Source organism: Miniopterus schreibersii (genome assembly GCF_964146895.1).
Source record: "Miniopterus schreibersii genome assembly, chromosome: 19".
NCBI classification, from domain to species: Eukaryota; Metazoa; Chordata; class Mammalia; order Chiroptera; family Miniopteridae; genus Miniopterus; species Miniopterus schreibersii.
In genome coordinates this window covers 5284873-5425237 of record NC_138119.1, presented here as the reverse complement: position 1 = coordinate 5425237, position 140365 = coordinate 5284873, and the positions used below count along the sequence as shown (strand labels likewise).

Genomic DNA, 140365 nt, shown 5'->3' with positions numbered 1-140365 from the left:
TTCAGATTCTTTCGCCTCGCTCCTGTAACCGTCCTCAGAGTCGCTCCATCTGTCTCCACCCTTCCTCTCTCCTCGTTCCCTTTCTGTCTCATTTGATTGAACTACTTTCTGCCCTCCTCTCCTGACCAAGGCTGTCACTCAAGGTCCCACTTAACAATGAAATCACCTAATATTTCAGATTCAATAAATGCGTGCCCTGCACAGTGTTAGGCCCTTTAGTGTTCATTGTGACAGTTAAACCTCGGCACCATCCTCTGAGCTTGAGTTTGCTCCCATTCCACAGGCACTAAACTGAGGCTCAGGGGGCAGACGTGACTCACTTAGAACCACACAGCTATTAGATGGCAGAGCTAGGATCCCCTCACCTGCCCTCAGTAATAAGAATAAATGACTCCTACAGTGGCGGGATATAGCATCAGGCCAGTGTATACCAAATAAAATACTCAGCACAGCACACAGCACAGTGCCTGGTACTGCTCTCAGTGTGTGTCCTGAGCGCGCACATCCTCACAGCAACGCTATGAAGTAGGAACCCTACTACCCCCATTTCACAGAAGATGAAACTGAGGCACAAAGAGATTAAATAACTTGCCCACAGAGCCACAACGTGCGAGTAGCAGAGCAGGACTCAAAGCCAGGCGCTCGGCCTTCAGACCGTGTGCACTCATTGCTGGGCTCTGCCTCTCGTCCACGCTCGTGACGGGTGGTCCCGCCGTCAGGAAAGTCAGCCTCTGGTTCAGACAGTAACAGAGTTGTCCGGGGCCCAGGAGCCCTGCCTGCAAGAGGAGAAGGCATCACAGTGCGTCTGTGTCCTGAGGAACTCCAAGGCCAAGTGCTGAGGGGAGATGTCACAGGAAGGGGTCTCAGGGAGTCGGCTGAGACAAGAGGATCCTGTCTTGTTTCCAGGCTGGGGAAGAAAGGCCTTTATTGGGAGGCCCTGGCCCGGCTCGGGAGGCCCTGGAGAACGGCCCTGCCTCCTGCCCCGGGAGCAGCAGCTGAGACTTGCTCAGGGAGGGCCCAGCCCCATGGTCAGGCAGCACCCCACTGGCACCCATGGGCTCCCCAGCCCCAGGGAGCTTCTTGGCCTGTACCTGGGCAGGCTCCCCCCCCACCCCCCCCAGCCAGGAATGTGCCTCTGTCATCCTATCCTCCCTCCCCGACCCCAGCCCAGTGCAGAATTGGATTAAGAACAAAAATATGAGCTATGTTTGTTTTAATCAGTTTCAAGACACGGGGGCTTTCAAGGGAAGGAGAAGGGGCTGGAGCTGGCCCCGGGGCAGGCCAGGCGGCCAGGCGGCATTGCCATCCCGGGGTCAGGAGCACGCTGAGCGGGGAGTGCATCTGCGGGTCAGATCCTGGGACAGATAAGGGCTGAAGGGACCTGGGGGGCCTGGGGCTGGGGCAGAGGGGGGACAGGAAGGATGGGAAGGAGGGAGGCAAAGACACAGGTTTTCCCTGAGAGCGGCCACCATCCCCGCCCTGGAGGGGGAGGGAGGGGAGGGGGGAGCCTGAGGGAGCCCCCACCCCAGCCTAGAAAAGCCAGCAGGGAGTCATTTTTCCAGAGGAGGGGCTTCCTCCCGCCTTTCCATTGAGGGACTGACAACCGGAAGGGAGGGTCAGCGGTGGTCTCCACCACCCAACCCCAGGAAGAGCGCGAGCCAAGGTGTCTGGACTTGAGCCGTGTGCCCAAATGTGCCAGCACCAGAGGGGACAGGTGCTAACATTAAATCAAACATGCGAACCCAGTGGAAAATGAGAGGCGTGAAGGTCTGGTGGAAGGAACAAAGGTCCAACGGAGCAAGAGGCTAGAAGAAAAAAGGACACCCTTGTGCCAGTTTCAAGTTCAGTGGAGACCTGGAGGCTGTGGGATGAGGCAGAGCTCTGAGGTGGGAGCAGGAACCTGGGTGCTCCGGGGTCCTGAAACATTTAGCAGCTTCTAAAAAGAAGCCCCCATGGCCACACAACTGTACATTTGCTATCTGTGGCTATACTCACATTAGCCCCATGAGTCAACAAAAGGGGCCCAGAGAGGTTCAAGGACTGGTCCAAGGTCACACAGCCAATAAGAGAAGAGGCTGGTGCAATTATCTAAGACTTAGGATATCTGACCTGCGCTCCATCCCCTGTGGGTTGAACACTCGGCTAGTTCTCAGATCAAAGCATCCAGATAGAAACAATGATGTCAGGAGGGCAGAGGTCCCAGTGGCCCTTCCCACAACCCTCCTGTCCCCCAGCCACCAGGCACCAGAAGGGCCTGGATTGGCTCTGGCCACACAGCAATCACCCTCCAACCCTTTGGGCCACTCTTGGCTGGAGGGGGCTGTGAGGTGATGGTTGGAGGTCAGGGCCAGTCCCTGCTCTCCCTTAGACCCAGGCACAGCTCCTTGGGATGCACCTGGGTCTCCTAATTCAGGTCCCCAGAAGGATCTGGGTCCTGGATGATGCTTTCCCAGTCTGAGGTGAGGGGGAAAATCAGCAGTGAATCCTTTATATGGTTACACTGAGTCAGCTTTTAAAATAGAAATATCATCCCTTTTCTAATTTAAAATGCTCTGTCCTTCTTAGCACAAAAGGTGCTGAAAGTAGGACTTCTAGAAAGACTATTCTTGGCAAAATTAAAATGATCGAACCTGCCCTGGCCAGTGTGGGTCAGTGGTTAGAGCATCAACCCGAGCACTGAAGGGTCTCAGGTTGGATTCCCAGTCAAGGGCACCTACCTGGGTTGCAGGTTCGATCCCCAGCCCTGGTCAGGGTGGGTGCGGGAGACAACCAACCAATGTGTCTCTCATATGAATGTTTCTCTCTCTTTCTCTCTCTTTTTCTCTCTCTTCCTCCCTTCCACTCTCTCTAAAAAAATCAATGGAAAAAATATCCCCAATGAGGATTAACAACAACAAAAAGGTCAAACCTATGTACATCCCTTCCATGAAAAGCAATTTTTAATGGGTCCGTAAAACCCCAAGGTTGGGCTCAACAGCACTGTTTTATTTGGAGCCATTCAGACCTGCCCGGGGCGCGGCCCAGGGCTCTGATGCTGCAGTCGGGTGACAGAGGCTGGGACGGGAGGCCCGGGCCTGGAACCGAGCACATTGCTGCCTTGTTAGCCCCGGTTCCTCTTCTGCAACGAGGAGGAAACAGGACTATGAGGCAGCCTCCAAGGGGAATCCCAGGGGCAACATTCCACAGCTCGAGGGAGGGGGCTGAGCGCCTGGAGAGCAGAGCCAGCAGCGGTGCCCCAGGAGGGAGACTCAGAGGGGACACAGGGGATGCACGGGCTCAGCCGGCCCGTGAGAGAAGTTCTGGAAACAGCAACAAGTCTGCTGGCCAAGAGGCAAGAGCTTCACTGGACATCAGCCAGGACTTAAGCCCACACCAAACAGATGGCCACTTGCCCACTGTGCCCAGCGTCTGGACGCATCTCCCAGCCCTGCAGGCTGGGACCAGCCTCAGAGCCTCCCTTCTACCGTGAGTCATGCCACCTGCCCTGTTGTAGGTCAAGATGACCCTGACCCAATGCAGCAAAACTTGACTTAGCCCCTGCTCTATGCCAAGGGTGGGGACACACCGTCATCCAGGAAGCCGTTCGTCTGGTAGTGCTGAGTCCCTTAATTTTAGGATTTATGTATTCATATGTATCCACTGTATCCAAGCCTGTTCGGAGGCAATTAGGCTAAATAAAATAGGACCAGTCTCTGCCCTCAAGGACCAATCCTTGGAAAATAGCTCTACTTATGTGAGGGGAATACAGAGGAGAGGGGGGACCCAGTCTTCCCCGGGGAGCATTCTGGCCAACAGAGAAAGTGCGCGTCGGGCACAGACCCAGGTAAAACCTGGGACAGAGGCGTGGACTACGGGCCAGTGATGGGGCCCAGGATGGAGACACCTCTCTGAATGCTAGAGCTCGGTTAGACTGGGGAGGGAGGGGACCATGGCCATCTGCTCCTCCCCGAGCCAGGGCCCTCACACCACAGGAGGATGGAAGGCTTGTGCCTGTCCAGCAGGGCACTGTGACCCCAGGTGCTGCCTCCAGATGTGGGTGACTTTTTCCAGCCTTTCCTGGAAACCAGAAAAAGGTCTCTTTGCCAGGGCCCTTGGATGCCAGGGAAGTGGGCACAAATGCCTCCATTCAGTGTGGGGGTGGGGCAGTGGCAGCCCCCCCCCCCCCAGGGTGGCCCAGCTCTGTACAGTCTCAGCCCCAATCCCCAGACACCAAGGGACACCCGCTGCTGACACCACGGCGTTGGGTTTCCCCTGGGCTGGCTCAGGCTACTGTCACCAGGGCTGCCAGGAAATTGCTGCTGACACTCGGGCAAGGGCCCCGGCAGTGGGGAGGCTGGGATTGTAGAGTCGGTGAGTTCTGAGCAGGCGGGAGCAGGCGAGACAGCTGGAAGTCGGAGGGGGATCCTGGTCATGCAGGGTGGATCCTGAGTCTCTATCCTGGTCCTGCCCCTCTGGCTTCCCCAGGAGGCCAGGGAATCTTTGAGCTCGTCGCCAGCCTGGCTTCGTGGGGTGAGATGGAGGGGAAGGGGCAGCAGTGTCCAGGGGTCACAGGAACCCCCTCCAATCCCCAGCCCCAAGGTTGTACAAATATGCCCCTTAGCATCCATCCAGAAGGAAACTACACCTCCCCCCCCCCCCCCATAAAAGCCCTCAGTCCTGGACTCTGACATCGTCCACAGCTTTGATCCTGGACTGTCCCCCACCCCCCAACCTCAGGCAGGAGGAAGAAGAAGGAAGGCCAGAGGTGAGAGCAGCCCCAGTGTTAGTGTGGGAAGAGGCTGGGCCTGCTGGGAGAAAGCTTCGGGACAGCGGGCCTGGCCACAGGGTGCAGGTGGTGATGGAGATGGGGCTGTGGAGGTGGTGGGCACCTGTGTGAGAGTCATGAGAGTCCAACCCCGTGGTGATGGTACCAGGCTGGCAGCCTGGGCATTTGAGCTCACCAACCAGCACCTTGGAGCCCCCACCCCGGACAAAGGCAGGTCTCTCTCTTCAAGGGCAGGAATGGATCATCTACACGGAAGACCAATCCACCCACCCACCCATCAGCACGTGTTTTAAATACCTGCCACAGGCCCGACACTGTACCAAACACTCAGAATCTACACATAGGGATACTATTTTCAAACTGCAGAAAATCAAGACAAACAGCAAATCTTGAAAGGCACAGGGCCCGGGTCATGGAAGGAGACTGCATTTGTTCTGGGAGCCATGAGAAGCCACTGGAGGAATCTGAGCTGTGGGGTGATCCAATCAGATCCATGTCTTCAAAACACTTTCGGCTCTGGTGTGTTGAACAGGGGGGAGCGGGGGGAGACACTGTCCCGGCAAGAGATGGCGGGGCATGAACCAGGACGGTAGCAGGAGGGTCAGGGAGGTCACTGGACTCCGCTTGGGGAAGGTGGAGCCAATAGGACGATGGGTGGGTTGGATCTGGGTGTAAAGACAAGAAAGTGGCCAAGTGGGTTATGACTTGAGCAATGGGAGAGTGGCAGTGCCTTTGGCTGAGATGGGGGAGCAGGGAGAGAAGCAGGTTGGGGGGGATCGAGAATTCTGCTCTGTTTGGACATGCTAAGTTTGCAGTACCTGCCCGGCCTGCACATGGAGAGGACAGATGGACAGCTGGACGGACATGTCTAGAACTCAGGGATGCGGGCAGAGCTGAAAATATCCTTTGAGGCTCAGCAGCAGGAAGCATCACTCAGACTCCCTGCCTGCGCCCATGCTTGGCCTTTTCCTATAACCCTGATGGAAAATTCCCTGTAGCTCTGCTAAGGGAAGTGGAAACAGTTTCTCTAGGGTTGTCTCATTAAGGTTGGAATATTCTGGGCAAGATCAGAGAAAGGGGAGACCGCCCCGCCCCCACCCAGCACCTCCATCAGGTCAGTCCTCCGCTCTGGGAGGGTGTGGTCGGGATCAGCTGACAGGGATGCTTCAGGCCAGTGGCCAGGGAGTGGTTCCTCCAGGACCTGGACAGGTTCAGGTGGCACCCTGAAGAGAGTGAGAAAGCTGTTCCTCTCCAACTCTCTTTCATATGTGATTACAACGGGCCCTTTCAGTAACAGCTGCACCTGGTCACTAAAAACACGGCCGCTGGGGCTTTGACACCCTCAAACACTTGCTGACATTCCTGTCGAAGGAAAGTCAGCAAACCTCAGCCTCTGAGCCTTCCATGGGCCACTCCAGCCACAATATAATCATGCGGCTATGATTTTATGTTCTTTATTTTTATGGCTACTCTGTTTAGGACAAGTGCTTCTAGTCTTCCATTTATGGAAAGGATGTATAATTTCCTCTTAAAAGATATCCCTGCGTGTGTGTCTGTATGCTCACGCACGTGCGCTTAGTTAAGTTAAAGAAAAATGTTAATAGTACAAGTGGCACTCAGATGTGGCCAAAATCGTGAAGGTGCTATTCATGTGACTCAAATCTGAAATAAAACATGGCTATAAAAAGATGCAGGGATGGAAATAAGAGCCCTGAGCCTCATATTCATATGCAAAGCTCATAATCACCCCAACCACCCCAAGATCAAGGGCAGGAACACTTCTGTTTCCCTCCCCGGCCCCTGCGGCTGCAGGTGGATAGCCCTTGCCTCTTTTGGTATTTGCAGTAGCTGGATTTCACTAACCGGGAACAGTCTCCAAACGTATAATTCTCAGCATCTCGTGGTCACGAAATTGATGTTGTTGCCAAGGATGTCCCCCCCAAATGCTGCAAATTCATGAAATACCTTCTGAGTCAGCACAGATTACAACGTGCCCTTCAAATGACAGTTGCATCCGATCACACTTCTAACTGGTGGAGAAGGAAGTTCTGGACAATAATGTCCCCAAATGGTGGATCTGGGCATGACTCAGGACCTTGAGCACCACTTGGTCTAGACCAGACCTCAGGTGGTCCATGCACAGCAGATGACAGTGGCTGTGTGGGGTCCGCAGACCCAGGCAGCTTGGGAGAGAAGACGACAGATGTATTCAGATGCCAGTCCCACTGACCTCTTGGGACCCCCATAGAGGCCACCACACCCTTCCCTGGAGACCTTTTGGCCCAACGATATTATCCCAAGCAGGAAGCATGGGTCCGGTTCTCAGCATGTCCAGCTGCACGGGGCTGAGGGGGGCGCAGCTGTCTCGCCCAGGGCTGTGTCTCTTGCGAAGGAGAAACATCCGGCCAATTCCATCAAGAATGTCAGTCAAAATGCAGGGGAGCACACAGTCAGCTCAGCCATCCTGTCCAGCCGCTCCTGTGTCCTGAGAGCAGGCACTCGGACCATCCTTGGCCAAGACAGGGAGAGGCCAGGGCTGTGGCCTCTCCTAAGGGCTGTGGCCTTTGCAGCTCCCGCATCCCCACAGTCCTTGGGCTGGTGGCCGGCAGCCTGGGGAAGGCACAGGGACTGGCAGGACGTGACCCAGGATGTGGGGACCCGCAGGCTCCATGGAGAGATATGCGGAGGTGAAAGGGCAAACCTGGTTCTAGTCTCCTTATCAGGAATGGCCGAGTGAAAGGGAAGTGGGCAGCCCTGAAGGTCAGGCTGGGGGGTCACGGCGGGGGCAGGGCTAGGCCCAGGAGACCTGAGAGGAGACCCTGCTGGGCAGAAGACAGAGAAAGGGGGTAGGAGGGAGGGGGGCCAGGATGCACCGGCTGCAGGGCCCCTTCCCAAGGGAAGCAGCAGAGAGGGTGGCCAACAGGTTTGCCTGGGACTGAAGGGCATCCTCGGAGACAGGACTTCAGGTTGAAATCCAGGGTGGCAGGTCACCCTAGAAGCACCCCCCCCCGGCCCAGGCTCGGCCCACCATCTTGCGTGCAAACCTCCTTACTTCTCCCATCTACCTCTATTCATTCCACACACAGTAATGCAATGCCTACCAGGTGCCAGGCACTGGGGGCTCAGCAGTGAAATGACAGACATGCCCCCCCAGCCAGAGCTCAAAGCCCCCACTGGAATCCTCGCTGCCTCTGCGCCTGCCGGCCAGCCCATTGCTTAGTGCCTCTGGACATGTTTCTGGAAAGCTCTTTTTTGTCTGTCCCTCCAATCCCCTCAGGTGGAGTCTGAGCAGGACAGGTGCTTCATACTCCTCTTTGATGGAAGGGCTAAGGAACTGAGGGCAGGCAGGGTGCAGGTGGGGACATCTCGGCCATCTGTGAATGCCCGAAGCCCCTCACCCACCCCACCCCACAACATACACACTCCTCGAGATAAGAGGGGACAGGAGCAAGCCTGGCTTCCCCTAGCTGAGAGGTCTTAGCCTTGGGCTCCAGGATCCTGTCCTCTCTGGGCATCACCTGCAGGGAGCTCACAATAATGTGTCCCCCTGAGTGTCTGGGGTCACCATAGGAAGGGAGAGCCAAGGCCTAGGCTTCCTTGGCCTTCGCCTTGCAGCTGGAGAATCCGGTGGGGACCCAGAACAGAGGCCAGGCAGCTAGGGCGCAGCAGGGACTGCTGGGAGGGGAGGGGCATTGCTGGAAGAGGCTGGGGTTCCAGTACAGCCCCAGCAGACTCCCCTGCCTACTTAAGGACTAAGGAACTGTACCACTGAAGTCACCATGAGACTGCAAGCTTCTTGCAGGCAGGGGCCCGTGCACACACCCTTAAAGTGGGCTCCCTACACTTCCCATGGGCAACACCAAAATCAAGCCTGGCCCTCAGAGAGCGGAGCCTCGCGATTCCGTCCTGCCCCCTGGTGGTAGTTGGTCATATTGCAACTCACGGGATATTCAAAAATGGGGTGGAATTTCAAAAACCTTTGGAACCTGGTCTTGGGGTATCCTTAGGATAGAGCCCCTGAGTGTTCTGGGAACAGCTGGAACCCAGTCACTCCTAACCAGATGGGGAGGGGGAGAAAAGAGCAGGATGTGGGAAGACAACACCAAAGAACACACCAGCCCGGGACCTGGTGCTCTATCCACAGGCTGCAAACAGGGAAAGCACAGAGGGACCTCAGGATCTTTTAACATTGAAAGCCCAGGCTCAGAGTTGGATTATTGCCTAATCATAGTCTTTGGTTCCCAACACATTCTCATGCTTACAATTAGTTTTCATTTAGCTGTTTTTCATAGTGCACAAGCCCCTACGAACAGGGGTGGGGTGTCTTTCTTTCTTTTTAAGCAGCAGGGCCCCACCCCGCCCTTTCTTCCAGAGGAAATTTCACAGGGAAGCCGGTACATAAAAAGTGCAACTGCTCCAGCTGCGGGGGGGTGGGGGTGGGGGGCTGCTGCCTGCCTGGCGGCCCCTTCCACTGCCCCAGCAGCCCCGAGTAAGCCACACCTTAGAATTCTGTAGAAGATGATCTATACCGGCCATGCCCAGGAGGGCAGGAATCTGTCTCCTCCATTCCCATCGCCTGGCACCTAGCGCATGCCCAGTTCGGTGCCCCTATTCAACAAATGTCAGGGGAAATGAATTGAATGAGAGATGCTTGTTCCATCAACTGCCCAGGTCAAATTTGGGGAGGGGACACCTCTGCCTCCAAAGTCTCCCCCATCAGCCTGCCACAGTGCCTGCCATTCCCCTCACCCTGCGTGTCCTCCAGGACCTCCAGAACAGACGCTACCTCCTCCATGAAGCTTTCCCAGATGTCCCCAACCAGAGTCATCTTGCCGCCTCGGAATGCTGGAGCCACTTTATTACACCTCTCTCTTTCATTTTCACACTCACTCAGCCTTCAGGCCAAGCTATCTGCATACATGATTCATTTCCGCACGGACGCCGAGGCTGCATTCCTCAAGGGTGGGGCGCATGTGATTGACTTTTGCATCCATCTCTGTGCCTTCACCCAGTAACATTCAATAAATTTGTTTGAGAAAGGAGGGTCTCCCGATGCTCCTAAGGACCCCGTGTCTCCAAAAAAGCCTGTTAAAATTCTCCAGGAGAGGCACCTGGAATTAATTTGACCTACTAAGACATTAGTGTGGTTTATCGACTCCACAAACTGTCACCAAGCAGAGAGCACAGAAGAGATTCAGGACAGGGATGTTTTTTGGGGGGGAGGAGAGACATCCAGGGCCCCACTCATGACAGAGCTGCGTGCAGAGGATGCGTCCCTGGCCCTGAGAAGGAACCAGAAAACATGGCCCAGGAAGAGTTGGAGGTAGGAGGAAGGTCCTGGGTCCTGGGTCCCACAGCACTGGAGTTTGCCTCCCCGTGCCTGTCTCCAGTGCCGGGCAGCCCGCGACGACCAAGGGCACTAGTCCCCTTTTCTCCCCAGGACATCTGGGGCTGCATCAGACCTAACAATCTGGTAGAGAAAATTGTTATGGAAATCTGTAACCCTGAGACGTTATCAAAGGCAGCTTTAAAGTCCCTTCTCAACCCCCAGCCGGGCGGAGGGGGAATTGGAAATTGGAAAACTGGGAGACGATTACAGGACCATCAAAGTGGCCGAAATTCAATCCAATCTGCAGGTTTTAGGATGGCTAGCAGACCCCTGCCCCAGCCCAGAAGGCTGCAAACCCACTGTTTAAAAACCAAATCAACGGCATCAGCAGATCCGGGTCTGGAGCAAACAAACGGAGCCCACAAAGGCTTCCCTGGATTTCCCGTGCGTTGGGGGAAATCTGAGAAGCCGGGCCCTGGGGAGGCGCCGAGCCCTGGGAAGGCTCCCGGCTTCCACGGCTCCTCTCTTCCTCTCCCCGGCCCACCCCGCGGCCCGCGGCGGGGCTCGGGCTCTGCCTCTCCATCCCCGGTGACCTCTTTCCGCCACATCTTTTTGTGCTTTCTCCTGCCATCTCTCTTCCTCTCCTTCCACCTCTCTTTACATATTTCTTTTTCTAACAGTGTTCTCTCTTTCCTTTTTCTGTTGCTCTCATGATCTGTCTTTTTTGTGACATTTCCAACCCTTTCTTTCGGCACCGTCTCTCTCTTCACACGTGTCGTCTTCTCTCCCTCTCACAGCTCCCCTCTTCCTTGACCTCTTTAATTTTCCTGCCCTTTTCCTGCTCGTGAATGGCCTGTAATTTCACACTACATATGAGGTGAAATCCTCCTTGGCTGGTTTATTTACCGAGGTGAGTCCTAGGTATTTACCCCCCAGGTGTCCAAACACAAATGACCCCCGGTGCCCACCCATCCAGGGACCCTCTCTCAAGGTCTCACCACCGCGCGACCCATCCTGGCGACGTAACCCTGCCAGCAGCACACACAGGCGCTCAAAACAGACATGTGGTTCCACCTAGGAGCCGACTCGCCGGCATGGAAATTTATGTCCTGGGGGGTGGAATGCTACAGCACATAAAACTGATACACGCAGCCAACGTCCGAAATTTACGGTTCCTTTTTATGTGGGGTGAGAGAAAGAGACTATAATTTTGCTACTAATAAAGTTCTCCATATTTATGCTCCAGTTGTGAGGGTTTATGTTCATTCCCGTTCCTCCTGGTTGGGGCTGTGGAGGCTGTTAGGTGGCACTTTGCACGTCTCACTGCAAACCCCGGGGAGGGGTGGGGGGGACTTTCATTCGAACCTGCAAAATCTGTCGAGGAGAGCGAGGGGCAAAAAGACCCAAATCGAGTGGTTCACCTTAGAGGAACCGGGAACGGAAAAGGAAGCCCTCACGCCTGGGGAAGGAAGAATGGGACTGCGAAAACGAAAGCGGATGCCCGCCCGCGCCGCAGGAGCCGGGGAGCGCGCGGGAGCCGCCGCCGCCCCGCGCCGCGCGCACAACCGACGGGAGCGGCGACCCGCCGCCGGCCGCTCCCCAGGCCCGTGGCCGGACGAGAGCGGGGCCCAGGCAGCCGCTGCCCGCCGCCTGTCCACCGCCGGCCCCGCGCGACGCCCTCCCCGCTCCCGCGTCTCCTCGGTCGCCGCCTCCCTGCCCGCGCCCCGCACCCCGCGCCCCGCGCCCCGCGCTCAGCTCCCAGGCCCCCTGCCCGCCGGCCCGGCGCCCGCTCCGCTCGCGCGCTCGGGCCCCTGCTGGAGAGAAGACCGCGCCGGCGGCCGCAGCGCACCTCGCGGGGCTCCGCGGTCCCCAGGCACCCGGAGGACCCCGAGACGCGCAGCGCCTGCTCCCTTTGATCTGGTTTTATGGAGACTTGATGTTGACGTTGAACTTCGAATGCGTTTCTCCCCTTCGGTCGCTTCCCCACTTTGGGAGGGGCTCCTGCGCCAGCGCGGCGGCGACCGTCTCGGCGGCCGGGGCGCGGGCTCCAGGCACCCGGGTCGGCCGGCCGGGCGCGCGGCACGAGGGTGCTGGGGCGACGCCGCGCGCAGACCCCCACGCACACCCACCCGCGACTCCGGCTCGCGGTGCTGGGCCGCGACGCTGCGGGAAGACGCGGGGCGCGGAGCAGAGAGGACCTGGAAGCCGGCCCCGCAGTCCTCCCGCCGCAGCCCGCGTGCCCACGCGGAGGGACTCAATGCCTGACAATAAACAAACCTCCCGGACAGCGGGCAGGTTCCCAGGGGCCAGACTCGAATCAGCGGACTTGGCGTCCGCAGAGAGAGGGGCTGCCCTGAAATCCCACCCAGCTCGGGCAAGGAGGGCCCGGGAACAGGGTGTCTCTTCCAGGGACGATACTGTCCCCGGCTGGCGCGGTGACCCCCAGAGGCGCGCGGTCCCTGCCGCTGTTTTCCGCACACCGGGTCGGAATCAACCATCAACCCGCAGGAATCCTGGAGCCGGAGCGGAGCGGCCCAGTGCAAACAGAAAGCTGTCTCCCCCACCCCCTTCCCTCCTTTGTCTCCATCAACCGTTGCCCAACGTTCTCTTGATCTGAGATTTCCAAACCCGGTTTTGCAACACTCCGGGGGAAACTCCAAGGATCTCGAGGGCTTTGTGAAATGCTCAAAATGAAATAAACGTTAATTAACTTTAATTATTTAACTGCAGGTTAGGACCCCTGATGGGGCAGGAGGTGTTCACAAATCAAACACACCCTCCCAGGGTGTCACAGCTCCCTGACGGGGAGAACTTTGGAGCTCAGGAAAGGAACACCCAGTTCCCAGGAGGGCCCAGGCTCACTTTATGACAGTTTGGGGCCAGGGAGGACTCTGACAAGATGGGCCAGGGGCTCTGTCCTGCCCAGTTCCTCCCCCGACCCTCTTGCCAACCATGTCCATCTAAGCCCACCTCCTGCCTCCTCTCTCTACTCCCCTGGGTAAGGTCCTGTCCACAGTGGACAAAGCAAACTGGGTCCTTCCCTGTTTGCTAGGAAATTCAGGCCACAACAGAACTTGTATGTGAATTGTTCCGGCGTTTGGGCTGATGTAAACACACTATCTATCATGGTTCTGCCCTTTTAGAAGAGTTACTCACCCCAAAGTCTCAGAGGGCCCCTCACTCCTTACACCACCAGGTCCAGGAAGATGGGAGCCCCAAGAGGACCAGACGGCCCGTGGTGGAGGGCAACTCGCTGTCACGGCGGTGTCTGACAAGGGCCCACATGTTTCCCTTACAGAGAACAAATCTGCCCCATTAAAGCGTAACTCCGTTGGGGAAAACACTGATGCAATATTGGAAACATGCTGGGCGCACTGAGAGCCGGAAGGAGAGGCAGGTCTTCTCAGAAGGCAGCGCAGGCCAGTGGGCGAAGCTAATCCCACCGTGTCCACTCTCGCTTGGCCCCGAAAATGGAGGAATTACGGATAAAAACGTCCGCACTAAGTGAGCCTGTGGGGCTGGGAGTGCACTTTTAGAGACAGCATCTGGGGACAGACAGGGGAAGAAGGTGCTGGTAACCTGGGGGCGTCTGGAGGATGGTGACTGGCTGGGCTCAGACCAAACCAGAGAATCCCCTTTCCAGAGCCTGAACTTTATTTATAGCAAATATTTCCATGGTTTGGGCCCCAGCAATACTGCAGATCTAAATAGCTTATTAACAAATGGAAAACATATAAACACATAGTAATTGCCTCTCAGAAAAAAAATTCATTAAAAATCCCCCTATGCTATTTGCAAAAGAAATAGCTGAGACCATATGGGTAAGGAGGAAAGTGGCCGAGTCCTAATTAGCTGTATGCTCTTGGCCAAAGTCCCCCCTCTGGACCTCTATTCCCTCACTCCGAAATGAAGATGACAGCCTAGATTGGTGGTTCTCAAACTGCATCAGTATCACCCGGAAAAATGCCATAAAAACAAAGATTGCTGGGCCCCACCCCCAGAGTTTCTGACTTAGCAGGTCTCGGGTAGGGCCAATAACTGGCCTTCCTAACAAGTTTCTTGGTGCTGCTGATGCTGGCCTGCGGACCCTGCTTTGAGAACCTCTGGATAGATTTGGTTTAAACTGCCACCTGGAGCTAAAGTTCTTACGTTAGCTGTGTCCCTGTGTTTCCCCCACACCAAATCTGAGAGGGCTGGGGGTTTTGGAACCAAATAGAAGAAGGCTGATGTTTTTACACTCAAGCTTGTACCCCCTGTCATCAGTCCGGAATAAATCTTCCAGGGGCAGGTCACCCTGCCCACTGAGGGATTCCTGACCCCTCGGTGTGATCATTCCACTTGGAATTAACCCCAGCTGGCTGACTGCAGGCCCGAATCTTCCACAGTGGAGAAGGCTGGTTTTCCTTTGTACCAAGCAGGGCTGGGCCTAATCCGAGCTAAATCCCAAGCAGGCCTGTTGTGGAGAGAGAGGGCTGCCTTCAGAGAAGCTGGCAAGGGCCCAGGGTACATCTCCGGGCCCCTCGATGTGGCCTAGTGTCTGCCAAACACTCATCCCAATGCACACACATGGACACGCACGCACTTCACCACACACGGAACCCCTGGTCGTCAGGAAAACGTGTTGACTTTGATGTACCCCTCTCTGCACATTTGTCTCAGCCCCTCTCTCGGAGCCATGGCCTTATTTATCTTCTTGGCATGGGTTCTTAGAAAGCTTCCATTCAGGCAGCAGCAAAATCACTCAGCTCCACCGTTTTACGAAGTTTATCAAACAGCAAAATATCCGGTCTCTTTGTCCAATGGATCTGGCGTGAATGTGCCTACAGACGGCTTTTCCCCAGACGCAGTCACGAGTACCCTCCCTGTGCGGACCCCGCAGAATCCAGGGCTGGCCTACCGAGGCCACGAAGGCCCCCAAAGCAGATGCAGGGCTTTGAGGCTTCCGAGTAGGGAGACACAGCCACACATAGTCCACACGTGCGCACACTGTGTTCACACGCCACCAGCAGGGCCTCAGGCTTCCACGGCGGACTAGCCAGCCTCCACCCCCTCTCCAGTACCCGGGCTGCCATAGTGCCCTTGCCCTCAAAGCAGGCGCTGCTTCTAACCTTATCACTGCCACCTCAACCCCAAAGTTGGGGACCTTTGTGAAGAGAGCCACCTCCCTTGCAGCTGAGGACTTGGGCCCTCCCCACCCACCCATTTAAAGGGACCAAGTAGACTCGAGACAGACACAGGCCTGCTCTTCTCCACTGCTCGCCCCTCCCTCCAAGCATCCTGCTTGCTTCCCAGGAATCGTGCCAATCCCAGAGCTGGGCTGTCCACTTCCAACCCCTCCTGAGGCTGTTCAGCCAGGGCTGGGGGTTGGCCAAGACTCTCAAGGGACCAGAGCCAGCAGCCAGGCCACTCTCACTCAGCACCTGGTGCGCTCAGTGCTGTCACCAGGATGGCACCAATTGCAGGGTTCCAGAGCCTGGCAAGTCCACTTGGAGCCCTCCTTCCTCTGTCCCCAAGTCCAGAGAGGAGCCGGGACTTTGCAGATGCCCTGACTTTGCAGGTGACAATGTATACTGAGCGAAGGACCCCTTTCTGGAAGGAAATCTGTGTCAGAGATTCAAATGTCCCCTGAAGACATATCCCTGTGCCCTGTCTCTGCAGCACCCTTCCTTGGGTTGATGACCATCCATCACCCCCACCTAACCCATATGCCAATAAGTCTGGTCACTTCCTCCTATGAAATGCCTTTTCCCTCCAGCCATCCCTCTTCAGTCCCTCGGCCACACACCCCTTCAGGCCTTCATCCCCTCATGCCACCTGGACCTCTCTCTCACACACGGACCGCGTCCCCTTCTCCTATGTCCCCTGGCTGCCTTGGGCAAGCTACTTATTCTCTCTGTGCCCTGGTTTTCTCATCGGTAAAATGGAGATAATAGTACCTCCCTCCTAAGGAAGTTAGAATTAAATAAGATAATGTACCTAAAGGTGGCCTGTAGTAAGTGCTCAATAAATGTTAGGTATTATCATCACTGTTACTCTGCTCAAGCTACCAAAAGTATCTTCCCAAAGCAGAGCTCTTATTTTCCTGCTAGACAACAACAGTAATAATACTAATGCCTATGGAACACTTCTGACAGACCAAGCCCTGCTCCAGTGCTTCTCAACACTCTCCATCTCCTAAAGAAAGTGGGCTCCTGATTCCCTGGCCCACAGCCACTGACTTAGTCTGAGGCCACTAAGTTTCTGGGTGCACAGCATTAGATAACTAATACCCAGACTGATCTCAGCTGCTTCTTTTGTGAAAGGGAACATTACTACGGACTTGGTAACACTGGAAAGATAGAGCAAGACGGTACTGGCCTGGCATGCCATAGGGGTTCTGTTGCGGGTGGGTATTATCATTATTACCCGCCATCCCACCTCCTCGCCTTCAACGGAGACTCCAGAGGAGGCTGAGCAGAGGCCTCCCACCCTCTTCACTTGCTTTCTTCCATTTCCTTGTCAAGTTCAGGCCCAGTCTTGACTGTCTCTCTTCCTCCGAGGGAGGGGACACTGGACTGGAGTGGACGTGTCTGTGACTTGGTGGGGAGCCCCTCCAGAACTCTGGGGTGGGTCCCACTCCCATTCTCAGGGTGTTCAGTGGTGTGTGCTTGTGTTTCCTTAGAAGGGCCCCAAATGTGATAATTACATACTTGTTAGCCCTGTAAAATAACAAATCTGGAATCTGCACTCTGGAACCAATGGATTTCCTGCTGGAATGAGTTCACCGGGTGCCGGGGCCAGCTTTCCCGCCAGAGCCAAAGCTGGGCTCCGGAAGGCCTCCCATGGTCCCCACCGGCCTGCGTCACAGGCTCCTAGGCCCCTCACTCCACTCTCCCCTTCACAGCGCCATCGCACAGATGCGCTGCTATTGTTGTTGATGTTATTTTCATGCTTTCTTAGTAACTGCTTGCTCGGTGTGGTCCTGGGTTCCCCCTTAGAGTAGGGGGACTTCTAGGGCCTGGGGCTTCCTCCTTCCTGTCTCCCACTAGTGAATCCAAAGCTGGGCTGGGCAGACGCAGATGGATGCCCATGGAGTCACCTGCCCTCCCCCTGGAGTTTATCTTGATTCCTGTGGACACCGTTGTCTCTCTTCCTCCCAGCCCAACCCCAACTCTCTTCCTGCCCAGACTCCAGGAATGCTCAACGAGTCCAGGTTCCCCAAACCTGGCTGCTTCTCTTGCACCTCTGGGCTGTTCTCTCTGGAATGCCCTCTCTCCCAGCCCTTACGGACACCTTCCCCTGGTTAACTCCACCCCCAACTTGGAAGCTTTGCGTGGATTCAATCGGAAGCATTCCATGGCCAACGCTGGGACAGGTGCCCGTCTCCCAGCCCCCACGATATGCCCGTGCTCTCTGGCTAGTCTGTGTCCGTGGGGCAGATATCAGGGCAAAGCCACCCTCTCAGGACACTGCCAATCCCAGGCACAGCTCCACCGCTCAGCCCTAGGGAGGTGGGCAGAGAAACAGGGGTTCAGGGTGGAGTCAGACTCAAGAAATGTCTGAATAAACACTGTCTGGTTCGTTCCAATAAAGCTGAACTACAAAATCAGGGTAAGTGCCTCTCCCTGTGAAACAGATCAAATCAGCAGAAGAGAAGAAATAGCTTCCTAACTCCCCAGAAATCTTCCTCCAAAGCACAGACTTCGGTATCCACAGATTCTGGGTATCCTCAGCCCGAGCCTTCCCACCCCCCTTCCTTCTTTCTTTTAAATATCACGGGCGAGAAGGAAGCACCGGATCTGAACGTTTATTTACCATTCCTGGGCCTGACCTTCCAGGAAGAGTGTCACTAATGAGAAACAATCTACTTGGGCTCCCAAACCCAGGATTTTCATAGGGATCCATTTAGGATTTCAGAGTCTAAGCAGGGCCAGGGTAATGCCGACTGCCCTCCCTTCGAAGGGGAAAAAAAAAAGGCAACCGAGTTTTTCCTGTCTGGAAGGAAGTTTTGTTTATGTCAAACAAATGTCAGACGCAAGGTTACATCTCTCCGCGGTCCCCACCCCTCCTGGAGGGAAGGAGGACGTTCACCTTCCCGCGGTGCGGGCTGAGGGACAGTGAAAATAAGGCCAAGTGCTGGTAGGGACTGAAGTTCCCCTGATTCAGGGACTGACCTTGCAGCGGAGCCTAGAAGCCGGGAGCTCCGCTCTCGAGGCCGGATTCCATTCTCGCTCACATCCGAGCTGTGATTGTTTTCATATGGGGGAGACCCTGCCACCCCAGCAGAATGCACGCTCCATGAAGACAGGGGTCCGTCTGTACGCGCTCCCTGCCGTATCCCAGCGCCAGCAAATGCCCTCACAGAGCAGGTCCTCCTATTAAACGGATGAATTAAACAATTAGCCGGCGTGAAACAGTTGCATAGAAACAGCCAGTGGGTCTCATTTCCATTTTAAAAGTAATTTTTCTCAGCGGGTGCAGAGATTTTTATTTTTTTATTATTTTTACGACAGGACTTAGAATTTTCTGGATCATCTGGTCCGTTAATCTTGTTTGGTCCATGGACAATACATCAGTGACAAGCGCTATTGTAATCCAACTGGTTATTAAACAGTGTGAACGTTGAACTTACAAATTCTCTTTAAACTCTGCCTCACATCTGGCTGTGTCGGTGGGTCGTAAAAGCTCTCAGGTGTTAGACGCTCGGTTTCATTTAGTCTTGGCTTAGCAGCAACTGCTCTCCACCTACTGCGGGGCGGCCACAGCTGGGCGCCGCTAGAGTCTCAATGAACTGCCACTTGGTGATCAGGAAGGCAGCCGGGTAACTCCATCCAGGACCAGCTCTGTCCCCCACCACCCTGGCCTCAGCTTCTTCCCTCTCAGAAAGAAGCCCTGACCGTCCCTCCTCTGGGAAATGGGGGGTGTGCCTTGGATGACGTCAGATAAAAAAGCCTGGGAGACACTCAGTGTCCTGTGGGAGACCGTGGATTTGAACACAAATTCTGGTGCAGCCACTAAGTGGCTGTGTCTACCCTGGACAGCTGGCCCCCTTCTGTGGCCTCAGTCTCTTTCTTTGTAAAATGGGAATAATTGTGCCTACTTCATGAGGATGTTATGAGATTTACATAAATCAGTGTATACAGACTACATGAGACAGTGCCTGGCACATTGGAAGGGCTGTGTGTTAGCGAGTGGTTTTGTCTGTACAGTGAGGGCCCCTGTGGTTCTCCAGGACCTCTCCACCCTCCTAAGAAGGAAAACTCAGTAAATGAGGTGCCATTTTTTTTTTTTTTTTACATTTTCTATGCACCTGCTCCATCTAACTCTTCCCAGACTATCTATGGATCAAGACAAGAGTTTACACTAGTGATTTAAAAGGGGAAGAACAAAGGCTCCTCTAGGTACCCTGTCCTGCATGGTTCTAGGATGAAACCCTCCCAGAGGGGCCACTCCAGCTCCCCATTCAACCTGAATGTAAATCTGAGGCTCCCTGCCACCTCAGTTCAATTGGCAAAACCATCTCAATATGGGATTGGTCTGTTCAGAGTGGGAGGATGGCAGGAGGAACTTCGGGGCTTGGGAAGGGGTGCAGGTCCCTAGGTCTCTCTGCTCAGCCCTAGCCTCTGGCCTGTTCAGTCTGGGGTCAGGAGCCTTCCATCAATTCGGTGATATAACCCAGAAATCCAGACTGCTGCTTCTGAATATTGTCATGATAATAATCATCTCTTAAATTAACACAGTTCATCACATCCATTGAAACATACGTGCTTTTCAAATATCTCTCATCCATGTGCATGGCCCATCTTTATGACAAAAAAAACTAAGGCTTAGTTTATCACTGGAGGCAAAACACTTGGCATTTAAGCCAGGCTGCCTCGTTTAAACTGTTGGTGGGGACACTCTTCCTATGTCATACTTGCACCTTCCACAGTAAGCTGCTTGATTCCTTTGTTGAATAGATGAGGGTGTCCTGAATGGACACCAACAACCTCCTGAAAGGAAAACAGTATCCACAGCGCAACCCAGTAACTGTTGAAAAACATTATGAATGGCCAAAAATGATCATACAAAGTTGTTTGCCCAGAGCTGGCATCTACTAGGTCACAAAGAACAGATTCCCATGGTGAGGCCAGAGAGGAGCTTAATTCTGAGCTGAGCCTTCCTCCTGGCTGGAAATCCCAGCCCCAGGTGCTCTCCTCTCACTGCCCGTCTGCAGTCTGTGATTAGGGGCCCTAATGGCCATAATGCCTCCAATGTGGTGTTTAAACCAATAAGGCTTCAGAGAAGTTACGGTATGTTTAATAATGGCTTAATGACTACTTTCGAGATGCAGGGCTTCTGGTTCCTGTTTGGCCTTGATTTATAGCCCGACTCCGGCTGAGGACAGCCAAGAAACCCCTTCTAAGCCCCCAGCGGAAGAGGGAGGTGTTCACACCAGGCTTCTTGGATTCCTTTAAAAATTGAGAATTCAAATGAAATACAAATGACATTTGACTCCCCACCCTTCTCACTGGTCTCTTGAGGCACTGGAATAAAGAAACTGTATGACCCACACTTAGGGACTCCTCAGTCCACAGAAGTGAGCAAGGGCCCTCTGGTGTTTCATACCCGATCTTAGCTGGGGCGGGGTGGATTCTCTTTTCAGAAATTCTAAGCTACTGTGCTAGTCCTATGCTCCCTTTTGGCTGGAGAGTCCCAACTCTTAGATGTGATTCTCCCCTCCCCTCCCTGCAAAATGGCAGGCCAGGGGCAGCAGAGCCCTGGGGTCTGAGCTGCAGGCAGCCTCTCTATAGCGGGGTCCCGGGAACATCCAGATCATTTGCCCACTGAAAGGCACTCAACTCCATGCCTGCTGTTCAAACTCAAAACCCACCAAGTGCTCCACCACCTGCTCCAAAGGCAGCCTCTCTTCAGCCCTGAGTTGCCCTGCAAGTCCCCCTGTCTGCCCCAGCCCTGCCACTGCTCCAGGCCGGCCAGGAATAAATAAGGACTCTGAAGATGGACTCGTCTAACCTCCAGTTAGACGACGACAGCAGCCACTGGTACAAGGTCACGAGCGCCCAGCCCCCAGCGCCCCACCCCTACTCCCACATCAGAGCTGTTTTCCAAACTCCCAAAGACTCCTAGCCAGGGAAGAAGCAAGAGATCTCTAAGGGAGGCGTTTTCTGCTGGAGGCAACGTTTTCCAGCTCCCAGCCAAGTCCCAGCCCTTACCTGCCTCGGTCTTATCCCAGGCTGTCAGGAGACCAGGCCTACAAGTTCGTTTTGGGGGGATGGGGGGAGGACTCGGTCCTGAACTGCCTCACCCCTCGTGGGACAAGAGCCGCTGGACGGGACATAAGGACCAAGGGTACCGCTCTGAGCTAGGGACTCACCAAGATGCGCAGACAAAAGGGTCCAAATGCCTCCGATACGCGCGCTGGGGTGAATCAGGGGGCTCCCGGGCTCGGAGGGGTTAACCCGCGCGGGGCCGCACGTGACGTGGATGGTTCCAGGGAAGGCGCTGCCCCCTCCCCTGCCCCCCGCCCCCCCGCGGCGCACGCCTCTCCCGCGGGCTCCGCGCCCCCGCGCCCAGGTCCCTCCCCCTTGGCGGGCGCTCACAGGCCGCGCGGGCAGCGCGAGCCCCGGAGCCCCGGCGGCCTGTGCGCCCCGAGCCGGCATGGACCCCGAGCGCTGCGCGTCCTTCGGCGTGGGGCCGCGGCCCGACCCCTATGCGGCCGCGGGGGACGAGCCTCCAGGCACCCAGGGGACCCCCGCTGCAGGGTCTCACCTGCAACGCGCGCCGCCCCGCGGCCCGCGACTGACCCGCTTTCCGGCCTGCGGGCCCCTGGAGCCCTACCTCCCAGAGCCGGCCAAGCCGCCCGCCAAGTACCTGCAGGACCTCGGGCCCGGCCCTGCGCTCAACGGCGGCCACTTCTATGAGGGCCCGGCGGAAGGTAACGCGCGGCGCGGGGGTAGCGCGCAGCCCGCCCCGCTCCCCTTCCCTCCCCGGCCCGCCCGGCCTCCCTGCTCCCTCCCCTGCTCGCCTGCTGCACAGCTTTGGGACCCTCTCGCACCGCGCCGCGGCTCCCTCGGAAGCGGGGCCCGCGCTGGTCCAAGCAGGGCAAAAGCCGGCGCCTTGCGGGAGGCAGAGCCACGCGTGCCCTCGGCGGGAATGGGAGGCGGGAGGTCGAGACTATGCGGATCGGCTAAGGCTCTGGGCCCAGTCGGGCCCCAAGGCGGTCAGAGCCGGGAAGGAGAAGCGCATGCTTGGCCGGAGTGGGGCTGGAACTGTCACCTACCCAGAAGCCCGGCCCGGGCCCAGGGCCCGGGTGCCACACTGAGCCCTGGGCCCTGATGCGGGGAGAGAAGCGCGGCTTTTCCTATCTCCTGTTGCAGCCCCGAGGCTGGGCCCCGACCCCGAATGGCCAAGCCGGCCCCGCCGAGGGCTGCGGCCTGGCTTCGGCCGGCCTCTCCTCCCCAGGGCCAGCCTCCGCGGGGAAGGCGCTCGCAGGGTGGCGGCGGCTGGTCCCGCAGTGCCGGGGCCCTGCTCGCTACGGAACAACCGCTTTTATTTCTCAGACTAACCTGGCCTCCCCGTCGTTATGCGCGGCGATGGCCACCCTTCTCGCAGTCTTGACTTCCTCGCGCTTGATCGTCGCGGCTGGGCCGTCGGGAGCAGCCCGGGCCGGCCTGACCCCCGGGCGCCTCGGGGTCCTGTGCGCTAAGGTCACTTGGACCGCATCACTTCCCGAGATCGCGCCCGAACGCCGGGGCCTGGCAGGCCGGCCCGCAGCCCGCCAGCGCCCACCGCACGCGTGGACCTGTAGGAAACGTGGGGCCCGCGCCCGCCGCATCTGCGCTGCCACATCCCGCAGCTTAGGCCCGGAGCTGGCTCCTCGGAGATCGGCCCCACCCGCCTCCGCCCTCCTGGCGCCTCGCGGGCCTCCGCGGAGTGGACAGGCAGCTCCGGCCTTCGCCCAGCCGGCGGTGGGAATGTGCAGAGGAGGGCGGGAGGTGTGTGGGGGTCAGCGGAGGAAATGAGCGAGGCCGCGGAGCTTCGTGTCTGTGCCCTTTGAAAGAGGCTCTCCTGATAAAAACCACAGTTGGGCCTTAATGAGAAGCAGTTGGCCTGGCTCCTCTGATCCCAGCCAGAGGCGGCGGTCGCGCAGCGCCGACCGCACCGCCGGGGACAGGTACCCAGCCTGGCCGGGCGCGCGGCGTCGGGCAGGACCCACCCCGCGGGCCGCGTCCCCGCTGGGCGCGCCGGCTCGGGCGCGGGCGCCGCGCAGACCGCGGAGAGCGCAGGAGCCGAAGGAGCGGCCCGAGGCCCCGGCGACGGCGGGAAGGTCAGCAACGAAATGCGCGGGCAGAAGACCGAAGGGCGTAAACAACCAAAACGAGGGAAAAGGAAATGGAACAAAGTATCGGAGGAGAGGGGCGATGGCGGAAGGGAGAGGCGGTTGGCGAGCTGCGCCGAAGGGAAAGTAACAAATGAGCGAACAGGAAAAGAAGAAGCGAGCGGAGATCGAACGAAGCGGGTAAACGGGGGAGGGAAACACGAAGGGAGCAGGAGACAAAACGGAAGAAAAGGGGACACCCTGAAAGAGCAGGAAACGGCAAAACGAGCGCAAGGGCGAGAAAAGGAGCGATTCAAGCTGAGCGCAGGACGCGCCGAACGAAAGGAGGCGCGGCGGGTGCGAGCGGGGCCTGGGAAGAGCCCTCGGCTGCCGGGCGCTGCGGCTGGAACTCGGGGGGCGGGCGGGCGCGCGGCCTGCGGCCCTGCGGCGGAGCCGGGCTGCTGGGGAGAGGCGGCCCCCGAGTTCGGGCGCGCAGTCTTCGTGTGTGTGTGTGTGACGTGGCGGGCAAAGGGGGGAACCCGCCTTATTTCCCGGCTTTTAAAATAACGGGCACGGATGTTTCCAGTTCAGACCAGTGAGCGCGCAGCTGCTCCCCATCTGCGGCGCGATCTTGGCCGTGGCTGGGCAGTTGCGCGCCCCAGAGCCTGGCGCAGGCGGAGAGCGCCCAGCCCTGCTCTGGACTCCGCCGTGTCCAGGCGGTGCCGGTCACTCTCGTGCCCTCTGCGTGTGGCTGCCCAGAGCGCCGGGGAGGTGCCCGGCGGGTCCTTCCTGCTCTGCCCGGGGCCTCGCAGTCTGTCCCCTCGCTTGGCGCCCTGACCTCGGAACTCGCCCGCTGGGCGGAGGTCCTGAGCTGGGTAACCGCAGGGGCCGCGCGCTCCGGGAGGACCGTGCCTCGAGGAGAGTTTCAGGTCATCAGCCCCCGCAGAGGCCTCTAGGCCCGAAGACTGGGAAACTCTATGGAGAGCACCAGGCCCCACTGGGGTCCACATGCGGCGTTTGTGAATGTCTACGTGGGCTTTGGGTCTTCCGCCAGAGCTGCGGGAGCCCTGGCCCCCGCTGGCTCTGAGGGTCGCTTGGGAAACGGCGCGGGCGCGGAGCAAGCTGCCTGGAAAGTTGAAAGCCTGGTGGTTGTTCCTGCGGCCTCAAAAGACGCCATCCTGAGGGCAGTAGGGCTCCGGGTTGGCGGCGGCTCGGAGGCTGGCGCTAGTAGGGTCCTTGTCCTGGCTCCTGCCTTTCGGCTTGACCGAGGGCTGCTGTGGGGCTGCGGTTAGGCAGGCCCCAGACACCCAGGCATCGAGCCCCAGCCTCCCAGCCTCCAAAGTGGGCACTCCCCCTTTACCGTCCAGTGTCCCCACGAGGTGCAAGGGACTGCTACTCCTAGCCTGTGCGCCCTGGGCCTTAGAGCACATCCTCCCCCTTAGGAGCTTAAATTCACACTGCTGGCCCGCTGGACTGCTCTGCCTCCCACCTCCACCTCTTTTCTGAGCACCCATCCTCAGGAGGCTGCTGAGTGTTCTTTGAGATGAGTCTCTATTCCCCGGAGAAGGGGGTGCTGCCCTCCCCTGGAGTCCTCCAGGCAGATGGGGAAGGTCTCTGGGGCAATTCGAGGAGGGAGGGAGTTCTCTGGTCCCCCAAGAGGGCTGTAGAATGGGCAGGCATGAGAGGCCACCCAAGGTCAGCAGGCTGGACCCGTTTTGGGGTGGCCATCTAGAGAAGTCCTGGTGTACATTCACCCCTGGCCCTGGATGGCTGGCGGTCAGGAAGGCAAGTCCCGCAGCCCCAGATCCGGTTGCTTCCTCTGGGCAGATCCCTTTGGAACAGATAGGTCCGAAGAGGCAGAAAAGCAAGCCCCAGAGCTTTGGGGTGATGTCACTGCCCTCTGCGGTGATGCCAGCAGCCCCCTGGCTCCCATCCCTGAGCCACACTCATCCTTTACTCCCAGAGTCCAGCAGGACCTCCCTCTGAGCCCCAGACACCAAGACCCCTCTGTCTCTGGCCTGCTCTGTGTGGGGTGTCCCCTTGTCTTCCTGACCATTTCAGCTATTTAGTTCAACTGGCGTAAATCTTTCTTCCTAAGCTCCTACCACACGTTGTTGCCCCTAGGACAACACCAAAAAACTGTGGCCCAGAATGGAAGCCAAGAGCTGGAGCATTTTCTCTGCTGTCTGCTCCACCTGAGCTGTGAAGCAAACCTGGTGCCTGGCCTGTCATTTGTGCACAGCCCAAGGACAGGCCCTACCTGACTCCCAATCCTCCAGGACACACAACAGGGAGCTTATTTCACCTCCTGGGTGGTGCTGGGTGGTCCCTGACCACCTTGCAGTTGAGGGGCATCTTGTACAACTTGTCTTCCACCATGCAGACAGGGAGTCTTCAGACCCAGCACCTCAGAAGCCCATCTCCCTGTCCCAAGTCCCACCTCCCCGATGCCAGCTATGATCCTGACACCAAGTCCTGGGGAAGAAGCTGCCTCCTGGTGCGAGCTTGCTGGGCCTCCTGGGGGCCAGGCCCTGCTGGGTGGGCCCAGGGCTAGGAGAGGGGCCCTGTGAATCAGTGGGGCGTCTTTGTGGTGCCGCTCCTGACATCCCAGCAGCTCCTGAGTGGAGATTTCATGGTGATGCTGCTGGGGGCCCTCGCCAGAGGAGGAGAGCAGGGCTGTCGGGGTGACCTAATTCTCATTATGCCCTGGTGGTGTCAGGACTCCGTCAAGCTTCTGGGGTGAAGGTTAGCGCACTGGAGTGGGGCTGCTGGGGACTGTTCCCAGTCTGCAGTCAGGTCCCCCCTGCTTGTCAGAAGCTCTTGAGGAGGGAGGGGACAGGCTATGATGAGAATGATGGGGTTGGGAGCTGTGCCCTGTTTTGACACTGGTCACCCAACTCCCTTTCTCTGAACACGGCCTATCTCCTGCTGGACCTTATGTCCTTACCAAACATCACAATTTTGGGAGGAATGAGACAATCCCTCTGGAAGCTTCTTTGCCCCATCCTGCTCTTCTTACCCCAGGGCTGGGGCACTTGACAGCCTTGGGACTTGGGGTCCAGAGAATGAGGCACAGCCAGACTAGCTAAAGGTTATCTGAGCATCCCTGTCAGCGTGGGGACATGGGAACCACGGCCTGCGGAGTCATGGACAAGGAGGCCCTTTCTGGCAGGGGCACCGAGATAGATGTCAACCGCCATCCTCACCCCCTCCTCCCGCCCCTGCGCCAGGCCCTGCCATGGCGCCAATCCTGGCACTTCCACAGCGTGTGGGATGTGCCACCACAGAGCACTTCCCCGAAATGAACCCCCCTCCGGCCCCAGCAGATCCGCCCAGACCACAGACGGCATGGTTCCCCTGGGCCCCCTCCCCAGCTGGAGGCTCAGCAGGAAGGCCTCCCAATGCCAGGCTCCCATGGAGGGTGGCTGCCGGAGGAAGGGAAGGAAAAGGAAGGGGGAGGCGGGGACTGAGGCGTCAACGGCCTTCCCCTCCCTCCATCCCACCCACAAAACCCCCTGGTTCGGTTTCCAGCCTCCTTTTCGTGTTTCCATTGCAGCTGAGGAGAAGGCCTCCAAAGCTGCCAACTTCCCCCAGCTGCCCTTGGACTGCCGAGGGGCCCCCAGAGACCGGCCCTCTGCCCTGCAAGGCTCCCCAGGCCCTTGCCTGACCGGCCTGCGCGTCCCTCTGTCCCCGGGCCTCCCTGACTCCATGGAGTTGGCCAAGAACAAGAGCAAGAAGCGCCGGAACCGTACGACCTTCAGCACGTTCCAGCTGGAGGAGCTGGAGAAGGTCTTCCAGAAAACCCACTACCCCGACGTGTACGCTCGGGAGCAGCTGGCTCTGCGCACGGACCTCACCGAGGCCCGGGTACAGGTGAGGGCGCCCGGGGCTCTCTGGCTGCCTCGGCCACCCAGAAAGTAAGGGCCCAGCCATGGAAGGGCTGGGAGAGGTGGGCCCTAGCGCCACACAGCCGCCTTCCCCAGGTGCCTGCGCCCAGCCTGCCCTCCTGGGCTTGCCCTTCATGCTCAACTCCGCTGGGGCCACTGGCTGGCAGCCCAAGTTAAGGCTTATGCCTGGGTGTGGGAGTGATGGCCTCTGGGAGTCAAAGACCTGTGTGGCAGTCCCATCGCCACCATGTACTGGCTGACCAGGTGATTTGGGGCAGGCACTTGAATGTCCCGGTTTGGTTTCCCGGTTCAGGAAGAGAGAAGATAGCACCACCCTCTCAGGGAGTAGCCTGGAGGAGCACAGAGGGGGCAGTGTTTTGGAAGCAGTCAAATGCTGAATACTTATCAGGGCTGCTCCAGAGGTGTCTGCCGGGAGTGGGAGGGTCTCCTCTGGGGGGTCTCGGGCTCAGTGATACCCAGAGCCATCCTGAGCCAGTGACCATCAGTCCCACCAACACTCAGACCCTGGCCAGGAGCCCCGCTCCACCCAGCAAACTCCCAACAGGGATTGGGCCCCAGACTTCTGGATGGGGCTGTGACCGGCTTCACAAAGGGTGGAGCTCAGTCTGCGGGAACGCGGGTGGGGATCGAGGGGTCCTGGGAACAGGGGTGAAGGAAAAAAATCCATGTCTAAGGCATTTTGGAAGTGAAGAACTGGAAGGTGGCAAGCAGGGGGTGGGGACAGGATGGGAGGCTCAGTAAGTCTTGTCTGATGGGAAGGTGGTTGCTGTAGCCTTGTTGTGACCTGGCCTGACACACAGCAGTTCCCTGACCTGCTGAGTAGGGGGGCCTAAGAGGGGGTGGTGTGGGCTTCTGGGGAAAGGCAAGGAGGCCACATCTAGACAGGAGACTTCGTAGGGGCAGAGTTCATGCTGTCGCCCCCTGCATGGGGCCTCTCTAGAGTCTATGAAGTCACTGGGGCAGGGCAGCTCTGGCAGAATACGGGGACTATCAGGCCAGCTGCCGTCTAGCAGAGAAGTCCCTACAGCTGGATTCCGCAGCAGGCCAGAGGGGCTTGGCTGTCTCCCCTTCTCTGCTGGGTCCTCCTGCTTTCATATTCCTCCCAAAACAGATTTCTGGAACTGTCCACCACGCTCCCCAGGGCCTGGGGCCATCAGAAGAAGGCCAGCAGTCACGACAACCCCAGATTACATAAGCCTCAGAAGTCAGAACATCAGGTCCCCCTCCAGGGGTCTCCCCAAGCCCTTGGGTGGGGTCTGACTAGCACCCCTATGGAAGTGCTTTGGGACATGGATCTCTCTTCTCCTTGGCCTTCTCAACCCTGGAAGGGTGAAGGCGTAGCCATAAGGCCCCAGACCTAGTGCTAGAGTAGGTCCCTGATGACTAAGGTGCTAGAGTAGGGACATCTTCTCTGACAGGATGTGACAGCTACCCACAGGCCCCACGGTGGAGAGGAGTAATAAGATCACACATAGGACAATACGGAGGCCGAGTCCAGTGTGCTAATGGTGGCCTGCAGTGGGGACTAGGGGAGCGGGTGGTGACAGGGAAAAATTCCCAGGAAAGTGATCAGCTTCACTGGCTCCAGGCATCATCTGCCTTCAACGGGAGGGAGAGTAGAGAAAGGAAGGCTGGGAGCTGCTGGGCAGCTGGGCCGAGAGCTGGGCAGGCGGGGTGGCCCTTCCCTGAGCTTGCCTATCAGGTGGGGAGTCTGCAACTCAAGGTTAGGGGAAGCGGTGTACCGTTTCTCAGCTCAGGGAAGACCATGGAGGAGTATGAGGGACTGGGGTGGGGTTACTTTGACAAGTGTGCACACACATATACACACAGCTTCTCTGTTGCAGCCCTAGCTTGATCCCTAGAAAGCAGGAGAATGTTTTTGGTTTGGCTCAGTTTTGATATTGCCAACATCTAGGCCAGAGGCTGGCACAGAAATGTTCATGAAATGTTCATTAAAGGTCAATGCTGACATTCCTGGGGCACACTCCAAGTGACAAACCCATCACAGAGACGCACACAGATGTGCACAGCACATGGCATGCCCCCCCCAGCTGCCAGGAGCTCACAAATGAATGGGGGAGACCGACTCCCAAACGGACAGTGGTAATGGGATGTGGTCCGAGAGAGATGCCGGGGTACCCAGAGTCCAGCGCACGGTGCCAGCTCAGACGCATGGGGGCCGGGGGGCGGGTAGTGCAGACAGGGAAACCTGGGCAAAGGCAGGGGGAGCAAGGGGCGGGGCGTCTCAGTGGCCAGCTGGGTGCAGGCAGCTAGGAAGGACCGCGTGCTGCCAGGCAGGAGGCGAGGCTGGGGAGGGGCAGGGCCAGGTTGAAAAGCTGGGCTCTGGGCTGAGATTTCCAGGAAGCCACTGGGGGTTAAAGTAGGACCAGGACCTGAACAGAAATACCTTTAAGATTCCTCAGATGCCGTGAGGTAGGAAGACTGGGAACGAGATGAGGCAGGGGGCTAGAAACCCAACACATCTGCACTGGTACACCTGGGAACCCCTGAGGCCACAGAGCCCCATGGCACCCTTACCCGACACAGCCACGCTGGAGAACCAGAGAGTGGTTCAGCCCGGGAAGTCAGTGTGTGGGGGGTCTCTCTCAGGCCCCATCCCAGGCTCTGAGGTCCTCCGGCCCAGAGCCAGGCCCCCACCCTGTGGGGCACAACCATTGGCTCTCCCCCCAGCCTGCTCCACTCCTTGGGGCCGCTTTCTCACCGCCCCCCACACCTGCCATCTGTCCCCAGGTCTGGTTCCAGAACCGCAGAGCCAAGTGGCGGAAGCGGGAGCGTTATGGGAAGATCCAGGAGGGGCGGAACCCCTTCACGTCTGCTTATGATATCTCTGTTCTTCCCCGAACAGACAGCCACCCCCAGGTGAGACCCTCCCCCTCGTGCCCCGAGTCTCAGCTTGACCGTCTCCCACGGGGTAGCCAGCAAGAGGTGAGCTCTGGCCCTGGGGAGACCTGGAGTGGCATCGGGTACTGTGTGACCGTGGGCAAGTCATGCCTTCCTCTGCCCAGCGGGGCCTTAGCCCCCTCAGTGACGCATACAGAGCAGCGGGCACAGAAACCACTGAGGAAAACCCATTTTGAGAAGCAGTGGCAGGGGCCTCCTGAGATGCCTCCGTGAGTGTTGGGGGGTAAGAGGGCAGCAGATTCTAGACCTGGGCCAGGTGGGGGCTTCTCGGAAAGTGTCTGGAGCCCTAAGTGTCTGGTTAGGGAGGCAGCCCCTGGGGCTCCTGAGTCATGGGCTTGCTTTCTCTTTGCAGCTGCAGAACTCCCTGTGGCCCAGTCCAGGGTCTGGGAGCCCGGCCGGCCCCTGCCTCATGTCTCCGGAGGGCATTCCCTCCCCATGCATGTCTCCGTACTCCCACTCGCACGGGAATGTGGCTGGCTTCATGGGGGTGCCAGCCTCCCCCGGAGCCCACCCTGGCATCTACTCCCTCCACAGCTTCTCCCCTGCCCTGGGGGACCACAGCTTCGAGCCCTCCCCGGATGCCGACTATAAGTCTCCAAGCTTGGCCTCGCTCAGGGTGAAGCCCAAGGAGCCACCCAGCCTGCTGAACTGGACCACGTGATCAGATGTGGGGACACGCAGACTGAGCTGCCACCCCCTTCCTGTTCTCGGCGGCTCCCACCCCACCCTGGCCTGGCTGCCAGAGAGGACTCACCTTTGCCTCCAAGCCCAGACAGAGCGGCTGGGACCCTCAGCCTCCCGCTGAGTCTTTTCTCTTAGAATAAGGCGGGGCTGCCCGGGAGAAAGGGGCTTCGAGGCCGGTAGGACTCTTCCTACCACACACTGGGTCCCCTCACCCAAACGCTGGGCTGGAGAGAGACACTCTCCGGCTTCCCCCAGACGTCGTCCCTCCAGCTGAAATGGCGTCACTGGCTCCTCATTGGGGAAATGCAGAAAATGGGAGGAGGGCACAGGCTGAACCAGAAGTTCTTGTGTCTTCAGGGAAACCAGGACCTTGTATGACCACCTAGGGCGGCCTCACTCCCCCTCCCCACCACCAGGGGGCGCACACCCGCACCTGGTGTTGACAGGGCCGGGACTCTGGAGATGCAGGGTCCCCCTGCTCCAGCCATTCCTTCCTTCTCCCTACACCCCCTCCCCAGCGCGCCGTGAGCCCTCCCCCTCTTCCAAGGGGGCAGAAATTCGACCAGAAACCGCCAAATGTTTGGATTCTCCTCCATGGATTCGGGCTAGAGTAGACTGCCTTGGTTTACTCATTGGGCATTGATAAGACTCTGAGCCTGAGATCCCAACCCACACTTTTGTAAAGATGCTTTTGTAAAAAAAAAAAATTCAAAAATGTGCTGCCCAGCATAATAAAGGTGGCAGTATTTTTTGGACCTGGTGATTGCCTATTTCAGGGTTTGGCACTGGATTCCTCTAGCACTGGTCTGTGCTCAGGGCCCAGGCTGGGCCAGGCCCTCCGGAGGAGCCAGCAGGGACCCCCGAGTCTGGGGAGGGTGAGCCTGCAGCAGAGCCCCCAAGGCTGAGGCATGCCATGCCTGGCCCTGTCACCTGTAGCTTTGGCTGGTGTGGGAGGCAGGGAGAAGAGCCCAGCTCTCAGCTGCTGGGCTCATTAGGAAGGGAAGATTGGGGGTGGGAAGGCGAGTGAGAAAGCAGAATAAGCTTGTGGCTAAGCTGACAATGGAAGGGGAGTGGAATGGAAGAGCAGGGAGCCCACTGAGAGCTCTGAGCTCCCCCGGGCCAGAACCCCAGAGCCATGGGGGTGGGGCAGCTGCCTTCTCCCAGACGCCCCAGGAGCATGTCTGAGCTGTGGGGCAGAGACGAAAGCCAGGACTCTTTCTTGTGGTTTCAGAGTATTACCCATTCTATCCTTCATCCCCACTTTCTGCCTTATCTCTGCAGCCCGGAAGGCAGGAAAAAAGCAGTGCTGGCCCTCCCACCCTCCCAGTAAATACCAGCACATTGCTCAGAGCTCAGCCTCCACTAGCAGCCCCGCCACCCCCAGGCGCCTCCCTCCCGGGCACAGAGAAAGCCAACCACACAGACACCGGTACCAGTCTTATTCCCAAAGGGGAGCAAGTCCCCCATCAGATGGATCTTCCGGCCAAGACAGGCACTGGGACTAGGCGCGAGTGTCCCTCAGAGGAAACCAGTGTCTTCCTCCCCTTTCCTTCATTCAGGGCCTGGCTTCCGGCGATTTCTTAGCGCTGACACCGGCTCTGAGCTCCAGGTGAGCCCTGTGTCCATCAGGAAGGGAAGAGTCTGAGCGGAAGGGAGAGGCACCCAGCCACCTCCACCTGGCTGGTCAGTGACAGCCTGGGGCACAAACCCACCTCTCTAAGTCCAAGGCTAAGCCCACCGCACCTGAAGTTTCCTCACATGAGAGGCCCGCAAAGTGATGGGCTTTTGTCCCACCAGGTCAGAGAGATACAGAGAGTAGTTTGTTCTAATGTTGACTGAGGGCCCACTCTGTGCCAGGCACTGTGCTGGGTGCCAGAGGTAGAGCAGTGGTCAAGCACAGCTTAGAAAAAGATGGAAGAGGAAGGACCTGGGAAAGCAGAGGAAGCAGAAGTGGGAACGAGACAGACAAGAGAAGAAAGTAAGGCTGAGCCAGAGATCACTGCCGCTGGAGTGGGAGGCGGGCAGAGGCCAGGAGGGGCCGGCAGGGGAGGGCACAGGGAGGCCGGAGACCAGCTACTGGCTCCCATCCAGGGGCATCTGCCCACAGCTCATATTTTTCTGTCCAGTGACAGCTAAATGAAGGGAAAGCTAACTTTACAACCGCCAGCTTCACACATAATGAATATGAATGGGTATCCCGGAGCCTGCTCCCCTGGATTATCTGTGTGCTGACGGGTTCTCCCACTGACTGGGCCATCTCAGCCAGCCTGTCCCCTAGCTAGGACACAGGCAGCCCTTCCACCTGCTTCCCATTAGCCATCCTCCCATCCCCCTCCTCTACACTCTAGGCATCTCACCACGAAGGCACAGCCCCCAGATCTCCAGATGCCCATGACCCAGCCTCGCTCCGGAGGTGAACTCGGCCCTCGGCTTAAGCCCCATGCTTCCCCGAGGCCAGGCTGGGACTCTGGTCGCCCTTCTGGTAAAGGAAAGGGGAAGTGGCCCCTCCTGGAATCCCAACTTTAAGAGAGCTGCTAGCCTTTGCTAAGGCTCCTCTCTGTTCAGTGAGGCCCACCCAGAGAAGCCCTAAGTCTTGGTCCTGGTGGGGGCACAGACACCAGGCCCTCGGGCCAGGCTTCTCATCTCAGTCCTGCATCGGAAAACGCTTCTCATTAGAGGCATTCCACCTTCCTTCCCACCTCCCAGTCATTTACACATCAACCTGAATTACAACCCTAAGTACAGACCCTCTGCAGCCCAGACAGGAACAGAGCCCGGCATCTCCAGGAACTGGGCATTTCCTGGATCAGGCACAGGGAGTACGCGCCTCACCCCCCACCCCCGCATCAGCTACAGGCTCATCCTGGCCATTTGCACGGGGCAGGGGTAGGGGGATGAGCACAAAGCCTCTGCTCTAGGGCCCTTGTTCCTGAGGCTGGGGTCCCTCCCTTCCCACTCACCAACTGCAGGCTCCCCTGCCAGTCTCTTCTCCAGCTGGGGGGCCCTGGCTGGGGCCCGCAGGACCTGTGTGGCCCTGCAGATGTGTCTCCACCACACTATTGCTCTCACTTGCTTTTATGGCCTTCTATCAACCGTGAGCCTATCAAGGAAAGGGAGTGTGGTGTTCTATCCCCCTGGACACGCAGGGATCTGGAGCAGGGCCTGGCCCAGGGCAGGCCCTCAAGGCACAATGGCAGGGTGGCTAGAACAGGGGCTGACTCTTTTGGGAGTCTGTATTCAGAGCAGGGAGCTAAGGGTTAGGGATGTAAGAAGGCCTAAGACATGGTCCTTGAAGGGGGTTCCTGTTTTCCAGGGGACACAGGAAATGAATGCAAATTCACAGAAGGTTAGAGTTGGAAGGGCCATTAGCAATACTAAGAATAGCGGCCATTCATTCATTCTGTGTTTCTTCTTGCCAGCCTGGTGTGCAGATCTGTTGTCCATGACTTACTTAGGCCTCACCACCTTGCTGTTTTTAAACCATCTTTTACAAAGGCATCAACTGAGGCTGAGCTTGATGAGCTCAAGGTCGCTCAGTGACTTAAACATCAGAGCCTGGATTGAACGTCAGGGCTGTCCGACTCCTGAAGGGTGCCGTTTCACAGCAGGCAGCCTGGGGCCAACTGCGCCAAGTGCCAAAGGAACCGCACAGCTACTGCTGCTCTTCGGAGCCAGTTCATCAGAGGGCAGACAGGGAGCCAGCCTGCTGGAGATAAACCTGACAGGTATGGCACAGGCGGTCTCTGGCAGAGGCAGCAGCGGTAACCCCCGAGTTACCTTGATGGGGCACATTTGGGGCATACCAAAGGCCAGGCCAGTGGGTGGCTAGTTAGGGCCTAAATCAACTGCCATTTGCCAAGAATCTTTCCAGGGCCCACGCTTGAGCAAGTACTAAGTACTGACTAAGGTGAATGAATGAGCAAATGAATGCTCTGCTGGTAAGTGCCGGGAGTACAATGATTAATAGGGAAACGGTGTGGGGAGTGGAGCGAGCGCACATTGCACAGAGGCCTGGGTGTGCGTCCAGGCTCTGGCTCTCGTTATTCTGTGACCTTGTTCTCCACCCTTTCTGTGCCAGTTTCTCATCTGTAGAATAGGCATTGTAATAATGCTACCATTCAGGGCCACTGTAAACAATAATTTACATACCTAAAGTGCTCAGAGCAGTGGCTGGCACATAGCAAGCTCTCAACAGCTGCTGATTGCTGGCTCCTGTGTGGAAACGGGCTTTCAGGAAGTGTCAATATTGGCCCTGGTGCCTGTCTGGCACCCAGGGAGCAGTAACTCTTGATTGACAAGTCAAGTTGCCATCCTCAAAGCGATACTGCCACGGGGTGATCCATCCCTCAGTGGACTGAAGGAGTGCTGGGCCCTGAGCATGGTTAGCAATAACCAACCTTTTATGTATCTCGGCCATTTACAAAGGACCTTCACGGACCCTGCCCATCTCATGACCCAGCCGAGGTATAAAGCCACAGAGATCAGGTGGTCACTGACTCCAAAGATATCTCTGTACAAAGACTGGGTTCATATGGCCAATCTGCCATGAGCACACCTGGCTCTGACAAGGCTCGTCCCCTCCCGGGTGGCCCTTGCAGCTTTGACAGTCTGTGTCTTGTTAACACAGCTTTATACAGATATATTTAGACCACTGCAGACCAAGAGGGAAAATAGCACCTCTGCTTAGGGGAAGCTTCAGAGGAGGGATTGGGAAAATGAAAGAAGAAAGCCTCAGGCAGGCAGACTGAAAAGGCCAGGCTGCCTGGGGGAGAAAGAATGGGCCAATCCATCTTCCCCAAACTGAAACCTCACAGTACGCACTTCCTACAGGTCCTGGCGAGAAACAGCAGGAAATCCATCAAGCACACACGAGCTGTGTCACATTCCCTTGTCCTGTGCAACTCACTTTGGGCCAAAATGCCAATCAGTCCCAGGGGCATCCCGTCTCAGAGGCTGTGTGACTTAAGTGCACTGCTGGCCACCACCCTTGCTGTTCCTCGTCACGCTGGCACATCAAGGCCTGTTCCAGAACTCAGCTTGGGGCTTGGACAGGGGCTGAGCAGGACCCAGGCAGGACTGGCACTGAAAGGAAACCCAACACGGGAGGTTCCCCCAGAACATGTTTCCTTTATAAGTCAAGACCTCCTGGAGACTGAAGCTCATGGCCTAAAGTAAGCTAAGGGAACTTCAAGTAGTTCTGAGAAGGGGGTACTCTTTTTACCAGCATCAGAGTGCGAAGCTCCCCAGAAGCAGAGCCTCAAGCTGAGTGAAGAGGAGGCAGCCACATGCAGAGCTCTGAAGGCCAGGAGCAGGCTCCAGGCCTCAAACTCACAAAAGATTTTCCTTGCTTCTCCCTCGGCCTGGCTCCTCTGACACTCTCTTCCACTGAGAGGCTGACTCCTGATGGTCTGCTCCCCAGGCTCAGGGCACATACGTTTCCTCTCTGTCCCAACCATCTGCCCCAGTAAGGGCCCCAAGCACCGACCCCTCTCTGACCAGCCCCTCCCTCCCTAGTACTGAAATGGGTTTGGCTGAGGCCAGCTCAAGAGTGTGATCCAGAGAAACCTGGGGCTCCTACTGCAATGACATTCAACCCAGGGATGCAGGACGTGTTGCTCAGCAACCCAGAGCCCTGGAGCTGGGCTGTGCAACTCCAGACTGATGTGGGGAGAAAGAACACCTTGGAGAAGTGCCACCGTCCACCCCCACCCCAGATGGGAAAGGCAGGCAGCCTGGCAGAAGACAACTGGGTGACCTATCAATGCTAGCAAGAAAACCCACTCTCTAGACCTGCAGGAGTTATTTAGGGGCCATATTTTCTGCAGTCAAGGCCACTGGGATTATTTTTGCTTCCTTTTAATGTAAACAGAATACACAAACACATTAGAACCCCCAACATGACACAAGAGAATACACACAGATTTATATATAGATATTTACAGACCCCTGCAAACCAAGAGGAAAAACGGTGCCTCTGGTTAAGGGAAGCTTCTCTTCTTGCCCTAACCCTGTCCAAAACCCGAGTGCTGAGGGAGCGGCAAGAGCCTCTGCAATGCTTCTGGAAGAAACTTAGCAGGAGGCTGGAATGACATCAGAAACCCCCAAAGCAAAGCCAGGACTCTGACTTTCTGGCCTGGCCCCAATCCTAAGCCTTGCTCCTTGGCAAGCTGGCCTGCCAGGGATTTACATGTCTCAAGAAGAGTCAGCGTGAGCCCCGAAATTCAGATGTGGTGGGTTCCCAGCCTGTCCCAGCTTTTCCCAGCCTTGGGCTGAATGAGAAATGAGCTGCAACGAACCATGTCCAAGAGAGAAGGCTGGGAGGAGTGAAGAGAGAGGATGGTAAGCAGAGATGACTGTTCCCAGGCAGGACACTGGGATCAACCAGAGGCCAAACCCAATGCTGTCTGGGGAGGGCACAGTGGGGCTGTGCTGCCACCTGGAGGGCACTGGGCACACTGCAGCAAACCAGGACAGGCCCTGGGGCCCCTTGACATCACCTTCTTTCCCCTTCCAGACCCTCCAGGAGCCTCACTGCAGCAGCTCTTCCCAGGAAATGGGCTTGGAGAAGACCTCTCTTTCTAACCAGAGGTCATAGTTCATCTGGAAGTCCTCGGGGAGGTCCACCCGCTGGCCCAGGACACTCTGCAGGCAGTTGTCCACAGGCAGGAAGTCGGGGTTGCTGTGGGCCCGGTCGTAGCGTCGGGCATTGAAGCGTTCAATGTTGGCACGGAGGGCACATTCCTCTGCCTGGAAGTCCCAAGGCCGGGCATCCAGATCTTGGACAAAACAGGAGGTATGGTCAGGAGCCAAGCCCTCGGTGCAGCTCCCCCTGACTTCATGCAGGTAAGGGCCTGGCCACCCCACGGGACATGCTGATGTCAACCTCCAAGTCCCACCCTCAGGAACACTGACAGGACTCCTTCCTAGATACAGAGGAAAGTACAGTGAAAGGAGAACAGCCAGATCTACAGAGGAGGAGGCCACACTGCAGTCTGCGTGGACCCAGCAAGGAGAGCCACCTTCTCCCCGGCTCTCTGGAGACAGGAGGGACCTGCAGATCCCCCTATTAGCTCATCCTCTCAATTCCCTGCCCAGATACAAATTCACAGGATGCTGGGAACGCAGTCACTTGGCCATGGCGCGCTGGGCCAGGAACTGTAATGATGTGGCAGTGTGGTCAGGGGGCACGGGAAGAACCCACTCTGCCCGGCAGGCTGAGGTGGCTGCACAGAGGGGAAGAAACAGACAAACAGAGGACAGTTGGGGGGCGTGGGGGGAGGTACCCTGCTGGGAGAAGGAACAGAAGTGGGGACAACAGGCTTGTGTGCATGGATGGAGCACTCCATGTGCCCAGAGCCCCAGGTGTGACAGGCTGGGCTGCAGAGAAGCTGTATCCGATTATAGAGGGGAAGAGGGAGGGAGGAGTGTGGGCCTCATATGCCTCACTTGAGTTTGGCTCTAATTCTAAGGGCAATCAGAGGCCAGTGAAGGACATTGCTCAGGGAGGTGCCAGCAGATCCGTATTTTGGAAAGATCCCTGGAGCAGAGTTTGAGGTACTGATGGAGGGGAAGCCATCAGGAGATGGAAGAATTTGTAGTCAGAATCAAGGAAGTTGCAGGAGGAAAGAAAAGATGGGAGAGAATCTTGTGATAATTTCTGGAAAAGGAAGGACTTCGAGGGAGGGATAGAGGAACGGGGGATGACCAGACACCAGGTATGGACAGCTTCTCAAGGTCCTTCCTAGTGCCCCCATCCTGATTCCTCAGAAGGCAGCCTAGGGAAGTGAGGGAAAGAAGTCACCACTCCCCGACACCACACTGCACCCCTTGCATGGGGCCTCACCATTGCCATAGGCCCAGTCATCGTTCAGTCGATGCCGCACCTTCTGGTAAATGGCAGACATGGTCTTCATGTTGCTTTTGCGCCACTGCCGCCCCAGGTACTTGGTCTGCACCTTGAGCAGCTTCAGCACGTAGAGCTGCATCATGGCCTGCTTCACCTTCAGCGCCCGCTTCAGGATGGGGGCGGACTTGAACACCACCAGCATCTGCAAGGGCACAGGGCGGGCCCAGTGGAGGGCACAACTAATACCTGTACCACCACCCTGCTGCTCACCCCTTTTGGGGTCACGGGCAGGGCGATCAACTGTCCCAGTTTTCCCCAGACTGAGGGGTTTGCTGGGACATGGGACTTCCACTGTTAAAACCAGGACTGCTGGCCACCCTAATTATAAGTCAATTTGGAATCTGAGGAAAACTATGAATTCCTTCAGAAATACTGCTGTGTGCACGTTCCTACAATTTCAGAGGATTCAGGGCGCTTTCCACCCCAAAGGCACCCACAGATTCAGAGTTAAGGGAGACTCCCAGACCCTGGTTAGAGAGAAAGCCCCTCTGTGAGTGTTGATTTGTTCCAGTGCATGACTGAGCTTCTTCCAGACTCCAGTTCAACTGGTTAGGAACCAGGAATCAGCCCTTAAAGGGCAAAGATGTGGCTGCAGAAAAGTTAGGAGGGAAGGATATAGCTGCAGCAACAAGCCCACCCTGGGGACCCCTGCTCCTACGCTCAGGGGAAGGGATGGGGTGTGGCACTCTGCTCTGAGCTCCAAGGTCCACCCCTGCCGACTCCACTGACTCACCATAGTCCTTGAATGCTTCCACTTGGTCAGCTTGTTCAAGATCCGAAGGAGGTTGATACAAGAAAAGAGGTTCCTCCAGCAAAACTGGTTATTGTCACCGGCTTCCTGCAGGGAAAGCCCAGGAACAACCATGACCCTCAGGACATGGTGCTCAGCAGCTTCCAGGGCCCTCATACATGGGACCTCAGAACTGCAGCTCTCTCCATCCCTGTACTGGGCACCCACTCCTTTCCTCAGCCCCAGGGAAATTCCATCCCAAAAGCTGGCGGGGGGGGGCTCCCTAGAATTTTCCTGCAGGAAACATAAACTATGATATTTGGGGCTGTGGCATCAGCCCTCACAACCTGGCTCCCTCAGAGCTGTGGCCCCTCAGAGTTCCAGTGTGGCAAGGGAGAAGCAACTCGACCCCATGAGCTCTGAGTCATCAGCCTCTGATGACCATGCTCCCAACAAACTAATCCCTACATCCAAATCTTTCTGCCCAGCAAGGTCCCTCCCCCACCCATGTATGAAATTACAGTGCTTTAAAAGCCAGGCTCTCATCTATGAAGACACCTAACCCAGTGCGGGGGGAGCCAGGCTCTGCACTGCTGACCCTCATTCCAAAGGGGGCTGAGTAGAGCCTCACCACTCACCAGACTCTCGGCAGTCAGCTCCGGCAGCTCGTGCACCACGCAGTGAGGATAATCCAGGACAGAGATGCTGCAGAGGGCAAGAGCAGGCAGGCGCCCACCATGAGCAAAGGCTCTTGGCTCTCTTCCCTCACTTGTTGGGATGGAAACAGGAATCTACCTTGTCTGCACTACCCTGGTTTCCCAGCTCTAAGATGAGGAAACACCTGCTCCAAGAAAACTTGTAAGGTTCCTCTGGCCAGAGACCAGCTTGTAATCTTATAAGGGGTGGAGACCCTGCTTTCCCCACAGCAATGAATTTGGGGCTGCAGGGAGACTTCTAAGGCCATGAATTTATGCCAAGCCCCTTCTGGAGACAGCGTCTGGCTGACGGCTCCCCCGGTGATGTACCACACTGATGAGCAGGCACTGTCAAGTACAGCTGGTGCCAGGTGAGAGGGGTGGGGCTAAGAGTCAGCAGACAGGGCATGACAGTGCACATGGCTGAGCTCCTTCAGAGAGCAGGCAGCCTGGCTGGCTGGTCTCCTCAAAAAAAAGGCGCATGACAGTGAGGGCAGGACTGGAGCCCAGGATAAGACCCTCCCACCCAGGCACAGACTGAGTCACCAGTCACTAGACCAGCTAGACTCAGATTGGACACACTGGCATTCTCACAGGCAGGGACCATGTCTCATTCATCTGTGTCCTGAAGCCTGGCAGAGTGCTGGCTTGTAGGTGCTGAGTGGGCTCAGTGGGATCAGCCAGCTGGGAGCCTTGCCATCTGGCCCCGTACCCACCCCCTCCTGATCCCTGGTCCTTAGCACCTGTTCTTGGCAGTGATGTAGGACATGATGTTTTGATTGAAGAACTTTAGAATCAAAGGGATGCAGTTGGCAAACACCAGGTGCTGGGCCATGTATTCAAACTGAAACCAACAGAAAAAATAAGCATGCCCCTTGGGACATCACCACCTTTCCTCCCGTGATAAAAGGCCTCGGCTGGAAGCCTGGGTCTTAGAATATTCATGCAGAGCTCAGGGGGTTTGAAGGCCAAGGACTCTGTTCTTCAGGGCAGGAGGAGCAGCCATGCCCAGGCCCTGGCCCTGGCCCAGTGGACAGGAAGGAAGGAAGGAAGGAAAGCCTTGCACGTACCTGGTAAACATGGTTCAACTTAAAGTGCTTGAGTAGCAGCAGCAGGACAGCGGAAATGGCCTTGACAATGACCTCTTTGTGGCGGTTCACATCCACCCCCAGCTTCATACTCTGCAACACTGTGGTGCTGGAAACACAATTCCCGGGGTGAGCTAGCAGCTTGTGTAGCATCCTCTTAGGTGCTCATAGAAGAGAGGGGATTCCTGGGCCTTCTCTGGGCAAAGCTCCCACTTCACCCCCCAACCGTGGACATCTCAAGAGGTCAGGCCCAGGGCTCCTCCCACCTGCTTCCCAAGCTCAGCACAAATTTTCTTCCTTGTGATGCCCCAAACACATTCTTAGCCTATTTCCCTGCCTCTCCTCCAATAACGAACTTCTTTTCATGATCTCCCCTAAGCTTCTACCACCATATGAACTGTGTCCTCAAGTGTGCTCCGTGGAATGCCACTACACGGACATATCTCCTGTTATGGGGAAGATGCATTTCAGAGTGAGATAAACTTGGGAAGCCTTGAGTTAAATCAGTTTTTTTTTTTAATTTATTTTTCAATTACACTTGACACACAATGTTGTATTAGTTTCAGGTATACAACATAGTCATTAAACATTTAAATAGGTTTCTTAATTCAGGGCTTCTCACTGTGAGTCTTTAAAAGAGGTACAATATTCGACTCTGGAACCCCCTTTCCAAGGATCATGACAAGGGCCCAGTGTTCTGTGACACCCCCTTTGGTATTAGCCAAGTCCTGCCTCCTCCCTCAGCTGGCTTTCACCCCAGACTCAAGGAGCCCAGCCACCAGGGAGCTGGGTGGTATTAGTGGGCGGGCAGGAGACCAGGTCAAGGCCAGGTCCCTCTCAAAGTAGGTCTTGGTTTGTACTCTCACATCAAAGAGAGGCGGTCAGTACCTCAGGGAGGAGGAACCCCTGAGGATTTCACTGTCACCCTGAGACATTCACAAACAGCCAGCAGGCCGGTTCACTGGTGAACAGGAAAGAACCCACACCCAGCTGAGCTTCAGCTGCTGGCTGGCAAACTGTCCAGAAGCTGAATCTCCACGTCCTGGGTGTCCCAGCCACACACCTTTGGGGAGAGGGTTTTGGGAAATGTCAAACCTAGCCTGCCTCACTTTGCAGGGGGGGAACTGACTTTCCCAGATCACCTAGGGGCAGAGTCTACACTAAAATCCAGGCCAGCTGGATGGAACCTTCTCCTTAACCAGCAAATCTAAATATTTAATCCAATACTTATTTTTCCTTCTGAGACAGGAATACCCTCAACTTAACCTGCAGAGGAATCAAAAAAAGAAAGCAACCATCCACAAAAACGACGATACTCACGGCATCTCCTCAGGTAGGACATCTGCCAGGATGTTGATCGAGTCAGTTTTGGCCTTGGAGGTGGGAGCTGCAGCCAGCAGGATCTTCAGCAGCGCGATCTGGGGAGGATGGGAGTGCCCAGGCGCAGAACTCAGCCCTGACAGTGGTCCTTCTGGCAGGACTCAGGTGGCAGGAGGGACTGAAGGACACTGGCAGGGCCTCCTCCCAAGGTGGGTGTAGCAGGGAGCACGCGCCCATGCAGGTCCCTACCCATGGCCACTGGAGAAGCCGCGGGGCCGGAGCCCGAGGAAGGGCACTCACCATGTACTGAGGCAGGCTGGGCAGCAGGCCCTGGTAGAGGGTTTCTGCGGGCACTTGCTCGACTTCCTCTTCTCCCTTTCACACACGTGAGAAATACAACCCATGCCGACCAGTCTCCTGAGCCAGCTGACTCGCCGGCTAAAGGAGGATCTGTAACTTTGGATGTAAATAATGATGTGATAACCACAGCAGACCCTGAAGGATACAATGTGCCAGGCACTTCACTCGTAGTAGCTCAGTTAACTCTCACCACCCTGTGAAGAAGGTATGGGTACTGCCCCACCTTACAGGCGAGGGACCTGCAGCACAGAGAGATCCAGTCTCCACTAGGTTGTCACCCGCTAAGTGGTGGAGACGATTCAGAGACGGGTGACTGGCTCAGAGTCTGCGCTCTGAACCCTGCCCTAGACATAGGCCATCCCTGCAGGGGGGGCGAGACTGAAAGCTTTGAGGGCAGGAACTGGTGCAGTTTCACAGTCTAGGCCCAGCACTGTGCCCAGGAAGAACTGGGGATCCTGTTGGCTAAGGAAGACATCCACTCACCCCCGAGAGAGGAGAGCGAAGGTACTCCTCCTCCATCTGCGCCTGGACCTCTGCAATCGACGTGTACTTGTGCTGGAGAGAAGGGAAGAGGCGCTGGGGAACATCTCCCATCCTCTGGCTAAATGCCCCACGCCTTGGCAAAGACCCTGTGCAACTTTCTTCAAACACAACCTTCTCAAAGAGGGCTGCATCTCCACAAAGATCCCTCACATCCCAATTCCAAAGTATTTTCCTAAGTGAGCACCTGCCTCTTAAAAACAGTGTAGAAAGCAAATTAAGGGAGAGAAAGGGGCTTTCGAAGAGCTACAGTGACAGAAAACTAGTGTGAGCAGGATCAAGTACTCAAGTACTCAGGATCAAGTACTCAAAAAGCCTCGCTGTTAAAAATTTCAGAAATATGTTCTCAAACCAAACATTTACACTCGAGATACGTTGTCAGGGGAGACACCTCTTCCCCACTCTTGATGTACCTTCCCATGTGGAGAGACACGAGTGTGCAAAACACCCCGGTCTCTCCCTGCCCCTCCAACACACCCCTGCCTCACTGGTTGGCGACTACGGGAGGAGGGACAGGACATTTCTAAGAAAAACGAAAGCCTGTGCTCTCTTCTGCTCCTCAAGCAGGCCTAGCGGGGTTCCAGCACTGCCTGGCTCTGGGTGGAAGTCGGGGTTAGGACACCTTTTGTGGCTGTGTCCTTCGCCTCATCCTCCAATCTGTCAGCCACAGAGCTGGTGTTTCCATCTCCATCTGCCTACTCCTCTATCTCAGTCGCCTTAGAATGTGAGCAAGGAAAGGAGGTGCTACTTAATGGGCCCCTTAAAACTCCAACAACTATCATATAATATAATCTTTAATGAGCTGCCAGTAAGTCCCCAACAATTGCTCAGCTAGAATAAGTAACATGAAGAACTGCTGAAAGGTACCGCACAGTCCACCCACCCCTCCAGCCCAGGCTACTTCAGGCTGACAACCGTCTAAATGGCTTCTCCCCATAGGCCGGTCTCACCTTACTCACTTGGGACCAAACTAGGCCAAAAGCTCACCATAGCCGCCTACCTGTTTCAGAGTCTTGATGCTTTCGTGGATTGGCCTGGGCAGCCCCACCACTGTGTTCGTGTCGCTGGAGAATAAAGAAGGCCCTGTGTTAAGCCCAGACATCGATCCACCTGGGTCCCCAAACACCAAAGGCCAAGAGAGTGAATTTCTCGTTACCTTTCTTCAAAGGGGACTCAGATCACACTCACCTGCCCAGAGTGTAACCTATGAATTTGCTGCGGCTGGACTCGAGGAACATCTCAATGTCTTTCTCTCTGCCAAAAAGAAGGAACAAGGTTTTTACTGTTATCTGAAGGTGTCATAGTTAATAAAATACAGAACATCCAGAAATTGTGAAGCCAGAAGAAAAAGTCTCCAACAATTGTTTTTCTTTATGGAAAAAACAAAGAAAAAAACCTGAAACCTTCAGACTATTTTAATGTCCTTCATAATGTTGTTGAATCAATAACCTGAAATTATATTATATATAACTAGTTTACTTGTAAAACTAAAGTGGTACATCAAATTAAAAGCATACTTTATTCAGATATTAACAACTTTGTCAATAGAACTCAAATATTTAAAGTTTTTACAATGAGAGCTTTAAGCTACTAGTTTTGTCACGAGTCACATTTTCATCAAACAATTAGCATATCTCACGTTTTCTGATGACCCGTGTGTATTCCCATCAGATTACTGAAAATTGGGGCTTTGCCTGGACCAAGAAAATGACTTCTATATCCTCTTGCATGCCACCTAGTTCTTTAGCTGGTGTCTTTTCAAACAGACACCATTTCTATATATCCAGGTGCCTTCCCACCCACTGATTCTTGCACATACATCTGAAGTACCTTAATCATGGTTCTAAAGGAGCTCCTCCTTAATCCACAGTTTTTCTGTTAACCATCTACAACCCCAGGGTGTGTGGACATGGGGTCACTTGAATGCCCGTTTTCACTTTCCCATCCACCCTCACCAGTTACTATGTCTGAGAGCTAGCCCCTATTACCCACACAAGAGCCATACAAGGGCCTCTTTGTGCAAGGCCAGCATGCCCAGGCCCCAAGACCCCTGGGCCAGCCTGTCCCAGCAGAGACCCCCTGTGACTCAGGCCATGCCAAGCCTGCGGGTGTGAGGGCTCTCGTTTTAGGAGCCAAGAGCGTTCCGAAGGGCTGAGACTCACCTGACCTTGGGCGCCCATGGGAGTCCCTTGGGGCAGGTAAGCCTGTCGGCCTGGGGGTGCTGCAGCGTCGTTTTAGGAGCCAAGAGCGTTCCGAAGGGCTGAGACTCACCTGACCTTGGGCGCCCATGGGAGTCCCTTGGGGCAGGTAAGCCTGTCGGCCTGGGGGTGCTGCAGCGGAGGAGGCATGACTTCGTCCCGTTCCAGGGGGAACGCCTCCCCCTCCAGGCTGCTGTCTTCGTCGTTCTCTTCTTCCTCTTCTCGAGGGTCATCAGCCTTGTAGGGATCCCGCTCGTTGAAGGCATCCAGGTTGTCCTGCTTTATCAGAGCCTGGGGACAGGTGTGGGGACAGCAGACAAGAGCCAACTGAGGAACCAGAAATGGGCAAGGTTGCTACAGAGGCTGCAACACAGAAAGGTGGTAGGTGGAGAGCCAAGGGCAGTGGAGATTCAGACAGGGAGTCCAGGTCGGGCCCAGATGGTGAGCCATTCCTTGCCCTAGTCCCTCAAAAATGCCATGTCCTGAGTACCCACTGTAAGCTGGGACCCTGGACTGGGCACACAGTATCCCCGCCTGGAGGCCTTCATCTAACAGCCATTCAGAGACAATTCCCACCTGTGCTCTGCATGCCACTGCATGCGTGCACCCTGAGCATCTAGGGAATGGCAGGCGCCTGTCACCCTTACCTTGTGCTCCCGCCGGCCCCGTTTCTGCTGTTGCTCTATCAGGTCAGAGGCAGATGCTGGTGGCGAGGCGGCCCTCATGTTGCGGATCACCTTGATGCTGTCTTCAGGCAGCGGGGGGAGGCCCAGGATGGTGCGCTTCTCGGCCTTCATACTCTGTAGCTCCTCAAAGCCACCCAGTGTGCACTGTGTCAGATGGGCAGCAGGCCAGGGTCAATGGCCACAGGCTGTGCCAGGCTCGATAGCACCCGTGACCCACATCTTTACAGAGACCCTCATATCTACCCTCAGGAGAGTTCAGTGCTATTGGGAAGGGAGAGGAGAAACGGGGCCTGATTGAGCCTAGTGCACAGATACACTTAGCTCTCTATATGTATTACGTGCTTGTCACATAAAAAACAAACACAGACTACAGAACCTAACCCTTCAAACTCCTAGAAAAGCAGGTGAGGCTCATTTGCTTCAGAAGATGTACCTGCCAGACTTCCAAAGTCAAACTGGAAATACAGCTGACCCTTATGCAGGGGCTGGGGCGCTGACCCCACGCACCTCAGAACCCATGTGTAACCCAAGGTGGCTGTCTACCTACAGAGATTTGAAACTGTGAATTGAAAATACAGTTGGCTCTTAAACAGCATGGTTTCAACTGCGAGATTTAAAAAATCCCGCATATAAGTGGACCCACACAGTTTAAATGCATGCTGTTCAACAGTCAACTCTATACTGTAGGATGTTCAAATTTAAAAAAAAAAAAAGGCTGCCCTGGCCGGGGAGCTCAGTTGGTTAGAGCATCATCCAGATATGCCAAGGTTGCAGGTTCAATTCTCAATCAGGGCACATACAAGAATCGATGAATGCATAAATAAGTGAAACAACGAATCGATGTTTCTTTTTCCCTCCTTTTCCCCCTTCCCTAAAAATTAACTATAAAAGAAAAACCTTCATCTATACATTGCCCTAGAAGCGAGTAATGTGTGGCCAAGGTCGAATGTGTAGACCACTCTAAAGAGGCTACAGCCTCCCTGGGCCCTGGCTCCACAGGGTGAGCCCATTCTGAAAGGGAGGGTGAGCCCCAAGGGAAACAGGAGTCCAAGTCCCTCTCCTGCCCTGTCCCCTAGCACCTGGGATCCCCTTCAAGGAGGTGCTCACCAGGACTGTCTTCCAAAGCAGCAAGAGAACCTTCTTCATGGGGAAGTGAGGGGCATGGCCACTGCAAAATTTGGTCACCATCCCAAACAGCATGATGGCGAATGGCTCGTTGTTGTACAGCGGGGAACCTGGAGGTGAAACCCCGGCATCAGGAGCACAGGCAGACACAGGACCCTCCCAGAGCCCACCAACCTCAGCAACCAGGGACCACGGGGTCCTACCCAGCTCAGCCCTGAAGGTCTGTCGCATCGTCCTCCACTCGGCCTTATCACCCTCACACTCCTGGTGAACGGTCTCCACAATCAGGTACATGATGTTGAGCAGGACCCTGGGGATGAGATAACAGGGCAGAATGGGGATCAAGGGGGTGCCCTGGCTTCCTCACCCCACTGACATGAGAAAAGCCTGGCACAAAGGCTAGCAGGTGGGGCAGGGCTGTAACCTATAGAAAACTGAGTCTCACAGAGCACTTGGGACTTCCTTCTCTGTCCCATGATGCTAAGGTGGGACCAGATCTGTTCCGTAGCTCCGGTGTCTAGCTAAGTGCTTACTCAAAGCAGGTGCTTGGTAAATGGATGCTGAATGGATTGATAGAAACAAGAATGGCCAAACGACACAGCGGTGGGAGTGAGCTGTGAAAGTGGGGGTTGGATCCACCAAAGAAGAGCAGGGTGGAGGTGAGAAAGGGACGTGTTTCTCACAGTGAGTGCAAATCAGGAGCAAGCAGGGTGATGCCCAGGGACCCTAACTACAGTGAGGACACGACCAACAGGCAGTCTGAAAACTTCCAAATGCAGAGATAGATTCTATCCTCACAGATGGGGGAAGGTGATCTGGCTCTTGAGCAGTTGCGATTACTTTCTGGGCAGCCACGAAACATCATGAACTGTCAGGACTAACCCTACATAGATGGGGATCAAGCTGTGCACCAGAAGATAGGAGCCCAAGGAGTCGCATCACGTGTGCCGTCTGACACAAAATGCTATACCAAGTTCTCAGCAGCACTGTGGTTCAATTACAGGTGACTTCACCCTGGATGTCCTCTGGGAGACTCAACTCAGAGGCCCCCCTAGGGAGAGCCCTCAGCAGGGCTGACTAATCCCACACTGAACCCATCATACCTGCAGGTTAGTGTGTGAGAAGGAACACGCACATAGCACACAGAGAAAAAACCCAAGGACGCACCCCCCGCCCTGCTCTGACCTCGCTCTGTCTAACACAGCCTCACCTCAGATCTGTGCTGTCAGCCAGGGAGATGGCCGGCTTCCTCACCGCGCTGCTGCAGGCGGCACTGTTGCTGTGGGAGAGACTAGACTCAGTGCCGCCCCAGAGGGAAGAGAAGGGGTTCCCCTGACAAGGGCTGCTCAAATGGGGAATAAAACACCACACGTGCTTAGATGGCACAAGACACCACAGGCCCCGGTAAGAACTCAGACCCCAGACGAGGTGCTTGAGATTAGCCGTGCTGTAAACTCCGTCCCCCACCCCAACGTCTCCCTACTCAAGCCCCTCAGGAGAACTCACTCTATCTCCATGTTCAGAAGCTCCACCAAAGCATGGAACGTGCCCGCCTCCAGAAGTAGGAAGATGTTGTAGCGCATCCAGGATTGCACTTCCACCTCCGAGCTGCACTCCCCGAAGGTGCCTGCGGACACAGGGCACAGCTCACTGAACCCCTCCCTGACTGGCCCACATCACTGAAGAGGGGCCTGGGGCCCTGGGGGTCCATTCAGTACCTTGGGCAACGTAGAGGATCGCACGAGCCACCTTGAGTCTCTTCTCCCTGGCAGTGACTTCCAGGCCGTCCAGGAGCCTCATGGCATGGGTGCGGTGCTGGTTGGTATCCAGCTCGGTCCACTTCTTATCTGTCACTGAAGGGCAAGAGACCAGTCCCACCTGAGCCCAGAAAAACCTCACAAAGGACTGGGTATGTTAACCCACCAAATCCAGGACTGCCACGGGACCAGATTGCTCAGAAAGACCAGTTATTCTCTCCATAAGGTCTAAAGCCTGCCCTGCTGCTCTATGAATCTGAAATTTCAGACTGAAATAATGCTACTTTTGGTGCAATTTTAAACACATAAAATTTCTTTTTTTCCTAATACGCACATTCTGAAAATGGAAAAAGCAGCTGCCTCTAGAGGACACCACTGTCTCCAGAGGACTTGCAAGCCCACCCTGACTGTCACATCTGACCTGGGACAACCACGGGTCGGTGGGCTTTGTAGGCCATGCCAGGATGACTGAGGTCATTCAGATGACTAAGAGAAGCCCTGCAGATCTCATGATATGGGGTGAAAGAGACCAAGAAGTGGAGGGAAGCATCTCACCATGGATCCGGAAGTCCTCTTCGAAGCATTTTCGATTCATCAGGAATTCTGGCCCTTCTGTGTAGCTGTAAAGCTCTGTCAAGAACAAGTCTCATCAGCTCCGTGTCCACATCCCACACCAGGCCTCACATGTAGCAGAGAAGGTAAGGCATTTGCTTCCAGGCGCAACTGAGTCGAAGTCACTCCTGGACTATGTTGTGTAATTATTAAGGGGGTCTTAGTGTTCTGATGAACAGGACAGAGAGAATGCTGACTTCCCTTATCTGGGCTACATCCATCCCAGCATGCCCTGCTAGCGGCTGACTGCCATCACAAATGCGTGTCTCTCAAGTGGCCACTACCTCCTGAAGTGGACTGTGCCATTGAGGATCCAGGAGCATGCTAGGCTAACCTCACATTACACAGGAGCAGCAATGGCAGTGACAGATGTGTGCAGATGTAGGCACACCTGCTTGTATTCTATATGATCCACTGCTCTAGGAGAGTCCACTGTCAGGGATAGCATATGACCAAGGAGCATCTCTGTCCACCCTGGGATTGGGCCACAGCCAACTGAGCTGGCCACACAGAGATGCTTCATAAAAGTAAAGGACAAGCCAAAGTTATGAGATACACAGGCTTGAACCCAATAATTAACATGTTTTATATACACCATTACTAAGACTAACTGGGGGGGGGGGTGAACTCCAAAAGAGCATTCACTCTGAATTTGATTAAAGACCAAAGAGGAAAAACACCCCCAAATAACATGAAGGTCCATGCTTTACCCGAGAGCTCTGCAGCCCACTTGTCTGTGTCAGCATACTCGAACTCCAGGTCTGGAGACTCGGAATAGCCCTGTGATAACAGGAGAGAGATGATATAACAGATCGCTGTGTTTTCCAAGCGAAGAAACATACACGCTCCCTGAGACACAGTTAAGGATACCGATGCCTCCACTTTTCTGATGTTTATCACAATGTTGTGTCTCCTGGGTTAGCCCAAGTATCTCAGACAAGCCCACAGTTTCCCTTCAGGGCACTTACCATGCCTATAATGATACACTCACGTGTGTATTTGTTAAGTGTGGGCCTCTCCGTGAGACTGCAGTTCTTTGAGAGGAGGAACTCTATTTTGCTCACCAGTGATTTCACAACACCCAGCCCACAACTTTCCACGAGTGAATGAATGAATGGTTTATACTCAAATAAATATCTGAATGAATGAACACAAAGCTTCTGTGCATTCTATGCAGTGAATGACCATTCAGTCCATATGGTACTAAGGTTCCGGAAGCCCCAATTCTTTCTGGCTAGCGGGCTATCAACAGCTCAGGACAGAGTGAATACTGACACCCTCTGTCTTCCCACCCTTCTCTCAAACTTCAGTGAGAACTGACACACAGAGAAGGCAGCAGCTGATCAGAATGGCTTCCCTCCCACACACAGAGAAAATGTGGCAAAGAGAATGCCTTTATTGCTGGGGACAGGTGATGACTGAGAACACATCATCTTAGAAGCCTTATTATGGGACGAGAGAAGTGAAAAAATAGGCAAAGTCCTCAGGCTTAATTACGAGCTACTTGGAAAGACAAAAATCTACCTGGAAGTTTTTTAAGCACTAATCAAAATCAGGTTGCACACAGTGGGCTTTCACCGCGTCAGCCCTGTCCTCCAGGCGCTGCTCAGGTTCCCAGCCTACTGATGGCAGCTCTGACTTGCCAATGAGCCAAGACAGCATCAGTATCTCTAAGAAGACGAATTTAGACAGGTCTCTCAGCTTAGATGTGCTCACTGACTGCCCGTTTTTGTGTTGAGCCCAAATGGAAATTAAAGGGTAGAAAGAGAAATTTAAGGGTATTTATTTGACCATTTACGGCTACTTAAGAAAATGTAAAACTCTTTCCAAACTACAACTCCCCTCAGGATGAAGGCAGGTTCACCCCCGCCGATTTCACAATCCTCACACTTGAAAAATCATTAGGCAACCAATGATGTCCCCTCGCCCCACCAAGCAAGGGCTCCTAAGAGGTCGGTTTCTTTGCTTTTTCAAAAAAATTAACTTAGCGCTCAGGGAATGTCTGCTTTGGACTTGACAAGTTTTGACACGTTTGACCAGAGGTCTGCACTTGCCAACGGAAACCGAAGCTTGACTCCACATGCCTAAAGATAGCACCGCCACTCCGACAGGACCTGTGCATTCGGCCTGGACAGCGAGGGATTGATTCCCTCTCATGCCTAAGTGCCTGACTGGTGAGCCTCGCAACTGTCTCGGTGAAGGAGACCTCAGCGTACGTGCTCTGGGAACATGCCGATTAAGCAGCCCTGACACGCTGCGACGGGAGCGTCTTCATTCATGAATTCTACGATGGAGGCAGTGGGAGGAATTCTTTAACGCGCGGGGCGAGGTGACTAGTCAGCTCCAGACTGCACGGTGTCTCCGGAAGGGGAGGGACAGCCCACTAGCAAGAGACGAGGGAACGCTGAGCCCCCACTCGGGTTTAAAATGTGTATTTCTGATCTCTTACAGTTCCGCATCGGGCGCACCGGGCGCACCGACCACCGGGCACTGTGGCACCGGGGCCTGAACCCGCCCCGGCTCGGGCCAGGCGGCACGGGCCCCCTCCCGGTCTGGCAGCCTCCGGCGCCGTAGTACTATTAGTAGTAACGAGCTCCGCCGGGCTCCGGGGCCCCGTCCCTGCCCGCGCACGCCGGCCACCGCGCGCCGCCACACCCGCGGGGCCAGGGGCAGAGGCCGTCAGGGTCGGGGGTCCGCCGCCCGGCCCCCGGAGCGCACGCGGGCCACCAGCTCTGCACCCCCGAGCCGGAGCGGGGCGGGGGGGGGGCTTCCCAGAGGCTGGGCTCCGAGGGCGCGTCCACAGCTCCGGCCGCCGAGGAGCGAACGAGGGTTTCCCCCGGGCGGCGGAGCTCGGGGCGCGGACCCCGGCTTCACGCCCCCGGCCCCGGGGTGCCCGCCTCACGTCCCGCTCCTTTCCCTGTACAATGACAACCCCCCAGCCAGGCCCGGCCGAGCCCCCCGGGGACCCAGCTTGGACCCCACAGCCACAGCCGCCGCCCCCCGGCGCTCCTGACCTCCGAGTCTTTGCGCTGGTTGCGGTTGAACTCTCGGGCTTTGCCCCCGGGCAGGAGAGCCCCGCCGGCCCGCGGTGCCCCGGGGGGCGGCTGCGCGGCTGCGGGCGGCGGAGGTGGCGGCGGCTGAGGCTGCTTGTTGTTCATGATCAGCGGGCCCGGGCCGCCGGCTGCCGGCTCCATCTTGGCTGTTCCACACCCCCAGCTCAACTCCCGGGCGGAGTCTGGCCGCCACTCTCGCGAGATTTCTTCCAGGAACGCTCTGCGGCCGCCATATTAGGTGTGGCGGCCAGTGCGGAAGCCATCTTGGCCGCCCAACGCTTCGCGAGATGCCCTCGGCTGGAAATCTTTACCTTTTTTGGGCCTTCTAGCTTCCACTTCATTTCTGTCCCAGCTTAGATGTCCTTTTATCAGTGAGGCCTCCCTTAGTTCCTTCAGTCATTTTAGTTTTCCCCCGACTTCCTTTAACAGGGTTTGCATTTGTCATTTTTATAGTCCTGTTCAACGCTTGGGGGGGCGCCGTGAACAATATGGACACGTTCGCGTGGGGGAGGTATGCTAAGCAAATGGGTAAGTCGATAAAACAGTTACAGTTGTGACAAGCATTCACTCATCATTCACTTAACGAACACTTAGAATGTTTGCCCTGCGCTCGGTCAGTTGCCTGTGGGGGAGAAAAGGAGCACGCAGATAGATGTTAGAGAAGTGCAGGGGAGAAGCAAAAGGCAGTGGGGATGGGGCAGCAGGGCCATGTCCGGAGGCCCCGGGTGTGATCTTGAACGAGTTCTGCAAGGAGAGGCAGAGGCCTGCGGAAGACCCCTGGAGGCCACAGCTCCCCGCAGAGGCCGCTGAGCGAGCCAGGAGTCTCCTTGTGGGAGACAAAGGCCAGGCCCTGGTGGGCCAGGGAAATGCTGGGCCTTGAGGGCATGGAAAGGAGTTTGACATTTATTCCAAGTGAAATGGAAAGCCCCTGGAGGTGTTGGCCAGGGAAGTGTTAGGGTCTGATGTTTGAAAGACCAAGCTGGCTGCTTTTGGAGAAGAGACTGGAGAGTTGCAAGAGTGGATGAAGGTTGACAGGGTAGGAGATTATACAGGTGGAAATGATGGTGGATTCTGCCAGGGTGGAGCATTGGGTTGATACAGTTTTATATTGTGTAGGTCGATTTGACGAATTTGCTGAAAGGCTGGAGAGAAGAATAAAGAACGAGTCCTAGATTTTTGACTTGAGAAACTGGGTGTGTGGTTGTATTGCTTATAAAAATAGGGAGATCTGGGAGAAAGAAAAACTGATTTATGGGGAAGATCAAGATTGCTGTTTTGGACATGTCAAGTTTGAGATGCCCATTTGACACCTTAGAGGTGATGTGTAATAATTGCTTTACTATGCTGTGAAGTCCTTAAAGGCATTTTTATCCACCTGTGTCTCTCCAGAACCACATCTTGCTTGGCTGCTCCGCACCCCCAGCTCAATTCTCGGACAGTCTCTGTGGTGCAACTTTTGCATGATTTCTGCCGGGGTCCCTCCTAGTAGGTGCTTTAATGTAAATGAGCATTTCATGCAAGCTGAAATGGATCAAGTTCATAGGAAAAAGTAAGGAATTTGCAGGAAAAGGACCAATGCTGAGAGGCCTCTTAGTCAGTAAATTCCACATAATCCACACACAACTGACATCTAGTTTTTGTGACTGTAGTTTGGTCAAGTTCTAAGACTGACCTACCACAAGCTCTGTTACCTAGGATCCAGGAGATTGCAGTTCGATTCCAGTCAGGGCACATGCCAGGGTTGGGGGCTTGATCCCCAGCAAGGGGTGTGCAGTGGACCTCTGATCAATGACTCTCATCATTGATGTTTCTCTCTCTCTCTCTCCCCTTCTCTCTCTGAACTCAAACATATAAAAAAAGAAGAAAAAAAAGAGAATCTTTGCTGAGAAATGGCATCTGTGGGGAAACTGTTTGGAAGTACCCTGGGGGAGTCTCAAGGTGACAGGAGAAGGGCTATAGGGAGCCGGGAAGACTTGGGGTCAAATCCTAGCTCTACCTATCAACCACACTGTGACTCTGGAGTGATATTTTAACTTCTTCATGGCTCTGGGAGTTTGTTTAAATATGTCTAGGACAGGATCTAGGAATCTGTATTTTTAACCAACCCCACACGTGACTCCAATACTAGAACCCCGGCTTGGGGCTGTTTCCTAGAAGCAATATTGTCCAGTGTTAAGCATGGATCTTGGAGCCAGACTGACCAGGTTGATTCTCGTTCCACCAACTTAGGAGTTGTGTACCCTTGGGCAAGTTACTTCACCCCACTGTCTCAATTTTCCCATCTATAAAATGGGGTAACAGTAGTACCTACACCTCATGGGACCATTGTGAGGATCAAGTATGCTAACTGTGTAAAGCTTGTAGAATGGAGCCGGTAACATAACCCTACATAAGTGTTATGCAAATTATTCTAGAGCTACAAGCCTTTATCCACAACTCCAAAATTGAAAAAAATTCTAAAAATCAACACACTTTTTCAAGTTTTGAAAAAATTAATTTGGCAGCAAAACCTGATCTGAACTGATGGGAGGTTATTAGTTATTTATCCCTTATTCTGTGAATATTAATAAATTCAATTAAAGAAATATTAACACATTTGATGTGGAATGCCACTCCACATCCTCCTAATAGGTATTACCTAAATACTGTATATTTGTGTATTTCCTAAAAATTTTAAATATTCTAAATTTCAAAACACATCGGGTGCCGAAAGGGATTATTATCCTTTGTTGGCCAGAGACCCAGTGTGACCGCCAGACAATGTGGGAAAGTGCGCCATCTGGTGGTTGAAGTGGAGAACCACGGCTACCGGGCGGCAGGATGAGGGGCACGGCCAGAGGATCGCAGGCAAGTACTTACCCACCCTCTGGCCCACAATCCAGAACAATTCTTTTTAGAGGACATTTTAAAATGTCTTCAAGGGCTACGGTGTGGGTAGAGAAGAAATTTTGGTTAAAAAATAACATGCAACTTATTAAAGCACTAAATTAAAAACATTACTTACGCATCTAAAAGTCCAGTTTATAGCCGAGTGGCTTGGTTGGAGCATCCTCCTATACACCAAAAGGTGGCAGGTTAGGTCGGGTGCATATGGGAGGCAACCGATCACATTGATGTTTCTCTCTCTCTCCTTTCCTCTCTAAAAAAGTCAATAAAAACATCCTCTGGTGAGGACGAAAAAAAAAGTTCAGTTTATAGATCTTAATGTATTTATAAATATAGCAAATGTTACTTTTTAGGGAACTTTGAATATCCAATTTATAAACTTAAACTCCTTCAAACATTTCCAAATGTATTTATACATTTAATATATTTGATTTCCTTTTCTAAGCACTTTCTGAACAAAATGCACACAAAAATAAAAACAATACTATTATTAAAAGTTCCAATAGTGTATAGTGTCCAATAGTACATGTGTGTATATATATGTATATAATTGATTGCAACTTAAAATTGATTACAAAGCCTAAATTTATTACTCAATTACACATTCTAAATTGGAATCATAAATCCCTTCCTGAGTAATTTTTAAGTTGCTTTATCAGTTTGCTGAGATTTCCTAACCCCAGAGTGAATCCTGGCCAGGACACTATGGATATAGCATTTGTTACCTAGACTAGAATTCTGTTTGGTGTCCCTTACTTTGTAATGCTTTCATTCTCTCAGTTTTTGTCTCACAGAGACTCCCTTTTCTTTCCAAATGCCTCCCAACATGTTTTCCCCTTTATCCCTAACACAACCTTCACGCCTGGGTCAGCAACCTTTTCTGTAAAGGGCTAGAGAGAAAATATGCTGGACTCTGGGCCATTTGGTTGCAGCTACTCAGCTCTGCCAGTGCAGCATGAGAGTAGCCACACACATTACATCACGAATGAGCAAGGCTGGGTTTAAAACTTCTGAAATTTGTATATATGTGCATGGATAAAGTCGTACAGAATGCAAAACACTCATTTTGCCAGCCTGCATAGAAATCAGCGACATTGTTTGGGACGAATTGACAAAATAGGAAAGGTATTACTTTCAAACAATATTAACAGATATATACACTGTCACATTGGAAGACAAGGCGACAATGTTCAAGGTGGGACAGGAACTTCAACTTACATAACTCTGGAGATTCTTTATGGAAAAGTTAGGTACAGGATCCTAGAGGGGGACCATGCAGGTGAGGAGTCCTGACACCCAAGCAGCAGGCCTGCTTCTGGAAGGAAATGAGAGTGGAAGTGCCCCAGCACAGAGCAGGCACACAACACTTAAGCTACTGCCGAGGAACTCTCGTTCCAGCCTGTTCCTCCACGTATTAGGTCCTCGACAAACCTCTATGAGACTGCTGACCGACTCGTGACTTGTCCCAGGTTCTAATGAAGTTTTGCTGTTCGACCAAGAATGACACAGACTTCGAATAAGGTCTTATCATTTTAACTGACTTTAATGATTATTGCTCATCTGCAAGGATTAATATTGCATTCATTAAAAATCATTCAATACAAAATAAACTTGTTCCTCCCAAGTTGCTCTCCACATGCTCCCTCTGATGCCAGACATATTCCCACCGTGTCCTTGTTACATGGCTTGACAGAGACGGAGCCCTTACCTATTATTCCTATGGACACAGTAATATATATGGGAACAGGGGCAGGCCAGAGGGCAGCAGCACCCGGGCCCCTTCCCTCTAGCAGAGCTGACACCCCTGTTGGCCAGGTTACTTCCCCTAAAGGATGTGGTGTTCTGATTGGCTGGTTACATGCCCTGGGAAAAAGGGCTTGAACCATTAGCATCTACAGAGAAGCAAGCATGGTCACACTGGCAAGAAGTGGGAAGGGGCTGGGTGGGGAGAAACAGGAGAGGAAGAGGAGAAAAGTTTGGCAAGACCATTGTCCCCTGGTAGGAAGTGGCAGGGTGAATGCTTTCCTTTCTTATATTCCTGTTTTAATGTCTGTCTCTCTGATCAATGGCAAGAGAGACATGGAAATTCCTAGTACCTAGCAGTACACTAATGCCAGACCCAGTTTTGAAGGATCACAAGCTAGAACAAGTTGAGCATATAGGATCCTGGGTAATATATACTTAAAGCTCGTGAGCATAAAGCTCACGTGACCATGCAGAAATGCTGGTGAGCAGGTGCACGCCACAGGGATACATCACTGATACTGCGAGAGCCTCTCTGGGGAATTCTTTCAGAGCGTGAGCCAGGACATACTGATCACTTTCTCACCACACAAGCTGCCCTTTAAGATCTTAGTTCAGAAAGTTTTTGTGACGTGTCAATCAAGAGTGGTACCACTTCTGCAAAACTAACGTCATACGGAGCCTAAAGTCCAGCAAGTTATCCGGAGCTAGCTTTCCCTCCTCATGGCCCAATGAAGAGGTATCCTTCCTCCTCCCCCATCTACCTCCCTTTAAATATTTTAGGTTGCAGAAGCATAGCTGGCCAGAGACTGGCTCTTGAGGGATAAATCTAAAGACAGAGCTCGGTGCTTTATACTGAGTAAGGGCTCAAGAAATTCGCCTTCAGCACAAGCTGTATGGGGCAGAGATGATGGAATTGGCTGTTGTGGCCCCAGTTCACTGAAGTTATAAACTGTGGGCTAGAAACAGGGATTTATCAGAGTCTGAGACCCGCATTGCTCTAGACTCAACTCTGTCCTCTTGACTCCAAAACTTTAAAAGAGAAACTGATACCAACTAGCCACCCAAGCAGTTTCTCGACCTTAACACTAAACATGTGTCTTATGGGTTTTTTTGGTACAACACAAATAAATGCTAGGGGACAAAATTAAACTTAACAGAGTGCAATCTGGTTAAAAATCTGAAAAATGAGAAGGCTGGTGAGAGTGGCGGAAGGGCTGTACTGATCCACGTGAGCTACTGGATTTAACAAGCAACACTCACTAGTGCACATCTCTGAACCAGACACACCACCTTCACACAGGAAACAGGGCTTGGAACATCTAGGGGGAATTAACATGCACCACCTACGACTAACCTACCTGGCTAGTAGGTACCATCCCTGCTCCTCTGAAGAAGTCCAAGAGCACTGATTTCAGCAGCTAAGAAATGGGCTCTTTTAAGGCAATTTAGACATTGCAGATTGTTCCACCTAGAAGGTACCTTACATTTCCTGTTAATAAGGTACCCAATTAAGACTAGAGTCCCCAGAAATGGTCAAGAAAGAATCACTTTCTGGGCTGGGAGAATAAACTCCTCCTTTAGTGACTAGGGTGAGAACCCTAGAACCTCGGTTTCATCTAAAGAGCCATGAAGCAAGTTCCCATGTAGTCTGCAGAACTCGGAGAATGAGATGGAAAAACAAGAATGAAATTATAGAAAGAAAAACCAAGAGGAAAGGAGTAAGAAGAAAATAAAAGTTATTTTTAAAAGATTTCTTTTAGAGTTGTGTGGTTCACGTGGGCTGGTCCTTGGTAATGTGGTCCATTAGTATCTGTAAAGAAAGAGATGGGCTGCTTAGCACCGTGTCTCCCACGTGGGAGTCCCAGAGAAGTCAGAACCAGGCGCACTGCCCAGGGTCCCTCCCCGGCCCAGGCTGGGGCCTCCGTACCCACTCCCCAGGGATCACGTGTCCCTATGCTTCCACGGGGTTTCTGACATCTCTGGTTTCATCTCCTGCTCCCTGATAAGAGGAGTCAGTGGCTTTCAACTATGACTGTACATTAGAATTACCTGGGGAGCTTTTAAAAATAAGCCTGGACCCCACCCCAGACCAACTGCATAGAATCTCTAGGGGTGAGGCCTAAGCTCCAAATTTACAGAAAACCTTTACTTCTTTCTATCTGCTAAGAGATATACAACTTCTCTGTCCTGTGAGTCTGAGGCAGAGTTCCTGAACTCTTTCAAATCAGGTATAATGTGAGTTTTATTTAAGAAAGCTTTCTAGTTGGTGTGGTTTAATATCAGGGAGAAGAGCTTTTCACTTGCTTTCCCTGAGGTACCTGTAATAATTGGGTTTGAATGGCCCATTTTTGTTGAGTCCCAGATATTTTGCTTGGTCATCTGTCAGCTCTGTCAGGTGGGCATCAAATGATGGCAGGTGCAAGCTGGCAACATACTCATCTAGGAAGAACAGGTGACAGGGGAGCAGACCCCATTTCAAACATGCCTCGTGTGGTAAGAGTGCCCCCTATTTTCATCTGAAGCTTTTTGAGAACGCACAGGGGATAGAATACTTTTGGAAGAATCTACAACTTGGAAATTTGCTTACAGCCCTCGATATTGCCTTTCTAAGCAGGGTGTTCCCTCAGTATAGCTGGAGTGCTTCTAGAAAGCCACCTGCCAGGGTGACATCACGGGGTGAACACGTACCTCCCCATCCTTCTCTGGCAAAGCTCTTGGATTCTCCTCAGGGGCCAGCATGCCATGAACTACTCTTGTTCCTGCAGCAACTTCCCTAATTGGACTATAGTCAACTTATGAAGCAAAGTGGACACGGGGACACTCAAAAGGGCCTTGTGTCATTAACATTTATTTAGGATAAGAGCATCTACCCAGACCCTTCGTGCTGAGCACTTTTACTCATTAGCTGTAATTCTTACTACAATTCTGCAATGTATGTAGCATTAGTCTCCCTTTACTGATAAAAGAACTGAGGCTCATGGAAATCAGAACTTGTCCTGAGGCCCAAAACCCTCAGTACTGGAACAAAGATTAGAACTCTGACTCTAACCCCCATGCTTTTCAAGATACTCATTTGACCACATGATGCAGCAGTCCAGGATCACCAGTGGTTTCTCCTATGTCTCACTCACCCATTTTCTTGGGAAGCAGGTATACATCCTGTTTATAGCGTCCCTCCGGTGCATTATAGAGCTCTATCAGGGCCAAAGCCTAAGTTGGGAAAAGAGGGTCAGAAAACCCCAAAACACCTCTTAGACAGCGACACAGCAGGGTCCACTGTCCCTGGGCTGCTGATCCGGGCCCAGTTCCACTCATCTCAGCGCAGGACAAGCAGGCACGATGTCACATACCTGTGTGGTGGCCGTGATAGACAGAACAAAGGTGGGGACTGTGGAGCAGCTCAGATTGAGCAGACGACCCTAGAAAGGGAAGAGGGAGCCCTAGGGTGAGGTGTGCTGTCCCTCTCCTCACATTCCAGTCACACCAGTCCATCAAATGCAGGGGCAGCCTTCACTTCCCTCAGACTCAGCTGGCAGAGGAAGAGTTCCAGTTCTGACCAGGCTTCATCCTATTCTCTGCAAGTCCCCTGAGCCTGACAAGCTGAAGACTCAGTTGCAGTCAGGAAACAGTAAGTTACTTAGTAAAAAGTGGGTATTTTTGTGAGCCATTCTATTTTGGGGACCAGACCATTTGAGAAATTCACTGCTATCCAAAGACAGGTCAGGGAAACAGAGGTCCAGTATTTTTTCCTGGCCTCCCCTCTCCCCCAGGATCTAACTCCATGCCTGTGCGGCTCCAGCGAAGCCCTGCTGTGTGTACCTCTGCCAGGAGGACGACGCGCTTGCCATCTGGCCAAATGACATGGTCCACCTGAGAACGGACTCGCTCCCACGTCAGCTCCGGAGTGCGGAGGCTGGTCTGAAAGGCAGACACACAGGTGACTGACTGGCTCGGGTGCGAGAAAGAGGGCAAAAGCCTAGCAGGAAATGTGGGAGGAGCCTCACCACATCGATTTCTGTGTTGGAGTGGCCCATGTTGCACACAATACAGCTGTTTTTCATGCGGTCCAGATGCTCCCGTGTCACTACATTCTTATTTCCTAGAAGAAAAGAATGGCAGCTGAAGAGAGATGCCAGGACCAAAGGCACTGGGGCGCTTTCAGTTAGAACGTGGAGAAGAGGTTTGCTGGTACCAAAGGGCACGCATGCACTGTCAGAAAAGAATGTGCACTGCATCACAGATCTCTAGGCTATGTTATCTGGTGTTAAGACTGAGCAGTTTAAAAAGGCATCAGGGAAAGAGGCTCTCTGTCTGGAGAACATGCTAAGGTTCTGACAGCTTCCTCTAGTTCAGAGACTTACACTGAGTACAGGTCTCACTTTAATGAAAGTCAGTCTGACCACTTTGAAGACTTAGCTGACGTGAGCACTCCTCCCTGCAGGACAAAGCACTGACACTCACCTGTGCAGGTGATCACCACATCGACTTGCCGGATGACTTCATTCAGCTTCACCACCCTGAACCCATCCATGCTGGAAGGAAAGGAAGGACACAGTGAGCAAAGCAAGGGGGCAGGTGGACAGAAGCTGGTCACTGAATGAGACTAGTAAATTTCTTTCTAAAGTCAGATCCAGTGCCATCCCTCAGGGACAGTAAGTGACAAGCTATGCTAAACTACGCACCCTGGCCTCTTCAGACTCCCCAAGATTCCCTCCAGGAAAGGAAGGACCAAGGACTCTAGGAGAGCCCTGAGATTACCATGGAGGGAAGAGAAACCCCAGCCTCCTCCTCTGAGAGCTCTGCACAGAGTGGTTCATGTGCTCACTCATGACCTCTCAAAAATATCAAGTACCTGGAGTGAATCGAATACTCTGTTCTTACCAGGCCTGCAGAGCACAGATGGGGTCGATTTCCGTGATGTAGACAATGGCTCCGAGGGCCTTGAGAGCAGCACAGCAGCCCTTTCCCACCTACAGAGCATAGAAGTCAGGTTGTCAGGCCCAACAAGGCCTGGGCACCAGGCAGGGAGGCTCTTTGGGGGAGGGGGGCACGATTAAACTCCCTGAAATCACCAAACATCTAGCAAGCCCTTGGGGGGAAGGCTCCAACCCAGGTAGATCAGAGACAGATCCAGATTATGCTGTGACCTTAGACATTCCATATATCACAGCAAGGGCTGGGGCTTGGGACAGTAAAGAGATCAAGGGAATAAAAGTGGTACCATTAGGGTAACAAGGTCAAGAAGAGCAACTATAACCTCTAGTTTCTTGGTCCAGAAAGACCTGGTCACTCTCATTTGAGGCATATCGAACTCAGGGACAGCCTAGCAGCTCAGGAACTTCTGTGGGCCATCGCTGATGATGATGGAGTCTCCTTCACCTTCCCTAGTTTAGAGATAGTCAACTATATGCCACTTGGATTCTACCCTTCACTCCACTGCCACTCACTTGTGGGGCTAAAATGTGACATATTCACTTGAATTATGTCTCAGAAAAGACTGTGCTTATAAATGGGGGGAAAAGATGCCAACATTCATTCCACAGGACAAAGTGCTGAAATCTGAAAATTCAATTCATTCACGTCTTTATTCATAAATCTGAATAAAGGACATTTGCTATTACTTGGAGATACATCATCTAAAAGAATCTTTTAAACCTGCATCAGTGACTCCACCCTGACAGCACAAGTCTTCACTGGGAATTGCTGGTAAGTCCATGAAAAGACAGGCGCTGTGGCCTAGCTAGTTACCTCACCATAGCCACACACCACCACTTGTTTCCCACCAAACATCACGTCTGTGGTCCTCTTCAGGCTGTGGAAACAGACAGGGCTCAACTCAAACACTATTAGCTCAAGCACGGTCCCTCCGCACAAAATTTTAAGTGTGGGGCAAGTCACACAAGAACTCCAACCAGAAGTTGGCTGGGCTTGGTATAAAATGGAACCCTTGAAGCCAAAGAAAAACCAGGGGACAAAACTGGACTGCTACAGAGTAACACCGCAACCCAACCCTAAGCCAAGCATCTGTACTCTTCTACCTACCCATCCAAAATGGATTCTCGGCAGCAGTACAAGTTATCAAACTTCTGTTTGGTAACAGAATCGTTGACGTTCATGGCGGGAACACAGAGCTTCCCAGCTTTGGAGAGCTGATACAGCCTAAAGGGAGAAGAGCCACAAAAAGAGAAACAAAGTTAGCTGGCAAAACACAGTATGTGGCACAACCTGCCTAATTCTCACCAAGCTCCATGCTGCCCTCCCCCAGCCTCCTTCATGCCCAAGGATATTAGTAAGCAAGAGGATTTCCTTGTCATCCCTCCTCACTTCATTTTCCCTATCCTCCCTTTTTTTGGAAGGAAAAAAATTCTTTCAATTGAAGAACTTTACTTCTCTTCCGTAAAAGGGGATGTATTTCCTTAGACCAGCATTTTCTCAATCTTTAAAAACCCCATGCCTGCTTCTGATAAACAAAGGCGATCAATGACTCTGATACAGTTCCCTTTGTGTGTGAGAGCAACGTGCCACGAGCCCCCACCTGACGCTTTTGCAGATATCTTTTAGGTACTCTGACAAGCCAAGAATATTCTGCCCAGTTTTACTTTTTGTAGCATATCTGACATACAGTTTTACAACAGAACTTTTCCTATTTCAAATATAAAATATAATACAATATAAATAGAGTTTCTCAAGACATACTCCCTACCTCCCAACACTGGCTGAGAATCACAGTGGAGTAAGTGGGAGGGAAAAATGTGTAAACTAGGACCTGAAAGAACTTCCTTTTAGGGTCTCCTCGATTTTTCAAAGTAAAAACTCAAAACGTTTTACCTATTACAAACACAGAGTGCCTACGGGTCTGAAACGCCTACTGCCTGAGAGAGCCCAGAGGAACTTGCTGAGGCAAGGACGCAGGGGGGCTACTCCAGAGTCTGTTACCTGTGCACACCAGTCACGCTCTCTTCCACAATGCCTCGGATCTTCTTAAACACGTTTGGATACTTCTTATAAACCCAGTGGGTTAAGTCTCCCCCATCATCCAGGATCTACAGAACAGCCAGAAGACTTCTATGGGCATTCAGGCTGCTAGAGCTGGGGGGAACTTTGAACCCACTTTCTGTGCTAGTAAGAGAGCCCTGTATGTTTCGGAAGAGCTCTCCTCAGAGCTCCTGAGAGCAGGTTGGGACAGTGTGAACAGTCTCACTTGTGGTGGAAAGTGGTTAGAAGGGTTTGTTTGTTCTAGACTCTAGTGGAGAGTGTTAGGCTAATCACACACTCATCTTCGGTCGAGTCTTGAAATACACAGGCCCTTTGAGTGCAAAAGGAGGGGGCGGGAGGAAGAATGAGCACCCTGCTCCGGAGGCACCACGTCACTCCTGCTGCCTCACTCTGCTGTGCTGCAGCCACACGTGTTCAGTTACTCTCACCCTGCCCCCACCTGTCCATTCAGCACTCAGACCCATCTGCACAGGTATCAAGCTAAACGCTCTGGCAATAAAGAAAGTGCGTCAGACCAAACATCCAAAACATATTCAGGGAGCCATGTTTTGAGGGAAAAAGGAAACGACTGTCTTGTCAAGTGTAGGATGAATAGGTATGATTACCATGTTGGCCTGCCACCCGTCCATGTTCACACAGCGGTCAATACACCACCAGAAGTCATCTTCCGACTCGCCCTTCCACGCAAACACTGCGACTCCTGCAGAGATAACGCAGATCAGCAGGTTCCTCTTTTGGGGAGTGTCCTATACCAATAGCACTTTCTGGAAAGGGCTACAGAAACTATGCTGGGAAGGAAACAACTTAGGAAACAACGAAAGTCAAAACAGCACCTATGAAGTAAAATCACGTGTCCACATGACTGAGCACGACAAATGACGCTGTCAAAGTTTTCAGTGACATGGAAAACTACTTCTGATAGTGTTAAACTTAGGTTATAAAATTGTATACATACTGAGATTTAGTTCATCTCTGTAAAAAGTGAACAGGAAATGAAAAAATCTGTCAAATATTACTATCTCTGTGTAGCAGGATTATGTGTTTTGTTTTGGAACCTCCTAAATTTTTTGCCATAAATACCAGAAAAGAATAAATAAGCAAAACAAAAGTGTTACAAAGTTCCTCTCTGAGGACCCGAGGGAGATGCAAGATCCTTAAAGAAACTTCATGGTGGTTTTCTCCTGAACATTTTAACAATGAAAATCATTTTATGTTTAACTGAATTTACAAGTGACCCATATATTTTCATAGTACCATTGAACACCAACTTATCTAATGTGCTGAATATAGAAGGCATTCTCATGTTCCCTCAGAAGGGATGAGACTTCTGGTGAAAGGAGACCCACTGAGCTCATACTATATATAGCTCATAGATTTTAACATTCTTCCGTGTTCACTTAAAATGAGACCTGGGCATTCCTCCATGTACTTAGATTCTTTTCAAAGATCACTGTTAATGACTATATAATACTCCATTGTGGACAGGAGCCTTAATTCTCTATCCATTTTCTTTCTATTGGTATTTTTAGTGTCTTTCCAATTTTACAGCCCCTAGACAGACATGATGCTGTAAAGACAACTGTGCACATCAGCTTATATTTGGAGGCAAAGTTGGGACTAACAGCAACAAAGCTGAACTTACCAGCCTCAGCCAGTGCTGCAGCCACTTCGTTCTGAGTAGAGTAGATGTTGCAGGCAGACCAGCGGCACTGAGCCCCCAGGGCACAGAGAGTCTCAATCAACACCTACACGGATGCACAGGAAGACGGGGTGAGCAGTGCACGTGAGAACCATACCCAGCAACTCAACTCCACAGCAACAGGCGCTACACCAGAAGTTACAAGCGGGTGGAATCCAGCCAGGCAGCACACTGTATCTAACTTTACCCAAAGGGTATGTTCCTGAAAGTCTTAATAACATTTTTATAACAATCCTATTTTTGCAAACCTAGATCTTCCTAAATCAGGTTTGTTAAAAGTAGGTCACACCCATACAAAGTAGAAAGCCCCATTGTTGTGTAACAGGGAGGACCCGCCTAACAGCATATAGCATGTGGAGGCTGGATAGATAGGGAAGAAAAAGTTAAAGAAAAGTTGTTTTTCCCTCATCAAAGTCCCTCTGTTTTCTCCCAACAAACTCACCGCAGTCTGGGCTGTGATGTGCGTACAGCCCACTATTTTAGCACCAGCCAAGGGCTTCTCCCCCTGAGCACGTTTCCTGAGTGAAATCAGAGCAGACATGTCTGTGAAAGAACAGAGGAGTTGAGCTAGGTCTGCACTAGCAGTATCTCCAATTCCTGCCCAGCAGCAGAGGGCGGGTCTGGATCTGCTGAGATACGGGTGAGATAAGTTAGAAAAACTCTAAGCATATTTCTGATCTGATAACTGGCAGCTTCAACAGCAAAACAACAGTGGGGGAGGGTTGTCCTCCAATCATTTGGAATTTCTCTTCCCCCATGGTTTCAGCCTTATTGGCAGAGGACTGAACAGAGAATGAAGTGAATTCTCAAAACGGACCAAATGGAGGGTGAGTGTCAACATTCACTTGGGAGGAGAGGGACGTCCTCATGGGCTAATGGGCTCCTACATATAGCCCTGGCACCAGGAAGAAAGCTTTCCTGTCCACAGAAGCCACTTGCTTCTGCTTTCTATGCTGTCTAGCCCCATTCTCTCCGTCTCCTTGGTTTCTGCACTCCCTCCCAGTACAGAACATGCCTTCAATGGAAAAGCAACACCAAGATAAGGAGATCTTACTGGGTGTGGGATGAGAAACCGATTTAACTAACTGTCAGTCACTTTTACTCTTGCTCCAGCAGAGGGTGCTCAGGACCAAAGACCAAATGAGACCCTAGGTCACCACATCCTGCTGAAAACCCTCCCACATCTGCTGCTTCTGGGAAATCTGGGCCTTGGAGATTGGCAGCTGTGGCAGGATCCCGCAAAACTAACCACCTTGTCGCACTGATCCCAGACTTGCTGACTCTGCATCTGGATCTCTGGATGTGGTGCCATGGGGGTGGGGCGGAGTGGGGGAACAGAAACAGCTCTATTACCACATGCTGAGAATAGGAAGCAGGGAGGACAAGACCAAGAACCCTGAGGCTCAAGCTCCAGACAGAGATCCGACTGTACAAAGGCCAGGGTCCTGCCTTTTCCCGGAGACATTCAAGTTAGCTTTCAAGCCTCGAGTTGTCTGTGGATCCCGATGACCAGCAGTGGTTGCTCTGGCCCCTACCCGCTCCCTTCCTTTACCTTGCTCTGCAATCTCAATTTCCCGCCGTCCAAACTCTGCCTGCTTGATGTTCTTCACGCAGAAATTGCTGCTGCCCTTGGAGTTGGTTTGCTGCTTATCTCGGGGGGACACCTCATCATCAGAGCTGTCTGTGTAGGACGCAGCTAGACGTGGGAAAGAGAAAAGACAGAAAAACCTTGATGGCCCCAACCCCACAGAGTGCGACCCCAAGGGACTCTCAGTTAAGTGAAGCCAAGACTCTTCATTGCAGCTACCATGATGGCACCCCCAGTTCTGCTCCTCTAGGGTCTAATAAGTGGCAGGAATGAAACTGCTGTGGACCTTCAGGGCTGTGGCCCTTTCACCCACTCCGATGACACCCTGCCATTAAAGCCTGTGATAAGGAGCTACTGATCCCAAATTGGTACCAGGTCTAACGAATACCAGATAACCGGGTACTTGGTCCCCACCTGAATTGGAACCAGACAAGGCAAACTGGAATAATAATTTAGGACACATAAGAAATGCTATTTGCAGATTACTGGTCTCAAACTTAAGCACCTAAAGCATCTACCAGAATCACGTGGAAGGTTTGTTAAAACACAGTTGGCCAGGCCCCACCACCAGAAACGCCCTTCGGAAGGTCTCAGGTGGGACCCAAGAACTGGCATTTCTAACAAGTTCCCAGGTGCTGCTGCTGCTGCTCAGAGGACCATACTTCATACTCAGAGAACCACGAATATGGACGAAAGTGTAAGACAGTCTTATAAGGACTTTCACACTAGGCTGTGCTCAAGGAACATAGCAATGGAAAGAAATGGCCCAAAAGGTCAAAAGCACTGGTTTTACAAAGCAGCTTCACATCAAAATGAGAACATCCTTTCAGACAGACATGCAGGAGGGTGTACAACAACCACTCCTAACCTCAGGTCATTCTTTCCCACCTGAATCAAGTACCTCCCTCCTCACTGTCTCTGCCAGTGCACTGGTCTCTCCCACTGACTTCTATGTCCTACCAGTAACACAAATACTTCTCTCTAAAAGAATTTTAGACACAAATAACACAAATACTACCTTTAGTAGTGTCTGTTAGCTACTAACAACCGAAACAACCTGACTATCATTAAGCTTTTAAAAATGCTCTGGCAGGTTCCTGTAACCATGGCCATCAGGATGTTGGAAGACTGTTAAAGCCTTCTTTATTCACTCCATCTTTGTTCCTCTTATAACTCAATCCTTCACAACTATTTCTTTCTCAGCTATGAGAAGGCTGCTTGTCACCCACTACCTTTTGTATCTGTCACTCCAAGACCCCTTTTCATTTATGGAAGCCATTATATTTGGGACTCCTCTTGCACACACATGGGCCCATGGTGAATCTGTATATTCATTTATTTCAGTACTTAACCTGTGTAGCACCATCTGCCCTTGTCTGCCCATCCTGTCTATACTGGGTTATCAGTGGCACAGGGTGGAGAGTAAGTTTTTTAAAAATACGTTTACGTGTTTGTTTTTTTACATTCCTTGTACCTCAAGCCCAGTCCTTAATGTTGGTAAGAGTGCAAACAATATTCTGGCAAAAGACAGTAAATGGCTTTGGTACAAATCTCTTTGTTGACGTTAATCACAACCTCTGACCGTGGGCAAGCCTCTCAATCTTTTAGCAGGGCTTCCTCACTTGAACCTGGGGGTGGGGGTGGATGAGGGCCCCTGTGCCATGTCCAGTGCTGTGTCCCTCCAGCACACAAACCGTCAGCTTCTCTGTCCTTTCCAAGTTAACCTAGTGCCCACTCTAAAGTGAGAAAGACACAAAAGATCCCCTCTGTGGGGCTAAGACAGGAGATTAGAACAATGAGGAACCCGAGCTGGAGCCACAGGAGAGCAGTTTGAATCCTTCCCGCTCCAGAGGTAAGGGGAGGACACTTCAAAGGAAAGGACGACCTAGTAAATGAAAGGAACCAAATCCCAATTTTTACTGGTACAATCAAGCAGTCTGGGAGATAACAAAGAAAAAGAGGCAGGCTATATCTTACACAAACAAATTAGAAATCACGATTTCAAAGTGCACCTCTTCTCAAGGCCAGTTCTACCAGCCAAAATACCATTGATTTTCTCCACTGGAAATGTGGGCAGATGAGCAGAATAATGTGGGAGTGGGAACCCACCCAGAACTACCAACCGGGCCCTGGCCACAGACCACACACGGAGATAGTCAGCAGAAGAAGGCCTCAAGGTGACAAATGCGTCCCCGGTGACCAGGCTGGCTGGGAACATTCCCATGACCCAACCACTAATTATCTATCAGCTTTCAGCACAAAGACGGACAGTCCTGACGGGAGGCATGTTCAGATTGCAGATAAGAGCCCTGGGAGGGAACCTGCTTCGCCGCCACGGGGAGGAGAGCCGGAGCCCAGGAGGGCACGCCTACCTGAGCTGTAGCTGTCCGTGGAGGACTGAGAGATGGACCGGGACAAAGAGCGGCGGCCTGTCTTGGTGGGGAATTTGGTGAACTCCTGCATGTCATCAGCAAACTGGATCTGCTACAAGACAAAGACAAAAAGGTGCCAGCTTACAAGGATTCTAAGAAATGCTCCACTTTTAAGGCCATACGTCGTCTTCCCTAAAAGCTGCGATCATGCAGCTCCTACTGCTAAGCCAGCGACTCTCCCACCAGAAATGAGGACAGGCAGAGGCTACCTCTGACTCTTCCCCAAATGCACTGCAATTATTGCCTCTGCCCAATTATTTCAGCATAAATAATTCTGGGGGGAGCCTAAGACCCAACATCTTTTGGCTTCTGTCCAATTTCACAAATTTTCCTCCCCATATTCCATAAAGTTTTCTTTCCTCTTATAACCTTGATACATTAAACTCTTGACCCTTCCTCCCAACTCAATAAAAAACCAGGCATAATCTCCTAGTGCTTCTGCTTGTCTCTTTCCCCCGAATATTCTCTTGTAGCACATTCTTATCCTGAAGTTGGCAATGGTCTTCTTTTTGGAAGGAATTATGAAGAGATGCCTTGATAGTGATGAGCATTGGGGTCAGAGCCAACCACACACCTATACTTCACAAAGCCAATGTAGTATCCCAGAGCCTTCCATAGCCAGTAAAATACTAGAATATTCTAATGAAAGAGAAATTAAAACACACACACACCCCCAGTAAATTCCAACTAATTAGGACTAATTTGAAGGAAAGGGAAAATAATGACTTGGTAAACTCTGCATTAAAAACTTCCTTAAATGAAATAAACCAGAACTCGGTGTTTAAAGATACTTGGAAAACTGGCTTTAATAAACAGCAAATAGCTTATAATTAACATTATTTATAGTCAATTAATGGATATTTCTTAAGTGTATATAAACACTTTCTTCTACAAATGGTTTAAACTTTCCTCCTGAATTCATAAACACTGATAAACCCTTTCTTCAAACTTCAGCCTCCTGAAAAACAATGGGTTGCGAATCTGAACTGAGATTTTCCTCACAGTCTGACTAAACCTGAAAACGTTCCCCATGGATAATCCATTAAGCTAAGTCATCGGCAAACAGCTCTGGAAACGTGAGCTCTCGCAGGTTAAAATCTCCTCTCCAGAATGCTAGCAATATGGTAAGAGCCATCGTGAAGCCATAACAGTCAACTGCCCACTATTTACAGCTCCAAAAGGTCCCCGTCCTCTGTTACATGTACACTCCAGCCAGGGCAGCGTCAGCAGCAGTATGAGAGTCAGGCCCAAGCATGCAGCCTCGGCGTGGGCAGCTAATGTGAACAAGCTGGTAGCGAATCAGGACTCCACAGGCAATGAAGCCATAGTGGGGAACACAGATTTGGGCTTGCACGCCGAGAGTGAAAGCATCACCACGCAGTAACAGCCACAGGTACTACTTTTCGGCAGCAGGCCTGAGAAAAACCTGAGTGTACTTCTGCTTAAATCCAACTTTGGCTCAACATCCAACTGGGCAAGTTTCTTCTTCAGGCTACTCTGTGAAATAAGAAGGGAGAGTCCACAGCCTGTTTCATTGTCTAAGGACGGATCCCATAGGCATGGAAGGGAAAGAGCTACGCATCCTGGCACATAGCCCAGGGCCTGGCACATAGAAAGTGTTCAATAATTATCTACAGAATAAGTGAACCTTGCAAATGAGTTTTTTTCTGTAAGATCAAATCAATAAAATTTCAAAAATAAATAATGACTTAAGCTAAGCAACATATACTGCACCAGAATTTCTGGAGCTTCTTTTTCATTTTAGGTGCTAAAACTTTAAATAGCTTCAATGTCAAAAGCATAACTGCCTTGCAAAAAAAAAACCAAAAAAACCCCACAAAAATCCCCGCTCATTGAAGTGAGCTCAGCATGTGCCCTTCTAGGTAGGATTTCCCACTGCATGTTCATAACACTTCTGTCGTCAGCAAAGCTAGTTCTACTGAGACTAACCCAGGACCAAGGTAATTCACCCCAATACAATTATTTTGGTGGCAGAAAACATACACAGTCAAGTGACCACTGATGTCTTTGAACGCTCTCCAGAGGCGGCCCTTCCTCCCTCAGCCTCCTCACTCCTCACACGGCAGCCTATTCTGAAGCTGCTCTTTTCCTGGCTGTCACTTAAGGCTTCCTCCCGTTCATCCGTTTTCAAATGGTACCTGGTATATTCCCAGACACCCCCTACCAGGGGTGGGGGAGGGAACTGCAGTAACATTTGTAGTTTTTTAAATAAAAAATAGAGGGGCAGCTGTGGCAAGAAGTGTTTCTTCAGCACCCTAAGAACTGAACAGTCATAATCCACCCTGCAGTAATACAGCTCATCATTGGTTAACGCTTAGCAAGTCTTTCCCATCTAAAAATATTAGGCTGTGTTGCAAGCAGCTTACGCATCAGTGCAGAGCCCCACCTCGTGATAAATATGGCCCGTACTTGAAGTGGGCAGAATGTCAACTCAGGCCCTGATCCGGATGGATGGCTGTCTATTCTAGCAGCTCTCCGATATTTTCACTGCTTATAAAGATGCATGATGACCTCAGCTCCTCTCCCACCCCTAAACCTCCACACTGAAGAGGACCCATATCACAGATATGGCTGCACAGCTAGGGGCTCTGTCTTCCTCTTGTTGAAGTACCTCCTGGAGTGTTGTTCACCTTTACAGCGTAAACAAAAACACTGTTGCCAAAAGCCATTCTGGGATGGGTTTTCTCTCTAGTGAAACCAGATCTCGGTAACAGTTTCTAACTGGGTTGGCCTCCCTGCATTGAAGCCAAAGATAACTGCAAAGCTGTTCTGTTTACATTACTTCCCATTTCCACGATTCCTTCCAATCATTATTTACTCTTAACTGGTGTCCTTTAGTGTTTCTTCAAATCCAGATCTATAGGGAAATGCTAGGACTAGATATGATGTAGGATGGGGCAGTGGGAGAGGAGAAAGGAGACAGGTAATTGAAGTCCAGAAAGTATCTGAAAGTCGAAAGGTCCTGCTAAAGAACTGTTTAGTGTTTGGATACTTACACCCCATAAACAGCCTTGCCCACAACACACACACAAGTCTTCCATTCTTGAACTACTACCACATCTGAGACAGGTTAGAAGGTCTTATTGACCCACTCTCCAAATACAGATGTCTACTTGCTGTGCCTTCAAAACCCAATTAAGTATCAGGCCAATTTACTGTGCTATTTAGAGCACATCTTCAAAGAGCTTAGTGGGTACAACAGTTGACTCTCTTCCATGTGTTAGAGAATGGTGAAGGAAAGCACTACAGAAGCAGCACTGTGGGCTATGGGACATCCACCACCTAGCGGTAAGTCTGGTGACGCATGAGCTGAAAGAATTGCTGTAGAGAACTCACCAAGGAAAAGGGATGGCAGGCAACCCCAAACCGCTGCGAGCCTCCAGGGAAAAGTGGCTGCATGCCACTCATGCAGTTGATGCTAACTGGTAATTTTTTACCATTAGAAGCTGAGAGGTTTACTTCCACAAACACAGGGTCTATCTACTCAGAGGTTAAATAGCTTAGATATACTTACTTCCCAGGTCCCACCCAATTTTGCCTTCTATAACTCCTAAATCAGGGGGAATTAGAAACCACCAGAATTCACTATGACACACTGGCCAAGGGGTGGTGATCAGGGTAATACTCATGGAGGATATTCTTTCAGTCAACACATTTGGTAGGCAGGCACCAACTAAGTACCTGGTGCGATTCCAAGAAAGATCTGTGGAAGGAAATATGGTCCTTCCAATCTATAGACGTATCTGACCCATAGTGTAATTAATGTTAACACAAATGGTTTTGTCACAGAATTTTACTGCTTCTTTAGGAATATGTAGTCTTCACAGCCTTATCTGGATGCTTCTTTAACTTGGGCCTCCAAAAATCAGAGGTGAGGCCAGACATCTTATTAAACCTATCATTTCACATGCCTATCTAAAGCTTCAGGTTCCTCAGAAAGGTTTTCTCCTAAGGGCAAACACTGGACTCAAGGTAAACGGCAATGACTAGGAAAGCAAATCATTGAGAAAACATGGCTTAGAAGTGAGTCGAGGGACATAGGTCTTTCTCACTGCTCAGGATTATCTGAAAGGGCCAGTATCCCTCTTCCGGCTGACTTTCTGAGACATCCCAAATTTATACAATCTGTTCCACAGTCTCCTCTAGCACAAGTGAGTGCAGATTTTTCTGTTTAAAAATTATGGTCAGCATATTTCTTAGCTAACACTTAACAACTAAGCAAAAAAGTGATTATAAGAAACTAGAAATGTGAACAGTCAATTACTAAGCAGGGTGCTATACCACCTCCCAGGATTCCCACCACATCCTCTGTAAGCCCTTTCACACATCCTCCAGCCAATGTACTCTTTCTCTACAGATTCTACAGGTTCTTCTCTCACTGGCCCTTTTTTCAGAGGGAAGGAAAAGGGTATGGCAGTCAGCCTACACAGGGGTAAGACCTTTTCTTGATACTTACCACTGACCAGTCTGATTCCCATTTCAGATGAAGCCAAAGAAACAGTTATCAACAAATGCCAACCTCTTGGTACAAGAACTGTGTAGGTCCAAACATCTTTCAGACTTTCAATTAGTAAAAGAAATATCCCCAAGAAGAAAGGCATCCCATTCCCAACAAGTTTCAGGTATAGCCCCAGAAAACAATTCATCTCAAGGCAATCCCACTCAGGCCACAGAGTAGAATCTACAGCCCCCGCAGTCACTTCTTCCATTCCCAGGACAGAGACCAGTCTTCCAAGAAACCAGGTCCTCCCTCCCAGTCTCAAGTTTCTTAAGTACTCGGTTTCCCCAGATGGGGCCTGAATTTCTGGGGGGCAGGTAATGAGCAAGCTAATCATAGCATGCATGTCTCTCCCACTCCACCCATCTCCGTGTCTCAACAGGAATAGGACATAACGTACACTGCTAGAATCCAGTTCCAGTCAGAACACTCCTTTCAAAATGGGATACAACTTGATGTTTCATCAGTGTCGGGGGTGGGGGGGGGGGAGAGGGGAGAGGCAACACCAGGGCCCACACTGCTGAGTCACTTAGTGGTGAGGAACATAAAGCTTGAAAAACTCTGCCAAAGAGCAGTTTTACCCTTATCAACAACTCCATTTTCTTCACATGAGACAACACACTTCACTGGCTTCTATTATCTCCTAAAGTGATCTAGTAAAAATGAGTGATCTGGGCTGCCAGCTGCCAACTAGAGGTAAAATAAAGAGGTTAATGGCTACAAGTAGGGCAGGGAAGAGCTTCCTAATCTTTTGAAAACCACAATTTACAACAGAGCATAGCACACATCCGGATTATGTTTCAATGTCTATTCAGCTATCGACCTGTCCATACTTCCCTCATCCTCAAGCCACTACCAGTATTATATGAAAACATGTCATTCTTCTTTGCGCCTGACACTGAATTGTCATCAACTCTACATTAAAAAAATTTTTTTGTACAGGTACTGATGAAATCCAGGTTCCTGGAACATACCCATGACTTCGGCGATACACCAAAGGCTCCCCCCACCCCAATCTCACCCCCCCCCCACCGCTGTTGCTTTCTATTTATTTTTCTAAGTTGATTATGATTCTTTTCAACATACAAAGATTTTTTTTAAATAGTATAATGAAACCTGCATGCTCTTCCATTTTTCATATTAGGTTTCTCTCTCTGTATATATAGACATACAAATGCATACTTTCAAACGGTCCTGCAAAAAAAGGTGGCAAACATGAAGATTCACCAATGAATTCTTCAGCAAACATCTTCTAAGAACAAGGATATTCTCCTACAGAATCACAATAACATTATACTTAAGAATATTAGCAATAATCCTCCATCATCAAATATCCAGTCTGCATTCAAACTTCTGTTATCTCAAGAATGTCTTTCATAATTATAGACCCAACAGCCTCCCCAGCTCTTCCAACCCAGGATAGAATCCAGATTCACTAAAGGCATTTGACTATTAGGCTCCTTTAGTTTCTGCTAATCTAAAATATCCTCTTGCCTCCTCCCCCCCACCCCACCCCCGCCTTGTGATACTGACTTTTCTTGAAGAGTCCGGGTCAGTTGCCTTAGAAAATCTCCCATATTCTGAAATTTTCATATTGCTTCCTTCCTGTAAACTGCAAGTTCAGTTTTGAGGTTTGATTACAAAGAGGTCAAAATTTTGGCAGGAATATTTCACAGATTGTGTTGTATACTTCAGTTTGCATCATATCAGGTGACGAAGAGCATTGGGCTGTTTCACTATTAGTGACACTTGACTGAGCCCTTGGTTAAAATGAGACCGTCAATGTTTGAAAGGTGTATTTTCTCCCCTGCAAGTAAAGGTTAATCTGCGGAGTGATGCTTGGCAGCCTGTGAATATCCTGTTCCCTAGTGACTTTACCATCTGTTCATAATCCTTGCCTGAACCGGTTATACTGGGGAAGGCGGGTGGCTTACAGAATCATGGTTGTTTTCCTATCATTCCTTCCAAATACATTAGCTGGCATTCTTTGGTAAAGAAAAGCTTTTCTTCTCTCTATCGTTTTCTTTTTTACTTGTCATTCATATTTTTACTTATTCGATGTTAGAGTCAATTACACAATGAGTACAACTGTCCCAAATTGGACCAGTGGGCGCCTCCTTCAAACTGACTCTTCTGCTCTTCTGCCATGATCCCACTTGAGCGCTTCCTTCCTTTTGGACATAAGCTATACCAGGCTCACCTTGTTCTTTCTCTGCTTCAGACCTGGAATCAGCCATTTCTCAAGGAGCCCCAACTTCCTCCAGCAGGGAATGGCATTTAGAAACTGACACCTGGGTAGGAGGTGTGCCCACTGCCAGCAGACGTGTCTGTCTGTGCTTCCAGGTTCTCTCCGTGGACAAAAATCAATCTTTTTGTTAGTCATGAGTTCATATGGATATTTCCATTTCAAATTTAACATGTCACTTTTTTAACTTTTAATTTTCCTATTTGTATCTCTTTTCTCAGGTTGACAGTCTTCGTCTCTAACAGAGAAGTTAAACTGGCAAGGTAGGTGGGTATATTCTTTAAGATTAAAACTTGTCGCCTTGGCTGGAGTGGCTCAGTGGGTTGGGCATCATCCGGGCACTGAAAGGTCGCTGGTTCAATTCCTGGTCAGGGCACATGCTAGGGTTGCGGGTTTGATCCCCAGTAGGGGGCATGCAGGAGGCAAACAACCAATGTTTCTCTCTTTCTAAAATCAATAAAAACATTTTTTTAAAAAAGATTAAAACTTGTCAACTGCTTACAAACAGGTAAATCTATATTCTTCAAATGAATTTTTATCAGAAAAAAGAGTTAATTTCAAAAGCAGCCATCAGTGGGCAGGTCCAGAAGGAAGATGGAGTCTCTCTGGCATGTTGGAAGGTGGCCACACAGACCCAGTAAATGCCGTATCTTTAATGTCTTAGCCTACTAAAAAGAAATGAGTGGAGACATGTAAGAATAACTCTTTTCCCCTTGATCTGGAAGTCTAGCTTAGTGTAGCTGAAAGCCAATTACATCTTACAAATTCAAACCCCCTTCACATATTTGCCTGAGTGAGTGAACCCCACCTGTGATCAGCTCAGCACCTGGGAAGGCCATATCTAACTGAGGTGAACGACCTGCAAGTCCCTGCCAAACAGCATATGGCAGAAGAACTACAAGTGGCTCCCAGTAAGAGGCCACCGAGCCCAAGCAGGTCGCTTTCTGAGCTCTAGACTAACACTCAATAATGTTAATGAGATGGAAACCACATCAGTTTTTCTTTCTTTTTTTTTAATCCTCACCTGAGGATATTTTTTCTATTGGTTTTCAGAGAGAATGGAAGGGAGGGAGAGGGGAGAGGGGAGAGGGGAGAGGGGAGAGGGGAGAGGGGAGAGGGGAGAGGGGAGAGGGGAGAGGGGAGAGGGGAGAGGGGAGAGGGGAGAGGGGAGAGGGGAGAGGGGAGAGGGGAGAGGGGAGAGGGGAGAGGGGAGAGGGGAGAGGGGAGAGGGGAGAGGGGAGAGGGGAGAGGGGAGAGGGGAGAGGGAGGGAGAAACGGTGATATGACAGAGACACATCAATTGGTTGCCTCTGGGAATCCCCCTGACCAGGCATTGAGCCTGCAACTGAGGTACATGCCCTTGGCCGGAATCGAACCCGGGACTCTTCAGGCCACAGGTTGATGCTCTAACCACTGAGCAAGACTGGCCAGGGCCACATCAGTTTTTCAGTCAGCATCCACCACGTCCCATAAAGCAGAGGCTCAGGGGAGGAAAAAGCCATCAAAACTCAACACTAATAATCTGACTTTAAAGACAATGTTAAATAGTAACTATGTGAGTGGAATGGACCTTTCAGAATCCATTCTGTAGTGAGATGGGATATTTTCAAGTCCAAAGGGCAAGGTGAAATTACTTTAAAGATCAGCTGGCTGCAGTTGGCTTTAGTTTCCACAGCTCTTAAAAACAAAACAAAAAAGCCTCTAGAAGGAAAGACTACAGACACAATACATGGACAAGAATCTATCAAAGATAGTTAGTCATGTCAAAAACATAACTGTATTTTTCATTCTAGAGAGGCAATATTTGCCATCCTTCTTGACTTCTAACTTGAGATGCATATGTTCAATTTTACATAAAAGTCTCAATATAAAGATAAGTGGGTATGACTGTTTCCCCCTAGATTAGGTACCTTTGGCTTTAATGCACCACTGAGCAAACAATGAGGTGCCCTTATAGTAATAGTAGGTTGGACGGTTCCATAGCAGAGCAGCTTTTCCACATGCTGGAGAGCGGTTTCTGGAGCCTCCTGGCTCCTCTGGGGAGGACTGTGGGCTCTGCTCTCTAATGGGCTCTGAGTTTACAGGAGTTTGGCCCGAAGGCCCCTAGTACATCACTTATTCCACAATCCCTCACTGCAAGTCTCGGGTCTAGACAGCTCCCCTTAGACCTCAGGCAGGGAGACAAGAATAGCTCTGTGAAGACCACCTGGGTACTAAAGATCTGATTCCTGGGAGGCAAAGGAAGAACTGTCACAGGACTCCGCATGCCTGCTGGGCTCCAACCTCTAAAGCTAGCCGTGCTTTTTCTACAGAATTCTTTCTCACAGTGCCCCAAACGGAATTTCATTCATGCTTCTGTAGTACATGTCACACACTGTCCTGACCCTGAGGCACAGTTTGCTCATTCATTCAAGTCAAACACCAACTTTTCCAGGAAGAGAGAAATTAAGGTTGGTATATAGAAAGCCCTCCCCTTTTTATCCTGAGTTCTACTTGATAATAAAGCAACAGTGACAGACCTCTTCAGGACTAAAAAGGAATTTTGTGGGGGTGGGTGGGTGGGTCCCAAATCCACTCACTCTGGCTTGGAAGGAAGCTGCTCTCCTGGCCACCTGGCCTAGCAGCTCAGTGCACTGTCCTGAGCTCTGCCTCCTTGTTTCCTATCTTCCTTCTCCAAGCCTTACTCTATTTCCTCAGCCCCTCAATCAACTCCTTCTGTGACTTTCTCAGTTTTGAAGCCAGAATTTCACTAAAATGCCCTCTAATGATCTTTATAATTTTACTATCACTATTAGTCCAGGAATTTATAACATAAATTATCATGTTACGGAAATCCTCATATTCTGACCTAATATATTTTTTTGTTAACCCTCACCCAAGGATATTTTCCCATTGATTTTTAGAGAGTGGAATGGAGGGAAGGAGGGAGGGAGGGAGAGAAACATCAATGAGAGACAGACACATCGATTGGTTGCCTCCTGCACGTGCCCCAGTGGGGCCCAGGGGTCGAACCTGCACCCCAGGTATGTGTACTTGAACGGGAATCGAACCCGAGACCCTTCAGGGCACGGGCTGACACTCTAACCACTGACTCACGCTGGCCAGGGCTCTGCTTTTTAATCCACTGAGTCCAAAAACCTCAGCCACCCAGAAACTAGAGGCGGGAAGGGACAAGGAGTCAAATCATCCTCAGGATTTCAGGGAGAACAGGCTCAAGGACTGCTAGGGCTTAGTGGAGACTAGCCGGTCCTCATACGTACTTTTCCTAGAGACACCCTCAGGGTCTTTGCAAACTGCCTGGCTGTACAGACGAAGAAACTACAACCTGGTCTGGTGGGAAGATGATAGTCCCAAACACCCAATTCATGGCCTGGCTTTAACCCAATCACCACATTCTCAATTCCAGGCAAGCATTCTAGGTTTTAGCCTGGGGTCCATGGGTGGGCTTCAGGCTTCCAACTCCCCCTGCTATGCAAATTGTTATATATATGTACATATTTCTGGAAGATGAACAGCTCTGATAGAGCTCCAAACCCCAAATGATTAACGACTGCTACCCTAGACTTCCATGAGCCAAACAGTAACCTCAGAGGAATGCAAGCTGCACAGGATATGAATCACTGTCCTGTTCACTGATGTACTCTAAGTGCCCACCACAGGCTGAGACACAGAGTAGCATCATTTCTGGTCACAGCTCACTCTGAACACCTTGAAAAGAAGATTAAGTATAGATTATTTTCAGGACCCCTCATAGGGGACACAAGATTTTTGCTCAAGGCCAAAGCCATTCAAGATAGGTGGTAGCTGCATCACCATCCCAATGTCAGATTTCATAACAATGTTGGCCAGCCTTGCTAGACAATCTAAGAGTGGTTCTAAACCTGGGTTCAAGCTCGAGCTGTTTTAAAATGCACGTGCCATCACCTTCTCTACCTGCCCCTTATCCTCAATCCCTCCCCGTTCTGATTAAGTAGGTCTGGGTTAGGGCCCTGGTAACAATTATTTTGAAAAAGTTTTCTAGATGACTGATACCTTCCCTTCCTTCCCACTCCATGAGAAGTACTGATCTGGGACAATCTCAGCGGGATCTAAAAAAGCAAGCTTAGGCATACTGAGTTTACCAGGCTCTTGAGAAAGAGACTCAAGGAATGAAGGGACCAAATGGGTTAGCTACATCTTGTTCAGAGATAAAATAAAAAAGGCAAAGGAAGTAGAAAATCTGCCTCTGATAACACCTCTACCTGTCAGGTACGGACAAGCCATCAAATGGATCCACAGGGTTCAAGAGAACATGACAGAGCTTGTCTGAGGAAGATACTATTTTCACAATGGCTTAGCCCGAATTCAGTAAAAACTGGCAAGGTGCTCTCATTCCACACATGCCCAGCACTCAGCTAATCCCCTCCCTGTGGAGTCAGGAAAGAATGTGCAGAATTCTGAGCCCGCTACTCCCCAGATAGGAGGGGTTCCTTCCCCTGAATACAAGAGTTGGAACTAATCTCATCAACCCCTCACTCCCAATTACAAGCTAGGTAGAGAACTGAGGTGCCTCCCAACACGGGTGCTCCCCTCCTAACCTCTAGGGTTCGGAAACAGCTTTTACTCCATCTCAGTGAAAGCCAAGCCTCTGCCAACCCCGATTCATCCTCAACTGGCAAATAAGAACAGAAGCACCCTGAGTAATGCTCCCCTCTGGGAAATTCTGGGGAAGGGGTCAGTCCCTCCAGCACGCGTTTTCGTTGGACTCACAATACAGTTTATTATACTCAGAACACACTGTTCCCAACCAGCTCCGTCTCTTCTCTGTTACAAACGTGAAGTAAACAGATTCTACAGCAGCTACAAGTCTGTTACCAAGGCCACAGTATTGATCAGTACAATTAACATTCACAAGTCATCTAATCCAGCACGACAAGCCAGCTGGGCTGCTCTCCGTAAGAACGGAACATTGGGAACCATCGTGTCTTGCTTGCTAAGAAGTCCACTGCTCTCAAGCTGGGCACTAAACACTCGAGCCCTGAATTAGAAGCTGGAGACCACCTGGCCACCTGCAGAAAACTGAATTAGTTACCAGAACAAATCTTCCACCTCTATGAAGCGCCTATTTCTATTTCCATAGCTGCAAAACTCCAAAGGGCTCCCTTTCCCCTGAATCCTGCAGAGGTCACATACTTTCGGGAAACATCAGACGCAAAACCTTCAGTGCCAACTAGAGTCTGAGTTCCTGGTTAGGACAAGTGCTGGCCCAGTTCCCAGCCCACTGGAGCTCTAAAGAAGGTGTATTTCAAAGACAAGGGCATATATTGCTTTTGAACACCCAGCCCAGCCTTCGGTTCAGAAGGGCAGCCGGGGTTGCAGAATGGGAAGAATCGTAAGTTTGCTCAGCACCACTGGGCAGAGCTGTTGTTGATTACTTTCAGGACTCACACACTCCAAAATGAAACTGTCAACTCACCACTGGTCCCCAAACCTCAAACACCCTAAGAGTCAGTCTCTATTCTTTAAATCAATTGCAGGTGAAAATCAGACTACCAGTTTCAACTCTGGGCAGTGTCCCTAATGCTAAGGGTTTAAAATGTGATGGGAAATTCAAGTTACCTTTTCCATTATGTCTAAGGATAGCCCTAAGTTTCCAGCCTCCTGCCCAGTGGTTCTCATGCTACTGAGCTAAGAAGCTGGGGGCCACATATTCTCAAGTCTCTTACCTTACCTTTTTCTGGCAGTATACAGGGATCTACTAGGATGCTGACAATTCTCATCAGTTGCTCATCTGCAGCTCTTCGTTCTCCACTATCACCCATGTGGGAGAGGTCTGAGTGAGAAAAACAAGCCGGGCGAACTGAAGGGGAAAGTGAGCCAAAGCCACCAAGTGAGTCCAACTCACTTTCTCCTCGGGACAATCAGCCCACAGTATTTGACTAAATAAACAAGCTCTGACAGTATTATGTGCAGACACTGCGTACTATACATATATGTGAGGCATGGTCCCTGCCCTTGATGTGTTTGGTCTAGAGAAATCAAATGAAAAATAAGATGGAGATATCAGCCAGTCCAGAAAATTGTTTTAGCACAAAATCCCCAAAGTTGCTGGTTTCAGTGTGCGTAAATTCCTGAGGTGAGCCCTCAAGGCCCTGATAATGAGTCTCTGGGGAAGCTGAGGAGCATCCCAAAGAGGAGTGACAAAGAACACCAACAACTTCAGCTTTGTTCCAAAAACAAACTACAGGCTGGAAACTTAATCTCAGCAGTTTCTGGATCTGTAAAGGAAAGAGAAACCATGGCTTAGAGGCCTGCCCTTCTAAATCAGGGGTTTTAACCCAAGGTCCACAGAAGAGTTTCAGGGAGTACCATAAATCCACTGAAAGTCTATGCAAAGTTTTGTGCTCCTGAATTTTCCTGAGGAAAGACCAATGATTTTCATAAGATTCTTAAAAGGATCTGACTCAAAGATTAAGAACCACTGTTCTAGAGTCTCTAGTCCAGCGAACATCTCAGGAGCAATCCCTGAAACTGGCAAAAGAGACACCTATTTAAGTTCTCCACCTTCCACAGGGATCTATTTACCTCTCTTCTGAAATTAGAAACAGAGATGGGTGTGCACTTTGAAAATTCAAGGCAAAGAGCTCCTTTCTATAACTCCAAAATAAAGCTAACTGTCATGAGCACCCAAAGAGGTTTTCCTTAAAGCTTCTGAAGAAGGACATGGGATGGAGGTGGTCAGAGGGCAGAGCAGAATCTCTGTCCTATTAACTTCCCTGAAAGGCCCCTCTGTGATTTCAGGATCCTGAGATCATTCAGGGGAACAGGTCACAGTCCAAAAACTTTAACTTGAGGTCAAGCCAGTTCTATGGGAAAAGGGTAAAGTACTTCCCATTAAGCCCATGGAAACCTGTGCCCCACAGGTTCACCTTAGTACAATTAAAGTACTAGAAGAGAGTTGGAGACATTTATTAAAAACTTTCCAAATCCTGACATTACTCAAAGCATAGTGATGTGAACAGCTTCATTCAGGAAGCCCAAAAGGAATGAAATATGGTTACACTCATCTCCTCCAGGCCCAGAGCCCATTTTTTCTGCCTCTCACCAATCCACCATCCAGCTCACAGAGCTGTGCACCACGCAGATCAGCACGTGAGCCTTGTCCTTGGCACCTGGAGCACACAGGCTCAGTGGGATTCCACTGACGCCACTGCGCACACACAGGTTCAGGACAGAAGAGAAAACTATATCAACAACAGGGCTTGCTCTGGCTGGGCAGTTCTTCAGGTTGTAAAAAACTAAGCATGCGACAGGTCCAAGCTGAACAGCATGGAAGTGAGCAGTCCCCAGCCCCTCCTGTTCAAGCCTCATCCTAGCACACAGCTGAGTACAGGGTGTCCCTTTGAGAAGAAGTGAACTGGTAGAGGAGCACATGTTAAGCCCATTCAGCCCTACAGGTTGAATACAAAGGCACATTAGCTGGGGATCTCATGGCGAGAAAGACAAATAGCATATGATTTCACTTATATCTGGAATCTAAAAAAGAAAAATAAAACAGAAACAGACTCATAGATACAGAGAATGAACTGCTGGTTGCCAGAGGAGAGGGAAGGGGGGAGACGGGCGAAAAAGGTACAGGGGACTGAGAGGTACAGTTATAAAATAAATAAGTCACAGGATGTCATGTACAACATAGAGAAAATAGTAAAAAAATGTCCTAACTTTGTACAGTGACAGATGGTTACTAGACTTATCGTGATCACTGTGTAAGGTATATAAATGCCAAATCACTGTGTTGTACACCTGAAACTAATAAAATATTGTATGTCAACTATACTTTAATTTTTAAAAAAATAAAAGAAAACAGGAACATGCTTGGATAGTCCTAGATTTGTGGGTCTGTCAAAGTCCTTTCCACTCTCTACCCCAGCACTCCTAATACTACCTTTACCAGTTCATTAAGCTTTTTTACTCTGTGTCCTATTTGGGCAGTAAACGATTAAGCTCCATTGTATATTGTTAAGCAGTGCCAATCATTATATACATTCTGAGATTTAGGCACTGGACTGAATCTTCTAGAAAAAAATGAACAGAACAAAATGAAACCAGTCTGAGTGTCAACAAAGGCCTGGGTGTCCCACCCTAGTTCTGTAATTGCTGTGGAGCAAAGGCCACACATTTCTGCAGGAGAAAAATCAGTTATACATAATTAGGAGCAGGCTGTTCGGAGCAAGGAGAAACAGTGCCTGGAGGAGGATGTTGCAGAACAGAGATGTGATCTTAAGGTGACTACATAAGTAGATAAAGTTACAGCTCAGAGGAGTCTTTGGAATGGTTTCATGTAATTCCAGGGTTCTAGTTTGGGAAGACTTCCAAACTACTGCAGACTGATGAAATAAACTCCTGGACTCAGCGAACCCAGTGTCTGACAGACACCCACATTCTATGCACTGTGTGGTAGTAGGGACGGGATGGCAGAGTAGCTGGCTAGAGCAGGTCCCATTTCCATCACAAACTCTAAGTTCTCCTATTGTCTGCACCTCCTGGAAATCAACAACTACTTAAGTGTTCAGTAGGCATAAGCTCTACATAAAATAACATTTTTGTCAGGAAAATAACATTTCTTCCTGTTGAAAAGCCGTTCAATAGAAACATCTTTGTTTTAGCTCTTTAAGAATATTTTAAATAAACCAGGGTAATTTTCACAGTAAGAAGGCACTCATTGAACCGCATGCTGGGATAAGAGGTATAAACCAGAACTGTACCAGGCAAACCAGGATATATGGACACCCCAGTTATAAAGGAGTAAATACACTAAGTAGTACTATTAAATGCTAATACCCTTGACAATCCTGTAGTGCTATCACTATTCCTCATTTTACAGAGAGGAAAATGGAGGCTCAAAGTCCATGCCCTTGACCATGGTCATATGTAGTCACGAAAAACTTAAAAGCAATATATATATATATAAAGGAACAGATCACCTGCAAAGAAATAATTAGAAAGACAACTTTTATTTAGTGATAATTAAGGGCAGGAGGTAATGGAAACATACCTTCAAAGTGTTGAGGAAAATAACTGTCAACCTAAACTTATGTGCCCAGCAAAACTATCTCTCAAGAATGAGCATGAAATAAAGTCATTTACAGATAATGAAAGAAATAAGAAAAAACAACAGAAAGAAAGAAAAACAATGAAGCTCAGACAGGCTAAATCACCTGTCCAAAGTTAAAAGTCTCTTAGACGGTAGAGACTGAAGGTAAACCTGACTCCAAAAAATCAAGTGCTTGAGTTACATTGTATGCTACTCAGTTTTAGGAACAAAAAGGGAAAGTTAAACACATTTCATATAACAGCCAAACAACAGTGGGATAGCAAGAGAACTCCCTGAATGAGTCAAAGGAAATATGGAATCAGAAGAGAAAAGGTGACCACAATTTTATATGAATTTTTAACTGCTTACCATATGCAAGGTACTGATAGTGTTGACAAGAGTCAGAAGGAAAACTTGTAGTAAGAATTTGTCCTTGAGTTTGGATTTTCAGATTTCAGGTTGGAAAAATTCTGGTCAGTGCAACTGTGCTGTTCTTCATACATGATGGGGATGCTTCTGATCCACCTCACTATGATGTGTTCTGAATTATTAAACCCAGAATAATGAGGGTGGCCCTTCTTTATAAAATTTTAACATTCAGATTCCCAAACTTGAGAAACAGATAGGTATAAATGTTTCTCCTTTACTGGCCAGTTCCTTTATAGAAAAGCCCCAAAAAAGCATTAAAATGCTTGCTTACAGATCATAACTACATGAGGTAGAGGTGACAAAGTAAACTTATTAGGAGTCACAGGCAACTAAAGATTTACAACGTATGTATCAAAATACATTAAAAACTTTGTAAACAAGTTTACAAGAATAATACATTGGGTAACACACACTGGATCCAAACAATACCCTCTTGATAAAACAAATGGTCCACATTTGTAATCTTGTTGGCAAGGGACCTAAACAATGAACAGATTGCTCTCTGATATAAACTAAAAGTTTAATGAACTTAGAACAAAGTGATATGGAAACTAGTGTCAAACTACACAGAATCAAATAAAAAGAGAGGTGATCCCTATCTGTGGAGAAATCTAAACAAGATAGACTCTTCTTACACATCTGACTCCTGTTCAAAGACTGCCAGAAAACAGTAGCCGCTATTAAGACAATCAAGAGGTACTAATAATGATGTCTGGAGAAGATAGGAGATGTCAACCTATTAAATCTCTTCTCAGTGACTCTAAGTACTGGTGTAATTGCTACAAAACTGCGCTATGATTCCACCAAACAGATTAATATCTAAGCAGTAGGCACTGAGGTTCTACCTGGTATGCTTTCTAAGTTCAGCTGACCCCTTTGATATATATGCTTTATTCAAATAAAGAATATCCTACAAGCAAAAGTAACTTCTTTTGTGTTCTTTCTCTCCTTGCCCTTTTACTGGTCGTAAAAGTCTAAGTGCATAAGTCCTAGGGCAAATGCCTAATGTATCACTCTGAAGAGCCCCTCCAAATGTTCAGAAGTGCAGAGAGGAGCAAATGCCCCGATAGAGAAACGTGTCTGCTTTAGTAAGTTTCATCAACAAGCTGGAGATTTGGGTTTACCCTATTGAAAAAAAAATCAACTTGATACTATGTCAATCTCTAAAGGCCCAAGAACTGCTATTACCTCCACAACACAAAGTAGCAGAAAGAGCAGGGTAAATACCCGGTGATTATGGGGAACCTGCTCACTTGGTTTGACTGATAACTGCCAACATTAAACAAGGGTCCTCTTTAGCTGTGATAGTTGTGATTATAGTTGCAGAATCTCAATATCTATGCTTTTCATCAACGGACATCCACTATTCCCCAAAGTGACTAAAACTTCACCAGTTACACTGGAATCTGATCTGAGGACCATCAAGGTCACCCTGAGGTAACCTACAGCCTGACTGGCATCAGAAATGTCCTCATTTCCTGAGGGGCCTCAGGGCTTGGAATGACCCAAGAATTACTTGGTCTGGAGCCATGCCGGAGTCCTCACAGGTGAAGGACAGCACCATTTGAAGAGGCCTTTTTCTCATACCATTTGGTACCCACCAAGCTACATTTTTCTTACTTTTCTCATGCTATCTCACATTATTAACACATGGCAGAGGTACAAAAGTGCCTTAGGTCATAATGTCCAATTCAGCTGAAGTTCTGAAAAAATGATCACCTAGGACTTGCTGCTACGTGACCTTGACCAGTCCTCAACCAACTCATTAACTAAATAAATGCCTTCTATCATCACTAGGAGAAGGGTAATTAGTTATCATAAAGCACTTTAATATAGTGCTGTGTAAATGCTAAACAATAAAGCTGAAAGAGAGCCAGATTAATAAGAAAGAAACATGGGATACATTTCCCAGCAACTGGAAATTTACACAGGGTCTTCCCCCCTTCCTAGCCCAGGCTGCTTCTGTCAGCTAATGGAATATGAGTCTTTAAAGTCATTAGCACTTGGCCTGACGGTAATACACATTAGCAATATTCCTCCAGGGAAGAAAAGAGGAGAAGGGATATTTATTCCTGGTAGGCAGCCATACTGACATCTGGATTACTGGTTAGCCAGGTGGGCAATTAATATTTGAGTACCTATTATATGCTAGGGACGGAGCCACGCACAGTGCATACAATGGTACACTAGAGTCCCTGCCTTTATGGAGTTTACAATCTACAATACAAACTTTGTCTTATTAATAGTGGCACTTGCAAGACTGAAGGCTTAGTAAAATAAAAGCAAGTGGGAATAAAGGCACCTAATCCCTGAAGCAAGCAGACAAAAGATAGGCTAACTGGGAAAGGAGGAGCTCAGGGAGTTAGGGTACCAGGGCTTCCCCAGTCTTTCCCCTAACTCACCAAAGGCACCACCCTTAAGCACTCTGCTTACAAAGGCTGGGACGGTCTCTAAACAGCGCAGATCACAAGGGGTTACTGCCCCAACGAAGCAGCCAGGGGAGCTGAGCGCACTAAAAAGGTGAATCAGGTTCCTTAGGATCAAGGGATGGTCCACAACCTTTTTAAAGGCATTCTATTGGCAAGATCTTGACGTCGTGGGAAAAACGGAGCTAAAGCGCCCAACAGTGACCTGTCTTCAATCCTGCGTTTGATTTCTGGAGTGTTATCTTAATTTCCCCTTTTTTAAATAGAGTCTCTCTCCCACTTATGACAGCTTAAGTAGTTCAGGTGTAGGAGCCCCAAGGGCTGTCACTACTCCCGCAAGCGCGGCACCCCTCCAACACTGCGGGCAGGGAGAGGCGGCCTTGAAACACGGTTTCCACCCCGGCGGGAAGGATTTATCCAGCTTCCCCGCTGCTCGGCAAAGGCTCTCTGGTCTGCGGGCAACCGGGTGCCAGGTATGCGCGGAAAAGTCAAGACGTGGGCGGCAGCAGACGCTCCGAAAGCACCATGGACCCCAGTCCCGCGGTTCTGAGAGCTGGTCGGACTGAAAGCTCCAAAGGCTGCCACTGAGCGAGAGACGCAGAAGGACATCCTTTGAGCTCGACCCACCGCGCGCCACCGACGGACGAAACTTGCTCGGCCTCGGCGAGAGGCGCCCGGGGGAGCGACCGCGCTTCCCGCCCGCCCGCGCACGCCCCGGCCCCCTTCTCCCTTCTCGCTCCTCCAGGGCAGCCCGCGTGATCTGTTCGCGCGACCACACGGCCCGCTCGCGCCCGTGACAGTGCCCGCTGTCACCCAACCTCCAGATGTTAATTTCTTGCACGTGTGGAAGACCTGGACGGGCGCAGAAGGTGAAATTCAACCGTAGTTTCCTGTTCAGTCTCACGCGGCCCCCTCTGCTCTCGCCCGCACACAAGACCGAGCTAGCTCCACGCATTTTTTTTTTTTTTTTTTTGTCTCCCGCCTCCACGCGAGCACGCAGTCGGCTGTTTGGATAAAACCGGGCACGGCTCCCAAAGAAGCTCTACCTGCCCTGCCCACTCACCTGAGGGGAGATTTCCTGGACACCTCCCCCCCGCCCCCGTCCCCCGGGGCTGGTCACTGGGGTCCACTGAGTTGGTCCGCCCCCTCCCACTCCCATCGCCGAGGCCCTTCATCCAGGAAAAGCCAGGGGCGAGTTTAAGGCCCGGCCCTGTCGGGTTTCAGAAAGATCCCCGAGGACTGGGGCCCAGGGACAAAGGAAAGTGAGGTCAGGGGCGGCCTCTGCAGCTCGGGGTGGGCCCGGGGCGGCTCGCCCGCCACCCCGCCACCCTCTCGGCCGTCACGATCCCCTCAGACCTCGGCCCTGAAGTCGCCCACTTAGCTGGAGCGCGGGGCTCGCTCGCGCCCCTCCCGGGAGGCCCCAGCCCGGGCCCCTGCCGCCTCCCGGAGCCCCCGCACCTTCTTGGGCGCCTTGGTGACGGTGGCCATGAAGGAGTACTTCTCGGCGTCCTCGATCTCCTTGGCCTGCTTCAGCTCCTCCCCGACCCCGGGCAGCGGCATCGCGTCAGGCATCGACATTCCCCGGCCGGCCGGGCCCGCTGCTGACCCGCCGCCCCCGCCGCTCTCGCTCCGGAGCGCTCGGCCGCCCGCCCGCGCGGCGCCCTCCGCCCCGCGCTCGCCCACCCTCCCGCCGGGCCCCGCGCCGAGCCGCGTCCGCCGCCGAGGTGCTGGGGCGGGCGCCTCGTCCGCTCGGCGGTCCAAGGCAGCCGGACAGCGACCGCGGCGACAGGAGCCCCAGAAACAGCAGCGCCGAGCTCCGACCGGCCCGCGCCGCCACCTCCGCCGCACGCACACACGCACGCACAGTAAGGGTAGAGGGCGGTGACGCCACGTCGGGTACTGGCAGCTCCGGGGCGGGGCAAGGGGCGGGGGGAAAAGGCGCTCGCTCGTGACGTCACCACGCTGGACCGGGCTGCCGAAGCCGCCCCCTTGGTTTCCCGGCTCGCAGGGTTGAATTGGACCCTTGGCGCCGCCAGGTGGCGCCATCAGCCCTGCGAGCGGCGCGTGTTTCTTGTAGGGAAGCCTCAGAATTGAGGGGATCTTTGGGGTTCCGGGCAAGGCCTCAGGACGGCGTAAGGGGGATGCTTAGGAGCAAAGACCAGAGCCCCACGCGACACATCCTGCAACCAGTCCTAGGAAACATTCTGCGGCCCAAGACAGTGCACTCCCTCCATGTCCCTGGCCCAGGACCTCTGGATCGGAAGCCCGACCTAAGCAAGGGGCTGTGTTTTCTCCCTTGACTCTGGCCGCCTGGTTTCTGCACAGCCTTTGCGACCCCCTCCACCACCGGCTCCCCTGGGCCTTGCCTGTTCACAGATCTGTAGGCCTCAGAGCTGTTGCTCTCTGGCCATGGGATAGGGCTAACGGGCCAGAGGATGCAGGTCGGGGAGAAGTCTCCAGGCTGAATGACTTTCCTGCTTCAGGCCCCACTCGCATGGGCCCTACTATGTGCTGTCCCAGTGCTCTGCCCCGAATGATGCATTCCATGTTTTGCAAGGCCTAGTCCAGCTGGAGAGGCAAAGCCTATTTGTAACCTAATGTCAGCTGAAGCAGCGTGTCCTTTGAGATTCAAATGACCTTGGCTCGACCTCCCTGTGCCCTGTGGTGGGAAGTCCAGTGCCCTCCCCAGGATTTCTGTGAATTACTGGGGGGACTTCGAGTTCGTGGTCACCTCGGGCTCTCGTTTTCTGCCGCATTGGAGTTTTATTCAGTGCTCTGGTCTTGTGGCTGTTTCTTCAGTCTCTGCTGTCAATCCATGTAGGGACGTAGTCCCTGTTCCTTCCAACTCCCACCCCCAGTTCCAAAACAACCACAAAAATAATGCTGTAACATGTAGCAGAACTTTTAATGAAAATTTGTTGGCCACAGGGGAGAGATTACATCACACAGCAAACAATTTAAAGTCACATTTCTGAGATGTTCTGAAAAGTTATTTTGGCTCTCTGGTCACCTGGGATTTCTCACTGGCCACAGCACGCCACGAAGCTCCCTGGCCCTTGCGTCCGATCTAGCTTCCCCCGTTACACCCTTTCCACCCTCCAGCTCATCTCTCATCTTTGATGAGCTCTGGGCAGCCAGATCCCTCTCGACTGCACTGAGAATCCATCTTTCCAGTGTTTTTTTCCTAAATTCCACAACCCCCTCAAGGCCACCTTTTTACGTTCAGAATCCCATTAGGTCTCTCAACTCTTTCAAGAAAGCTGTGGTTTGAAGTGACCCTTTCCCCACTGGTTTACGTTCACGGTTGGGGAGAGTGTGAAATACTCGCCTCTGGGGCCCCAGAAGTCTTAGTCAGAGAAGCCTTTGTTCCCACCACCCAGCCCCAGGAGGCCGTGTGTTTGAAGCGGCCTGTGGACGCCTCGCCTGGGAGGATGCGCGCTTTCTGCAGATCCTGGTCTTGAACTGCTAGGATTCTCTCATCCGCCCACTCTTTCAAGCCCTCTCAGGGGTATTCCAGTAGCAAAAGGGACAGAGAGATGGGGGAGCAGAGTAGCAGATTCGTGCAGAGGTGCCAGACTGGCACCTTTCTCCTTACCTCCCATCTGGGGCCAGGAGCCACACCTGCCCACCCGGGACACTGGCGTAGGGCCTGAAGTAGCCTTCGTTCTATGGGTTTGCCCGGACTGTCGTCAGAGCTGCCTGCTCCGACAGCAGAAGCCGAGCCAGCTGGAAGAGAGGTGAAACTCCACATCCTTTGAATGGGAAATCATGTGGTTTGAGTTAGCTTACTTTTAAAAAATAAAGAAAAGCATAGGTGTGCCTGCTCTTTGGATCTGATTTTTAAAATTCCCACTGTCAGAGAGGTTAGCGTTCAGACAATGAGATTCAGCCTTTCTTTCACCCCTGACTCAAAGTTCTGGGTTTGCCCTAAGCCCAGGCTCACAGAGGGGCTGTTGCTGAGGATGGGAAAGATGGGCCAGGCCCAGAGGAAGCAGGGCCTTCACAGTTTGAGCCAAGAAGGAGACCAACAGGTTCGACTCTACTTTCCTGAGTGACTGGCCCATGGGAAGCTAGGGAGGCTGACCTAAGGGCACCGGGAGTGCTCCGACTGGAAGGCGGAAGGGGCAGCAGGCCAGGGCCAAGGGCATTCCTGGAAACCGGCCTGCTGCGGGGGACATGGGTGGCTGCCATGCCCCTACCTTATGTGGGCTGGAGATCAAAGAGCTTACCCAGCCAGAGAGCGTGATGACATAACATGGGTGAGGACCATGTCACGCCAGCCCCGTGACTCCCAGCTGACCCCACGTGGCCCCGAGAAGGGGGTGATGCTCCTGGGTGACAACATTGACTTGTCTTCAGCCCACCCTTCCACCTCCCTGACTCAGCACCTCTGCCCTGAATCAGGTGGGTGAGTCAGGGCTCACTCCCCTGAGAAGCACAACACTCACTCTTGTCAGAGACTGGGGGCCAGTTTTTGAGAAAAACAAGGACCTGAGGATCAGTGCACCTGCTGTGTGTGGCGGTGGGTGGGGGAGGCCTCCAAAGGGCCTCGAGACCAGAGGGGACCCTGCATTAGAAAGGAGTAGGCTGGCCTGGCTGGCGTGGCTCAGCAGTTGAGCATTGACCCAGGAGATCGCGGTTTGATTCCCAGTCAGGGCACATGCCGGGGTTGTGGACTCGATCCCCAGTCAGGGGGCGTGTGCAGGAGACAGCCCATCAATGACTCTCTCATCACTGATGTTTCTCTCTCTCTCCCTCTCCCTTCCTCTCTCTGAAATCAATAAAAACATATTTTAAAAAAGAAAAAGGAGTAGCCTGGGGGTAGAGATGACCTGGGAAATGTCACCAGAAATGTGGCAGCCCTGGGGTACAAGCTGTGGGCTTGGTCTGGTGAATCAAATTCACTCTTTTGTCTCCTCCCAAATTGCTCTAAACATTCTTCTTCTTTTTTTTTTTTTTACTTCATAAAATATGCATCAAACGCTGAAGCTATGCTAGGAGCAGTGCTAGGTATGGGACTTCAGGGACGAATGCGGTAGCACTGTCTGTCTACCTGGGGACAGAGGGTCGAGGGGGGTGGGGGGGATGAAGCATGAGCAGAAGGGCTTCATAGAGGGCGACGCTGCCCAAGCTGACCCTTGACAGATAAGCAGCTGGACAGGTGAAGAAGGGATTCTTGGCTGAAGGGATAGCATGCGAAAAGGCAGGGCAGCAAAGCAGCTTGGCATATTACGGGTGGGGCAGTGCGGGTGGGGCACAGGGTGCGAATAGGGCGGAGTGATAGCTGAAGCCAGGGCTGGGTTCTCAGAGCCTGGTGAGCCATGGTGGCTGGTGGTGCCAGCCACCAGGATAGGGAACACAGGAAGAGGAATGGGCCAGAGTGGGGGGACTGCTGAGACAAGGAGTCAGCTGAAGACGTGTTGGGTATGATCTGTCTGTGAAGTGCACTGTCCTGGGTCCCAGGGGAACGTAGGTTGGTGTCTTTCACACCCGCCTGCTCCCCGCAGACCCCCAGAGCAAGGCTATGCTCGCTCTGTCAGCCCTTTCCAGAAGATGGGCAGTCCCCTGCGGTCTGAGAAAGACTCCTACGTCCCTGCTTATTATGATCATATTTCTTTACTGTCTATTATTGTCTTGAGAATAATCTTTATAGGGAAAAAAAGCCCCGTGAAGATAAAAATCTCTTTACAGCTACGTCCACTTCTGGTTCTTATCAGTTTGCAGACGCTCACTCTGACACACCTGTGATGAGCATGTCATTTTGTGTTCAGCCTCCATCAAATCACAGTATTTCAAAACATTCTCTCACACAGAGACCACTTGCATGCTTGCTGTCAGCCCATCCCGAGTGTCCCCTCATATTGCAATAGGAGTTTGCCTAACCGTTCTCTTTTGTTGGGCATTTGAGGTGTTTCCAGGAATCAGAGGGAGGATGGCTTTCAGGAAAAGAGACAAGATTGGGTCACAGTACCAGGTCCTGCCAGAGAGAGGGAGCAAAAATGTAAATAGCGGGGCCAATCCTGGCTATACGCAGGGCCCGGGAGGTGCAGTGCCCAGAACTCGTGACAGCTGACTCATGGGGAGACTGCATGCTGTGGAGGGAAGCGGGGTGTCTGGGCAGGCTCAGAGATGTGGCCTCGAGTCTCCACTCTGCTACCAACTTGGCCGCTGGAAGCAGGGACCTTTGGGGAGCCTGTGTTTCCACGTGCAGAACAGGGTGACAGCTCTCCCTCTGGGGCCTGTGATGATCCCAGTCCAACAAAACAATGAATAGAGAAGAGCTTTGAACGAGTTACAAGTATTGTGCAAGTGTAAGTTTCCTGAGACGTGACTCCAGGCTAAAAATCTAGAGGGGAAAGGGGTCCTTGTCATGAATCTGGAATCTTCTCTGGACCCTACTTCCCAGAAGGACAAGAGGCAGCGGAGCCCTGCTCGCTGCAGGAGAGGCCTGTCCTTGCCGGTGCTGAGCTTGATCACGCCAGGTTGGGGTTGCACTGCCTTGAAAAGGGGGCTGCAGTTGCCCAGCCAGGAGCAACTGGCCGGGCCTGGCCTCAGGGCCGGCTGCCGTGTGTCCAGCAGCCCTCAGAGTGGCCTCACATGCTGTTTCCTGGGGGGTCCTTGCACCAGGAATCCTGACGTATCTTTCTTCAGCTCCCAAAACTGCAGCCCGTAAAAATTAAGGCTGAGAAGCATCCAGAAATTGTAAACAACATTCAAGGAAATATTCTCGTGATGAGTCTTTGTGCTACTTTGTGCATTTTCCCGTGCCTGTGAGTGTGTGTTGAGTTTACCCCAAAAGCAGACTGCAGCAGTTGTGAAACTGACCTTGGCCTTTGGCCCGCCGGGTCCCTGCTGGTCACTTACTTAATGAGCACAGGCTTTGTGTCGAGATCTGTGCTGGGCGCCAGGGAGTCTGCAGTCAACAAGAGAGACCCAGTTCCTGTCCTCATGGGGCTTAGAGTCAATAGCAGGACTTTGACACAAAATCTGGGCCCCCTAATACCTCCTTAGAGAGGGACTCTCTCCTCACTCTCCCCTGTGCCCCACCCTGCAAAGTCCTTCTCAGAAGTAAATGGCATACTCCCGCTGCCCCTGAGACTGTGTGGGACCCCAGGGTGGGGACACCAGTCCATCTCTAGTTCAGATCAACCTACCTACCCTTGGAACTGCCCTGAGTCATTTAGAAGTTTCTGGAGTACTGTGATCCTGGCAGATACCCTGTCTCAAGACAATAGAGAGTGGGCTGGTCAGGTGAAATTGCCAGTTTGCCGGGATCAGGTGCTGCATTGCCTGTCAGGGCTTCTCACAGGCACGGCCTCTCCACCCCCTGCCTGCCACCTGCCCCCAGGACTGGAACCGGTTCTGGGGTTGGCCTCCCTGATAAGACACCCTGTCGAGAGCTAGCGGAAGGGTTTGCCTTGACTGGAAAGCCACCAGGGCTGGATGGGGTGGGATAGGCAGAAATGGCAACTTCCCAAATCTCGGGTGGCCAGGGTCTTGCCCACTTTACCCCAAAGGCCCTGCCCTGCAGCTGGTTTGTGGGCGCTGGAGGTGAGCGGGCCGCTGTCAGTTGTGTGGAGGCTGCTGCTGGGTGGGAGCCGCCTTCCTCACCCTCTCTGGTGTGCAGGGCGGGTCCCATTGCATCAGCCGTGGAGCCTCTGTTCCTGGCTCTGCAGCCAGCTGGGCCCCTGGAGGAGGGACTCTCCTTGTTTTCAACAACCCATTAACCATTTCACTCTCCCAGTTCTCCCCATTGTCAACCTGGGTTCCCAGGGCTGTCCCTCACGTCCGTCTGTCCCTCATGGCCTCTCTCCCGATCGTGGAAACCTCCCTCTGCTCCACGACTCGGAGGGTTTCTGCCCGGGCAGCTTGGGGGAGCTCAAGGCTCAGAGCGCCTGACCCAGTGCCAGCCTGGCCTCCTCCCCAGGAAAAGAGTTAACCTCCCTCATCCCCACCCTCAGTGTGTGTCCCATTCTGCAAGGAGGAGGAAAGACAGCCCGCAGCGTGAGCTCACGCCCCTCCGCACTGCAAACAGCCCAAAGGGCCAGCACATTGCAGACCAAGAACCAGTGTGGGGCCCAAGTCAGAGGCCAGGAGCTTGGATGCTGGCCTCTCCCCACAGCCCCTCTAACCATGTCCTGCGGACCCTCTTGGGCCTCTGCCCTCTTTGGAGGGATCCAGGGACGGAGTGGGTGGAGCTGGGGTCCTAAGGGGCCCGAGTCTGATGGAAGAGAGTCCCAAGTACACAGTGTTTCCTGCTCCTGGAGGAGCTGGGTGAGGAAGAGAGGCCAGGCCAGGAGGGCGCAGCAAGGTCACTAAAGCCTCATTCCTGGTGTCCTTTCATCTCCCAGCCCCAGCACTCCCTTCACCACCCCTCCCACTGCAGGGCCTGAAATAGCCAGAGGCTCCATCCAAGCTGAGGCCCAGGGGCCACTTTTAGTTCTGAAAACATTTAGCTGCACCCGAACTTGCAGAATCCTGGGCCGGGTCCCATGGGGGACACAGAGATGAATGAGGCCCAGTCTGCGCCTTCGGGGAGCTTGCAAAGTGTCCCCTAAGGAGAGAGAAGGCTTCCTGGGGAAAGGATTGGGCAGCCTCATGAGGAGAGTGGTTCTTGTTGAACCTTAAAGGATCATTAGGGTGTCAACAGGCGGAAATAAGGATGCTCATTGCAGGGGAACAGCGAGAGCAAATCCGTGGAGGTGCAAGTATGTTCTGAACATTGCCTGCAGTCTGGTTTGACTGGCGCACCTGGGAAAATATTGACCTGCTGACAGTTTCCGTGGATGTGTCACTGAATTTGCCAGTGAGTTTGTCTAGACTTCTGATAGGCAGAGGGCTCCCAAGGGGCAAAGCCCTGTTGGTTCATAGGCCTGTACAGACCAGAGAATGGAGGCACAGAGAGCTGAAGAAACTCGCTGGGAACCATAAAGGACATGAGTGATTCAAGCGAGTGATTAGTGTTTAGTGACTAAGGACCAGACTAGGGTCCCCACCCTTATCTGTCTTGGCCCAGGTCAGGTCCCTTAATCCACGGACCTGACTGATCCAGTAGAGCTTGTCACCCTTGAAAGGCATAGAAGATGTTTGAAATGCACAGCCAGGGATCCAGGAGGGACACAGAGATTTAGCCGCACAAATGTTCCTGGTGGTTTGCACATAAGGAAGGAAGAAGTAGCTCCATGACACTCGATGGAAAAGAAATGCCAATAGTCTCTATTTTTCCGATCTGGTGAGAAGTTTAATATCATCATTAGGGCTTGCTCCCTTGGTTCATTGAATTTTACAAAAAAAACAACAATAGCCCGGCCGGGCGCGTGGCTCAGCGGTTGAGCATCGACCTAGGATCCAGGCGATCGGGATTTGACTGCCGGTCAGGGCACATGCCCGGGTTGCGGGCTCGATCCCCATCGGGGGCGTGCAGGAGGCTGCCGATCAATGACTCTCTCATCATTGATGTTTCTGTCTCTCTCCCTCTCCTTTCCTCTCTCTGAAATCAATGAAGATATATTTAAAAAAACAAACAAAAAGCAACAACAACAGCAGAAATGCCCAAACAAGCAAACAAAGGGCTGGCTCTGGGGCAGCTGGCCCGTCATCACTGGAGGTGGCCACAGCTTCGGCTGCTCCTTGTGCTCTGTGTTCAGTGCTGGTCCTTCCTGCGTGTGGGCACCGCTTCCCAAGCAGGCTGCTGAGCTGCCCACTCACACTGGCCTCTCCCAGAAGCAGGCCACCTACTGGGGCTTTTTCCAGCCTCCTGCATCCCAGCTTTTGGCATCCTGCAAGGTGGGCGGATGTTTGTGTTCCGGTGGGATCTCAGCTCCTGCCTCTTGTGCAGAACCCTCTGCTGGGCACTGCAGGCCGCAGCCCCACAGGTGAGGCCACTGCAGTCGCCAGCTGGAAACCAGGTCCATCTCCTTGGACCTCCAGGGCTGGAAGCTCTGGCAGCCCTCCTGGGAGGATGTGGGAAAAATACTTCACATTCTTTCCTGAGGAATTCACAGCCAAGAAAGCCATGAAGGGCTGATTTGTCAATCAGACGATTCTACCACATGCAGTGTTTAAAGAATCACCCTGTTCCACTTCCAATAGCCAAAGGAACCTTCAGCAGGAGGCAACCCAAAACGTGGTAAAAAGCAATACTGTGCAACCGGGTGGAAGAATGTATAGTGACGTGGCCGTGATGAAATTAAATTACTAGCTGAAAAAGCAGCTTTTAAACCAGAATTATTACAGTGTGAACCAGTTTTTTCATAAACTTCAAATTATATATTTAGACAAAGATAAAAGAACTGCAAAGATAAACCCCAAAATGCTTATGTCTTCTGTGTGGCGAGGTTACTGGTTATTTTCTTTGCTCACCTATCTGCCTTCTTAGGGGTTTTGTCCCAATTAACTGAGTTAATACATGCGAAGTGCTTAGAGCAGTGCCTGGCATACAAGAAGCATACACAAATTTTAACTCTTTGAATGTATTTATTATTTCATTTCCCATTCTACTTCATGGACGTCCCTTTCTATTAGGACTATATCAACTGAATACTTAGAAAAATATTTAAATCATTTTTTGGAAATGAAATAAAACAAATGAAGAACTGACTGCTCATCTATTCCTCCCCACAGTTGGAGAGGGGCTGCTTGGTGGAAAATTCCCCCCTTTGTCTACTTCCACACTGATGACCTGGGCTGGCCCTTACCACGGGCCTCAGATGGTGGGCTACCTATTCAGCTAATATCTGACTGCAGTCATCCCCCCTTGTCTGCAGGGAATACATTCCAAGACCCCCAGGGGATGCCTGAAGCTGTGGGTAGCACTGAGGCCCATATATACCATGTTTTTTTCCTATACATACTTAACCTTTTCACTTAAAGGAAGCACTTTACGGCTTCTCTTTGGCAATTCCCATTCCGATTTTAATTGGGGATATTCTGAGCCAGCACTGCTATTCTTACACTTTGGGGCCATTCTTAAGTGCAATAAGGGTGCCTTGAAAAGAAGCCCAGCAATACTGTGACAGTCGATCTGATAACCGAGACAGCTTGCTCAGTGACTAACGGCCGGTGGCACACAGCACAGAAACGCTGGACAAAGGATGAATCATGCGCTAGGCAGACGGAGCCGCAGGGGCGAGGTTTCATCGCCTCGCTCAGAGCGGCACGCAATTTAAAATGTATGGATTGTTTCTTTCTGGAATTTTCCATTTAATATTTTTGAACCACAGCTGACCGCAGGTGACTGAAACCACAGGAAGTGAAGCCACCGATTGGGGGGGCTACTATGTTTACACCTTTCTGGAGGATGAAGGAAGCAGAAATGCCCTAAGTGCCCTAGACATCGGCATAATTCTGAACTGCACAGAAGCCTAACACCTGGTTGGTAGATTTTGTCTTGTTCTAGGTGTGGCTGCAAAACAGAGGAAGAAAAGATATCGGGTTGACAGTGCAGCTATAGGAAAATATAAATATTTGTTGCATCAATCACTGAAAATGTTCCAGCAGATAAGGCCAGTTCTAATAATTGGCAATAAGATAGTGATATTACAAAACTTGCTTTTCACTGCAGTCAACATCACTACCATCTGTATTTTGGATTCAGGAGCAAAGCATAAATGAATTGAACCAGCGACCTCTTGACACATGGGATGGTGCTCAACCAACTGAGCCACACCGACCAGGGCTATTTATGATTTTAAAAAGAAATAAAAGGCAGTTTGAACATGATTTGCTTAGGTGTGGGCTTGGGGGCATTAACCCTCCTTGGTGCTCTCTGAGCTTTCTGGATCTGTCGTTTGGTATCTGACGTTGATTTGGGGGAAGTTCTCAGTCAAATATTCCTTCTGTTCTCTCTTCTTTTGGTATTCCATACATCGTGCAAATGGAACCCTTTTTATAGTTGTCCCCCAGTTCTTGCATATTCTGTTCATTTTTTTTCCAGTCTTTTCTCTCTTTCACTTTTAATTTTGGAAGTTTCTGTGGACATAGTCTCAATCTCAGAGACTTTTCCTCAGCGATGTCCAGCCTACTAATAAACCTATCAAGCACACTCTTCATTTCTGTTAGTGTGTATCTGAGCTGCAGCATTTAAGGAATTCTTTCTTAGGCTTTCCATCTCTTTGTTTACATTACCCATCTGTTCTTGCCTGTTGTCTACTTTATCCATTAGCGCCCTCAGCATATTAATCACAGTTGTTTTAAATTGCTCGTCAGATAATTCCAACTTCCCCGGCCATAGACCAGTCTGGTTCTCACGCTTGTTCTATCTCTTCAAACTGTAACTTTTGTCTTTGGTCTGCCTTGTAATTTTTGTTGTTGTTGTTGAAACCAGATGTGGTATATTGGGGAAAAGGAACTCTGGTGAATAGGCCTTTATTGGCATGGTGATGAGGGGTGGGGGAAGGGAAGTGTTCTAGAGCCCTACGATTAGGTCTTAGTCTTTTAGAGACTGTGTCCCTGAGCTGTGAGCTTTGCAAGTGCTTCTCAGTTTTCTCTCCCCTTAGGTGGGACGACATGGCTAGAGTGGGCTGGAGTTGGGTGTTTCCCTTCTCCAAGTTGCTTAAGCTCTGCTAAAACCTCAGCAGGTTAGGCTCTGGTAAAACAGTTTCTCCTGAACGCAGGCCTTGTGAAGAAAACAGAATGCTCTGGAATATTTTAACATGGTCACTTTTGCCCTCCCCCTGCTGGAAGCACGAGGGCATTTTCTCTGTGAGAACCCTGTAGGCATTCTGGAGCTAAAATTCAACAAAAGCCTGGGGGTTCCCCCTGTGACTGACCCTCCCTGGGGTTTTTCACTGAGACTCGTGCTCACGGAGGCCCAGCAACCTGCCTATTAGAGCTGAGCTTTTCCTTCTCTGCTGCTCGGTCCCCCGTAAGTTGTGATTCTCTGTGTCTGTCTGTTTCTCCAGTTTTGAGGGCAGCGGTTTGCCCTGCGACCTCACTTCTCTGCTAAATCTCAGAAGACTGGTTGAATTTTCAGTTTGTTCAGCTTTTTCTTGTTGTTAAAATAGGGTGATGATTTCCAAGCTCCTTACATATGCTGGACCGGAAACCAGAAGTCAACTTTATGCTAATTTAAAAAAATAAAAGACTCTTAAAAATGGTCAAAAGGCCAATTTTATGTTATGCATATTTTACCATAATAAAAAAATTTTTAAGTAACTTTAAAAAAGAAAAGAATGAGAAATTATCAATGGGGCACAGGGTGTAAGGAAGATGATTTTTCCAAATGCTTGCAAGGCAGAGGCTCTGCTTGACAATGCCATCAACACATCCAATGCGACATATTTGGAATCCCTTTAACTCACTTACTTTGCCTCCTATGTTTTGGTTTTTCTCTCCAATCACATGTAATTGCTTTTCATCACAACGCCACCTTTCTGCGGGTCACCATGCTCTAACCCTTGCGGCCTTGGTCCACGCTCCCCCAGCCCGTCTCTCCCCTGCCCCGCCATTTCTCATCACTAATCACCGGGGCTTTAGCAATTGCTTCCTAACATCTCCCTCCCTTAAGAGTCAACTTTGGAGGCAGACCGATCTGAATTTAAATCCTGGCTCTGCCACTTACCGCCATTTGACTTTGAGCATTTAATATCTAATCCCTTTAAACCTAGGGCATTATTTGTAAAATTGAGGTAATAATAATACTCAACTCTCAGGATGATTGTGAGGATTGGAAAACACTGTGTGCCAGGCACTTAGTCTTAAGTGCACTATCTGTTACTCTTATTGAATGAGGCTGTATATAAAGGGCTTGGCATGGCACTGGGTGCCTGGTAGGTACTCAATCATTGCTGGCTGTTTATATGATTATTCTTCCTCTCTATTGTAGGCACTACTGTCAAATTCATTTTCCTAATGAGCTGTTTTGATTGCCTAGCTCATGCTCAAAATCTTTCTTTGACTCACTCTTGCCCAAACTCCTTTGCCAAGAACCCATCGACTTCTTGATGGGTTTCCTGTTATCTTCCAGATTTCATCTACTGAATTCCACTACTCACTGGCCCCGGTGCATATGTATGGTTTTCCTTCCTCTTTAGCTTTGTTTAAACTGTTCTCTCTCCCTGGAATGCCCTTCTTCCCCTCCCCTCCCCTTTTGCTCAGTAAATATTTGCTGAGTCAAGAGATGTCCTTCGGGAAAGCTCCCCAGAGAAGCCAGTTCTTACTCCCACCCGATGCCTGTCCTGTGGTGGAGACACGCGGGGCAGGTTATGTGTGTTTTGAGCAGGGCTCTCGGTGGGGGAGACATATATACAAATGGAGAGGTTGTAAAGAAGTCGCCCCAACTCCACAAGCCCCTCAGCCCCTCCCGAATACTGATGACACACAATACTGATGCCAGGAGGTGAGATTGCTCAGCGCCTCCTGCTCCGTGAGCCTCTCCGTTCAGGGGATACAGTATTTACCCAGCACCTGCCAAGCGCTCGGCCACCTCCTGGGGACTGTGGGAGTCCCAGCACATGTAAGACCACCCGGCTGGTGGAGAGAAGGCTTGCATGACAATGGCAAACGGGAGCGAAAATCCACAATCGGGTTCTAAGTTCTGTGATGCCGGAGAGAAGTCATTGACCAGGGTGAGCCTGTGCTATCCCGGCAAGGGGTCAAGGGCCTGCGGCAGACGCAGCTCTGTGACAGCGTGCCTGGGGTGAGTCTCCAAGTCCTGAGTGCTCTGAGAATGCATGGCATGCTAAGGCAAACATCTGATGTGCGCTGGGGAAACGCAAACCCGCGAAATCCTCTGTTCACGTCCTGAGCCAGGAAGCTTTCCAAAAACCACTGGAAACAGCTCCCCACACCCGCTGTAGTCCATTTGGTCCCACGCAGGTTCGGTTGTTTAAAATGCTAAGACATTTTCAATGATGGAGCAATAAGCACGAGTCGATTAAAAAAAAAAAGGGCATGTGTAGCCTTGGACCCAACTCACTGTCTAGCTTCTTGACAGGTCTTGGAACTAGGATTTATGCCCAGAAGATTCTCAGATCCTGGTTTATTTAGACAGGTTAAGAGTTAAGCCTGGAGCACAAGCTTTGAAATCAGATGGATTTGGGTTGAACCCAGCTCGACCACTGACTAGCTCCCCGACCTTGAAACTTAGAGAAGTGCTCTGAGGTTCAGTCTCCCCATTTTGACAATTGGGGTGATACCACTGATACTAACGTTTGTTGTAAGGATTTCATGAACTGATGTGTGTGGAGGTCTGGACAGAGTAGGTGTTCGATATTTGAAGGTTATTATCACCATAGCAATTACTGGAGGTTCCTCCCTCCCCCCACCTCCTAATAACAATAATAGTAAATAAAAATAATAATAATAATGGCAACAGGACAGCTATTATAGGGGGCCTACTACATGCCATGCCCTGTGGTGGGACTTTCTCAACTTTATATACGTAAAATTTTCTCTAGAATTGCTAGGATCTACCTGCCCTCCAGAACCTCAGCTGCTTGCTCAGTGGAGCTCCCAGGCCACTGCCCAAGCTGCTTTGTCCCCAATAACCCCGCCTAGCTTGTCCTCCACCAGGATGAAGCCTGGGCTAGGGCCATGGTTGCACTGTTGCCAGATCTGGAAGGTGTGACTCTCCCCTCTTCTGGGCTCAGATGAAACTCGGTGCCGCAGGACATGGGGCCTGGCTTCCCCACCAGCTTGCTGGGTGATGCAACCCAGGAGTCCAGGGAAGTTAATGCCCTGTGGGGCAAGTGTTGACCTACGGAGGGAATTGACAGATAAAATCCTCCCTCCCCATTCCCACCTCCCCCGCCCCTGGAATGACATAACTGAGCGATGTCTTGGCTTCCTCCTGAAGCTGTGGCCAGCTCCGTAACATACCACCTTGCATTTGCTTTCCCTTCTTTTGGGTCCCCTCCGTGTCCCCCTTTACTCTTGCTGCCCTGAGATTGCCTTCCCCCAGTAAAGCACGAGCACGGGAGCTATGTCTCAGCCTCCGGGTCCTGGGGAATCCAAGCCGAGCCCATGTATGAAGAACCATTAGAAGATAATACAAAAAAGACCAGCAACCTACTGAAAAGTAGGCAGATAGGAATAAAGTGTTCACAAAGAAGTAGCTACACCAGCAACTATCGATAACCCTTTACAAATGTGAAAAGATGATCGATCGATCTCATAGTAAGAGAAACACTAAATAAAATTACAATGATATATACTTTCTCACCCATCAAATTGAATAATCTGATAATAGACTGTCAGCAAGGGTGTGAAAAAAATAGGCACTGTCACTACTGGTGGAAATGTGTATTGATATAGCCTCTGTGGAGGGTAATTTAGCAATATCTTTAAAAATAAAAAGAGCCTGGCTGGTGTGGTTCAGCGGTTGAGCGTCTACCCAGAAACTGAGAGACCACGGTTTGCTTCCCAGTCAAGGCCATGCCGGGGTTGAGGGCTTGGTCCCCTGTAGGGGGCGCGCAGGAGGCACCCGATGGAGGATGTTTCTCTCTCATCAATGTTTCTATCTCTCCCTTTCCCCTCGTCTCTCTCTCAAAAAAGAAAAAAAAAGATGCACATACTCTTTAGTCTAGCAATTTAAGCTCGTTGTTTTGTTTGGGAAAAATTTAGAAATAATTTAATGTCCATCAATTAGAGACTAGTAAATTACAGTACAGCCATTAGGGATAATTGTGCAGCTATTAAAAATAAGAGGCTTTAAAAAATGTACTGATATGTAAAGATCTTCTATTTATGTTAAGTAAAAATATCTCTAGAAAGGTACACAGGAAATTAGCTGGTAACAGTGGTTGTCTCTGGGGTGAGTCAGACTTACTTTGTGCCTTTTGTATTTTTCAAAATTTGTACCACGTGAATCTATTTTTTCTTCATCAACTTTGTTGAGGAATAATTTATGTAGAGTTAAACCACATCCACTTAAAATGCACAACGTGATGAGTTTTGAAAATTGTATAAACTTGTGAAACCACGACCACAATCAAGAAACGGAACATTTACATCACCTCCCCCGTAAGAAAAATAATGAAAATCAAAAGAATTTTTTTTAAAAAATATATCTTTATTGATTTCAGAGAGAGGAAGGGAGAGTGAGAGAGAAAAAAACATCCATGATGAGAGAGTCATTGACTGGCTGCCTCCTGCGCGCCCCCTGCTGGGGGTCGAGCCCGCAACCCAGGCATGTGCCCTGACCGGGAATCGAACCCCGATCTCCTGAATCCTAGGTCGATGCTCAACCACTGAGCAACACCGGCCGGGCTCAAAAGACTGTTAAAAGTCTAAAATGATGGGACTATTCTAAATTCTCTCATGAGTGTGTAGAAAACATGATGTCAAATAAAGTAGATTTTATAGTTACAAATATTAAGGGTGATAGTACACCTTGAACAATTCTCAACTTTGAGGCTCTAAATAGTGTAATAAAGACACAGCAGAAGCTGGTACAAATGAAAGAGGAAAACAAAAGTACAATTGCGTTTGGACTCCTTAGCATGTCATTAACTGGTTCACTTTTAAAGGAGAAAAAGAAATCATGAGTGAATAAAAAGAGCAATTGTAAAGCATATAATCATATTTTTAATAGTTGTGGAGATGACAGTCTATAAAGTTTAATATTTATTTCCTCTTAAAGCTTTGAAATAAAATGTCAAGATTATTATTTTTTTGGTGGAAAGAGCCATGTGCTCATTAAGGAGGGCCAATGTCACACTTACTGAAGACGTAAGAATTCCTCACCTTGAAAGCAGGACCAGAAGGCTCACCCAACACGACTTTTTTCAACATGGCATTCGAAATGCTGGCAAAAGCTATTTGGGGATAACATAAAAATATAGGGATAAAAAATTACTACTTTTTGTAGCTGACATGATTACATACCTGAAAGTTCCAAGAAAAGCAGCCCCGAAATTACTAGAAATAATAAATGAATTCAGCAAAGATGTAGCCAAAAGAAACCCACATAGAACAATTGCATTTCTATCTGTCAGTGACTAGAGCTGCATGTTAATAGAAACATAAAATAAAAATAGAGAAAGATTCCATTTATAACCACAGACCAAAAATAAATTTACTTGAGGATTTTCTGAGTCGCGAGATTGATTCCAAAAATATTATTAAACCATAACAGCAAAGTAAAGGAGGGTGTGAACAAATGGAGAGATATACCAGATCGTTACTGAAAAAACGAAGTTTAATCAGTGTGATAGGGCTTTCAAAGTTATTAGCTGTAATGCAATATAGTTTAAGGCCTTACAGGATCATTACAAAAGCTGAACAATTTATATCAATTTTATAGAATAATAGGAAAAAATAAGGACTCTCGCACAGGATTTTAAATGCCTTACAGAAAGCACGTTTATCAAAACTATAGGTCCACAAGCAGGAAGAAAAAAAAAAATCAGTGGAACCTCTTCATTCAGTATAGCATCTTAAGCTTAAAACAGGCCCAATTCTGAATTGCAAACCATGCCTCCTACAGTCTGGTGCATCTCAATAAATGGTAAATCCACCCTTCCAGTGGTCTGGCCAAAATATGTGGAGGCATCCTAAGGTCAAAAATAGACCCAGGATAGACCACTTCTTACCACCTCACCTCCACGCCCTGCTCACAGCCACCTGGCCTCTCGCCTGTACCACTGCGGGTCCACCGCGTTCCTCGGGGCTTTCTCAGCGCCGAGCCGGAGCGCATCCGGCAGCTGTGTCCTCAAGAAACTTGATGTTCCTTGCCGATCGCTCTTCTCTCCACTGGAACCTTCTTCCCCCCAGGTATGTGCATGCTCGTGCCCTCCCTTCCTCCAGGTCTTTGCTCAAATGCCATCTCCTTATGTTCCCCATTGAAAATGTCAACTTTTTGCCCCCCACGCCAGGCTCCATATCATTCTTTCTACCTTACTTGTTATTTAGTTATCCGTCTATCATCCACTCTTAACATTTGTCTCCCTTCTTCCATTCCTCCAACAGGATGTTTGTTTTGTTCACAACTGTATCCTTAGCACTCACAATAGTGCCTGGCACATAGTAGGTGCTCAATAAATACTTGTTGCGTGAATGAAACAAAACAGAAATTCCTGTGGCTCAGATGTCCTACTTTGTACACTTAATTTACAACAAAGAAGAAACCATACGATGCAGAGAGATTTCATTGCTAACTAATGGTTTGGGTAATGGGGTAATAGCAAGGCAGTTAATTACTGTAGAGTAATGCATAGCATCATATGAAATAGTAAATTGTAGATGGATTAGAGTAAAGCATACACTAGTATTTTTAAGAATGGGAAAAAATAACATGGCTATCTCATGTTTGCTGGGATGATAGATGCCTGACTATTGAAGAAATGAAAAATATTGTTAAGGAAGATATGAATATATAAAGATTATCCTAAAATTTATTATAGATACATATAAAACAAGGCTATAAAAATAAAAGCTATATGAAAATAGAACTATTAGAAGTTTATTTTAAAATATAAAAAAAGTTGATACAAATATATAGTTCATGTCTAGATTCCAAAGGAGATGAATAATTTATTCCCAAATAAAAAGAAAGCACAAATATCACATAGAAAAATATACAGCCTTAAAAGCAATAAAGAAAAGTATATCTAAAGAACTTTAAGATGTCATTCTAGATAGAAAACAGACCGACAGCTGTCAGAGGGGAGGGGTTTGCAGGGCTGGGTGAAAATATGAAGGGGGCCCTGGCTGGTGTGGCTCAATTGGTTGCACCCAAAAGGCTGTGGGTCCCATTCCCGGTGAGGACGCAGGCCGGGCTGCGGGCTCTGTCCCTGGGGGGGGCGTGCAGGAGGAAGCCCATTGATATTTCACTCTCACATCTATGTTTCTCTCTCTCTTCCCCTCCCCTTCCTCTCTCTCTAAGAAAATCAATAAAAAATCTTAAACAAAAAAGAAGGGGAAGAGATTAAGCAAAGCAAAACAAAACAAAACAAGACACACCCAAAAACACAACTCACGGACACAGATAACAGTACGGTGACTGCCAGAGGGAACGGGGGCAGGGCAGGGGGAAGAGGGTGGGGGGGGATAAATAGTGACAGAGGAGACTTGACTTGGGGAGGTGAACACAGTACAATATACAGATGGTGTATTATAGAATCGTGCACCTGAAACCTATATAATTTTATTAACCAATGTCACCCCAATAAATTCAATAACAAAGAAAAAATATATCATTCTAGAACAGTTAAACTAATTAAAGCAAAGAAAAATGATAAACTCCACGTTCACAGAAATGTGGGGAAATATATCTCTGGTGATAATATGACTTTGTATAATTCCTTAAATAAACAATCTAATTATGTGTATCACAAGCTATAAAAATGTTCCTGCCTTCTGGACTATTAATTCTACTGTAGGAAACTTATCTACAAGGGAGTAAATAAAAAATTAAGCAAACAAAGAGCAATCTATTTTATACTGCGTGGTATGAAAAATTGGAAATGACCCAAGTGCCAAACAATAGAGGAATTTCCAAGCAGATTTTCTTTTACTAACACAGCGGACAATTAAAATGGACAGTGTGGGGAATTTCCTAACGTGCGAATATTAAATGGGAATGTCATCCAAGTATAATTGTTCTATAACCTAGCCGAGGTCGCCTTTGGGAAGAGAAATCTGATCCCAATACACCAAAGATTGGACTGATTGGACCGGGTGAAGCTTGCCCAGGGTTATGCCACCTCTTCAGACTGGAAAGTCTAAGAAGCTTCCTGGAGAAGCTTGTGGCTGGAAGTTGGGATTTAACTCAGCTCCTAGGTGCTACGAACTTGGCTTCACGGACACACTGTCCTGCAGTAAGTGGAAGGGAGAAGCGTGGCTGGAAGGGAGGACTGGAAGGCTCGGAGGCTGAGCCAGCCTCACACGTGAACCCAGAGCCCTCTGCCCAGAGGCAGGATGCCTGAAAGCCCGACAGGACACATAGCAAGGTGGAGTCCAAGTCACAATCCAGGTAATTAGGAAGGTGAGGTATTTGGCCTAACTGTGCGCCAGACCGCACGGATGCGAATTCTGACTCCACCGCTTTTCAGCTGAGTGGCCTTGGGCAAGTCGCTTAAACTCTCTGTGGGGAGCTTCCCCCTGGGGAAAATGTGGAGACAAGAATACCTACATTGCAACTCTTATTGTTATATGCGTGGGGTGGCTTGCACGCACAGCCCAGTGCCTACGAGCACAGCCTGGGCAATCAGAAAGGGCCAGATCATGTCAGAGCATCGGGAATTTATAGCAGAGAGTTACTGAACCAAGTGAGATTTCTCCCAGACTCATATTTTTTGGTTGATGACGTTAATCTGGGAGGAGGAAGGCCGGCCTTCAAGGAGATGCTGGGCTGGCTTGGGGAGGTTGGACGTTCCCGGGAACTTCGGGCTGCCAGGTGGGCTGCGGGGCAGGTTTCGCCCTCGCCAGAGGCCTCCTCAGAGTCAGCCTCACGCAATCCCCCTCCCACTGCTGCTTGCGACAGAGGGCTGGCCCTAAGCATGCTCCAAATAGGACCACTGGGGACTAGCGGATGCCTCACAGACCCTGCTGTGGCAGACGGATCCAGGAACACACCCAAGAATTTAGGAAGTGGATAGCGTGGAGTTTTTCCCCCATTAGTGATAGCCTGCTGATTGGTGGAGAGTGGGTAGTGTCAAAATTAAATCCCGATGCTTGTGCGTTTCCCTGGGAACAATTACAAATTTGGCTGCCGGGGGCAAGTGCCTGGGCAGGCGAGTGGAGAGACTGAGTGAAGGAGCCTGGAGGAGCGGGAGCAATGTCTCCAGGGTACTTTTAGGAAGCTTTGCTATCCAATGCGCTGCGTAACTTTCTTCTCTAGGTCTCCAAGAGGATTTTGCTAAAGACTGACTCATCCTTTCAGGCTTTTTTGAAATTAGATTTTGATTTCTTTGGAATGTTGGACTGTGATGGTCCTTAAGGCAGAAGCAATCCAGAGACGTGAGATTATTTATTCATATAATTATTTATTAAGCATCTACTGTATGTGAGGCACCATATTAGGAGCTGAATGAAATACAGAGGTAAATAAGGTATAGTCCTTGCTCTCAAGTTGCTGAGAGTGTGCTAGAGAGGCAGGGAGACCCACAAGTAAAAGGTAAATTGGAAGTGTCATAACTGGTAGACTGACGAATGCCTCCTAAAGATGACCATATCCTAATCCCTGTGAATGTTACCTTCAGCAGGTGGGCCTGGAATCACAGTGTCCTTAGAAGAGAGAGGCAGAGGGAGAGCTGACTAGAGAAGAAAAGAAGGGGATGGAAGGATGGAAGCAGAGCTTGGAGTGATGCACTTAGAAGATGGAGGAAGGAGCCACAAGCCAAGGCATGTAGGCAGCCTCTAGAAGCTGAAAGAGTCAATGACAGGGACTCTCCCCTAGAGCCTCCAGAAGGAAGCAGCCCTGTTGGCACCTTAACTTTAGCCCAGTGAACCTTATTTCTGACTTCTGCCCTCCAGAACTTTAAGCGAATAATTTCCTATTGTTCTAAGCCACTGTGTTTGCACTAATCTGGCATAGCAGCAATAGGAAATGAGTGCCATCTGTTAAGTGAAATAAGAGGACAGATTACTTTCCTGTTGGCACAGTGCATACAGGCGTCAGAAGGGAATTCGCAGAGAGGTTGCCACCGACTCTTCCAAGCTGAATGGACTGCTAAGCCGCCTTACCTAGCGCTCTGAGGTGTGCAGAGTGGACCTGCACACTCCGCTCCAAGTGTAGGCCCAAGGTCCTGCATTCACTCACTAAGCAAACACTTTTGGGGAGTCTGCTCTGAGTGGCGTCCTGTGTTGAGTTTGACGGGGATCTGAAGATGAATTTGGCAACATTCCTCTCCTCAAGGAGCTTAGGCCCAGCAGGGAAGAACTTGGCCTAAAAGCCCTGGGTTGTCATTGCATCAGACCCATGACTTAACCCCTTTGGGTTCAGTTCCTTTTGTGTAAGTCATCAAAAGAGCTACTTACAGATCAAGTGCTAAAATATATGCAAAACTGAAAGACTGGCTGAGCCTTAGTCTTTCTTCTTAATTTGCAGCTTTCCCGGGCTGCCCCGTGTCTACCACCAGCGCCTTTGAGAGGCTCCTGGCTCCTCACCGAGTGGAACCCAGGCTGTGCGACTCCAGCCAGGACTCATCTTACCATCAGTGCTACCTCAACAGTAGGCATGTCTTTATTGGTCTTTTTTTTCTTTAAAAATAATGCTGCTCAAGTAAAAAAAAAAAAAATTTTTTTTAATGGAAAAGTCACTCCTCATCAAATCATGCAAAAAATGAAAAGCATAGTTTCTGGGCAAGATGATCTATGGTGGTGAGCCAGAAGGTCAAGCGCTGTTCAAGCATGTTCTATTTGGATCTCTGCTGATATCCCCGCATCAGGTTACTGAGTGTGAAAAAACTGAGGAATGTTTGCACAAAGTCCCAGCTCAGGCTTCGGTTCCTGGGTAAAATTAGGAGGGAAATCACTGGTCAAGAAGTTCCAGTTGTCTTCTCTTTCCGCCTTGTTCCCTTCAGCCCCACAGACGGGAGCTGAGGGCCGCCTCTGACCAGCCATGTGCCGAGAGGTAGGCAGGCTCTCTCCCTCCGTACTGAACTTTTAAATCAAAGGATTGTGATTTTTAAGGAAGACTCTAAAGCCCATTTCAAATCTTTCCTCCTGTGTTTTCTTCCCTGGTCATTAGCTAGAACGACTCTATCTCTCTGTGTCTTTTTCTCTCTCTGCCTCTTTTTATGTCCCTTTGTCTCTCTTTCTCCCTTCCCCACCCCTGTCTTTATTCTGTGTCTCCCAGGACAGTTCAGATTTCAAATAGTTTGCACCACGATCCCTACATTAGAATGTACTAGAGATGCAAATATTTTGATAACCAAGCAACAGCTTCTGAAATACTTTAGTATCCCCCCAAGTAATAAAAGAGCAAACACTTGCATAGTGCTATTTTCTAGGACTGTTTGGAGACATGTCCGGTTTACAGCAGAGGAAACGGAGGCACAGAGAAATTAAGTGACTTGCCCAAGGTCATCTTGGTCACATCTTGTGGACCAGTTTTCAGCTCAGAAAATAATGGTCCCCGTGGTCACCCATCCTGTCTCTCTGCTCCTCCCTGGCCTGGTCTGAAAGCTTTGCACGTCTGTGTTTCTCTTCTCATCGCCGATGGAAACGTTACAGTCACATGCCTCTGAATGCTTCACAGGAGCTGCATACATGTACCGGAAGCCCAGGAAATAATAGTGGATTGCTTAATCAGCTCAGAAAAGCACAGCAGAGAGAATAAGCTGATAGCTACGCAGAATTGTAATGATGTGGGAAAGGGCTCCTGATTATGCGAGCAAGTATAAAGTTGATAGCAAACTGTATATACAATGTGATATCAACTATATGAAAATATAAATATACTGTTCAAATACCGGAAGGAAATAAAACAGAATGTTGGCAGTGGTTATTGCGGAATGATGTGGCTAAGGTAGTGATTTTTATTTATTTATGCTTTTTTTTTTTTTTCCCACTTCCGTATAATCAGCTTGTGCTAACTTGATAAACAGAAAAATAAAAGTTTAAAAATATATCATCCACTTAAAGGGACCCAAGAACAACATGGAAGAGACTGGTTGACGGGAGGGTATCCCTAGTGATTTGTGGTCTCCCTGGGAGTGGAACTGCATGAGTGGAATTTGGGTTGTGGTGTGGCTGTCACAAGCTGTGTGTGTGTGTGTGTAGCATCTGTGCCACAGTGTGATGGTATACATGTGAGGACAAAGTTTAAATGATCACTTACAAATGAGGAAACAAAAAAATGTCTCTCTCTCTTTACTATAGTTCAAATGGCCCAGGAACATTGAACCCAGTCCCAGAAAGGATTAGAGTATCAGTTAGAAACAGGCCTTTGGGATCTTTAAACCTAATCCTTTCATGTAGATCAATATCTGATGACTGCTTTAGGGGCATTGATCTGGGTTAACTGGATCGGGAAGCAGAAGGTTGAAGTCATAAATGGAATTCTCACTTCTTTCTTTGTTGAACTCAAACCTGCAGTCTGGTCCTGAGGAACCCCAGCCCGCCTCTGATGGTGGGCTGCTGCCCTGGTCTAGCCCTGCTCAAGGACCTTGGGGTTGTCCCCAGTTGTCCTCACCCCTGGGGGGATTGTGTTTCAGTGGTTAAATGTGTGAGGACTTGTGATGAGAGATTCGGAGGAGGGCACAGCGCAGTGGCACTGGGCTTTCTGAAGACCCAAGCCCACTGACCAGGCCAGCTAAGCAGATGGTCTTCTCTGCTGACCTTTCTGATAAACAGTCCTCTGTTCCTGCTAGGCCCGTGTCACCTGCAGACTGCTCTTTGTAACCAACATCAGCATCCAGAGACCTCAAACAGCCAGTGACCAACCAGCAACTGACCAGTAATTTGTCCAGTTAGTCACACTGCCTTGTGTGTTTAGATCCTGTCCCGGAAGGTGACACTTTGTGGTCCTGTGGATGACTTTAGGAAAATCACAACATGATGTGCAGAAGTTGTACAAAATATTTGATATTATTTTTTCTGATTAGAAAAGTCATATGAACATATTATTAAAGCTTGAAAACTACAGAAAGAATAAAGAAAATCCCCCCCCCATTCTAACCCTTAGTAAAGCCTCTATTAGCGTAATTGTTTTTCTCTGGCAATTAGTGGTTTCTTCTGCCCTTTTTCCTCGGTAAAGCTGTGTGGCATGCCCTATGTGTTTTTTATTCCTGCTTCTTTCCTTAACTTTATGTGATAAGCATTCCCTGTATCACCCAATCTGATTTGAAAATGATGATAATTGGTGACTGCATAAAATTCCACTGGAACAATGAACTACCATTATGTAACTTTCCCCTTAGTATAAGACTTTTAAACTGTTCCCAAGTTTTACAGATAAAAATGTCACGAGGACAAAGGAGACGATGGGTCCTATAAAGTCCCTGATCAAAGTACACAACAGCGCCTGCGGGGTGTGCCTGTCAGAACACTGAGCCTGAATCAGGTCGAGTCTTCAGATTTAACTTCCCACGTATAAGGACAGAGGACACATTAGTGATACATGACAGAGGACACATTAGTGACACTATGGCCCTGCAATCAGAAAAATCCAGCTTCTAGGAAACTGTACAGCACAAGTTAACCTTTTTTTCAGCAGATAAAGTGCTGGGGGACGGAGGGGGACTCTATAGATGAAAAACACCAATTGCAATGTATGCATAACATTTGGGTCCATAGTCAAACAAACTCTAAAGAAATATTTAAGAGACAGAGAAATTGAAACGCCAACTTAGATATTTGATACTATTAAGAAATTATTGATTTTTCGGAAGTGATAATAGTATTTGTGGTTACAAATCCTTACTTCTGTTGTTACTGTCATTAATTCCCACCCAAGGATAGTTTTTCCATTGATTTTTTAGAAAGAGTGGAAGGAGGGAGGGGCAGAGAGAGAAACAGCCATGGCGGGGGGGGGGGCAGGGATGGAACCTGCATCCCAGGTAGGGCCTTGACTAAGAATTGCAGTAGTGGGCCGCCCTCTAACCACGGAGCCACACTGGCCAGGGCTTGTTTTCTTAATGGTTGCCCTGGGGATGACCATCAGCATCTTAGGTTAACAATCAGTTAAATTAACATCAATTTAATTTTGTTGGTATACAAGCTCTTTCCTGGGCTCCTAACTGCGACAGCCCGCAGGGACCTCTCCGTGTGGGCTTTCCTGTGGTCCTAGACCCGGGCCGGGCCACCACAGCCACGGCTCCTGCAAGGCCTGGGAGTGAGCCTCTCTGTGGCCAGTCCCTTTCCCATGGGGCTTTCCAGGCTGGCGTGGTCCATCTTGCTCCCTCAGCAGTCCCACCATCCAGGGCAGCAGGGCCTGGTCCTCCCCCCTTCCCAGAAACTGGAGCAGAAAACCAAGGGACAAAAGCGCTGCTCTGGCAGAGGGGACTTCACCGGAGGGGGCAACGTGGGCTCTTTCCCCCGGCTGCCCAGCAGCTGCCCGGGCCTCGGCACTGCCTGCTCACTGCCCACCCTCCAGTGACTTTCCCGCCTCGTTCAAGGGGTCGTCAGACGCCCATCCGGACCCCAGGCCCCCCACCCCTTCCTCACCACGGCTGCATTCTGCGCGAGGTTAACCTCAGCTTCTTCCTGGTCGCCGCTGATTCACTTTCCTTTCTCTGGCCGGATAACGGTCTGGGGTTTGGCTGGGCGCCTCTGCTTGCTTACTCAAACCCAGAGTTCCTGACCCTGCCTGCTAACGAGCACCCAACCCATCTCAGGGCCACGTTCCCCTCCGCTTTCCTACCTGCCTCCTCCCTCCAGCCAGAAATCCCCGCGGGTCCTGAGTCCTTACCCCAGCAGGAGGCGCCCAGCCCTGCCACCTGCCGCTGAGAACAGCGGGGCCTGGCAGCGTCCTGGGTCCCCAGTGCCTGCCCGAGGGGGCTGTGTTTGGTCCGGGCTCCGTGAGACCTGCTGGTGGGGCAACACCAGAACACACTTAATTTGGGGACCGCTCTTTGGAGTCCACAGGTGCCTCCGTTCATTTTAACCTCAGACCAGGTGCACCTGGCTTGTGTTCTTAAAGCACTTCTGCAGGTGAGAAACCCGAGGTTCAGAGAGATGAAGTTCACAGGGCTAAGCAGGAAGAGATCCAAGCCAGCTACCCAAGTCCTCTTGCTCTGAATCCAAAGGGACTATTGTTCTATAGTGGTGACACTTCTCAAGAAGCCCCTGTGCCTTTGTTTTTAGATACTTCCTGGGGCTTTTGGAAGGTCAGGGTTTATTTGGGTTTTTTTGGGTCGTTTTGCTTGTTTTTGCCAATCCTTGCTTAAAGGCCTCGAAATATGCATTCTATCCACGGCCCAGTGACCAGTCGGGGTTCTAACCTATCACCATCTCCTTCAGAAGCTGGGAAAGCCTTCTGCTGAAAATACCTTCTCTGCTTGGCTAATAAGTTGTAGTTATTCAATATGCATGCCATTGGCTAATATCAGTAAGGCCACAGAAAAGGCCGCCAATTAAACCTGGTCATAATTTTCATGAATACGTCCCTGGTCATGCATTCAGGACTGTATCAATCTTTTCACACATTTATTGAGCTTTAACTGTGTGCCAGATACCCTTAGGCACTGGGAGGAAAGGCGGGGTGCAGCGGAGTTCCTGCCCCAGCTCAGCCTGGTGGGACAGACAGACAAACAGGCTCAGGGGCCTGGGTCCAGTCAGGAAGGCCTCTTAGAGGAGGTGACTTTTAAGTTGGGCCTTGAAGGAAAATATATGAGTAAATTTCTTTTCTGAGGGGCTTTTGATAAAAAGGGAAGAGCTAGCTTAAGGGAAATAGTAGGGACAGGGCGGTAATGGGGTCATGGGCACACAGAGGGATGACTGAGACACCTGGGAATTTAGATCCTGGCCAAGTATGCTTGGTGCCAGTCCTTGTCCTATAGCTTGGTCCCCTAAGTGCAGGGACCCAATGTTTTGGGCAGCACTGTCCAATAGGAGTTCCTTGATGATGCAGATATTCTACTTCTGTCCTATTGAACCTGTGAAATGAGGAACTGAACGTTTACTTTTATTTCCTTTTAATTAAACCTAAAAAGCCACCACATAGACAGTGGAGCTCTACCTGCTTCTCACTCCAGACCACATTCAAATCACTCCAGATGTCTTCAAACATTTCTCACTCCTGGAGTCTGAGCCTCGCCAAGAGTCTGATTATGTTCATCCAGGGTGGGGCTCGGGTATCAGTGTGTTTCGAAATAAACCAAGTGATTCTTAGGTGAGCCAGGGTTGAGAAGCAGTGATCCAAAACTTTGTCCAGCACACTCTCAGGCGTGAGGAGAGCCCCCCTTGACACAGCTTCCCCCAGGGGGGTGTTTGGGCTTCCATCGCTCGGCCCCTCCAGCATCCCTGTGCCTCCCCCCACCTCTCAAGGCATCCCTGGTCTACTGTCCACTCCCAGTAGGATCAGGCCCAAAGACTCCACTCACAGCCTGCTGGTTCTCTCCGCCACCCAGCCTCAGCCCAGAGACACTCCGCTTTCACAGAACTCTGCCAGGGCCTGGCCAGCTCCCTCTCCCCTGGACAGCGGGGTCAGAGGTCAGGAGCCTGGTCCTTGCAGGCTCCTGCCCTTGGACAGAGCCCAACCAGCCATTTTCCCAGGCTGGGCTGGGTGGGCCGGGGCAGGGGCTGGTGGCCAGGCTGAGGTTTGGCTGGCTTCTGTCGTTTTCTCATTAAATAGAGCCGCAGATGAGGAAGCAGCGATGCGGGAGATTTTGTTAACCTGGAGAGAGCCTTCCTTCCCCATATATCCTCGAAAAAACTTTCTGAGCGGGATCCCACCAACAGCCGATGCCCACCCACCCCCATTTTTGCCCCCCACACCCCAAAAACCACTTTCCTGGGACTCACACATGGCAGCTTGTGCACTTCTTTTATTATTAAATATATAAGCAGCTTCCTATTTTTTAAATAGATATTTAAATGACTTTGTATAAAATAATTCATCACTTCCAAGTGTAAAAACAAAATCTCACAGTGTGTGAGCCAATGTTCCCTCTCAGCTTTCTCAGGGAAAAAGGGGTTCCTGTGCAGGCAGCCCTGGGCAGGTGGCCCCGGGAGCCACCCTGAGGTGGCTCTGGGCCGTCCTGTTCCTGAGTCAAGAGAGCAAATCCAACCATTGCAGAAGCTCTTTGCTTTCTTGACTTTGAAAATACTATAGGTTTAAGGGGGCGGGGGTGGTGGAGGAGGAATGCCTTTTTCTGTTTGTTTTTCCTTCCACTTTTAAATACATACTTTCTAGCATCAAATATAGAGGCTATGACTAGAGGAGGAGCCCCCCAGGGAAAGTTCTCTGCTCCTTCCCTCAGCTGTCAGCAGTGGCAGGAGAGGCAGGGACCTTCACTTTCAAGGGCAGGGAGGGAAGGTGGTGGGCGCCGCCCAGCTGCCAGGTGGGGGGGTGTCTCTCAGTGGAGGGCCCAGGATGGCAGGAGAGGAGGGACACAGCAGCACAAAGGGACCAAGGGCGATTGACAGCCCTGTCACCTGCTGCCCAGCTCTGGAGCAGCAGTCATGGGCTGGCCCAGGAAGCTGAGACCCTCAAGGCAGACTTGGAAAGAGATGCCTGGTCCCTCTCCCACCCTGGGTAGGTGGGTGGGGGCGAGAGCTGGAGGTATCACTGCCTACCAGGCCCCTAACATGGACAGCCCACTCGGCCCCGCGCCCTGAGGCAGCGGCCTTGCAGCTATGGCTGTGGCAGGGGTCCGACACAGGGGTCAGGGGTGCAGACGCCTCCCCCAACCTCAGGGGCATACCCATAATTTCAAAAACCCTCCCTGTGTCTGTGTCTGCCCACCCTACCCTTCCTCCCTCCCACTAGTCACTTCCCTCTTGGGAACATCAAAGTGCAAAATGCAGAAACCTGGGCCAACAACAGCCTAAGACCTGCTCTGGCTGGCGGCCCAGGCAGTTCTCTGTCCACCCCGATCCACCCCAGGGAGTCAGAGGCCGGATCAGCAGAAGGTCAGGGCTCGGGGGCTCCCTCAGTCGACGGGCGAGGCCGGCTCGGGCGCTCAGTGCAGAAGCTGGGGAGAGGCTGGAGGGCGGGCGGACGGACAGATGTGCACAGATGTGCATTCAGGACGGCCAGGCAGGCTGTACAGCAGGCAGCTCCAGTCTTCACAGTGCAATGGCTTCCTTCGTGGGGGGAGCCTCTGCGCGGCCTCTTGGAGGAGCTCTGGCAGGGTTGGAGGGGTGGCGGGGCAGAGGCCAGACTTGGTCTTGGCCTTGGCATCATGAGCCAAGCAGGTCCTGAGGGCAGGGTTGGCCTCCCCCTCCGCCTGGCAACCAGCAGAGGCCACTTTAGTGAGTGGACCCGCGGGCCTTCTCTTCCCGGCTTCTGGGCCACACACCTTTCCAGGAAACCCAGCCGACGCCGTCCCGCCCTGCCAATCTCAGGCATCTCTCTCTGAGACAAGTCCCTGCTCGTTGGGGCAGGGATCCATCCCTTGGCACCAGATAGGTCCTCTGGGCTCGAGGGCTCTTCATTCCTCAGTGCCCACCCGACTCTCCACATCCATGGGCCTCTGGGTCCCTGGCCCAGGTGTTGTCTTGGAGGGGAGCAGGAGAGCACAGCCCCTGGGGGTGCGGAGGGTCCTCAGCAGGGCTTGCCAGCCTCCCTCAAGCAGATGGGAGCCTCCAGGGCCCATGATAAATATCAGCAGCATGGGGGGCATCCTCCGGCCCTCTCTGAGTCAGTCCAGAGTCTGAGGGTCAAGGGTGGAGGGACCCCGGCCTGGCTGCTCCGGTCTAGTCCTGGTAGGCAAGAGCTCTGAGGGTGCGCAGGCCATGTTCCCAGGAGAACGGCGGCGGAGGAGGGGGTGGACGCCCCCGAAGCATCTCCTGCCGTGGAAAGACTGTCCTGAGCGCCCAGCTGTAGGGGAGAGAAGGAAAAGCCATCAGCCGAGTGGGAGTGGATGGAGGGGTCGCCGGGGGCATGTGGGGGAGTTGCAGCGTTCCTGTGGGCTGCTGGTGGTGCTGCAGGAAGGACTTCCTCCCATCCCTTCCTCGTCTTCCCAGCCACCCAGACACCGCAAGGAACCAGGCCGCTTTCTCTGGCAGGAGTTCAAGCCACTGGCCAGACTGCCCTCACCTCCTACCTCCTCCTGGGGCACCAGGGACCACAGAGGGAGGTAGCAGGGCCCGGTGGAGGTTTGAGCAGGGCGGCGGGGGGGGGGGGGGGGGGGGGAGCATTACTCAAGCAGATGGGTCGGCAGGGAGGGAAGGGGGCACTCGAGTGTCCTTAGACCCCTCCTCAGGCAAGACCATCTCACTGGCCTTGGTCCAATGAGCCAAGGGTGAGTCCTGTTAACTCTGTCTAGCAAAAAGAATTCTTGTTCCCACCGCCACACCATTCATCACAGAGGGTCGTCACACACAATATTGGGGACAGCAGAGCAGGGGTAACTGAAGAGGAAGAGCTAGAGGTACTTCCAGGATAAGGAAACTCCCTCCCTACCACTTGGCATGCTCATCCCCAAACATCCTTCCTTCCAATCGCCTCCCTACATCTTCCATGGGAGTCTGGGCCCTGCTCTCTCCCCACCCCACCCCCTGCCTTGTCCCCTTGCCCGGCATCCTCAGAATGCTTTGTTCTCAGATCAGAAATCCCCTGGACTCCGGCCAACACTTTGACTTTGGCCCCTGTGTGGAGCTCCCCTCCCTGGCCGTCCATAGGCCCTACTGGCCAAGCCCGTGATGGGCAAGGGGAAAGATGGGACCACAGCCTCTGGCTCGCAGCCCATTCCCATGCTCCGGAGGGAGAGGAAGGGGGAGCCGTACACTGGACATGAGCCATGCTGGGAACAGCTGGGCCGCAGGCACGGCTGGTGCCAGGAGGAAGAAGGGCCATGTGGGAGAGCTCCAGCCCTCTGCCCGGTCTCCTGGTTCCCTGGACTGGAGGGGCATGTGTCGTGTTTTCTCTACGAGGGTCCCTCTCCTATCTCTCTTGTGAGAGCAGCATCAGTCTGGGGCTGGCCCTGAATCTCCCTGAGACGCGAGTGCCTGGCCCGGAGACCACCCTGCCAGTGTCCCTCTGACCCACTCTCTGTACCCACAAGGTGGACCCCAGGATCCTAAAATGTGTTGTTTTTGTTATTTTCTGAATAGGCTCCCCTGGTGTGGAACATCTGCCAGATCCCCTGTCTCCTGGGAGTGGCTCAGACATGTCACCCTACACCTGGGAAGGCCCTAAGGCACTGGCTTGTGTTTGGCACAGGGTGTGACTGGAAACTTGAATGGGTCGCCCAACTTGTTGGCCAGCAGTAAACCAGGCACTCGGGCTGCTAGTCAGTTAGCCAGTCAGCTCCCCAATCAACAAACTAACCAATTTGGCAGTTACTAGCTAGTCAGTCAGAGTCCATTAGTTAGCTGGTTAACCGCTGGCCAGAGTCAAAGGGTCTGCCAGCTCTGAAGCCAGCCAGTAGGTCAACGTTTATTGAGTTCTTGGCCAAGTGCAGAGAAGCCCTCTTTGTATTAGAACCCAGGATAGAAAAAGAAATGCAAAAAAAGGGGAAGACACAGTCCCTGCCCTCAAGGGGCTTACAGCCTTCTTAGGGATGCAGAATGTACACATACACATAAAACAAGGATTGAGAATGTATTAAAACAACATCCAAGTTAAGTGCAAATTGACACAGTATTAACCAAATACAAGGGAGCAGAGGGGTATGAATGAGAGGAACAACCAGAGGGTGGTGGAGTTATCAGGAAGAAAGACTTCCTGTGGCTAATTGTGGGGGGAGGGGGGAGGGGAGGGGAGGGGAGGGGAGGGGAGGGGAGGGGAGGGGAGGGGAGGGGAGGGGAGGGGAGGGGAGGGGGGAGGGCAGGGCTGCACGGCCCGGGAGCCAGGGGCAAGGAGAAATGAGGGTCACATCTTTATCAATGTGGGCAGCAGAAGGCACCCGTCCACGTGAGGAAGACACACTCGGGAGGGCCAGGAAGACAGAATTAGGATGGGAAACCATTTCAGTAGGCTGGGGTGATGGGCGGAAACCAAAGTGGTGGTTTTCACAAGGATGAATATATAAACTCTTGCCCTTTGGTTAAAACAATGAAGCTGTCCAGGTACAGGATCGAGGTCTGGCTTGACGGAGGTTTATGGGAAAGGGAACTAGGGGTTTTAATAGACCACAAGCTAAATATAAGACAACACTACAATGCAGTTGTTTAAAAAAAAATCCAAAAAGCTAATGCGATCTTAATGTGTACGAATAGCAGAACACTGTCCAGATCAAGGAAGGTAACAGTCCCACTGTACTCTGAGCTGGTCAGACAACGTCTGGAGCACTGTGTCCAGGGCTGGGCGCCACACTTTCAGAGGGACATTGACAAACGAGTGTGTCCAAAGGAGGGCGACCAGGATGGTGAGGGGTCTGAAAACCATATCATATAAGGAATGTTTGAGGGACTTGGCCACACTTAGCTTAGAGAATTCATAAAGGGGACTTGGATAACTGACTTTAGGTACTGGAGGGCTCTCCCAACAATAGGACGGAGGACCATCATGGCGGGGGAGGCGGCAGAAAAGCCAGTTAGACCCCGCAGGAGGAAGGGCTTCCTCACGGTGCTACTGGGGGATGGCAGGGAGCTTGCCTGGCCCTCAGAGTGTATGATCGGAAGCTGGGTGACTCCGGGTCAGGGAGGCGGAGAGGGGAGGCCCCTTCGGGGTGGGACTCTAGGTCAAATGGCCTCTGAGAGCCCTTCCAAGACTAAGGTTCTACGGCTCCCTGAATGGAAAAGCAGAGGGGCAGGAATCATCTCAGCTGGGAAAAGGGCCGGACCAAGGTGCAAGCAGAGAGGAAACTGCGAGAGGTGCGTGGGGCGGCAGCTGCGGGCGGAGCCCGGGAGCGGAGCGCAGAGGGTGGGTTGAAGTGGCTGGCAGTGCGGGTCTGGGGGCTCTGGTGAGGGCGGCTGCAGCGAGACCAGAAGCCCACGGCAGGAAAGACAACCCAGCGCAGGCGGAGCAGTGCCAGGCCTCAGATGGGCAGAGGGGACGGAGGGGCCTGAGGACCCGGAAAGGACGGGGTCGGCCAGCCCCGGCCATGGATGGAAAGAGGAGGTGGGGGTGCGAGGCAAGTGTGTGGGCCTCGGGGAGCTGGTGGTATCCCCAAGTTAGGGTGACTGGAAAGGGATGCAGCTAATTTTAAGGGGTGGACAGAGATCCAAAACCGGAGGCTTACCTTAGACTTCCCTCTACACTGCCATTTCCACCTGTCTGTCCTGATCCTGGGTCAGGGAGCTGCAGGCAGAGCACAGGGCTGACGTCAGACTCCAGCAGAGCCCGGGGAGTGAGGAAACCCCCAACTGTGCCCCCCAGCTCCCACACGAGCTCTACCCCTCTCAAGTTTAGGAGACCCAGAACTGCCTGACCTTACGAAGAAATCAGGGGAAAAAAACAGTTATCTAGGAAAGAAGAGACACCCTTTCTCCTCTCCACCCACCCCGGTCTGTTCCGAGCTCCACTGCCTCCGAGCAGGTGGGAGAAAGTCTCCCCAAAATCTAGAAGGGAAACAGATGCCAAGACAGGCCTCCGGTGCCTACAGAGCCACCCCAGCCCAAACTCTCACCTGCCCTCTGGTTGTTCCATGGGAGAAGCCACTGTCTGAGGTTCTTGATGGCTCTGGGGACAGAAAAGAGCAGGCTCACTGAGGAGCTGGGGAGGCTGGGGGACCATGGCCCTGTCCCCAGGCAGGGCTGTCCAGGAGTCAATGAAAGAATTACCAAAGTCTCCCCTAACTACCCAGAAGTGGGGGTCAGCCACAGCCCGGGGAGCTTCCTGAGGCCTCCCTGCAGGCGATGCCCCATCTCCTCCACCCATGCAGGCTGTTTCCTATCCCTGGGACCCCCAGCCCTGGCTCTGCAGAGCTCCCAGGGAATGCCCTGCCCTGGCCCACACAGCATCACTTTCCTCTCACCTGCTTCCGGCCCAGGAATATTCTCTCCCCCTCCCTGCTGCCTGGCCCTTCCGGCTGACCTTACATCCTGAGCCCCCCTCTCCAAACTTGAAGACACCCTCCAGGTCAACCTCCCTTCTCTGTGCTCAGCCAGCCTCCTATCTGAGCGTCTGAAGAACCCAGACTGGACCCCAGCCAGCCTGCCACCAGCTGGGCCTGCTCCTCCACCCGGCTGTGCCACTGTCCCCCTGAGGTGGCCGCCTCTTGGCCATTGGGCTCTTCTTACCCGCCGCCTCCGCCTGTAGAGCAGCAGGACCCCGACAACCAGCAGGACCAGGATGATGCCGACAACACCGCAGGGCACCAGCAGGCGGAAGACAATGCTGCGGAGCTGGGGGTGCTGGGGGAGCGGGGGCTGCTGCACCTGGCCTGCTGTCAAAGGAACCGAGTTAAACTGGGCCTGGGGCACGGCCACCCCCTCACTTGCTGGTTCTGCTTCCTGCCCTGCGGTGTTCCTCCGCTCCCTGGTGCTCCTCTTGCCCTGCAGCTCCCCGAGGGACAGCATGTTGTCCCAGGTGTGGCTGCTGGGGAGCCTTGGCTGAGCAGTGAGGGTGGGTGAATGGCTGAGGCCTCTGGGGCGCAGTAACAGGGTCCTGGCAGAGCCTGGCTTCTGGCGGTCTCTGGGTGGCACAGAGGGAAGGTCTGTCTTCTCAGGTGTGTGACTCCGGGCCTGGCCAGTGGGTCTCACAGGGTCCACCGTGGGCCCGGGGGTGTCAGGTCCATCCGCTTGCTGCTGGCCCTCAGCCGATCCCAGGAACAGAGATGCTGAGACGAGGTCGCTGGGTCTGGTGATCTCTACCCGGACACGGCCTCCTCTCAGCCTGGAGGAGGGAGGCTCTGGCTCTCGGGGTACAGGACCCTCACTAGCTTCTCCAGAGGCCTCTTCTAGGGCCCAGTTAGTGCTCAACATGGAGTCAAGAACATCCTCCATCCCAGAGACGGGGGCCCCGACAGAGGGGTGGGGCTCCGGTGAACCTCCGGTGGGGCCTCCCTCGACACCCAAGGTCTCTGGTGGCTCAAAGCTCTGGCAGGTGCTCCTGGGTGGTCGCTGCTTGGCACCGCCGAGGTCCACTATGTGAAGGGGCTGCTCCCTGGGTAAGAGGGAGCTGTCCTCTGTCCCCTCAGGGTCAGCCCCGGGCAAGCCAGCCATAGGGGCCATGGAGGGAGCAGGGGGCTGCTGAGGGGAGACAGAGGCCAGGTCACCGCTAGGGGTGGCTTTGGGGTACAGGCAGTTGCAATCAGGCTTGGTCACCACATCTGAAAGAACCACAGAGAGGGAGAAAGAAGGGAGGAGATAGAGTCACCAGCCTCCAGCACAGCATTACCGGAGGGACTTGAGAGGGGGGCTGAGGGCCTGGGAGGTCCCAGCAACCCCTAACTCAGCCCTAGGGCTGAGGACAGGACAGGACAGGACTGGAGCCGATGGTCATGCCACTGGCGCAGGCAGGGAAGCTGCAAACTGCAGGGTCTTATAGGCAGAGAGCAAAGAGCAGGGTTTAGAGGCAAGCCTGGGGGTCAGGACCAGGGTCAGGGTCAGGGGAGAACAGAGCGCAGCCCTTCCTGGAGTTCCACCGGCCAGACACCAAGCCAGGGGCGAGCAGCGGCCTCAAGGGCTAACACAAGACACCCTCAAGCCCCAAAGATGCTGCACAGGCCAGAAGCAGCAAGGTGGTTTCATGCACGGCAAGGACCACACTGCCAGGCTGGGGCGGACTGTGGCCAGGGCTTGAGGCCTTGGGATTGAAACAAGGAGACTGGACTTGGCCATCGGCAGGTGGCAGGGCTTCAGTCCTTGCCTCGGGGAGCAAGGATGTATGAAGGAGGGCACGTGTGACACAGGACGCAGAGACGAGAACACACAGGGTGCATGTGTGCAGCCAGTGCCGGCCCTGGGAGAGTTCGAATGGTGCTCAGACTTCAAATCCAGCCTGTCCCTTGAGGGGACACTCAAGGCATCCTGAGGACTTCCGGAGCCAGGGTATCCTGGTGATTCGCAGAAGGGTTCCCAGGACCAGGGCCCCGACTCCCAGGTGGAGCCTCTGCTCTCTCCACGGAATCCCCCCGCACACTCAGCCAGCCTGCGGAGCCGGAAAGCCTCCATGCCTACAGGGCTCTCTGAGAGGGCCCCGCTTCCACTCCCTAATCTCACAGCCACCAGCATGATCCTTCTCAATGCCTTGACATGCAGACATATGTAGATGTGCATGCACACACATGTCAGAAGAGACATGTGCTGAGGACCGCCCAGAGGTACACAAAGCCACATATGTACACAAAACAAGCACATCTACACACACACAGGACACGAGTAGCAGCCAGGCTGCCTCCGGGGTCCCTCCGGCCCCACCTCCCACCCCCCCAATCCCAGCTCTGTTCCACACACCCTCCCCCGCCTCACCCTTGCCGGCCCCTTTGGTGCTTACCTGGGACGGAGCATTTCGCAAAGCTGTCGCTGCAATTCGTGCTGAAAATGTTCTGGTTCATTCTAAGGAGATTCTGTGTTTCACTAAAGACATTCTTGATCTTCTCCAGCAACCAGAGGGGCGACTCGGAGAAATTTTGGACACAGGCCTGGAAGGAGAGCAGGTCCACCAGGGAAGGATTAGCATTGGCCTGTCTCTCGCTTGTCTGTCAGGCTCCCTTGACCATTCTCACATCTCCTCCTTTGCTCTTTCAGCCCCCCACCCACCCCGGTTTGCAGCAGAAACCATCCTGAGGCCAGGAGCTATGTCATTTACTCACAGATATGTGTCAGGCATATGGTAATTACCTGGGAATCATGCAATGAACAAGAGAGTGGTCCCTGGCCAAGTTGGACATGGAGTCCAGCAAGACACAGGCACCAAAGTCATTGTGACAAGTGCAGTGAGTCCTGTGAAGGAGCACAGAATGACCTGAGAGTGTGTAACAAGGGCTCAGGGGCAACGTTCCTGAGAACCGACTAAAAGATGAGCAAAGTTATCCAAGAAAGGCAAGGAGTTGGAGAGAACTGTCTAGGCAGCGAGAACAGCCCGTGCAAAGGTCCTGAGGCAGGAAAGAGCCTGAACTGTTGCAAGACTCAAAGAAGACTAGAGTGGCTATGGCACTGCCATCCAGGAGGAGAGCAGTGAGAGATGCAACTGAGAGAGGTCAGCAAGGGCCAGTCCCACAGGTCCTTGTTGGCCATATCAAGAACTGTTAACCTTATCCAAAGAGCAGAGAACACATCTGAAGGTTACTGGGGCCCTGGTATGAAGAATGGCCTGGAGCAGGCCATGGGGCTGTGGGTCCTTCTCTGGTGTTGGTCTGTCCTAGAAGGAGGTCCAAGTCTGCCCAGCCCTGTCTATTGAGCTATTCTTTTCTTCTCTGCCTGGGGGACTCAGGCTCCCACATCCACTAGAGCTCTGAGAAAGCTCACATAGAGTCCTGGCTTTCCTTCCCACTCTCAGGCAGCTCCTTCTCCACCTCCTGACCAGGCTCCCCTCCTCTGCCCAACTTCTAAATGCTGGCATTCCTCAGGGCTCCATGCTGGACCCGCCTCACATGTCACACACACCAGACAGTGCCATGCACCCCTATGGCATCATCTATGGCTACTTGCCAGTGACTTCCAGATACCAGGCTCTCCCTAAACTGAACTGCACTGGGAAGAGCTTTATTAGGCTGTGAAGCTATAGGTATGGCCCATGGCCTGTGCATAGTAGGCCCTTAATCAATGTTGGCCAGATAAACAATGGAAGGATATGAGAATGAGAAGACCTGGGCTCAGTCCCATCACTCCCCAGCTAGGTGACACTGGTCAAATAAAGTATCCCATTTGGGCCCATTTCCTTATCTGTAAACTCAAAACAAGGATCCCTGCTAGCCTCCCCCAGGGCTGTTGTAAAAAGAGCTCCCCTGGGCCCTGGCCAGTTTTGCTCAGTGGTTAGAGCATTGGCCCGCAGATTGAAGGGTCCTGGGTTCGATTCCAGCCAAGGGCACGTACCTCGGTTGCAGGCTCAATCCCCCACCCCCAGCATGCAGGATGAAACCAATCAATGTGTCTCTCTCACATCGATGTTTCTCTCTTCCTTCCACTACTCTGAAGAGCAATGGCAAAAATATCCTCTGGTGAGAATTAAAAAAAAAAAAAGAGCTATGCTGGCTCTCTTGCCTTTCTTCATGGGAAAACAGGGACCCTCAGACAGAAGGTCCTGGATGCCCCCCATGTCCACAAAGGTTGCGTCTTCTCTCCTTTGGAGCCCCTAATCCCTCCCCAGCCATCCCCACAGGAGACCAGTTCCTCCAGCTTCAAGGCTTCATCCCTCCTAGAGTCTGTCCCACGGGCATTCACAAGTGGGTGATTTGTTGAAATACAAATTCCTGGGCCCACCCTCAGACCCAGTGAATCAGAGTCTCCAGGGGTGCACACTGGGAATCTGTATTTTAAATAAGCTCCCCAGGTGAGTCTTAAGAACCTAAATATTGGAAAACCACAGATCTAATGCCTCTCTTATTAAAAAGGCATCTTCCCTCCTTCCCACATTCCTGCAGTGACCTCTCCCTTTGTGTCCTTCGGAGCCAAGCTCCTCCACAGTGTGTCTCCACTTCTCCTCTGTTCACCCTGACCTGGCACCAGCCACCGACATTGACCTCCATGTGGCTAAATCCAGTTTCTGGTTGGGACTTGGGCCTCCTGCTGGTCTCCCAGCCTCCAAACCTGTTCCCACAGTCCATCCTCTGACAGCACCCAGAACGGTCTCACAATGCAAGTTAGGTCCGGTCACTGGCCTGTTCGCCACGTCTGCCTCCTGCCTCGCTCTTTGGACCAAATCTCACATCCCTGGGACCCAGGTGATCTGGCTCTGCCTGCTCTCCTCTCCACCCTTCACTTCCATGCCTTGGCCATGCTGCCCAACCTCTGGGTCCCGAATGTGCCTACTCCTGCTCACCCCAGGGTTTCCTGAGTAGCATGCTGGGTTCTGCAATACTCTTGGCAGGCAGCCTTATTGCTTTCTGACTTACCCATCATTGGGCCTCAAATGATTACTTTCTTACTCAGACGCCTTCCCTGTCTCTTCCTCCCACCTTGTTTTAAATTAGAGTCCCTTTTCTCCCCCTCTGATGGGGCTCCTTCACTGCTCCTGCCGTCCCCTCCCCTCCCCTCCTTCGGGTCTGCCCTCCCCTGGTTTTCTCTCCTGCAATGCAGCTCCTCCTTACGACACACCATGCATTTGACCTATATTTTGTGAACTGTCTTGCCACCCCCAAATGTACGCTCCATGGATGTGGGGGGTTTTGCCTGTCTTTGTTTCCTCGTGTCTAGGAAACACAGTAGGCCCTGGTTAGCTATTTGTGGACTAAAGGGAGGGTCCTAGTGGTTTGTAATTCTGTTTGCTTGTGTTATTGTTTGTTGAATGGCTGCCAACCTCACTAAACTACAAGCTCCACCAGGTCTGGAACCAGGTAGTTCCTGCCCATGAAGTTATTGTTAAAGTCTAGCGCTGTGCCTCCCATAGCGTGAGTCCTCAGCAAAGGCTTGTGGGATGAAGAAATGAACGAGAGACTGAGTGGGCCCTGCCCTGACCCAGGACCCCCGGCCCTGGACCTACCTTGTCATGCTCATCGTAGACCTTGGGGAAGCAGTCATTCAGCCTCACGGACAGTTCCAGGAGCTTCACCAGGGCGATGGCATTGGAGGTGTTATCCTTGAAGCTGATGGTCTCCTCCATGAGGTCTTGCACCAAGAAAAAGGCTTTCTTAATGTAACACACGGGATCTTTCTGAAAAAGGAGAACCTGAAGTTGCTGGTCTGGCTGATGCCACCAGGAACCCCAGTTGTGTACCAGGTACACCCAGTCTAGCAGATGGCGGGCTGCGGCCTGCCCCACCCCTACCCTGGCCATGATGGGAGCAGGAAGGCCACACCACTGTGCTAAGGAGGATGCTGCCCTCAGGTGGCCTTTCATTCTCTCTCTTTGGGATCTGGCACTGCAGGAGGTGGAGCAGAGGGAGGGAAATGTGGATTCTGATTAGAGAGAGCTTCAGATTTCTAGAAGGAGCATAAAGACGTGGGTTCTGGGAAACTTCTCTGTTTCTCTGTTGGCTTGCTTTCCCATAGTCCTGGAGGCAACTCATGGTCCAAGAAGTAACCTCGGTGCTTTGTCCACGGCAGTTGCCTCAACAGAGCCTCTGCTTTAGCTCTGTATCCCTAGCACCAAATGAATGAAATATGAAGGGTATTCTTTGGACTGGGAGGAGGTCTCCAGATCTAACACATGTGGAGAAACTCAGAGATGGGAACAACTTCTGGTCATCACAGTGACTTTGTATGAGGCACAGAGATGAACAAACTCCGGAATAGGGCTAAGGGGGGAGGGGGTGGCCAAGGTATCAGGCTTATGCAAAGGCGTGGGGGCAAGAAGGAGCAGGGGATGGGGGTAGTGGGTGGGGCTGCGTGGTGGAGACTAGTGCTTATAAACGCCAGGCTAAGCAGCGTAGGCTTTCTTCTGGAGGGGGGCCCCAGACAGGTTTGGGGGAGGGAAAAGGAAGCAGTGGGTTAGGGTTCTGAGAGCTCCCCTTAGTGGTGGGATGAGGGGTGCACTGGCAGCAGCCAGGACATTTGAGAAGCTCTTGAAATTATCTAAGCAACTGATGGGGAGGCCGAACCAGGGGCACTTGGTGTCTGGTTAGGGATGGGGTAGGAGGAAGAGGGAAAGGACTGGACTGCTCCCCTGGCTGCTGGTCTGTCTGCTGGATGGAGGTGACATCCTTAAGCAAAGCATGTGACCCAGAAGTATTGGTTTGCCTTAACCCCTAGAGCCAGCCTGCCGGGGTTCAAATCAGACCTCCACCACTTATTAGCTGTGCTCTCTTAATCTCTCTGGGGACAGTAAACAAGACAAGTGTACCACACCGTGGTCCCATCAAGATTAAATTAGGAAAGTACCTGGCCCATAGTAAGACTTTGACATATGCCAGGCCAGGAGGAGAGAGCAGCAGGGGACTTGAGCCCCTTACCCTGCCCAGCCCTGGACCCTGGCACCCAGACGTGAGCCCCCAGGGATCCCCACACTTCGCCCTGCCCAGCTCTAGGATTTCTCCAGCCTTCATGCTCCCACATATACCCACCCTGAGAAGTGCCTACCAACTGGGCCTTGTCCATATCCATAACTCACCAACTGGTCCTGGCTTACAAACACAAAGGAAATTTTGCACGAGGTCTCCATCTGACTGTCAATCTGTAAGAGAGAGTGGGCCAGTGGTGGCAGGGTGTGTGCAGCCCCGCGGAGCTTGCCTGACAGTGGGGACTAGAGTTTCTGGGTGGATCGGGGGTGATCCTCACCCACCTTCCCCCAACCACACTTGGAAGACCTGTGCCTCCCACGTGCCCAAGGGAGGACTGTAGAAGGAAAATAAGTCTCCTCCTTTTCCTCTCACTCCATGGAATCTGGCAGATGCCAGCTTGTTATAAGGAAGAATTGTCTAATAGAAAATACAGGACATAATCTCCCATGGGAAGTAGTGAGCTCCCTGTCATGGCAGGAATTCAAGCAGAGGCTGGACAAGTTCTGGGGATTCAGGATCTGTCGGAGCTGAGGTTAAATGCCCTGAAAGCCCCTGTTGCCCACCCCCCAGGGCAGTGGTTCTGTGATTCTAAGCCTCAGAGAGTGGCTCCTGGTCTCCCGTGGGTTTCTGTGGCAGCTACATGCAGGGGGGAAAGAGTAGGGGTAAGAGAGGCAGGAGGCCCAGCCTACAGGCCCCAAGCTCAGGGCCCTGGAGCTGGCCTTCACCAGTGCGCCCCACCCTGCCTGCCTGGCCAGGGGATGGTAAATTCTCTTCTGAGCAGAACAGCAGCCATGACAGCAACCTGATTGTGCTTGGCTGGACCACGCTCAGAATTGTTGATGACTCTGCTGGCCCAATCAGGAGGCACAGGCTCCTCCATAGTCAGGGTGAGTAGGCCATTCTAGCCCTAGGGCTCGGGCAAGAGCCAGGGCTATGAGGGTGGAGGGCTGGGAGTTAGGCGGGAGCCTTCCCTCCAAATCTGGCTGAGGCTCTGGTGCCAGGCTGGCGTCACAGCTAGGAGTCCAGGAGCTAGAGGCAACATCTGGACACAGCAGGCAGACTGGGCTGGCTCCCCAGAGGAAGCATCCCATTGAGGGACAGGGAGCAGGCTCCACAAGACTTTTCAGAATCCACGACTGACATTCCAGGCAATCTTTCGCCAAGGTGACCAGCTGGAAGCCCACCCTGTCCCCTGCCTGTAGGGGAGTCAGAGGCCCTCACCTTAAGAAGGTCAATGACAGGGCCATCAGGGAGCCATGTCCTTCGGAGCCCTATTTCTCTGCCTGCCAGCCCTCTCTTTGACCCTGCTCCTTGGCTCCTGCCTCAGTTCCCTCAGTGGGGAGAAGATACACAGGCTTGGCCACACACTCACCAGCTGCTGCAGGAGCTGCAGATGTCCATCCCCAATCATGTGGCTACAGTGCTTCGATTCCTCCTCGGTAAAACTCCTGCTCACCAGGAGACAGACCAGCAGTAGCCAGGGGCCCAGCCATGTCTGTGATAGAGAGAGCATCGTTTCTCCTCAGCTCTTACTCTCCCCAGAAACCCCATGCCCTCATTCCTACAAGGCTACAGGCTCTGCCCCTCACCCCAAAATGCAGCGTTCCCCAAATCTAGCTTTCTCGGGATTGCCTAACAGCCACAGCACAACCTTGCTCTCCCTCGATGACAAACCAAATGTCATCTTCTCCAAGAAACTTTCCCAGATTAACCCAGGCCAAGCCTTACTACACATTGAACTAATGAGGACCTGGAAGGTGCGCCTACCAGTCTAAATTCTAGGTGCACGAGAAACTCATTGAGTGCAGGACTTGCTCCTACACATTTGCCTGTTCTTACAACATCAAACACAGAGCCAGGCATCTTGGGAGCTGCCAGTTCCTCTCAGGTTCATGTTCATGCACCAGCTTCCAGACTTTGAGCCAGACACATTTCCCTTGGGCCTGGCCCTTCCTCCCACCTTGTTCCACACAGGTCTGGCTCTGCTGCTGGAAAAACCAGGGGACCAAACTCAGTTTCACTGGGAACCTATCCCACACTAGACACCTTTGGAGCCCTGGGTGTGTGTGTGTCAAAATTAATCAGAGGAGGCAGCCATGCCAGCTCTAATCCATCCTGGCTGGCACCTGCCTATCAGAGCCCCGTCAGGCTGTGCAGCCAGCCAGCCAGCCAGCTCTCAACATGGCCAGGACATTTTCTGAGATCTCTTCTCTTTCGGCACCCACCTGGCCTAGTGGCTGCTCACAGCCAGAGTAATGGGCCTGGCTCATGACACTGTCATTCCTCTTCCTTCCTCTCCCCCTCATCCTTACCCCTTAGCCCTCTCCCTGGCCCTAAGTCTCTCCTTCTCCAGCCAGCGGTAGAGAAAAACCCTTAGGCTTTCTTTCCCCAGCTGGAGGTCGCCTCCTGGCAGTGGATGCCCCCAGATTCAGAGAAATGCTGTCAGGGTGGGGTGAGGGCTGGCACCTTCCTGGGCTCTGGGCTTTGCCCCAGTAATCCAGATGATGAGGCAGATAGTGCAAATAAACTGCGCATTGGGAAAACACAAGGAGGCTCTGAAACAGCCCACAATGACATGCCAATTTACATATAACTAAAAGCTCCAATGTTTGCGAACTCTTACCAGGGAGAAGAGGCCCTGGCTGGGCTATCAGGGAGGTTGCAGTGAGGCCTGGAAAGATGGGGAGAAACTGATGGCAGAGAGGGAAGGGAGGACCTGAAGAGAAGGCGCAGCATGGCCCAATCCCATTCAGCACAGGGATGTGGTGAGGGTCCTGGCCTGACTTGGGGAGGGAGCATGTGAAAGAGGGAGGAGAGTCATGGAGGGGGCAGACCTCAGGCTCTGCTGGGAGCTGAGGAGGTAGCCCTGGGTGGGAATAACTGTCCAGGGTCTCAGGAACCTCTGGTTCAGGACACACTGGGGGAAACTGGGCTATGCAGAAGGTGTGTCTGTCTCAGAGGAGATGGCCCAGGGGGAGTGGGTTGCTCAGGAGGACATCCCTGTCCCAGGCACTTCAAGATAGTGATGTTCCAGGACAGCAAAGGGAGAGCAATGCTGAACCTCAAGGACTGCCTGACTTTTAGAGCTATTTCAGGCATCAGTGTGAGGAGAGCGCAGCCACCACCACGTGGGAGGCCAACTCTGAAAATGGCCAAAGGAGGGCAGGCCTGCCCCTGGGGCCCCAATTTTGCCTCAGAGGAGGATCTGGACGGGCACCTAAGGGTTAACACTCTAGCTGGCCTGCATGTGGCTGGGCTGCCTCTTCTCCCCCCTCCTTTCTTCCTCTCACCCATCAGCCCTGGCCTGGGGGGGGGGGGGGTGGCAATCCAGGAAGGAATCTCTGCCCAGGGCTCAGAGAGATGCTGGGACATCTCTGCCCAGCTGTCCATCCTCACCTGCCTCCCGTCCTGTTGCGTCTTCCCCATCTACAAAGTCCCTTGGCATAAGTGGAACCCTTGGGCTGCTCTGTCTAAAACTAGCCCCTTGCCCGGCCGGGTGGCTCAGTTGGCTGGAACAGCATCCCATACACCCAAAGGTTGTGGGTTCGATCCCTGGTGTGTACCAGAGGCAACCGATGGATGTTTCTCTCCCACATCCCTGTTTCTCTCGCTGTCTCCCTTTCCCCCCCCCCTAAAATCAATAAGAACATGTCCTTGGGTGAGGATTTAAATAAATTAATTAATTTAATTTTTTTTTTAACGAAACTGGCGCCCTTTACTTTCCTCCTCTGTCCCCGGGGCCCCTTATCTTGGTCTTGCCCTCCCCATTTCCTTTCCAGCCCGGGCTCAGCTCAGTTGGGCTCTTCCTTCGCTGTGGAGCTCCTCTGCCCTCACCCCACCTGCAACCTCTCCCCTCACCCCCTAAACGTTTCTGGGCTCCTCTTCTCCCAGGCTTCCCCTCCCATTCTCCCCCAGGGCTCTTCAGAAGAAAACCCACTGGGAGATTTACTGTTCCTCGACAGGGCCATCCTGCACTTTCTAGGCGCTGGGGCAGCTACTACCCTGGGTGGGGGCAGGGCCATTCCCAGGCTGTCCTGAGCAGCCCCCAGCCCCTGTCCACAGCTCCCAACACCAAACCCTCCTCCCTCCTTCCTCTACCACCGCCAAGCCCAAGATCTCCCCAACCAACTGCACCTGAGTTTGCAAGAAAAAGATTGGAGACTAGCCTCAGCCAATTCTGGAGTCTGGTCCCCCCAAAACAGACTTGATCCAGCCACCCAAGTCCCCAACTGCTCCATCTGTGAGCTGGAACAAGTAGCAGCTTGCCCGGCTCCTTCCTTCTACCAGCAGTTCCTGGGCACAAGCCCTGGCATTCTAGAAGCTGATGACCTCTGAACTTTCTCCATCCAGAAGCGCCCACTCCCCAGCAGGGCCTGGACGCAATGCGCTGGGGTCCATGAGGAAGGAGCCCACTTGGGAAGGCGCCACACTCGGCGCACAGCCGCTCTGCCCGTCCCTCGGAGGTGGTGGTCCGTCAGAAGGGAGAGAGGCAGGAGCCCCTGTCCGTGGCTGCGAACCCCTCTCTCCTGCAAGCGGGTGGCTCAGTGTACCCCTCCGTGCAGTGGGGTGAGCAGCCTTCCCTTTCCCCAGGGAAGCGCCGCAGCCCCAGGAGCAGCTGCAGGGCCGCGGCGGGTCTCAGCCCGAGCGCCTGGGGCCGCGGGGCAGCCCGCGCGCAAAGATGGGAAGGCGGCCGGGGCCGCGGGGAGCCTCTGCAGCCGGGGCCGCGGGGAGCCTCTGCAGCCGGGGCCGTGGGGGAGCCTCTGCAGCCGGGGCCGCGGGGAGCCTCTGCAGCCGGGGCCGTGGGGGAGCCTCTGCAGCCGGGGCCGCGGGGAGCCTCTGCAGCCGGGGCCGCGGGGGAGCCTCTGCAGCCCGCGCGCGGGCAGCCGGGTCCAGGGGGCGCGCGGCCGCCGAGCTCGAGCCCCAGCCCAGCCCCAGCCCAGCCCAGCCCCAGCCCGGCCCTGCGCCGCGATCGCCGCTTACCGTGGGAGGGCAGCGCCCGGCGGCGCCCCGCGCGGTCATGCGGGCAGCTGGGTCCCGGCCGGGCGCGTCGGCCGCCCTCGCTCCCTAGCTCGCTCGCTGGCCGCCGCGCCGTCCGCGCCCCGCCGAGGGCCCGCCGCTGCCGGGAGAGTGGAGAGCCGGCGCCGAGAGCACCAGGCAAACTTTCACTTTCCGCAGCCGGCTCCGCCGGCCAGCTCCTCGGCACAGCCTTTTAAGCAACGACTTAGGCATGTGGTTTATGGGAAATTACGTTGGACAGGCGCCAGACACACACACACACACACACACACACGCGCGCGCGCGCGCGCGCGCCGAACACACACACTCCAGAGGCCCACTGAGCCGCCTCCCCGCCCCCACCCGGCTGGGCTTCCCCGCCTGTCCTCCAGTCGCCTCCTCTGCGCCCAGAGGAGAGGAGCGCGCCCTCCACCGCCGCGCGTCCGCCGCGGCCACAGCTGCCCTTCCCTCCCGCGCTCTCCAGGCGGATCCGGTGCTCGCTCGCTCTTTCTAACATTCCTCTCAAGGGACTTTCCCCTTAGGCCTGAAAATTCCCAAATCAGAGCAGGAAATGGGCTGAGAGCAGGGGCAAACGCTGAAGACGGGGGCCTCCCCGGCTGTGCACCGCGTGGCACCTGGTGGAGCCCGAGTCAGCAGGTTTCAGGCAGCCCCCCCCTCCCCATCCTTCCTAGGAGCCCCCCAGCAGCCCGCCCAGCTTCTTGTCTCCAGTTCTGGGAGCAGGGTCGAAGCAGGGCTGCTAGCTACAAGGCCGGGAGGGGAGGGACTGTATCCTGGAACCCGGACCTGGGAGGCTCTGCTGTGCGCCAGGAGACACTCGTTGCACTTGACCTGCGGGTAATGTGAAGGCTGGTTGGTACCTTGCTCCCTCCTGACTGTCAAAACCTGGGGCGATTGACACCTGAGCCCTAGATTTCCCTTGGTGTTTTTGGAAATGCATTTTCTGAGAAAATGAATCACATTTTGTCTCTACACAGAACGACTCTACATGAAGCCTAACAGGACGAGTCTATGAATTATAATGCCAACTTCAGGAGCTTTTCCTTGCTTCAATTCATTGTGACTCAATATTGTAGTCCCACTGCGAGGCCACCCACACCCACCTCCTGGGAAATATATGATGTGCGGCCTGGTCCCAAAGAAGCATCTCTTGCCACTTGCTCCAGGCGCAAGCAGGAACTTTACACCTGCATGCCCTTGCTCCTCGCCGGTCCCTCTGCTTGAAATGCTCCTTCCCAGTCTTTAAGGCAAACTCCCCATCCTCCCAGGCTGAAGTCACACCAGATCCTCAGCCGGCAGAGCCTTGTTCACTCCCCAGGCAGATCAATGTTTCCTTTTCCTGTACTCCCACCGGACTTGGCTCCTTCCTTCCTGGTGTCTGTGATAGTGGTTTGTCATTCATTGGTAAATGCATTCTCTAACTTATTCTAAAAGGTATTTAAGGTGGTACTGACAGTTCTATTCTGCCCCCACTCTGGACTGACTTCCCCCCAGGCTGATCCCGTGTTCACGGATCTCCCAGCACACAACTCGAACGAGGTTGTTAGAGAATCATTCGTTCATTTGGCAAATGTGCACTCTGTGAGGACTATGCATGTGGCAGGCACTGTGCTGTCCCAGGGATATGATAACGGACCTTCCACATGGTCCCTGCTTTCATATGCTTGGGAGCAGTCAGAGCTAAGGAGTGTGGAGCAGCAGCTGGTACTCAGAGCCTCGAGGGAGGAAGGAAGGCGAGCGACAGAGCCCAGCCAGAGGAAGGAGTCTAAGGGTTTACTTCCCCCAGGGGTGTTTGTCAAGTGGTCCCTGTACAATAATAATTTAAGATAACAGGTTGGCACCTCAGTTCTTAGGACTGACAGGCGGTTGCAGGAAGTATAGTAACATGAGGAGATGAACCTCTGGACTTGTTGGAAAGGAGTCAAATTTTACCTGCTCCCTCCCTCGCCAACCCGACCCTGGCCCAGGCTCAGTGAGGGACAGACAGACAGACAGCTGTGCCCCGCAAGGCAGCCATCTTCAGCTGAGATTCTTTACACACCCGGGTTTGAACCCTGACTCCACAAGCTGTCTCACCTTGACAGCTCTGCCGTTTGCTGTGGGACTCTGGACAAACATCTCTCGGCCTCACTGTCCTCTTTATCTATGCAACAGAGACGTTAATTTATCTTTCTCACCAAAGTGTTTGGGAATGAATGGGGTGATGCCTGAGAAGTGGTTAGCACGGAACCTGAGGGTAGTAATGTTATTCTTCTCAATATTATTATTATTATCTGTCACATGGGTCTTAAGCAGTGACACAACACAACATGGTGCTGTAGATTTGGGAACCCCAATGCCACATTTAGTCCCGGCTCTGCCGCTCATTTGCTGTGCAGCTTTAGGCAAAGCCTTTCATCCTTCTGAGCCCCGCTTCTTTAATTTGTACAATAGCAAAGATAAACTCTTTTCCCAAGAGTGGTGGTGAGGTCAAATAGATGGCATCCAGGGGTCACCAGGGCAACAAACAGTGCAGAGGAAGTGCTTAGTTATGAAAGAATGCTTTGGAATGGCAGGCTGTGGACACCGGAGCTGCAGAGAGGTGGCAGGGCCCTGGGCAGCTGTGACTCCATGGTGGGACTTGCAGCTGTCTCATCTCAGTTACTGTAAAAGGAGAGGCTGTGAATCTGCTTGACCTAAGACCAGCTTTACCACCAACAAGGGGACATTGAGGCTGGAAATGTTGATGGTGTGCCTCCTCGGGCTCCCCTGCGCAGTGCTACCCCTGATGCCTACCCCAGGCTGGCTGGCTGGGGACCTTGGGCAGACAGGTCCCAGCTGGATCTCAGGGCCAAGCCAGCAGGCTGGTGTCACCTGCACATGGCTCCTTAGCTGTTCATACCCCTACAAGCTTGCATATGCCCATCCATGAGCAGGGAGTGTTGGAACCACAGAACTATACGCTTTTCCACTCCACATTGCTCCCATGAGTGAATGGAGGCCCAGATAGGTGAACCCCTCCCCCGGGGTCACACAGGACTTAGCACCATCGGTTAGGAGTGAGGCCTGGAGTAATCCAAGTCTGGGTCCCTCCCTGCACTCTCTGTGGTAAGATTAGCTGCTGTTCTCTCTGCTGACTACCGGTGGAGTCATGTCCGGAGCTGGGTCCTCGGGGAGGCTTGGAGGAACTTGGAACAGTCTGAGATTTGGGGTTGCAAGGATTTTTGAATGTAGTATCATCAAGAAGGGAGCACTCAGCTGACCTGGGAGGAGGGCAGAGGGAGTACTGGAAGGCCCTGCTTGTCAGAGGAATGAACCGAGGGAGGGAGGAGAGAGATGGAAGAGAGAGAATGGAGATGGATGGCAGGAAGTGGGAGGAAAGCCTCATTTGCTGGCTGTCGAAATGTCATTTCCTTGAAATTATTGGACAGGCAATTTCCCCTTGAGATCTTTTCCAGGGAGTTCAGTTCTGTCCACAGGGCTTGTTTTTTCTTTTCTTTTTCCCTCTATCCCCCCCTTCTCTCCCCCCTTCTGTCCCCCCACTCCCTCCCTCTCCCCCCCTTCCTCCTTCCCTCCTCTCTCTCTTCCATGAAAGTGACCTGTGGCTCTTTGGAAGTGCAGTAGGGTGGAGAGCAGGATCCTTAGAAGCCTGGGGCTGCAGAGGACACGCCACTGTCCTGTCCCCGAGTTCCAGAAGCCAGTGTGTGCCGAGACCCCTGCCTCACCCATCGCCATCCCTTCCACCTGGCCTTTGGCCCTGCAGGCTGCCCTTTCAGTCAAGTCTTTTCTCTTGTTAAGTGGGGAGGGAGTAAGTAGCAAGAAAGGTGGTAAAGCAGCTGTAAGGGAGGGACCCTTGGGCTGGCTTTCCTACTCACTAGCCCGC

The 140365-nt window shown here is 52.0% G+C and overlaps 4 protein-coding genes across 6 annotated transcripts; 1 reads left to right on the top strand and 3 right to left on the bottom strand.

Annotated features, from left to right (window-relative positions):
• The first annotated feature begins 21671 nt into the window (after positions 1-21671).
• On the top strand, positions 21672-31659 carry ALX3 (ALX homeobox 3). The gene is made up of 4 exons (XM_081122115.1): positions 21672-22008; positions 26948-27264; positions 30051-30179; positions 30574-31659. Exons 1-4 carry the CDS (start codon positions 21732-21734, stop codon positions 30880-30882), a joined length of 1032 nt encoding a protein of 343 aa, XP_080978241.1. The 5' UTR covers positions 21672-21731; the 3' UTR covers positions 30883-31659.
• A 5086-nt stretch (positions 31660-36745) lies between these two features.
• On the bottom strand, positions 36746-53153 carry STRIP1 (striatin interacting protein 1). The gene is made up of 21 exons (XM_081122104.1): positions 52937-53153; positions 50633-50702; positions 49866-49940; positions 49272-49406; positions 49060-49180; positions 48764-48832; positions 47757-47863; positions 47536-47663; positions 46390-46572; positions 45816-46033; positions 44733-44798; positions 44545-44608; positions 43488-43559; positions 42945-43019; positions 42645-42742; positions 41307-41433; positions 40980-41080; positions 40180-40246; positions 39545-39649; positions 38749-38953; positions 36746-37681 (listed from the first exon to the last, which is right to left on the bottom strand). Exons 1-21 carry the CDS (start codon positions 53114-53116, stop codon positions 37434-37436), a joined length of 2514 nt encoding a protein of 837 aa, XP_080978230.1. The 5' UTR covers positions 53117-53153; the 3' UTR covers positions 36746-37433.
• Positions 53154-57378: 4225 nt separating this feature from the next.
• On the bottom strand, positions 57379-90647 carry AHCYL1 (adenosylhomocysteinase like 1). The gene is made up of 17 exons (XM_081122114.1): positions 90473-90647; positions 70263-70374; positions 67855-67998; positions 66745-66845; positions 66246-66348; positions 65209-65303; positions 64544-64650; positions 63650-63766; positions 63356-63419; positions 62489-62577; positions 62069-62139; positions 61612-61706; positions 61427-61525; positions 60958-61026; positions 60739-60817; positions 59926-60046; positions 57379-59417 (listed from the first exon to the last, which is right to left on the bottom strand). The coding sequence occupies exons 1-17, from the start codon at positions 90590-90592 to the stop codon at positions 59411-59413; spliced, it is 1593 nt and encodes a 530-aa protein (XP_080978240.1). The 5' UTR covers positions 90593-90647; the 3' UTR covers positions 57379-59410.
• A 27720-nt stretch (positions 90648-118367) lies between these two features.
• On the bottom strand, positions 118368-136794 carry CSF1 (colony stimulating factor 1). Of its 3 annotated transcripts, none has more exons than XM_081122109.1 (9): positions 136471-136794; positions 132863-132985; positions 131601-131663; positions 130035-130205; positions 126888-127035; positions 124691-125721; positions 124078-124130; positions 123691-123749; positions 118368-120383 (listed from the first exon to the last, which is right to left on the bottom strand). In XM_081122109.1, exons 1-8 carry the CDS (start codon positions 136507-136509, stop codon positions 123704-123706), a joined length of 1674 nt encoding a protein of 557 aa, XP_080978235.1. In that variant the 5' UTR covers positions 136510-136794; the 3' UTR covers positions 118368-120383; positions 123691-123703. The 3 variants fall into 3 exon arrangements, with proteins under 3 accessions (XP_080978235.1, XP_080978237.1, XP_080978236.1); XM_081122111.1 differs by having other exon boundaries at positions 124691-124836; positions 136471-136597; XM_081122110.1 differs by lacking the exon at positions 118368-120383 and adding an exon at positions 122805-122883.
• Between the last annotated feature and the right edge of the window lie 3571 nt (positions 136795-140365).

Excerpts from the sequence above, each read along its gene's own strand:
- AHCYL1 (XM_081122114.1), bottom strand. The coding sequence starts at position 90,592 with ATGTCGATGCCTGACGCGATGCCGCTGCCCGGGGTCGGGGAGGAGCTG. Across the intron at positions 63,420-63,649 it reads CGAGAATCCATTTTGGATGG|CCTGAAGAGGACCACAGACG; the intron begins GTAGGTAGAAGA and ends CTGTTTCCACAG. Across the intron at positions 61,027-61,426 it reads GCGTCGTCCTCCTGGCAGAG|GGTCGTCTGCTCAATCTGAG; the intron begins GTACACACAGCA and ends TTCCCTTTCTAG.
- CSF1 (XM_081122109.1), bottom strand. The coding sequence starts at position 136,509 with ATGACCGCGCGGGGCGCCGCCGGGCGCTGCCCTCCCACG. Across the intron at positions 127,036-130,034 it reads TCTACGATGAGCATGACAAG|GCCTGTGTCCAAAATTTCTC; the intron begins GTAGGTCCAGGG and ends CTCTCCTTCCAG. Across the intron at positions 123,750-124,077 it reads ATGGAACAACCAGAGGGCAG|CTCCCTGACCCAGGATCAGG; the intron begins GTGAGAGTTTGG and ends CTCTGCCTGCAG.
- ALX3 (XM_081122115.1), top strand. The coding sequence starts at position 21,732 with ATGGACCCCGAGCGCTGCGCGTCCTTCGGCGTGGGGCCGCGGCCCGAC. Across the intron at positions 22,009-26,947 it reads CTATGAGGGCCCGGCGGAAG|CTGAGGAGAAGGCCTCCAAA; the intron begins GTAACGCGCGGC and ends TTTCCATTGCAG. Across the intron at positions 27,265-30,050 it reads TCACCGAGGCCCGGGTACAG|GTCTGGTTCCAGAACCGCAG; the intron begins GTGAGGGCGCCC and ends ATCTGTCCCCAG.
- STRIP1 (XM_081122104.1), bottom strand. The coding sequence starts at position 53,116 with ATGGAGCCGGCAGCCGGCGGCCCGGGCCCGCTGATCATGAACAACAAG. Across the intron at positions 49,407-49,865 it reads AGAGGACTTCCGGATCCATG|TGACAGATAAGAAGTGGACC; the intron begins GTGAGATGCTTC and ends CTTGCCCTTCAG. Across the intron at positions 44,799-45,815 it reads CCATGGGCGCCCAAGGTCAG|AGAGAAAGACATTGAGATGT; the intron begins GTGAGTCTCAGC and ends TCTTTTTGGCAG.